The following is a 144,179-nucleotide window of genomic DNA, read 5'->3' on the forward strand; positions in this document are numbered from 1 at the left end:
TATAGGCTATGGATGTTCAGTGAATAATTATTCCCGTTCCATGGGCTCTTTCTGTATTTTGGTCACTCTTTCTTTTGAGGTGCAGAAACTTCTTAGTTTCATGTAACCCCATTTGTTTATATTTGTTTCCACTTGCTTGGTCAGTGTTATTTCATCCTTGAAGGTGCCTTTAACTTCAATATCATGGTGAGTTTTGCCCACATTTCTCTCCACGTACCTTATAGATTCAGGTCTGATATTTAGGTCTTTAATCCATTTGGATCTGACTTTTGTGCTGGGCGTTAGATGGAGGAGTGAGTTCACTTTTTGGCATGTAGCTGTCCAGTTTTCCCAGCTCCACTTGTTGAAGAGGCTTTCCTTGCTCCACGTCACATTTTTTGCTCCTTTATATAGAGTCTGTGTCAGAATATTCAACTATATTCCCTTGGTCTGCTGATCTGTCTTCATTACAATTGTGATGTTTTAATTACTATTGAATTGTAGTACATTTTGAAATTAGCGAAGGTGATGCCACCCATCTTTTGGTTAATCTATCGAGAGGCTATAAAGTGGTGTTGAATTCTCCAACTATTATTGTGTTGTTATCAATGTCTTTCTTCAACTCTATGAGCAGATCTTATAAGTACTTTGCTAGTCCCTCATTAGGTGATGATATTTTTAGGATTTTGAGTTCCTCCTGATGTACAGATTCCGTAATCATTAAGGAGTGATTTTCACTGTCTCTTGTGACCTTCTTCAGCCTGAAATCTATGTGGTTTGGTACTAGTAAAGACACCCCAGAATTTTTGAGGGAGTTGTTGGCTTGTAGAATTGTATTTGATCCCTTGACTTTGAGTCTGTGTTTGCTCTGACTGTTTCTTGTAAGAAGCAGAATGTTGGGTTCAATTTTCTGATCCATTCTGCCACTCTGTCACAATTTTATGATCTATTCTGCAGCACCTAGCACTGTCCCCAAAAGGGGTAGCGCCCGCTAGTGCACTCTGCGCTCCGCACCACCAGTGCACTCCTCACTTGGTGCCAGAAGCGAGAACACCTAGCAGCTGGCCTCCCTCCCCTACCTCATTGGGTCTGTGAAAAAACAATCAGCCTGGAACTCTGTGCCATGCTGTTTTCATTGGGGCGTTCCTGAGTGGGGCAGGTGAGAGGCCTCCCCGCCCCAAGGGACCCAGCCCCACCCACCGCCATACTCCAGGCTGCATTAGACATTTCCTGCCCACCTTCCATAATTACCACACCATAGTTTATAGGGTTCAGATAGTAGGCAAAAAATTCTATCTATCTATCTATCTATCTATCTATCTATCTACCTATCTATCTAATATATACTTGATATGCCAAAAGCAGTAACAATGATGGTCCTCATTCTCCTAACCCTGAAGAGGCCCCAAAATGTTAACGGGCTATGCCTGCATGTGACAGGGATGAATCGAGATATTAGTGATGCCTGCTCGAGTAAATCGATCAATAATGGGATGACAGTGATACAGTGATCTGTTTGTTTATTTCGAGGCTATTTTCCATTTTCTGCTGTTGTCAGGAGGTTCTCTCCACCTCATCTTGGAGCCACTGATACTGTCCTCGAACAGCTGTTACGTAGCTGCTGAGGCCTTCCACTGAGTTTTTCATTTCCCTTACCTAGTTTCTTAGGTCTGTCATTTCTGCTTGTAATTTCTTCTCCATTTTACTTATTTCTTCTCTCATATCCTCTTGTAATTTTTAAGTAGTGCGTTCCATTGCTTCTTTGAGCTCCTTATGCATCCTTAACAACTACATTCCTTATCGGAGAGACTATATTGTTCATTATCACTGTTTGATTCATCTGGGCTAGCGACTTCACTCACTAAGCCTGGTGAATACCTGCGTTGTTTTACCATTCTGACTTTTGGGTTTTGTTTTCTGTGTGTTGTTGTTAGGCCCCTGGAGTTGTGCTATATTTGTGTGTTACCGTGATTATGGAGAGGTGAAGTGGGAGGCCTGGGTTCACTGGTACCTCTAATCTAGGAAAAAGATGAAGTAACTTCTTCCTGAAAGGTACCAGTTTTGAGGTTAGAGATTTTAAAGGGATGTTATGAGGGGTGGTTCCAGGGTTGTGGGGGATTGGATTGCAGGTTAGGGTGTGGGAGGAAGCCCACCACCACCACCACCACAGTCTACACACCTGAGTTTGAGAAGTTAGATTGGCATGTTGGTGATGTCTGTCCGGAGAGTCAGTTCCATGACAAGAATCTCGGTCCAGGATTCTCTTTGTATAGGGGGCCAGATTTCAGGCTAGGTGATTAGGAGGCATCCCGCCACTGCCATTGCTTTATGACTATTTTATTTATTATTTTTTTCTTGCTTTTTGGGTCACACCTGGCAAAGCACAGGGCTTACTCCTGGCTCAGGCACTCAGGAACTACTCCTGATGGTGCTCAGGGGACCATTTGGGATGCTGGGAATTGAACATGGGTCGGCCACATGCAAGGCCAATGCCCTACCCACAGTGCTATACTCCAGCTCCTTCATGAATTTATAGCTGAAAAAACTGAGTCACCAGGCAGTGTAGATGACTGTATAAAACTTCAAAGATCGAACACATGGTGCATGTCCAATTCGAACCCTGGTAGTTTGGTTCTCAGAACTCAGAGCTTTCTGGTCTTAGAGGAAAAGGGAAAACTAGCTCATTACTCTGGTTCACTAGACCACAGGATATTTCAGAGAAATTGACCCTTTTTGTTTTGTTTTGTTTTGTTTGGGGGTCACACCTAGCACTAAATTTCAGATATTCTAAATTGACTTGAATTAAATGTTTATATAAATTACACAAGGAAGACTCTCTTTAAGTGTCAGGGGTAGTCTTTTATTTCAGCTTTCATAAGCACATTTATCTGTTAAGTAATCAAATAATGTTCACGTGTAAAGACATTCTCTTGAACTCAATACTCAAAATCAGAAGACTTTGGGCCTGAGCCATAGTGTAAGGGGTAGGGCATTTACTTTGCATGTGGCCCACCCTTATTCAATCCCCTTCATCCCATATACCCCATCCTTGCCTCGGCACCTTCAGGGCTAATTCCTGAATGCACAGCGTAAGTACAAAAACCGAAAACCCCCAACACCACCAACAAAAACCCACTTCTTACTTTCCCACTCTTTGTCAATAGAACATGTTCCATCAAGAATAGGAAGTTTGGGGTCAAAGCAATAGTAGAATGGGGAGGGTGTTTGTGCTTGTGCCCCCTAGTGAACTTTGCACTCCGCTCAACCAGTGCACTCTGCACTTGGTGCCAGAAGCTAGAGCCCCTCGCTGCTGGCCTCCCTCCCCCTCCTCATTGGGTCTGTGAAAAAACAATCATCCTGGGACTCTGCGCCAGGCTGTTTTCTTTGGGCTTTGGGCCTCATTTTCAGCAGAGAAGTCCTGGCCGAAAGGAATCCATCCCATCCCTTCTTCAGGGCTAGGAGAAATCCTGGTTTCCAGGGTTATTTCCTTGACATTGAGAGTAGGCCCTGGCTGAGTTAGTCATTGCAGAGTCCTAGATTCCTCATTCTCCGTAGCAGTGATGATTGCCAGTCTTTCCTTGAGCCAGCCTGCCTCTAGGGTCACCCTGAGGTTGGTATGGTACTTGAAACAGTACCTGTTAAATGCCTGCTCCTGTCATTTAGACAGATCCCCTGACTTGTTCCCTGGAAGAGGGCTTTTTCTCTGTCTGCATGAGGGGTAGACCCTATTACAGAGAGGAAAAACTCATCTGGATTTATGCGAACCAACATAGTGCCATGGAGCATTAAAAAAACATATACCCGTTTGCTGTGGGTCCAGTCAAAAGAAGCTAAAATCTGTAGAGGTAAAGCACACAGTATAATATTGTGTTTAATTCATTAAATCCCATGTTGAAAACCTTGACTTCCCGTCAATAAGAGCACTGTACCAGGAGTCGAATGCACAGTTTAAAATGTCTAATTCATTTAATGCCATGTCAAAAAACCCTTGATATCCGGCAACTTTTGGAAAAATTTAATTATCTAAGAGTACTGTAACAGGAATCCCAATAATCTGTCCAGAACCTTTTTCATAGGTCTTACCAAAAAAGGTACTAGAATAATTCTGCATGTTAGGGTGCGAATTGAAATCTCCCTTTGACGACAAAGAGATTCCAGAGACTGCAAATAGCAAGCAGGGTTTATTGTAAGCCTGGCTAGCCAGGGTCTCACTGCCTACACAGACACGCAGGTCTGGCAGGTTGGGTAGAAGACCCCGAACTTCTCCAAAGGAGATCTTATATAGGCCTCCACCGACCATTACAGCAGAGCCCACACATTTGATACCCAATAGATTTGTAATAACACATACTTTCCTAACCAATCCAATGAAGGGTACATCACTGCTTAGCCTATAGTTTAAATATCGGCATTTGCATCAATACGTAGGAAGTTCCTGGTTTTTAGGGCATTCTTCAGTCTTGCAACAGGGGTCTTGTGGGAGACATCCGGTTATCTGATCTGATTCCCCCCACCCCACCCTTCGAGTACCTGTATCTGAATTCTTTGCTCAGGGGCCAAAAAACCAGTTATTTTGCAGTGCGGGTTCCTGTAAAGTGGATCTGAAAAAGCTTATCTAGACCTGTTCCTCGAAAACCAGTTATTTTTTAATGCTATTAAGCTAAATTAATCCTGGTGGTGGTCACTTTTGGGCCTGTCCCTCACACAGTGCTTTTGTGATTCTTTTCACAAAAGATAGAAACAGAGTGCTAAGGAATAGGAGGTAGGAGACAGAGAAAAGAGGTCTGCATCCAGAAAATGAAATTAGAATGGTTTGGTAAATAGAGTGATAGTACTGGATACTAAAGAGGGGGAAGGAATTAAGCTATGAGATACGAAGAAACAAGTTCTAGACTTATGAATGGGTACATGGCTGTAAGAATTACAGAAACTGCACAGGGACGATTGAGTAAAGGGCCACATAGAATAGTAGTCATTTACTGGGAAAAAAAGAGAGGCAGCTGTCAAATTTTGAAAGGCTCTATAAACGAAGGTACGATTTCAAAAGTAATTGAATGCATTCCTGGTGTTTTTAAGTGACATGACCAGAGTTGCTGACGCACCTTGCAAAGTTGGTGGGGAATGAGTCTCAGGAATAAAATGATACCTCTGATGATACGTCATAGGATGACGTTCACATCATATGGTCGCTTGCAGAAAAAATGCTGTTACTAGCTGCAAAGCTCTTACCTGGCTCTAGAACCCAACAAAAACATTGTTGAGAAGCAAAGAGAAGATTGATGAAGTGGGGGGTTGGGAAGGGTTATGACTTTTGCATTGTTGTCATTGTTACTAGTCATGTGAAGAGAAGCAGATGGAGAATATCTAAAAGTGTTGCTTTTCTCATCATCATTGTTGTAATAAGGATGTTTAAAATTCTGGGTTCAATTCCTGGCACTTCAAATAGTGCTCAGAACACAAGGAGAGGTCCCTGAGCACAGGGGTAGGAATAAGCCCTGGACACTGCTGGGTGTGGCCACACATCTCCTCTTTACTTCCCAAGGAAAAAGAATGGTCTGGTTGCAAATGGAGAAATAAATGAAGTTAGAAAAGAGGACTGAAGGGGAAAAGGGTAGAAAATGTGAGAGACAGAGGGAGAGAGGAGAGAGGAAGAGAGAAGGGAGAGCATATAGAAGGATGGAAGGAATAAGTAAACGAGAAATCATCCTCCTTCCCTCTATCATGATGAGAAGGAGGAAGGAAAACTGCCCCTAACACAGAGAGGAAAATTCACGCAGAATGGAGATGCTTTTGAAGTCTTGGCATCTTCCTCCCTTCACTAAACTGTGTTGGAAAATACATATATTGTTTCTCTAAAATTGCTCCAGTGAAAATTAAATTGCAGGGTTTGTCTGGAAGTAGGAATAGATATATAAAAATGGAATGAACAGGGAGCACTTTCTTTACAATTGGGATGGTTCCCTGAGATGTTCTTTCTTTGTCACCAGAGTCTACGTAATCCCTCCAAATGTTGAGCTTTCTCAAGAGAGAGATTCTCTCTAGTGTCAGACTTCCCATGCCCTGATACCCATTGTTTCTGCAAGGTCAGTTTTTATTTTATTTATTTATTTTTTTATTATATTTATTTATTTTTTTAATAGTGAGGCTCCATGAGGTATAGTTGTAGACTCACACATTTTTGTGCTTGGGTTTCGATTATACAATGATCAAAAAGCCATCCCTCCACAAGAGTGCATTTCCCACCACCACGGATCCCAGCATCCCCTGCCCTCTCCAGCCCCCATCCCACCCTGCCACTGTGGCAGGGCATTTCCCTCTCTCTCCTTTTGAGTGCCATGGTCTGCAAAAGAGGCATGGAGTGGCAATCATGCTGGTTGACAGTCTACTCTCAGCATGCTCTCCCATAGTGGGCGGATCCTCCCAACACCCTTTATTTGGTGTTCCCTTCTCTTTCTGAGCTCCCCCTTCCCCTAACATGTGTGGTTGTCCTCCGGGTCATTGAGTAAAATTCCTGGTACTAATCTCTGCCATACTTGGGTGTTAGTTTCCTATTTGGTTACTTTATGTTCTCCAGATGAATGCAATCTTTCTATGTCTATCCCTTTCTTTCTGAGTCATTTCGCTTAACATGATACTTTCCATGTAGTATCACTTGTATGTAAACTTCATGACTTCGTCTTTTCTATCAGCTACATAGTACTCCATTGTGTAAATGTGCCAGAGTTTCTTCAACCAGTCATCTGTTCTCGGGCACTCTGGTTTTTTCCAGATTCTGGCTATTGTAAAGAGTGCTGCAATAAACAGACAATTGCAGATGTCACTTCGGCTATACTTTTTTACCTCTCTGGGATATATTCCCAGGAGTTGTATTGCTGGGTCAAATGGGAGCTCAATTTCTAGTTTTTTGAGAATCAGCCATACTGTTTTCCAGAAGGGCTGAACCAGTCGACATTCCCACCAACAGTGAAGGAGTGTCCCTTTCTTACCACATCCACTCCAGCACCGGTTGCTTTTGTTCTTGTGGATATGGGCCAGTCTCTGTGGTGTGAGGTGATACCTCATTGTGGTTTTGATCTGCATCTCCCTGATGATTACTGATGTGGAACATTTTCTCATGTGTCTTTTAGCCATTCGGATTTCTTCTTTGTCAAAGTTTCTATTCATTTCATCTCCCCATTTTTTGATGGGGTTGAATGTTTTCTTTTTGTGGAGTTGAACCAGTATTTTGTATATCCTTGAAATTAACCCCTTATCAGATGTGTAGTTGGCGAATATCCTTTCCCATTCAGTTGTCTGTCTTTGTATTTTGGTCACTGTTTCTTTTGTGGTGCAAAAGCTTCTTAGTTTAAGATAGTCCCAGTTATCTATCTCTGTTTTCACTTGCTTGGCCAGCGGTTTGACATCTTTGAAGACACTATTAGCTTCTATGTCATGAAGGGTTTTGCCAACATTTTCCTCAATATATCTTATAGATTCCAGTCTGATGTTGAGGTCTTTAATCCACTTAGATCTTTTGTACATGGAGTTAGGCATAGATCTGAGCCCATTTTTTTTTGCATATAGCCGTCCAGTTTTCCCAGCATAATTTGTTAAAGAGGGTTTCCCTGCTCCAGTTCACTTTTCTTGCCCCCTTATCAAAGATTAGATGCTCGTATACTTGGGGGGGGACGTCAGTATATTCAACCCTGTTCCATTGGTCTACAGCTCTGCCTTTGTTCCAGTACCATGCTGTTTTAATTATTACTGCCTTGTAGTAGAGTTTGAAGTTAGGGAGGTTGATTCCTCCCATTTTCTTTTTCCCAAGAATTGCTTTAGCTATTCGTGGGGTCTTATTTTTCCATATGAATTTCAGGAGTGTTTGCTCCAATTCTCTGAAGAATGTCATGGGTATCCTAATAGGGATTGCGTTGAATTTATACAGTGCTTTGGGAATTATTGCCATTTTGACAATGTTAATTATCCCGATCCATGAACAGGGGATATTTTTCCATTTCCTCGTATCCTCTTTTATTTCCTGAAGTAGAGTTTTGTAGTTTTCTTTGTACAGGTCCTTTACTTCCTTAGTTAAGGTGATTCCTAGGTACTTGATTTTCTGGGGCACAATAGTGAATGGGATTGTTTTCTTCATGTCTTTTTCTTCTCTTTCACTATTTGCATATAGGAAAGCCATGGACTTTTGGGCATTGATTTTATAACCTGCCACTTTACTATACAAGCCTCTTGTTTCTAGAAGTTTCTTGATCGAGGTTTTAGGGTTTTCTAAGTATAGTATCATATCATCTGCGAATAGTGAGAGCTTGATTTCTTCCTTTCCTACCTGGATGCCCCTAATATCCTTTTCTTGCCTAATTGCTATTGCAAGTACTTCCAATACTATATTGAACAGCAGTGGAGAGAGCGGGCATCCTTGTCTCGTCCCTGATCTTAGAGGGAAGGCTCTCACTTTTTCACCATTGAGGACGATGCTTGCTGTAGGCTTGTGGTAGATGGCTTTAACTATATTGAGAAAAGTCCCCTCTATCCCCATTTTGGCTAGGGTTTTCATCATAAATGGGTGCTGGATCTTGTCAAATGCTTTCTCTGCATCTGTTGATATGATCATATGATTTTTATCTTTTCTTTTGTTGATGTGGTGGATTATGTTGATTGATTTCCTAGTGTTAAACCAGCCTTGCATCCCTGGGATGAATCCTACTTGGTCATGGTGTATGATCTTTTTGATGTGTAGTTGAATTCTATTTTCTAGTATTTTGTTGAGAATCTTCACATCCGTGTTCATCAGGGATATCGGCCTGTAATTTTTTTTTCTCGTGGTATCTTTGTTTCCTTTTGGTATTAGAGAGATATGGGCTTCATAGAACCTGTTTGGGGGAGTTTCCGTTTTTTCAATTTCCTGAAAGAGCTTGAGAAGTACTGGCAGCAGGTCCTCTTTAAATGTTTGAAAAAATTCGCTAGTGAATCCATCTGGGCCCGGGGTTTTGTTTTTGGGAAGGCTTTTGATGGCAGTTTCTATTTCGTTGATGTTATTAGGTCTATTCAGATACTCCAGGTCTTCATGATTCAGCTTTGGGAGATTATAGGAGTCCAGGAATTTGTCCATTTCTTCTAGGTTCTCTTGTTTCGTGGCATACAGACTTTCAAAGTAGTCTCTGATGATCTTTTGGATTTCTTTGGTTTCTGTTGTGATATCCCCCTTCTCATTTCTGATTCGGTTTATTAGGGTTCTCTCTCTCTGTTTCTTTGTGAGTGTTGCGAGTGGTTTATCTATCTTGTTTATTCTCTCGAAGAACCAGCTCTTGGTTTCATTGATCTTTCGGATTGTTTCTTTGGTTTCCATGTCATTGATTTCTGCTCTAAGTTTTATGATATGAAAGGTCAGTTTTTAAAAAATTGAATTATTTGAAGCTAATTGATGATGTTCTGTAACAATACACCAAGCATACTGGCCTTACTTCACAATCTTCATAATCATTCAGGGGTGACAGACCCTCACTCTAACAGATGGGAGCCTGCAGTAACCAATGTTCATGCTGACTAATAATGCATATTTTGCATATCACCCTGCCTAGGCTGGACTCAGAGAGCCCTCCCCTGCACTCTGGAAGTTCAATACCAGAGGGGAAGAGGATAAATGGAGTTTTGAGAGAATGACTCATTTCTCCCAGAAGACAGCTAACACCCTCACGGATATCAGAGCCCTAAGCTCTGGGGACAGACTGATGCTAATGATTCCCCTGGCACCAGAAACCTACTGGATTGGACTTGCCTATATGCGGTTGGGTGAGGCTGGGGAGAAGGGCACCTGGGGTGGAGGCTCTTGCGGGTTTCTAGCCCCTCTTGCTCCCAGAATGCAAAAGAAATGTCCACCCGGTGCCTTCACTCGTCACAAAGGCTGTAAACAGGCCTTTGTTTAATACCCAGCTCCAACACTTACCATGGCAGAGAGGTAGGGCGTTTGCCTTGCGCTCAGCCAGTCCCGCTGAGCCGGATTCGATTCCTCTGCCCCTCTTGGAGAGCCCAGGAAGCTATCGAGAGAATCTCACCTGCATGGCAAAACCTGGCAAGCTACCAGTGACAGATACAATATGCCAAACACAGTAACAAGAAGTCTCAAAATGGAGACGTTTCTGGGCCCGCTTGAGCAAATCAATGAACAATGTGAGGACAGTGCTACAGTGTTACCACTTGACAAAGAGTTAAGACACCAAGTCAGAGACACAACTTTAAGAGTTTTATATTCATAGCAAGTGAGAGGAGCAGTCAAATCGCAGATTCGAATTCAATATCAAACTTGAATGTGTATTTCTAATAGTGTGTATTCCACGTCTTCACCTGGCGAGCCTTGAAAGAAAAAGACATTACTTTTAGAGTTAGACATTATGTTTAGTTAAGTGTGATCTTATGTATCCAATTTTACTGTATCTTCTATAATATATTTGGAGACACTGAAGTGCATTTTAGTGAGTGGCTTTGTATTTGGGGTGTGTATGTGTGGGAGGGAGCTTTGTATTTGTATGTCCATATACAATGGATTTAATTTTTGAGATCAAAACTTAGATATATTAACTGAAATGGTGTAAATTAACATTTATTAACAATCTGGTAAGATCTGAGTTTTAGTTAATCATGACATCTTTTGTTACAGGGTTAGCGATTCTTTGGGGATGATGGATTATCCCCTTTTTTTCGTTTGCTGTACTTCTATGAATGGAGCAATAGCACAGCAGATAGGGCATTTGCCTTGCACATGGCTGACACGGGTTCGATTCTTCCGTCCCTCTCAGAGACCCCAGCAAGCAGCCGAGAGTATCCTGCCGGCATGGCAGAGCCTGGCAAGCTCCTGTGGCATATTCAAAAAGCCAAAAAGAGTAACAACAAGTCTCACAATGGAGAAGTTACCTGTGCCTGCTCGAGCAAAATTGATGAACAATGGGAGGACAGTGCTACAGTGCTATTGACAGGAACATATGTTAATGACCTTATTAGAGAGATATTCTTTCAAACAAAAAATCTGGAGTGCCCCAGATATCTCGGTTATTCACATGTCCTTTCTCTATATAAATAAATAGGTTTTCACAAAATGATATCAGCTGAGACAGTGAGCAGAAAGGATGGGAAAGGTTCAGGTTATTCAGAGGCAATAAGCATGGATCGTGACTGAGGTGATAGGAGAGCTCAGAGGGATGCAAAATGGGAACAGCCTGATCAACTTTAAAGGGTCCACAGGTCTCTCACTAGAATATCAATTTGCTATAATCTCTCCAACTTTTAATTGTTGTGGGTGTCATAGTAGCACTATAAACTAAGATGTAAAGAGCTTCGGAAAAAAAATAAACTGATGTACGTGGTTGGAGTGATAGCACAGCTGGTAGGGTATTTTCCTTGCAAGCGGTCAATCCGGGCTGAATTCCCAGCATCTGATATGTTTCCCTGAGCTACACCAGGACTAATTCCTGAGTACATGAGCCAGGAGTAACCCCTGCCCATCGCTGGGTGTGACCCAAAAAGTGAAAAAAAAAATAGAAACAAACTAATGTAGTCAAACTTAATTATATTCACAAGTCAGATTCTATATACTACAGCAGAACAAATGTTTTTTTAATGGATTCTGTTTTTTTAAATCAAGGTTTTTACCATCATTTGAGAAAGTAGAAACTGCATTCTCTGAGACACTAGTGGATTCATTATCCTGAAGAGGTCTCTGGTTTATTTTTGATCCATCATTGACAAAGCACATGGCACGTGTTAAGTGTTGGCCCACATAGCCTGAACTGAACGGTCCTGTCCAAGGGGATGATGCTCATGAATCGGTGTCTTCATCCTGTATTACAGTTGAGGGTTAGGTGAATGTAAGAAATTAATGAAATTATATTAAAGGAAAATTAAATACATGAAGCAAGTATCAACAACTTAGACAATTACAGTGACCACCGGAACTTGCCTTAAGTTTGGTGCCAATGGAGAACACCAAAAACAGGCCTGCAATTCTGTCCTTCAACCAACAGTAGGATGGTTTTTGATAATTAAGAACTGGGAGAATGAGAGAGAATGAGTACCTTTCCCAAGCAAATATTCAGAGATACTCCTTGCTCAGGAGTCTACCTAGATGCCTCTCTCCATTGACAGAGGGTTCACATCTCATGGTTCTTGCCCTGACTATACAGAAAACTTTCTGGATATAAGGATTATCCATATCCATATCTATGGGAGATGTGTAGAATGCTTTATGACTGAAAAAAGTTTACTAAAGAAATCTATTGATAGTCCTTTTCATATCATTGAATCCATAGGTCTTTCTGAAAGGAATAGAGACCACAACATGCAGAGTGACCTTCTGGAAAGTGGGGTAGAAGTCTATATAATAGTATTAGCACATTTATTTGATTCAGGAATAAGATTCCTTGCTGTAGGATTCGATAATATAGCAGTATGATAGATGTGTAGGATACAAGTGTAACTGTTTACAGGAGTGCCACTGATGGGCTCTACTGATATTGGCACTATAGGAAATTAACAGTTTTTGCTCTTAACTCTTTCATCCCTCATGTAAAATATCAACACAAAATTTCTGTTACACGTCATATTTTACATATAATACCTAAGTTCCTCCAGTATAATGCAGTCAGCAATTTTACCAATAGAAATATTAGGTTATGACAAAATTTCCATATTTTTGAATATGCAAACTTTGTACACAGCACACACCTTAATGTGGAAATGTTGAATTTTTACCATGAATATTGTGAAATTTGTCATTCACGGTCTCTGTGGCTACTACTCTAATAGGAACACAGATGAAAGTAAAATTCATGCAATAACCCAATTCTATTTATGATCTGATTCTATTATGTCCAAGATCTGCAATTGCCTCAAGAGATAAGGCATTGTTTGAGGATACCATTGCCCTCTGCTACCCCACTCCGACCCATTAACACACACACACACACACACACACACACACACACACACACACACACATACACACCCTGTTTGTGAATGTAAGAAGCCGAAACTCATGCCCTGCTCCACACGAAGTACCTAGGGATTCTGCAATATCCAGTATCGATTGTATTTGAGAGCACTTGAGAAATTTAGCCCCATGGGAAAGTGGCAGAGGTAGGATATTCTTCTCAAAGAGAAACCAAAAGCAGTCAAAACTTGGTGATATATAAAAGAACTTGTTCAGTTAGAGAAAATCGTTCATTTCTCGTCTCACAAAAATAAGCATAACACTTACCTTATCCTCTTCATGTTCATTGTCCTTCGTCATAGAGGAGTTGATAGTGTCTTCAATGGGAACTGCAGGCTCTGGTGTAGATGAAAGGCAGGGACTAACAGGCATTACAATCGAGAAATCTGTGCAAAGGAAACAAAAACCATGTCTGCACTCAACATCTCATTCATTTTTTTCTCAGGTCCATGAAGCAGAAGGAGAGTTGTGCCACTTAGTTTCAGGTGAAGCCCAGTAGCCAGGAGGATGTACACTGCAAACCAGTTCCTGTCTACCCATGTCATGGTTAATCCAGATATCACTAAATCTTGAATGAACAAACTCCCTCCCCAAACAGAGAGGTGTTGCATGGAATCAGAATCCGGATCTTCACACTGATGATATATCAGGTGGGAGAAGACGAAAGCCCTCACTCATGATCTGAACACGTGCTAAGGAGTTAATAATCTCGCCCTGCCTAGTTGAAGCTGCAAACTTCTGATAAAGGCCTTGCAGTTTAGAGTAAAAGAAATAGCAATGTGTTGTGGCCGTTCCGAATTGCTTCTTTCCTACAAACTCCTCATTCTTTGTAGATTAATCTTTCTCTTACTTATCTTTTTAGTACGTTTTTTTGGGGGGGAACCATACCTTGCAGTGCTCAGGGCTTACTCCTGGCATTGTACTCAGAGATCACTTATGACATTTTCGGAGGACCAGGTGATGCTGGAAATCAAAACTGGGTTGAATAAATGCAAAGCAACTGTGCCGCTCACTGTATTCTCTTGCTGGTCTTCATTTTTTGCTTCGTGGGGGCTCCTTACCGGGCTTCTAATACCTTAAAACTTCCTAACATTTAAACTTGTCTCTATTACAAAGGACACCTATACGCCTTTGGACTTCTGTCCTCATAAGAACTGCAGGAAGGTCTGTGCATGTTCACCAAATTGCATTCCCTCCCATTTGCAAAATCACACCTTCACTCTCATTAGAATTTCGTTTAATTGAGGTTTTACCTCATTACCAATATAATTCCAAAGACAGATGAGATAACTTGTCGTCACTCTCAGCCCATTTCTGACCTTGTATGCTCCACAACTCTTTAGTTTTGTAATTGCTCGAGCGGGCCCAGTAATAAGCAGAGTAAAAGTATGAATGTGCCCTAGTAATCACTTCACACTGCTCATATAATCTTACCAGAAGACTGAAGTGGAGGAGTGAGTATTGGTCCCTGGAAATTGCCATGAGATGGTAGAGCCGATGTTGCAGTATCTACATTGATTGAGTTCCGGTGTTCCATGGAGTCTGGCCTGACCACAGGTTCATGCGGTGGTTGTGGTGCAGTAGAAATTCTCGTGTCCTGTTTTACAAATTGAAGATAAATGGATAGGTAAGGTAAATGCAGTGATGTCTAGAGAAGAAGAAACCCAATAAAGTAGTATGTCAAGCAACTTACACTGTATATGAAAAAAAGAGCCGGGATAATCCACACACGATATCAGAGAATGCGACCTTCTAACATCTCTGCCTGCACCTGAGTGTAAGTAGAGGTTACCTGAAAGAAAGTACAGGTGCTACCTGTCATGACTCTCTCCGTGGATATAGACTGAAGAGTCCTTCCCTATCGTGCCACCAGACATAATATTAACCAATCATATGACTTATGCCAAAAAATAATAATATTCGCTCCATATTGCCTGAAACCCTTTTTTGTCTACCTATCTCTCCACAGAAATACAGAATTTTTCCATTAAGTACTGAACGAATAGGAGAACAATTTTTTTCCTAATTAAGAATTCACGTTTCCAGGGTTGTAGTGAAAGCACAGAGGGTGCAGTGTTTGCACATGTCGAAATCTGGTTCAATTCCCAGCATCCCATAAGGTCCCCAAAGCGCTGCTAGGAGGAATTCCTGAGTGAGGAGCCAGGAGTAACCCCTGCATCCCAGGTGTGACCCAAAAATCAGAACTGAAAAGAATCCACATTTCCCAGAAGACGATTCTGAGCTAATCAAGACTTTGCCTGCACCAATGACATCTACCCGCCAGCCTCCCTCCCCTGACAGACAGACAGATCTTTATGTTGCTGCCTTGGAGCAGACACACACCTTCATTCTGCGCTGTACACAGCACACATCTTTTTAATAATCTGTCTGCACCAAACTCTTTTGTGTGCTCAGTTTTGCCACCTGGCATTGGGGCCTTCTCTTTTCTTTGAGTCCTACCCATACACACAACACTTTTGGGAATAGAGATTTGTCAGTTCCTACAGGGCTCAAGTTCTTCAAATGTGAGTTGCCCATTGGTGGAATATAAAGTATCAGACTAGAGACTAACACCCCAATATAGTAGACATAAGTACCAGGAGGATTACTCCACAGCTTAGATGCTGTCCTCAAAAGATGGGGGGGAAAGGCACCTCACATAGAGAAGGACCTCCAAGTAAAGGCCCTCCTAAGGGAACGCTCGAGGTGGGAGATGCAGGATGAAAGTAGACCATAGACCAAAAAAGATGGCCATTTAATACCTCTACTGAACTCTACAACATCCCCAAAGAGAGAGAGAGAGAGCAAAAGGGAATGCCTTGCCCCCGAGGCGGGGTGGGGTGAAGGGGACGCATTGGGAGTAGTGGGAGGGATGCTCGGACCATTGGTGGTGGGAAATGGGCACTAGTGCAAGGATGGGTACTCAATCATTGTATGACTGAAACGGAAGCAAAAAAATTTGTATGTCTGGAACTATATCTCATGGTGATTCACTAATAAAAAATAAAATAAAATGTGAGTTGCCACCTCAAAAGGTGTCTATATTTGAATGATTGTTGTGAAAATTTGGGCAATAGTAAAACATACTATAACCAAAAAATCCTGAATCACTGTATCACCGTTATCCCGTTGTTCATCGATTTGCTCACGTGCACGCCAGCAATGTCTCCATTCGTCCCAGCCCTGAGATTTTAGCAGCCTCTTCTTACTTTTCCTTCCCAATGGTGCCAAATTGAATGCTTTTTCAGGATCACGGGAATGAGACTCATTATTGTTACTGATTTTGGCATATAGAATACACCACAGGGAGCTTGCCAGGCTCTGCCAAGCAGTCAGGACACTCTCCCTTATTAGCAGGGCTCTCTGAGAGAAATGGAGGGATTGAACCCAGGTTGTCCACGTGCAAGGCAAATGCCCTACCCAGTCTGTTATGGGTCCAGCCACATAGTCAATAGACCTGTATGAAAATGCACATTATCCCTTATTAGAACAATAAAAGGGGCTGGAAAGATAGTTCAGTGGTTAAGGCAAATGCATTGCATGAAGCCAGCCTGACTCAGAACCTGGTTCGATACCTGGCCTGAGCATTGAACCAGCTGAGAGTCACTGGGAGTCGACCCCCTCACCTCCTTAGCGCTGTTTGTGAGTACCCTTACCCCAAAAAACAGAAAAATCAAAACCAACAATAAGAGGCAATGATAAATGACATAAAGAATGGAAATAGCAAGGCGGATTGCAGTCATGGAGTCATGGCTGGTGGGAGTGTCCACTCTCTGGAAACCTGTATGAAGACTTCTCCCCAAAATTAAAAATATCACTTCAGTGGACCCAGTGATTCCAATCACTGCTATCTACTCCAAGAACATAAAATCTTTGAATTCAAAAAGATGCATGCACAACAATGTTCACTTCAGCACTCTGAATAGTCAGAATGTGGAGGAAAAAGTTGTGACTCACATACACAATGGAATCCTAACCTGCAACAAGAAAAGGGGCAATCTCAAAAAAAAATTTTAATGGAATTTTAAAAGGGCCACGTGTTCAGATTGATATCTAAAGGGCAGTAAAATGAATTCAGGGAGAATCAGAGATGAAGGGAATAATTCTTATACCACTTTCACTGCTAGGATTGCTTGGTCATCAGCTAGGACAGAAAGAAAAATTCCGTTTTTAGTAATCAAGGTAGATATGTCAGAAAGTACTTGTGCTAAAAAATCTAAAAAAAAAATTTGGGAACAGGGTCTGAAGTGAGGGCACAGTGGGTAGGGTGTTTGCCTTGCATGCAGCTGACCCGGTTCAATCTCTGGCATCCCATATAGTCCTCCACCGCCCCCGCACCACCAGGTGTAATTCCTGAGTGCAGAGCCAGAAGTAACCCCTGAGCATTGCTGAGTGTGATTCAAAAAGTACACACACAAAATAAATGTGGGAACAGAAGCAAGAATAAATACAGTTTTGTCCTTGGGGATACATTTATTCAACAGATTACTAAGAATTCACATAAGAACATCATACGCATTGATCTTAAGGGTTTCCTCTTGATAATTAAAGGTGGACATCGTGTTCATATTGTTGCTTTCAATGAGTTGATTAAGTTCTTCTTTTTTAGACTTGTTGAGCAGTATCAGTCCATTACAACTATCTTCCAATGTCCTTATTTTTGCTGTAAAGGAAAAATTATTTTTGATGTCTCTGTTCATTGGTTTGGGTAGAAGAGAAGAGCAGAAACCTGAGAGCAGAAATAGACTTCCCCTTCCCAATTCTAAGTGATTTCCAATCTGAATATTTTATTTCCTCCGAACAATCAACCTACCTTTTATGTGATGTTTATGACCTCTAATTGTTATCAGTTCCGAATTATCTTTCTGTGAGATAAGATCAGCCTGTGAGATAAGAATGAGAAAAGTCACAGCATCCAACAAATATTTGCCACCAAATCTCCATGTTAAAGTTATTGTTCCAGGTATAGCTCAGAGAAACGTAACAAAACAAAAATAATTGTAGGAAAAAATACCGAGTTACAAATGTTATGTGGACCCACAGATTGATTCTTTACTGAATAATGGACCAGATGGCCAGATGTGAAGGCAAAAGCAAAGTGTTGGAAAATTGCTCAACTAGATACTCCTTCAATGACTTTTTATAATGGCTCTTATATTGATGCCTTCCCTTAATTCACACAGCAAATCCTCCTCTTTTCAGCATTGTGTAGGGCAGATACTCTTAAACTGGGTTTGATGCCTTTCTTTCTCATCTATTCACTGGTTTATCCTATTCATTTTGGAATACAAGATTGAAAGGTAAAAATAACACCCATTGCAAAAGGTAGATATGCTTTCTGTTTTTTATTTTAATTTTTTGATTGAGTCATTGTGAGGTAAGTTTTCTGCTCTTAAGTCGAAATTTATCATGTTATTTGGGCTGGAGCAATAGCACATCGGGTAGGGCGTTTGCCTTGCCTGCGGCCGAATCGGGTTCGATTCCCAGCATCCCATATGGTCCCCTGAGCATCGCCACCACCAACAAATTACCTCTACTGTTCTTAGGTGTTGATCTCATATCATATTCTTTTATATTCCACAAATGAGTGCAATCTGTCTGTCCCTCTCATTCTGACTAATTTTACCTAGCATAATACTCTTCATGTCCATCCACTTATATGCAAATTTCATTATTTCATCTTGTCTAACATCTGCCTAGTATTCCACTTTGTATATGTGCCAAAGTTTCTTTTACTAGTCATCAGTTCTCAGGCCCTCAGGATTTTTCAAGATTCTGGCTGTTGTGAACAGTGCTGCCTGCAGTAAACATACAAGTGCAGATGTCATTTCTACTTTGTTTTGTTTATTTTTTTTTTGCATCCCCAGGATATATTCCCAGAAGAGGTATTGCTGGTCATATGGGAACTCAATTTCTAGTTTTTGGAGGAATGTTCAGAATGTTTTCCAAAAAGTTCGGACCAATTGCCATTTCCGCCAACAAGGAATGAGTGTCTCTTTTTCCCCACATCTAGTTGTTCTAGTCCTTTTTGATGTGTGCCCGTTTCTATTGAGTAAGATGATTTATCACTGTTTTGATTTGCAACTCCCTGATGATTAGTGAAGTAGAGCAGTTTGTCAAGTGCCTTTTTGCCATTTGAGTTTGTTTTTTGAGGAAGTTTCTGTTTATTTATTTCCCCCATTTTTTTGACGGGGTTGGAGGCTTTTTCTTGTAATGTTCTACCACTGTCATGTAAATCCTGGATATAAGCGTCTACCTGATGGATATTGGGTAAATAATATTTCCCATTCCATGGGCACTTTCCGTATTTTGGTCATTGTGTCTTTTGAGGTGCAGAAACTTCTTAGTTTCATGTAACCCCCTTTGTTTATATTTGTTTCCACTTGCCTGGTCAGTGGTATTTCATCCTTGAAGGTGCTTTTAAATTCAATATCATGGAGAGCTTTGCCCACATTTCCCTCCACATACCTTATAAATTCTGGTCTGATATTTAGTTCTTTAATCCATTTGGATCTGACTTTTGTGCTGGGCCTTAGATGGAGGAGTGAGTTCATTTTTTGGCATGTACCTGTCCAGTTTTCCCAGCTCCACTTGTTGAAGAGGCTTTCCTTGCTCCACATCACATTTCTTGCTCCCTTATAGAGAGTCTGTGTCAGAATATTCAACTCTATTCCATTGGTCTGCAGATCTGTCTTCATTACAATACTGCTGTTTAAATTACAATTTCTTTGTAGTACAGTTTGATATTGGGGAAAGTGTTGCCACCCATCTTTTGGTTAATCTATCGAGAGGCGATAAAGTGGTGTTGAATTCTCCAACTATTATTGAGTTGTTATCAATGTCTTTCTTCAAGACTATGAGCAGTTATTTTAAGTACTTTGCTGGTCCCTCATTAGGTGATGATATATTTTGGATTTTGAGTTCCTCCTGATGTACAGATCCTGTAATCATTAAGAAATGACTTTCATTGTCTCTTGTGACCTTCTTCAGTCTTAAATCTATGTGGTCTGATACTAGTATGGACACCCCAAATTTTTTGAGGGAGTTGTTTGCTTGTAGAATTGTTTTCCACCCTTTAACTTCGAGTCTGTGTTTGCTCTGATTGTTTCTTGGAACAAGCATAATGTTGGGTTCAATTTTCTGATCCATTCTGCCACTCTGTCTTTTAATTTTTGTGTTTAGCCCAATGACATTGAAAGAGATTATTGTTATTGTATTTTGTCCCATGTTTCTGTAGTTTCGTTTGAAGTGTTGACTTGTCTTAAAGTCGCCTGTTTAGTTGTTCTTGTAACCATGGTTTTGAGTCTATGAAGTTCCTGAGATGTTTGTCTGTGACGCTATGTATTGTTGCTTCAAGTATGAATGAGAGCCTAGTTGGGTAAAGTATTCTTGGTGAGGCATTCATTTCATTGAGTTTTTTCACTATATCACTGCCCACCCACCCACTCTAGTCAGACCCAGAACGTTTCATCAAATAAATCGGCTGTGAATCTTAAGGATGCTCCTTTATAAATATCTCCTTCTTTGATATTGCTGTCTTTAGAATTCTATCTCGATCTATGGTTTTTGTCATTCTACTTAGGATGTGTCTTGGAGTATTTCTATCTGGATTTATTTTATCTGGTACATCTGGGGCCTCCCGAATCTGGGTGTATGTGTTCTTTGGCTCTGGGAATGTCTCAACAATGATGTCTTTGACAGTTGCTTCTTCAAGAGGGTATTCTTTTTGTCCCTCAGGGACTCCAATGATTATTATGTTATTCCTCTTGGCTTCATCCCAATTTTCTCTTGGTATCTGTTTTCTTGTACTGAAAATCAAGATCAAGAGAGCTTTTGCCCTTCTGTTCCAAGGGAGGTTTCCTTCCTCCATGAGCTTGCCTGAAATCCGACACTCCATTTCATTGGTAAAGAAACAAACAGCACCTGGCCCAGACAAGGTCAGACCTGAACACCTGAAGAACCTGCTGTCAGTACTCATCAATACACTGGCTCGGCTCTTCACTTGCTACCTGTCTGAATGCAAGGTTCCGTCCCAATGGAAAACCAGCAGGACCGTACTACTGTTCAAGAAGGGAGACATCCATGACATAGGCAACTACCGCCCGATCTGCCTATTTTCTGTCATCTACAAGTTGTTCACTCAAGTCATCCTAAATAGTATTGGCAGAACACTAGATGAAGGACAACCATGCGAGCAAGCCGGGTTCCGCAAAGGATTCAGCACCATCGACCATATCCACACGATAACCAAGCTCATTGAGGTTTCTGGGGAGTTCAAGATGCTGCTCTGATTAACGTTCATTGATTTAAAGTAGGCCTTTGATTCTGTTGAGACAGAAGCAATCATTGAAGCCCTAGCCAATCAGGTCATTCAAGCCCAATACATCAAGATCCTCTGTGAGTTGTATTGCGGATTCACTACCAGGATTTCACCATTCTACAAAGAAGTGATCGTTGATGTCAGGAGAGGGGTTCGGCAGGGTGATACCATTTCACTCAAACTCTTCAGTGCCACCCTCGAGAACATCATGCGATGACTGGAATGGGAAGGAATGGGAGTGAAGATAGATGGTTGGCAATTACACCACCTCTGCTTTGCTGATGACATTGTTTTAATAACACCACACATCAGCCAAGCGGCACAAATGCTAGCCGACTTTGACCGTGACTGTGGAAAGGTAGGACTACAGCTGAATCTTACGAAGACAATGTTTATGAGAAAACAGCCTCGTTCCTGATGCCTCATTCGCTCTCAACGGAATGACCATCTCCGAATGCAATAGCTATGTGTACCTAGGTCGAGAAGTCAACATGACAAATGACCTGGCACCCGAGCTGTTTAGGAGGAAGAGAGTGGCTTGGAACGCCTTTAAGAACGTCAAATAAATAGCTAAGAGGACGAAAAACCTCTGACTCCGGGCACATCTCTTTGATTCCACTGTTCTTCCTGCATTAACATATGCCTCAGAGACCTGGGCCCTACGCAAACAGGATGAGAATGCTATTCAGGTCTCCCAAAGAATAATAGAAAGAGCTATGCTTGGAATATCACGTTTCACTCAAATGAAAGAAAAAATCCGGAGTTCCAACATCCGTCGACGATCAAGAATCAGGGAAGCTGTCTCATTTGCCAAGGTGTCAAAAATCAGATGGGCTGGTCACGTAATGAGATTTAAAGACGACCGCTGGACTAGAGCTGTTACTGACTGGATTCCACCAGACGTCAAAAGATCACGTGGCCGCCCACCTACCAGATGGTCAGACTTCTTCGTGAAGATGATGAACGATCGGTTTGAGGCTCTTCATGATCCCAGAGCGAACAGATGCCACTGGGCTACACTAGCATATGACAGGGACAAATGGAGACGTTACTGGCGCCCGCTCGAGCAAATCTACGACTAACGGGAAGTTAAGTGATTAAGTGATAAGTGATGAGCTTGCCTTAGGACACCTGCATTACTATCTGGCAGGTATACCTTCCCAGTCAAACTCCTCACCTAGCACTGTCCCCAGAGGGAGTTGTGCCCACTAGTGCACTCCACACTCCGCACCACCAGTGCACTCCTTACTTGGTGCCAGAAGCGAGAGCCCCTCGCTGCTGGCCCCCCACCCCCACCTCATCAGGTCTGTGAAAAAACAATCAGCCTGGGACTCTGCGCCAGGCTGTTTTCATTGGGGCGCCCCAGAATGGGGTGGGTGAGAGCCCTCCCCACCCCAACAGACCCAGCCCCGCAGCCGACCTCCACTATCCAAACACTGCCATGCTCCACGAAACATTAGACACTTCCTACCCACCTTCCATAATTACCACACCATAGTTTATGGGGTTCAGACAGTAGGCAACAAATTATATCTATATATATATGATATATACTCAATATGCCAAAAACAGTAACAATGAAGGTCCTCATTCTCCTGATCCTGAAAGAGGCCCCAAAATGCTATCGGGCTATGCCTGCATTTGACAGGGATGAATGGAGATGTTACTGATGCCCGCTCAAGTGAATCGATGAACAATGGGATGACAGTGATACAGTGATCTGTTTGTTTATTTCAAGGCTATATTCCATTCTCTGCTGTTGTCAGGAGGTTCTCTCCATCTCCTCTTAGAGCCACTGATACTGTCCTCAAACAGCTGTTACGTGGCTGCTGAGGCCTTACACTGAGTTTTTCATTTCCCCTACCAAGTTTCTTAGGTCTGTCATTTCTGCTTGTAATTTCTTCTCCATTTTACTCATTTCTGCTCTCATATCCTCTTGTATTTTTTAAGCAGTGTGTTCTATTGCTTCTTTCAGCTCCTTATGCATCCTTAACAACTACATTCCTTATCGGAGAGACTATATTGTTCATTATCACTGTTTGATTCATCTGGGCTAGCTACTTCACTCACTAAGCCTGGTGAATACCTGCCTTGTTTGACCATTGTGACCTTTGGGTTTTGTTTCCTGTGTGTTGTTGTTAGGCCCCTGGAGTTGGGCTATCTTTGTGTGTTACTGTGATTATGGAGTGGTGAAGTGGGAGGCTTGGGTTCTCTGGTACCTCTAATCTAGGAAAAAGATGAAGTAACTTCTTGCTTACAGGTACCATTTTTGAGGTTAGAGATTTTAAAGGGAAGTCATGAGGGGTGCTTCCAGGGTTGTGGGGGATCAGATTGCAGGTTAGAGTGTGGGAGGAACCTCACCAACACCACCACCACAGTCTACACACCTGAGTTTGAGAAGTTAGATTGGCATGTTGGTGATGCCTGGCCAGAGAGTCAGATCTCTGACAAGAATCTCGGGTCCAGTATTCTCTTTGTGTAGGGGGACAGATTTAAGGCTAGGGGATTAAGAGGCATCCTGCCACTGCTATCGCTTTATGACTATTTTATTTATTATTTTTTCTTGCTTTTTGGGTCACACCTGGCAATACACAGGGCTTACTCCTGGCTTAGGCACTCAGGAATTACTCCTGGTGGTGTTCAGGGGACCATATGGGATGCTGGGAATTGAACATGGGTCGGCCACATGCAAGGCCAATGTCCTACCCACAGTGTTTTCCTCCAGCTCCTTTATGAATTTATAGTTGAAGAAACTGAGTCACCAGGCAGAGTAGATGACTGTATAAAACTTCAAAGATCGAACACATGGTGCATGCCCAATTCAAACCCTGGTAGTTTGGTTCTGAGTATTCAGAACTGTCTGGTCTTAGAGGAAAAGGGAAAACAAGCTCATTACTCTGGTTCACTAGACCACAGGATAGTTCAGAGAAATTGACGCTTTTTGTTTTGTTTTGTTTTGTTTTGTTTGGGTGTCACGCCTAGCACTGTATTTAGATATTCTAAATTGACTTGAATAAACTGTTTACATAAGTTACACAAGGAAGACTCTCTTTAAGTGTCAGGTGTAGTCTTTTATTTCACCTGTCATAAGCACATTTATCTGTTAAGTAATTAAATCATGTTCGCGTGTAAAGACATTCTCTTGAACTCAATACTCAAAATCAGAAGACTTTGGGCCTGAGCCATAGTGGAATGGGTAGGGCATTTACTTTGTACGTGGCCAACCCTTATTCAATCCCCTTCATCCCATATACCCCATACTTTCCTCAGCACCTTCAGGACTAATTCCTTAATGCACAGCCTAAGTGCAAAAACCCGAAAATCCCCACCACCACCAACAAAAACCCACTTCTTACTTTCCCACTCTTTGCCAATAGAACATGCACCATCAAGAATAGGAAGTTTGGGGTCAAAGCAATAGTAGAGTGCGGAGGGTGTTTGTGGTTGTGCCCACTAGTGCACTTTGCACTCCGCACAACCAGTGCACTCCTCACTTGGTGCCAGAAGCGAGAGTCCCTTGTGGATGGCCTCTCTCCCCCACCTCATTGGGTCTGTGAAAAAACTGTAAGCCTTGGTCTCTGTGCCAGGCTGTTTTCATTGGGCTTTGGGCCTCATTTCCGGCAGAGAAATCCTGGCCAAAAGGAATCCATCCATTCTTCAGTGCTGGGAGAAATCTTGGTTTCCTGGGTTTTTTTCTTGACGCTGAGAGTAGGCCCAGGCTGAGTTAGTCATTGCAGAGTCTAGATTCCTCATTCTCCATAGCGGTGATGATTTCCAGTCTTTCCTTGAGCCGGCCTGCCTCTAGGGTCACCCTGAGGTTTGTAGGGTACTTTAAACAGTACCTGATAAATACCTGCTCCTGTCATTTAAAAAGATCCCGTGACATTTCCCCCTTGAACAGGGCTTTTTTTTCTGTCTGCATGAGGGGCAGACCCTATTACAGAGAGGAAAAACTCATCCGGATTTATGCAAACCAACATAGTGCCATGGAGCATTCAAAAAACATATACCCATTTCCTTTGGGTCCTAGTCAAAAGAAGCTAAAATCTGAAGAGCTAAAGCACACAGTTTAACACTGTGTTTAATTCATTCAATCCCATGTTGAAAACCTTGACTTCCTGTCAATAAGAGCACTGTACCAGGATCCAGTGCACAGATTAATATGTCTAATTCATTTAATGCCATGAAGGAAAACCCTTGATTTCCGGGAACTTTTGGAAAAATTTAATTATCTAAGAACACTGTAACAGGAGTCCCAATAATCCGACCAGTATTTTTTTCATAGGTGTTACCAAAAAAGTTACTAGAACAATTCTGCATGTTAGGGCGTGAATTTAAATCTCCCTTTGATGACAAAGAGATTCCAGAGACTGCAAATAGCAAGCAGGGTTTATTGTAAGACTGGCTAGCCAGGGTCTCACCGCCTACACAGACATGCAGGTCTGGCAGGTTGGGTAGAAGACCCCGGACTTCTTCAAGGGAGATCTTCTATAGGCCTTCACCAATCGTTCCAGCAGAGCCCGCGCATTTCATAGCCAATATATTTGTAATAACAGATACTTTCCTAACCAATCCAATGAAGGGTACATTACTGCTTAACCTATAGTTTAAAGATTTGCGTCAGTGCTTAGGAACATCCTGGATTTTAGGACAGTCCTTGGTCTTGCAACATGGGCCTTGTGAGAGACATCTGGTTATCTGGTCTGAACCCCCATCGCCTTCGAGTAACTGTATGTGAATTCCTTGCTCAGGGGCAAAAAAAAAAAACCAGTTATTTTGCAATGCGGGTTCCTGTAAAGTGGATCTGAAAAAGCTTTTCTAGACCTGTTCCTCGAAAAAGCAGTTATTTTTCAATGCAGTTTCCTATTAAGCGAAGCTAAATTAATTCTGGTGGTGGTCCCTTTTGGGCCTGTCTCTCAAACAGTGCTTTTGTGCTTCTTTTCAGAAAAGATATTAACAGAGTGCTAAGGAGTGGGAGGTAGGAGACAGAGAAAAGAGATCTGCGTCCAGAAAATGAAATTAGAATGGTTTGGTATATAGAGTGATAGTGCTGGTTACTAAACAGTGGAAAGGATTTAAGCAATGAGATATGAAGAAACAAGGTCTAGACTTATGAATGGGAACACGACTTTAAGAAATTACAGAAACTACACAGGGACGATTATTAAAGGGCCACATAGAATAGTAGTCATTTACTGGGAAAAAAAGAGAGGCAGCTGTCAAATTTAGAAAGGCTCTATAAACGAATGTACGATTTCAAAATTAATTGAATGCATTCCTGGAGGTTTTTAAGTGACATGACCAGAGTTGCTGACACACCTTGCAAAGTTGGTGGGGAATGAGTCTCGGGAATAAAATGATACCTCTGATATACGTCATAGGATGACGTTCACATCATATGATCACTTGCAGAAAAAAAGTTGTTACCAGCTGCAAAGCTCTTACCTGGCTCTAGAACCCCCCCCCAAAAAAACATTGTTGAGAAGCAAAGAGAAGATTGATGAAGTGGGGGCTTGGGAAGGGTTATGACTTTTGCATTGTTGTCATTGTGACTAGTCATGTGAAGAGACGCAGATGGAGAATATCTAAAAGTGTTACTTTTCTCATCATCATTGTTGTAATAAGGATGTTTAAAATTCTGGGTTCAATTCCTGGCACTTCAAATAGTGCTCAGAACACAAGGTGTGTTCCCTGAGCACAGGGGTATGAATAAGCCCTGGACACAGCTGGGTGTGCCCACCCATCTCCTCTTTACTTCCCAAGGAAAAAGACTGGTCAGGTTGTAAAGGGAGAAATAAATGAAGTTAGAAAAGAGGACTGAAGGGGAAGAGGGTAGAAAAAGTGAGACAGAGGGAGAGAGGAGAGAGGAAGAGAGAAGGGAGAGCATACAGGAGGATGGAAGGAATAAGTAAAAGAGAGATTAATCCTCCTTCCCTCTATCATGAAGAGAAGGATGAAGGAAAACTGCCCCTTCACACAGAGAGGAAAATTCATGCAGAATGGAGATGTTTTCGAAGTCCTGGCATCTTCCTCCCTTCACTAAACTGTGTTGGAAAATACATATATTGTTTCTCTAAAATTGCTCCAGTGAAAATTAAATTGCAGGGTTTGTTTGAAGGAGGAATAGAAATAAAAAATGGCCTGAACGGGGAGCACTTTCTTTACAATTAGACTGGTACCCTGAGAAGTTCTTTCATTGTCATCAGAGTCTACATAATCCCTCCAAATGTTGAGCTTTCTCAAGAGAGAGATTCTCTCTAGTGTTAGACGTCACATGACCTAAAACCCGTTGTGACTGAAAGGCCAGTTTTATTTATTTATTTATTAATTTTTTAATAGTGAGAGACCATGAGGTACAGATGTAGACCTACACATTTTTGTGCTTGGGTTTCAGTTATACAATGATCAATCACCCATCCCTCCTCCAGTGCGCATTTCCCACCACCACGGATCCCAGCATCCCACCACTCCCCCAACCACATCCCACCCTGCCTCTGTGGCAGGGCATTTCCCTCTCTCTCCTTTTGAGTGCTGTGGTCTGCAAAAGAGGCATTGAGTGGCAATCATACTTGGTGGACAGTCTACCCTGGCATGCTCTCCCATCGTGGGCAGATCCTACCAACCCCCTTTGTTTGGTGTTCCCTTCTCTTTCTGAGCTCCCTTTTGCCCTAACATGTGTGGTTGTCCTCTGGGTCATTGAGTAAAATTCCTGGTACTAATCTCTGCCATAATTGGGTGTTAGTTTCCTATTTTGTTACTTTATGTTCTCCAGATGAATGCAATCTTTCTATGTCTATCCCTTTCTTTCTGAGTCATTTCGCTTAACATGATACTTTCCATTTAGTACCACTTGTATGTAAACTTCATGACTTCATCTTTTCTAACAGCTACATAGTACTCCATTGTGTAAATGTGCCAGAGTTTCTTCAACCAGTCATCTGTTCTCGGGCATTCAGGTTTTTTCCAGATTCTGGCTATTGTAAAGAGTGCTGTAATAAACAGACAATTGCAGATGTCACTTCGGCTATACTTTTTTGCCTCTTTGGGATATATTCCCAGGAGTGGTATTGCTGGGTCAAATGGGAGCTCAATTTCTAGTTTTTTGAGAATCATCCATACTGTTTTCTTTCTCAAGAGAGAGATTCTCTCTAGTGTCAGACTTCACATGACCTGAAACCCATTGTGACTGAAAGGCCAGTTTTTAAAACATTGAGTTATTTGCAGATAATTGAGGATGTTCTGTAACAATACCCGAAGAATACTGGTCTTTCTTCATAATCTTCATAATCATTTAAGGGTGACAGACTCTCACTCTAACAGATGAGAGCCTCCAGTAACCAATGTTCATGCTGATTAATAATGCATATTTTGCATATCACCCTCCCTAGGCTGGACTCAGAGAGCCTTCCCCTGCACTCTGTAAGTTCAATACCAGAGGAGAAGAGGATAAATGGAGTTTTGAGAGAATGACTCATTTCTCCCAGAAGACAGCTAGCATCCTCTCGGATATCTGTGCCCTCAGCTCTGGGGACAGACTGATGCTAATGCTTCCCCTGGCACCAGAAACCTACTGGATTGGACTCGCCTGTATGCGGTGGGGTGAGGCTGGGGAGAAGGGCACCTGGGGTGGAGGCTCCTGCGGGATTCCAGCCACACGTGCTCCCAGAATACAAAAGAAATATCCAACCGGTGCCTTCACTCATCACAACGGCTTTAAACAGGCCTTTGTTTAATTCCCAGCTCCAACACTTACCATGGCACAGCGGTAGGGTGTTTGCCTTTTGCTCAGCCAGTCCCGCTGAGCCGGATTCGATTCCTCTGCCCCTCTTGGAGAGCCCAGCAAGCTATCGAGAGTATATCACCTGCATGGCAAAGCCTGGCAAGCTACCCGTGATGGATTCAATATGCCAAACACAGTAACAAGACTCTCAAAATGGAGACGTTTCTGGGTCCGCTTGAACAAATCGATGAACAATGTGAAGATAGTACTACAGTGCTACCACTTGACAAAGAGTTAAGACACCAAGTCAGAGACAAAACTTGAAGAGTTTTATTATTCACAGCAAGTGAGAGGGGCAGTCAAATCGCAGATTCGTATGCAATATCAAACTTGAATGTGTATTTCTAATAGTGTGTATTCCACATCTTCACCTGGTGAGCCTTGAAAGAAAAAGACATTACTTTTAGAGCTAGACATTATGCTTAGTTCAGTGTGATCTTATGTATCCAATTTTACTGTATCTTCTATAATATATTGGGGGACTCTGAACTGCATTTTAATAAGTGACTTTCTATTTGGGGTGTGTGGGGGGGGAGCTTTGTATTTGTATGTCCATAAGCAATGGAAATAATTTTTAAGATCAAAACTTAGATTTATCAACTGAAATGGTGTAAATTTGGTAAGATCTGAATTTATGTTAATCATGACAACTTTTGTCACATGGATAGCAATTCTGTGGGCATGATGGATTATCCCTTTCTATTTATTTGCTGTAATTCCATGAATGGAGCAATAGCACAGCGGATAGGGCATTTGACTTGCACGTGGTTGACCTGGGTTCGATTTTTCCGTGCCTCTCAGAGACCCCAGCAAGCTGCCTAGAGTATCCTGCTGGCATGGCAGAGCCTGGCAAGCACCTGTGGCATATTCAAACAGCCAAAACCAGTAACAACAAGTCTCACAATGGAGAAGTTACTGGTGCCTGCTCGATTAAAATTGATGAACTATGGAAGGACACTGCTACAGTGCTACTGCCATGAACACATATTAATAACCTTTTTAGAGAGATTTTCTTTCAAACAAAAAATCTGGAGTGCCCCACATATCTCAGGTATTCACATGACCCTTCTCTATGTACCTAACCATGTATTCACAAAATGACATCAGCTGAGATAGTGAGTAAAAAAGAGGGGAAATGTTCAGGATATACAGAGGCAATAAGCATGGGTCGTGACTGAGGTGATAGGAGAGCTCAGAGGGATCCAAAAGGGGAATGACCTGATCAATTTTAAATAGTCCACAGGTCTCTCACTAGACGACCAATTTGCTATAATCTATCCAACTTTTAAATTGTGGTGGGTGTCATAGTAGCACTATGAGCTGAGATGCAAAGAGCTTCAGGATAAGAAATAAACTGATGTATGGGGTTGGAGTGATAGCACAGCTTGTAAGGCATTTGCCTTGCACACGGTCAATGCGGGCTCGATTCCCAGCATTCCATATCATTCCCTGAGCAACGCCAGGGCTAATTCCTGAGTACATTGTCCAGGTGTAACCCCTGTGCATCCCTGGGTGTGACCCAAAAAGCGAAAAAAATAAAAAAGAAACAAACTAATGTAGTCAAACTAAATTATATTCACAAGTCAGATTCTATATACTACAGCAGCACTAATGGTTATTTTTTTTAATGGATTCTATTTTTTTTAATCAAGGTTCATACCGTCATTTGAGCAAGTAGAAACTGCATCATCTAGGACACTAGTGGATTTATTATCCTGAAGAGGTCTCCGGTTCATTTTTGATCCATCATTGACAAAGCACATGGCACATGTAAAGTGTTGGCCCACATAGCCTGAACTGAACGGTCCTGTCCAAGGGGATGATGCTCTTGAATCCGTGTCTTCATCCTGTATTACAGACGAGGATTCGGTGAATGTAACAAATTAATGAAATTATATTAAAGGAAAATTAAATACATCAAGCAAGTATCAACAACTTACAAGATTAAAGTGTCAACTGGACCTTGCCTTAAGTTTGATGCTGATGGAGAACACCAAAAGCAGGCCTGTCATTCTGTTCCTTCAAGCACCAGTAGGATGGTTTTTGACAATTAAGAACTGGGAGAAAATGAGTACATTTCCCAAGCAAGGATTCAGAGATACTTCTTGCTCAGGAGTCTGCCTAGATGTCTCCCCTCATTGAGAGAGGGTTCACATCTCATAGTCCTTGCCATGAATATACACAGAACTTTCTGGATATGAAGATTACCCTTATCTTTGGGAGATGTGTAGAATGTTTTCTGACTGAAAAAAGAATACCAAAGCAATCTATTGATAGTCTTTTTAATATCCTTGAATCCTTAGGTATTTCTGGAAGGAATGTAGACCATGAGATTCAGAGTGACATTACGGAAAGTGAGGTGGGATTCTGTGTAATAATATAAACACCACTATTAGGCTCTGATTCCAGGAATAAGATTCCTTGCTGTAGGATCCGATGATATAGCTGTATGATAGTTGTGTAGGACACAAGTGTAACTGGACACAGGAATGGGATCTACTGATATTGGTACTATAGGTAATTAACAGTTTTTCTTCTGAACTCTTTCATCCCTCATGTAAAATATACACACAAAACTTCTGTTGCACGTCTTATTTTACATATAATACCTAAGTTCCTCCAGTATAATGCAGTCAGCAATTTTACCAGTAGAAATATGAGGTTATGATAAAATTTCATTATATTTGAATATGCAAACTTTGTACAGAGGACACACCTTAATGTGGAAATGTTGAATTTTTAACATGAATATCATGAAATTTTTCACTCACGGTCTCTGTTGCTACTACTCTAATAGGAACACAGATGAAAGTAAAATTCATGCAATAACCCAATTCTAATTATGATGCGATTCTACTATGTCCAATATCTTCGACTGCCAAGAGAGTTAGTGCATTGTTTGAGGATAACCCTGCCCCCTACCGCCTCCCTCCAACCCTTTAACACACACAAACACATACACACACATACACACACACAAGGGTGGTGTATCCAAGAAGCACAAACTCCTGTTCTTCTGCCCACAAAGTACCTAGGGAAGCTGCAATATCTAGTACTGATTGTATTTGAGAACACTTGAGACTTATAGCCCCATGGGGCTGTCTCAGAAAGTGGCGGAGGAAGGATATTCTTCTCAAATAGAAACCAAAAGCAATAATAAGTTAGTGATGTATAAAAGAACATGTTCAGTAAGAGCAAACCTTTCATTCCTCGTCTCACAACAATAAGCATAACACTTACCTTATCCTCTTCATGTTCATTGTCCTTTTTCATAGAGGAGTTGATAGTGTCTTCAATGGGAACTGCAGGGTCTGGTGCAGATGAACGGCAGGGAGTAACGGACTTTTCAATCGAGAGATCTGTGCAAAGGAGACAAAAACCATGACTCCACTCACCATCTCATTCTGTATCTCCCTCAGGTCCATGAAGCAGAAGGTTAGCTGTGCCCCTTAGTTTCAGGTGAATCCAAGTAGCCAGGAGGATGTACACTGCAAACCAGTTCCTGTCTACCCATGTCATGGTCAAGCCAGATATCACTAAATTCTGAATGAGCAAACTCCATCCCCAAACAGATAGGTGTTGCATGGAATCAGAATGCAATGGAAGGGAGAACTAGAGCGATAGCACAGTGGTAGGGCATTTGCTTTGCATGCAGCCAACAAGGCCGACCCGAGTTGGATTCATCCGCCCCTCTCGGAGAGCCCTGCAAGCTACTGACAGTACTGAGAGTACCTCGCCCGCACGGCAGCGCCTGGCAAGCTCCCCGTGACATATTCGATATGCCAAACACAGTAACAACAAAGTCTCCAATGGAGACGTTATTGGGCCCGCTCCAGCAAATCGATGAACAATGGGAGGGCCTTTACCTTTACCCTGAGCATGCAATGGAAACAGGTTTTGAGATCAAAACTTAGATTTATTAACCGAAATGGTGTAAATTAACATTTATTTACAATCTGGTAAGATATGAGTTTATGTTAATCATGACATCTTTTGTCACAGGGTTAGCGATTCTTTGGGCATGATGGATTATCCCCCCTTTTTCTTTTTGTTTGCTGTACTTCTATGAATGGAGCTATAGCACAGCAGATAGCACAATTGCCTTCAGCGTGGTTGACCCGGGTTCGATTCTTCCTTCCCTCTCAGAGACCCCAACAATCTGCAGAGAGTATCCTGCCGGCATGTCAGGGCCTAACAAGCTCCTGTGGCATATTCAAAAAGCCAAAAACAGTAAAAACAAGTCTCACAATGGAGAAGTTACTGGTGCCTGCTCGAGCAAAATTGATGAACAATGGGAGGACACTGCTACAGTGCTACTGCCATGAACACATTTTAATGAAATTTTTAGAGAGATTTTCATTCAAACAAAAATCTGGTGTGCCCCAGATGCCTAAGTTATTCACCTGACCTTTCTCTATGTAACTAAACATGTTTGCTCAAAAGGATATCAGCTGAGACAGTGAGTAGAAAGGATGGGAAAGGTTCAGGTTATTCAGGGGCAATAAGCATGGATCGTGACTGAGGTCATAGGAGAGCTCAGAGGGATGCAAAATGGCAACAGCCTGATCAACTTGAAAGGGTCCACAGGTCTCTCACTAGAATATCAATTTGCTATAGTCCAACTTTTAAATTGTGGTGGGTGTCATAGTTGCACTATGAACTAAGATGTAAAGAGCTTCGGAAAAGAAATAAAATGATGTAAGTGGTTGGAGTGATAGTACAGCTGTAAGGCATTTGCTTTGCACGTGTTCAACCCGGGCTCGATTCCCAGAATCCCATATGTTTCCGTGAGCATTGCCAGGACTAATTCCTGAGTACATGAGCCAGGAGTAAACCCTGCTCATCACTGGGTGTGACCCAAAAAGCTAAGAAAAAAATAAAAAAAGAAACAAACTAATGTAGTCAAACTAAATTATACTCACAAGTCAGATTCTATAACTACAGCAGTAAAAATGTTCTTTTTAATGGATTCTATTTTTTTTTACATTAAAGTTCATACCGTCATTTGAGAAAGTAGAAACTGCATCATCTGAGACACTAGTGGATTGATTATCCTGAAGAGTTCTCCGGTTTATTTTTGATCCATCATTGACAAAGCACATGGCACGTGTAAATTGTTGGCCCACATAGCCTGAACTGAACGGTCCTGTCCAAGGGGATGGTGCTCTTGAATCCGTGTCTTCATCCTGTATTACAGATGAGAATTCGGTGAATGTAACGAATTAATGAAATTATATTAAAGGAAAATTAAATACATCAAGCAAGTATCAACAACTTACACAATTACAGTGTCCACCGAACCTTGTCTTTAGATTGGCGGCAATGGAGAACGCCAAAAGCAGTCCTGTCCTTCAGTCCTTCAACCACCAGTAGGATGGTTTTTGATAATTAAGAACTGGGAGAATGGGAGAGAATGAGTACCTTTCCCAAGCAAATATTCAGAGATATTCCTTGCACAGGAGTCTACCTAGATGCCTCCCTCCATTGAGAGAGGGTTCACATCTCATGGTTCTTGCCGTGACTATATACAGAACTTTCTGGATATGAGGATTATCCAAAGCTATGGGAGATGTGTAGAATGTTTTCTAACCGAAAAAAAGATTACCAAAGCAATCTATTGATAGTCCTTTTCATATCCTTGAATCCATAGGACTCTCTGGAACGAACGGATACCAGGACATGCAGAGTGACCTTATGGAAAGTGAGGTAGAAATCTATATAATAGTATAAACACATTGATTTGATTTCAGGAATAAGATTCCTTGCTGTAGGATTCTATAATATAGCAGTATGATAGATGTGTAGGCACAAGTGTAACTGGTCACAGGAGTGCCACTGGTGGGCTCTACTGATATTGGCACTATAGGTAATTAACAATTTTTGCTCTGGACTCTTTCATCCCTCATGTAAAATATCCACACAAAACTTCTGTTGCACGTCTTATTTTACATATAATACCTAAGTTCCTCCAGTATAATGCAGTCAGCAATTTTACCAGTAGAAATATGAGGTTATGATAAAATTTCCATATATTTCAATACTCAAACTTTGTACACAGCACACACCTTAGTATGGAAATGTTAAATTTTACCATGAATATTGTGAAATTTGTCATTCACAGTCTCTGTGTCTACTACTCTAATAGGAACACAGATGAAAGTAAAATTCCTGCAATAACCCAATTCTATTTACGATCTGATTCTATTATGTTCAAGATCTGCAATTGCCTCAAGAGATAGGGCATTGTTTGAGGATAACACTACCCCCTGCTACCACCCTCCAACCCATTAACACACACCTACACACACACACACACACACACACACACACACCCTGTTAGTGTATGCAAGAAGCCAAAGCTCATGTCCTGCTCCACCCAAAGTGCCTACGGATTCTACAATATACGGTACCGATTTTATTTGAGAGCACTTGAGACATTTAGCCACATGGGAAAGTGGCAGAGGAAGGATATTCTTCTCAAAGAGAACCCAAAAGAAACCAAAATTTAGTGATATATAAAAGAACATGTTCAGTAAGAGCAAATCTTTCATTTCTCGTCTCACAACAATAAGCATAACACTTACCTTATCCTCTTTATGTTCACTGTCCGTCATAGAGGAGTTGATAGTGTCTGCAATGGGTACTGCAGGCTCTTGTGCAGATGAAAGGCAGGGAGTAACGGACTTTTCAATCGAGAAATCTGTGCAAAGGAGACAAAAACCATGTCTGCACTCAACATCTCATTCTTTTTCTTTCTCAGGTCCATGAAGCAGAAGGAGAGCTGTGCCCCTTAGTTTCAGGTGAACCCCAGTAACCAGGAGGATGTACACTGCAAACCGGTTCCTGTCTACCCATGTCATGGTCAAGCCAGATATCACTAAATCTTGAATGAGCAAACTCCATCCCCAAACAGATACGTGTTGCATGGAATCAGAATCCGGATCTTCACACTGATAATATATCAGGTGGGAGAAGACCAAATCCCTCACTCATGATCTGAACACGTGCTAAGGAGTTAATAAGCTCCGCCTGTCTAGTTTAAGCTTCAAACTTCTGACAAAGGCCTTGCAGCTCGGAGTAAAAGAAATAGCAATGTTTTTTGGCCATTCCGACTTGATTCCTTTCTACAAACTCCTCATTCCTTGTAGATTAATCTTTCTCTTACTGATTCTTTCAGTTTGTTTCTTTTGGGGTAAGCAAACCTTGCAGTGCTCAGGGCTTACTCTTGGCATTGTACTCAGAGATCACTTGTGGAATTTCTCGAGGGACCGAGTGATGCCCGATATCAAACCTGCGTTAACTGAATGCAAAGCGAGTGTACCAGACACTGTACTCTCTTGCTGGCCTTCATTTTTGGCTTCATGCGGGCTTCTGACCTGGGCTTCTATTCCATCAAAATTCCCAAACATTTAAGCTTGTTTCTATTACAAAGGACACCTAGAAAAAGGATGTTCCCACAAGTTCCAAGGATATTGAAAGCTCCTTGATTCAGAAAACCACAAATGTTAACCTTACTTCTCAACATATCCTTAATTTTGCCTGTTTGTAGACTGTGGGTGTGGGATCTCATGTGGGAACCCAGAGGTTGTCCGTTGGCCCCAAAGAGTTAAGACACCAAATCAAAGACACAACTTTATGAGTTTTCTTATTCATAGCAAGTAAGAGAAGCACTGGAATCGCAGATTCGGATGCAATAACAAACTTCAATGTCTATTTGTCATGTTGGTATGTTTTGCATGTTTTCACCTTCAGACTGTAGAGTTTTGAAAGAAAAAGACATTATGTTTAGAGCTAGAGATTATGTTTAGTTCAGTGTGATCTTATGTTTTCAATTTGCCTGTGTTTTCTATAATGTATTAGGAAACTCTGAAGTGCATTTTAATAAGTGGCTTTGTATTTGGGGTGTGTGTGTGTGTTTGTGTGTGGTGGGGGGGAGCTTTGTATTTATAAGTACATATGCAATGGAAATAATTTTTGAGATCAAAACTTAAATTTATTAACCTAAATGGTGTAAATTAACCTTTATTACAATCTGGTAAAATCTGAGTTTATGCTAATCATGACAACTTTTTTCACAGGGTTACTGATTCTTTGGGCATGATGGATTATCCCCTTTTTTTTTAATTTGCTGTACTTCCATGAATGGAGCAGTAGCATAGTGGATAGGGCCTTTGACTTGCTCGGGGTTGACCCGGGTTCGATTCTTCCGTCTTTTTCAGAGACCCCAGCAAGCTCCCGAGAGTATTCTTCTCACATGGCAGAGCCTGGCAAGCTCCCTGTGGCATATTCAGAAAGCCAAAAACAGTAACAACAAGTCTCACAATGGAGAAGTTACTGGAGCCCGCTCGAGCAAAATTGATGAACAATGGGAAGACACTGCTAGAGTGCTACCACCATAAACACATTTTAATGACCTTTTTAGAGAGATTTTCTTTCAAACAAAAAATCTGGAGTGCCCCAGATATCTCAGTTATTCTCCTGACCTTTCTCTATGTAACTAATCACGTTTTCACAAAATGATATCAGCTGACAGTGAGCAGAAAGGATGCGAAAGGTTCAGGATAATCAGAGGCAATAAGCATGGGTCGTGACTGAGGTGATAGGAGAGCGAGGAGGGATCCAAAAGGGGAACGGCCTGATCAACTTTAATGGGTCCACAGGTTTCTCCCTAGAATATCCATTTGCTATAGTCTCTCCCACTTTTAAATTGTGGTGGGTGTCATAGTAGCACTATGAAATGAGATATACAGAGCTTCTCAAAAAAAAATAAACTGATGTATATGATTGGAGTGATAGCACAGCTGGTACGGCTTTTCCGTGCACGCAGTCAACCCGGGTTCGATTCCCATCATCCCCTATGGTTCCCTGAGCACCGCCAGGGCTAATTCCTGAATAAATGGGCCAGGAGTAATCCCTGTGCATCGCTGGGTGTGACCCAAAAAGTGAAAAAATAAAAAAAGAAACAAACTAATATAGTCAACCTAAATTAGATTTACAAGTCAGATTCTATACACGACAGCGGTACTAATGTTTTTTTTTTTTTAATGGATTCTATTTTTTTTAAACCAAGGTTCCTACCGTCTTTTGAGAAAGTAGAAACTGCATTATCTGAGACACTAGTGGATTTATTATCCTGAAGAGGTCTCCGGTTTATTTTTGATCCATCATTGACAAAGCACATGGCACGTGTAAAGTGTTGGCCCACATAGCCTGAACTGAACGGTCCTGTCCAAGGGGATGATGCTCTTGAATCCGTGTCTTCATCCTGTATTACAGATGAGGATTCGGTGAATGTAACAAATTAATGAAATTATATTAAAGGAAAATTAAATACATCAAGCAAGTATCAACAACTTACAAGATTAAAGTGTCAACTGGACCTTGCCTTAAGTTTGGTGCCGATGGAGAACACCAAAAGCAGGCCTGTCATTCTGTTCCTTCAAGCACCAGTAGGATGGTTTTTGACAATTAAGAACTGGGAGAATGGGAGAAAATGAGTACTTTTCACAAGCAAGGATTCTGAGGTACTTCTTGCTCAGGAGTCTGCCTAGATGTCTCTCCCCTTTGACTGAGGGTTCAAATCTCTTAGTCCTTGCCGTGAATATACACAGAACTTTCTGGATATGAGGATTACCCTTATCTTTGGGAGATGTGTAGAATGTTTCTGACTGAAAAAAATATTACCAAAGCAATCGATTGATAGTCCTTTTAATATCCTTGAATCCTTAGGTCTTTCTGGAAGGAATGGAGACCATGAGATTCAGAGTGACATTATGGAAAGTGAGGTGGGATTCTATGTAATAGTATAAACACAATAATTAGGCTCTGATTCCAGGAATAAGATTCCTTGCTGTAGGATCCGGTGATATAGCAGTATGATAGATGTGTAGGACACAAGTGTAACTGGTCACAGGAGTGGGCTCTACTGATATTGGCACTATAGGTAAGTAACAGTTTTTGCTCTTAACTTTTTCATCCCTCATGTAAAATATCCACACAATACTTTAGTTGTACATCTTTTTTTTACATATAATACCTAAGTTCCTCCAGCATAATGCAGTCAGCAATTTTACCAGTAGAAATATGAGGTCATGACAAAATTTCCATATATTTGAATATGCAAACTTTGTACAGAGGACACACCTTAATGTGGAAATGTTGAATTTTTAACATGAATATTGTGAAATTTTTCATTCACGGTCTCTGTGGCTACTACTCTAATAGGAACACAGATGAAAGTAAAATTCATGCAATAACCCAATTCTATTTATGATGTGATTCTACTATGTCCAGTATCTGCTACTCCCAAGAGAGATAGTGCGTTGTTTGAGGATAACCCTGTCCCCTACCACCTCCATCCAACCCTTTAACACACACAATCACACACACACACACACACACATACACACGGGTGATGTATCCAAGAAACACAAACTCCTGTCCTTCTGCACACGAAGAACCTAGGGATTCTACAATATCTAGTACTGATTGTATATGAGAGCACATGAGACTTGTAGCCCCATGGGGCTGTCTCAGAAAGTGGCAGATGAAGGATATTCTTCTCAACGAGAAGCCAAAAACAACAAAAATTTAGTGATGTATAAAAGAACATGTTCAGTAAGAGCAAACGTTTCATTCCTCATCTCACAACAATAAGCATAACACTTACCTTATCCTCTTCATATTCGTTGTCCTTTGTCATAGAGGAGTGGATACTGTCTGCAATGGGAACTGCAGGGTCTGGTGCAGATGAACGGCAGGGAGTAACGGACTTTTCAATCGAGAGATCTGTGCACAGGAGACAAAAACCATGACTCCACTCACCATCTCATTCTGTTTCTCCCTCGGGTCCATGAAGCAGGAGGAGAGCTGTGTCCCTTAGTTTCAGGTGAAGCCCAGTAGCCAGGAGGATGTACACTGCAAACCAGTTCCTGTCTACCCATGTCATGGTCAAGCCAGATACACTAAATCCTGAATGAGCAAACTCCATCCCGAAACAGATAGGTGTTGCATGGAAAAAGAATCTGGATCTTCAAACCGATGGTATATCAGGTGGGAGAAGACCAAAGCCCTCACTCATGATCTGAACACGTGGTAAGGAGTTAATAAGCTTGCCCTGACTAGTTTAAGCTGCAAACTTCTAACAAAGGCCTTGCAGCTCGGACAAAAAAAATAGCAATGCGTTGTGGCCATTCCGACTTGCTTCTTTCCTACAAACTCCTCATTCCTTGTAGATTCATCTTTCTCTTACTGATCCTTTTATTTTGTTTCTTTTGGGAGAACCAGACCTTGCAGTGCTCGGGGCTTACTCCTGGCATTGTACTCAGAGATCACTTTTGGCATTTCTCAGGGGACCATATGATTGCAGAGATCAAACCTGGGTTGACTGAATGCAAAGCAACTGGGCCGCTCACTGTACTCTCTTGCTGGCCTTCATTTTTGGCTTCATGCGGGCTTCTGACCTGGGCTTCTATTCCATCAAATTTCCCTAACATTTGAGCTTGTCTCTGATGCACAGGACACCCAGAAGTAGGAATTGTCCACAAGTTCCAAGGATATTGAAAGCCGCTGGATTCAGAAAACCCCAAATGATAAACTTACTTCGCCCCCATATACTTAATTTTGCCTGTTTGTAGGCTGTGGGTATGGGATCTCACATGGGAACCCAGAGGTAGTCCGTTGGCCCCAAAGAGTGAAGACACCAAATCAGAAATACAACTTTAAGAGTTTTACTTATTCACAGCAAGTGAGAGAAGCAGTGGAATCGCAGATTTGAATGCAATAACAAACTTCAATGTGTATTTGTCGTGTTGGTATGTTTTGCATGTCTTCACCTTCAGACTGGAGAGTTTTGAAAGAAAAAGACATTATGTTTAGAGCTAGACATTATGTTTAGTTCAGTGTGATCTTATGTTTCCAATTTTACTGTGTCTTCTATAATGTATTGGGAGACTCTGAAATGCATTTTAGTAAGTGGCTTTGTATTTGGCGTGTGTGTGTGTGTTTGTGTGTGGGGGGCGCGGAGCTTTGTATTTGGATATCCTAATGCAATGGAAATAATTTTTGAGATCAAAACTTAGATTTATTAACTGAAATGGTGTTAATTAACATTTATTTACAATCTGGTAAGATCTGAGATTATGTTAATCATGAAATCTTTTGTCACAGTGTTAGCGATACTTTGGGCATGATGGATTATCCCCTTTTTTTTTGTTTGCTGTATTTCCATGAATGGAGCAATAGCACAGTGGATAGGGCATTGGCCTTGCACGTGGTTGACCTGGGTTCGATTCTTCCGTCCTTCTCAGAGATCCCAGCAAGCTGCCTAGAGTATCCCGCTGGCATGGCAGAGCCTGGCAAGCTCCTGCGGCATATTCAAAAAGCCAAAACCAGTAACAACAAGTCTCACAATGGAGAAGTTACTGGTGCCCGCTAGAGCAAAATTGATGAACAATGGGAGGACAGTGCTACAGTGCTACTGCCAAGAACACATTTTAATGATCTTTTTAGAGAGATTTTCTTTCAAACAAAAAATCCGGAGTGCCCCAGATGCCTAAGTTATTCACCTGACCTTTCTCTATGTAAGTAAACATGTTTTCACAAAATGATATCAGCTGAGACAGTGAGTAGAAAGGGTGGGAACGATTCAGTTATTCAGGGGCAATAAGCATGGGTCGTGACTGAGGTGATAGGAGAGCACAGAGAGATGCAAAATGGGAACAGCCTGATCAACTTTAACGGGTCCACAGGTCTCTCACTAGAATATCAATTTGCTATAGTCTCTCCAACTTTTAAATTCTGGTGGGTGTCATTGTAGCACTATTAACTCAGATGTAAAGGGTTTTGGAAAAAATAAACTGATGTACGTGGTTGGAGTGTTAGCACAGCTGGTAAGGCATTTGCCTTGCACGCGGTAAACCCGGGCTCGATTCCTAGCATCCCATATTTATCCTTGAGCACTGCCAGTACTAATTCCTGAGTACATGAGCCAGAAGTAACCCCATGCGCAACGCTGGGTGTGACCCATAAAGGGAAAAAATAAATAAAATAAAAAACAAACTAATGTAGTCAAACTAAATTATATTCACAAGTCAGATTCTATATACTACAGCAGTACTAATGGTTATTTTTTAATGGATTCTATTTTTTTTAATCAAGGTTCATACCGTCATTTGAGAAAGTAGAAACTGCATTATGTGAGACACTAGTGGATTGATTATCCTGAAGAGGTCCCCGGTTTATTTTTGATCCATCATTGACAAAGCACATGGCACGTGTAAAGTGTTGGCCCACATAGCCTGAACTAAACGGTCCTGTCCAAGGGGATGGTGCTCTTGAATCCGTGTCTTCATCCTGTGTTACAGATGAGGGTTAGGTGAATGTAACAAATTAATGAAATTTTATTAAAGGAAAATTAACTACATAAAGCAAGTATCAACAAGTTACACAATTACAGTGTCCACCGGACCTTGCCTTAAGTTTGGTGCTGATGGAGAACACCAAAAGCAGGCCTGTCATTCTGTCCTTCAATCACCAGTAGGATGGTTTTTGATAATTAAGAACTGGGAGAATGGCAAAAAATGAGTACCTTTCCCAAGCAAATATTCAGAGATATTCTTTGCTCACGAGTCTGCCTAGGTGCCTTCCCCCCTTTGACAGAGGGTTTACATCTCTTAGTTCTTGCCGTGAATATACACAGAACTTTCTGGATATGAGGCTATCCAGATCTTTGGGAGATTTGTAGAATGTTTTCTGACTGAAAAAACATTACCAAAGCAATCTATTGATAGTCCTTCTCATATCCTTGAATCCATAGATCTTTCTGGAAGGAATGGAGATCATGACATGCAGAGTGACCTTATGGAATGTGAGCTCGAATTCTATATAATAGTATAAACACCATTATTAGGCTCTGATTACAGGAATAAGATTCCTTACTGTAGGATCCGATGATATAGCAGTATGATAGATATGTAGGACACAAGTGTAACTGTTCACTGGAGTGCCACTGGTGGGCTCTACTGATATTGGCACTATAGGTAATTAACAGTTTTTGCTCTTAACTCTTTCATCCCTCATGTAAAATATCCACACAAAACTTCTGTTGCACGTCTTTTTTTACATATTATACCTAAGTTCCTCCAGTAGAATGCAGTCAGCATATTTATCAGTAGAAATATGAGGTTATGACAAAATTTCCAAATATTTGAATATGCAAACTTTGTACACAAAACACACCTTAATGTGGAAATGTTGAATTTTTACCATGAATATTGTGAAATTTGTCATTCATGGCCTCTGTGCTACTACTCTAATAGGCACACAGATGAAAGTAAAATTCATGCAATAACCCAATTCTATTTCTGATCTGCTTCTATTATGTCCAAGATCTAAAATTGCCTCGAGAGATAGGACATTGTTTGAGGATACTACTGCCCTCTGCTACCCCCCTCCAACCCATTAACACACACGCACACACGCACACACACAAACACACACACTGTTAATGTATGCAAGAAGCAAAAACTCATGTCCTGCTGCACACGAAGTACCTAGGGATTCTGCAATATCCGGTACCGATTGTATTTGAGAGCACATGAGACTTGTTGCCCCATGGGAAAGTGGCAGAGGAAGGATGTTCTTCTCAAAGAGAAACCAAAAGCAACCAAAACTTATTGATTTATAAAAGAACATGTTCAGTTAGAGCAAATCTTTCATTTCTCGTCTCACAACAATAAGCATAACACTTACCTTATCCTCTTCATGTTCATTGTCCTTCGTCATAGAGGAGTTGATAGTGTCTGCAATGGGAACTGCAGGGTCTGGTGCAGATGAAAGGCAGGGAGTAACGGACATGTCAATCGAGAAATCTGTGCAAAGGAGACCAAAACCATATCTGCACTCACCATCTTATTCTGTTTCTCCCTCAGATCCATGAACCAGAAAGAGAGCTGCTGCCCCTTAGTCTCAGGTGAAGCCCAGTAGCCAGGAGGATGTACACTGCAAACCAGTTCCTGTCTACCCATGTCATGCTTAATCCAGATATCACTAAATCTTGAATGAGCAAACTCCCTCCCCAAACAGATAGGTGTTGCATGGAATCAGAGTCCGGATCATCACACCAATGATATATCAGGTGGGAGAAGATCAAAGCCCTCACTCATGATCTGAAAACGTGCTAAGGGGCATGATAAGGTTGCCCTGCCTAGTTTAAGCTGCAAACATCTGACAAGGCCTTGCAATTCAGAGTAAAAGAAATAGCAATGCATTGTGGCTGTTCCGACTCGCTTCTTTCCTACAACCTCCTCATTCTTTGTAGATTAGTCTTTCTCTTACTGATCCTTTTAGTTTGTTTCTTTTGGGGGAAGCAAACCTTGCAGTGCTCAGGGCTTACTCCCTGTATTGTACACAGAGATCACTTCTGGCATTTCTCGAGGGACCATGTGATGCCTGAGATCAAACCTGTGTTGACTGAAAGCAAAGCAACTGTGCCGCTCACTGTATTCTCTAGCTGGCCTTCATTTTTGGCTTCGTGGGGACTTCTTACCTCGGCTTCTAATCCCTCAAAACTTCCTAACATTTAAACTTGTCTCTATTACAAAGGACACCTATATTCTTTTGGACTTCCGTCCTCTTAAGGGCTGCAGGAAGGTCTGTGCATGTTCACCAAATTGCATTCCCTCCCTTTTGCAAAATCACACCTTCACTCTCTTTAGAATTTCAGTTAATACAGGTGTTACCTCGTCACCAATATAATTCCAAAGACAGGTGAGACATCTTGTCATCACTCTCAGCCCATTCCTGGCCCTGCATGCTCCAAAACTCTTAGGTTTGTAATAAGCAGAGTAAAAGTATGAATGTGCTCTAGTAATCACTTCACACTGCTCATATAATCTTACCAGAAGACTGAGGTGGAGGAGTGCGTATTGGTCCCTGGAAATTGCCATGAGATGGTAGAGCCGATGTTGCAGCAACTACATTGATTGAGTTCCGGTTTTCCATGGAGTCTTGCCTGGCCACAGGTTCATGCTGAGTTTGTGGTGTAGTAGCAATACTAATGTCCTGTTTTACAAATTGAAGATAAATGGATAGGTCAGGTAAATGCAGTGACGTCTAGAGAAGAAGAAACCCAATAAAGTAGTATGTCAAGCACCTTACACTGTATATGAAAAATAGAGCGGCATAATCCACACACAATATCAGAGAATGCGACCTTCTAAGGTTTCTGCCTGCACCTGAGTGTAAGTAGAGGTTACCTGAAAGAAGGTACAGGTGGTACCTATCATGACTCTCTCCGTGGATATAGACTGAAGAGTCCTTCCCTAGCATGTCACCAGACATAATATTAACCAATCATATGACTTATGCCAAAAAATAGTAATATTCGCTCCATATTGCCTGAAACCCTTTCTCTGTCTACCTATCTCTCCACAGAAATACAGAATTTTTCCATTAAGAACTGAAAGAATAGGAGAACAATTTTTTTCCTAATTAAGAATTCATGTTTCCAGGGCTGTAGCGAAAGCAAGCGGGTGGGGTGTTTGCCTTGCACATGTTGAATTCGGGTTCTATTCCCAGCATCCCATACGGTCCCCTGAGCACCCCCAGGAGAAACTCCTGAATGCAGAGCCAGGGGTAAACCCTGTACATCGCCAGGTGTGACCCAAAAATTAGAAATAAAAAGAATCCACATTTCCCAGAAGACGATTCTGAGCTAATCCAGACTTTGCCTGCACCAATGACATCTACCCACCCGCCTCCCTCCCGTGACAGACAGACAGATCTTCACGTTGCTGCCTTGGAGCAGACACACACCTTCATTCTTCGCTGTACACAGCACACATCTGTTTAATAATCTGTCTGCACCAAACTCTTTTGTGTGCTCAGTTTTGCCGCCTAGCATTGGGGGCCTTCGCTTTTCTTTGAGTCCTACCCATACACACAACACTTTTCGGAACAGAGATTTGTCAGTGCTACAGAACTCAAGTTCTTCAAATGTGAGTCGCCCATAAGTGGAATATAAAGTATCAGAATGGAGACTAACACCACAGTATAGTAGAGATAAGTACCAGGAGGACTACTCCACAGCTTAGATGCTGGCCTCACATGCTGTGGTGGGAAGGCACCTCAGATAGAGAAGGACCACCAAGTAAAGGCCCTCCTAAGGGAACGCTCTTGGTGGGAGATGCGGGCTGAAAGTAGACCATAGACCAAACAAGATGGCCACTTAATACCTCTACTGAAGTCCACAACATCCCCAAAGAGAGAGAGAGAGAGAGAGAGAGAGAGAGAGAGAGAGAGAGAGAGAGAGAGAGAGACAGAGCAAAAGGGAATGTCCTGCCACCGAGGCGGGGTGGGGTGAAGGGTATTGGTTGGGGGTGGTGGGAGTGATGCTGGGACCATTGGTGGTGGGAAATGGGCACTAGTGCAGGTATGGGTACTCGATCATTGTATGACTGAAACAGAAGCACAAAACTTTGTAAGTCTGGAACTATATCTCACAGTGATTCACTAATAAAAAATAAAATAAAATGTGAGTTGCCACCTCAAATGGTGTCTAGAGTTGAATGATTGTTTTGAAATTTTGGGCAATAGTAAAATATGCTATAACCAAAAAATGTCTCCATTCGTCCCAGCCCTGAGATTTTAGCAGCCTCTCCTTACGTTTCCTTCCCAATGGTGCCAAATTGGATGCTCTTTCAAGGTCAGGGGAATGAGACTCATTATTGTTACTGATTTTGGCATATCGAATACACCACAGGGTGCTTGCCAGGCTCTGCCATGCAGGCGGGATACTCTCAGTAGCTTGTCGGGCTCTCCAAGGTGGAAGGAGAATGTATATAAGAGAATACAAGCAAGTATGTTAAAACCAAACACATGTGTGTTGCTTTAGGTACATCAGTGTGCTACACTATAAAAAGTCGTATGTGGCTTCATGCGAGCTACCAGGAGCATTTTTTATAGTCTCTGTATCTTGGCCATTGATGGGATTGCATGGAGCCATGGCAGTTTGTGGGTGTGGCTTCCAAGCTACTGGCAAATGAGGGATCTGGGTGGAGGAGGCCCAGTTCTGATCTGAGCAGGCTTGGAGATCTCAACCCCGGGTCCCGCATTCCTGGATTCCTCTGCCAGTTCCTTCATGCCCGAGGCTCGTCCGAGCATATGGAGAGTGGCCTTGAGTATGGCTGTGGCTGGGATTTGGACGTTTTTGGTTGATGGGGCTTGGCTTGGGGAGGGGAGGGAAACTTAATCTGCCCTCCTCCTACAGGCCCCGTTGAAGACAGCCTGGCGCAGCAGCAGGAGATTCTGCATCGACACAGAACCAAAAAATATATATGTAAAATAAACTGGGTAATGAATATGATGTAACTCTAGCAGCACTTTGTCATGTGTCTTTTCTTAAAATAGGTCACGAGAAGAAAAATTTAAGAAGGCATATTTAAGAGAGCAACTGTAAATCAGGATAATGTTTTAGGATGCTAATGAGATTCTATCCTTCTTAGTCCACTGGTAATTTTGATTATTATGGGAGACATGAGATCAAGAGTGAAAGAGAGGTAAAATAAATCTATTGTGTATAATGTTACTCCAAATAGAAGACTTTAACACAAATGTGTTTTCCAGTGTTCCCATAAAATATATGACACTGTTCCTTTATTTTCATTTCCCCTTCCTTCCTTCCTTCCTTCCTTCCTTCCTTCCTTCCTTCCTTCCTTCCTTCCTTCCTTCCTTCATTCCCCATACCCCAGTGATGCTCAGAGCTTCTCTCTGGCTCTATGCACAGGTATTACTACTTCACGCAGTACACTGCGGCCGATATGTGGAGTTGGGGTTCATACCATGTGAGACAAGTGTCTTCCCTCTATATCATCTCAGGCCTAACACAATTGAGATGCTCTGACATGTGCACAAAGAAGAACAGAACTTGTTCATGTGAATACAGAGGAAGATTGGATAATTCAAACCTGTAGTTAATCAATGATTTTCATTTCACTATGTCACATCCACTCTACCTTATCCCAAAATGACTTTTATGAAACAAATTTTAGGTCACTGCTACCTCTAGTCCACATAGAAAATTTTAGGTTTTTTTTTTTTTACAGTAGCCATCCCAGTCCTCTTTGGCAGTCCCGAGTTATGTCCAGATCTGCTTATGGTACCATGTAGTAATGAAGATAGACTCACAGCTTTTCACATGATATGCACGTGCCCTAACACTTGAAATATTGGCCTGATTTTTTTGTTGTGTTGTAAGAGTAATCACACCATGAAAATATTCACAGAACACATAAACCAGAAAGTAGAGATCAGGATTCACTGTGGTTTTGAAAACATCAAAATTTTCCAAGGAGTTAATAGTTATAGCTAATGGGAGTGAAAACATTGACAGCATTACCTTTTGCTTCTTGGTGTCCTTAGGCTGATTCGAAGCACCACTTCCCCCAGCTTCCAGAAAATGTACAGTCTCTGATAATGACAAGAGAGTGAGGAACTTTATCTAATTTGCATAATTAAGCAGAGAAAAAAAGAAATTTCTCCCTTCCCTTTCTCTCATGCACACTCACTTCCACTACTCAAAGGCATTGATGAACCACATGATTCAGATGAGCCTTCAGGACAAGAGGAAGTCCTGTTCTTGACTCTGAAATAATTCCATAGGGACCTGTGCTGGTATATTCAGAACTAAAATAGTACCTTTGGACCCTTCAAGACTCAAGTAGTTTGACACTGACACTAAAGAAAGGGTTCCAAATAAGTTATTAGGAAAACCACAATTTCATTTTGGTAAGATATTTTTATAAAAAGAATAGCCTGGAACAGGCCTTACTACCTTACCAACAACTGGCTCAGCATCAACAGAATGTGTTCCATTTCTAAGGTCATATATAAATATCTTTTTTCATCTTATTTCTTTATGTTAATTAACTTCGATAATAATTTAGGAATTTTACACAGGTGTGTAGTTTTCCTGATTACATAAATTTACATGGCAATGTGTATGAATTTCTATTGTCAGGCATAACATAGTAAAACAAAAAAAATCCCAGTAAATCATCTGACATTGTTTTAAAAAATACCTTTCTTTTCATATACAGAAGATACAAAAACTTCACAATTGACTCCCAGAGCAGAACTGTTCTAACCCACTTTTCTCTTGGGCAAGTGTCTTCATTTATAGAAACCCAACATCAGGAGAGAGCCTTGAGAGTCCACAGTGGAGGGGATGAGCCTACCCAATTTCAAGGAACAGGCCCAGAAAATAATTCTTTGGGGCACCAGTGATATTAGCACCTTTCGCTCCTAGAAACAGGCAGTTATTCGAAGTAGTGCTTGGGAACATTTCAGGGAACATGATAACTCCCCACGAGTAGGGTTAAGTGACTGTACTTCACAGAATTTCCCTATACCTACTTGTCTTTGGAGAAGTCTTCATTCTAGGTCTTTGTGCCATTTGCCTCCTGAATTCTTCACGCCGCCTCATTTCTTGTTCTAAATCCAGTCTTGAAGATGGGAAGAAGATTGGGCTTCAATTACAATGACATACTGTGTCCTTCACTGATATTGAACAGTTCAGCTGAAAAGCTTCAACTTTAACCCAAAGTGTAATTATCACTACTCAGTACCTCCGTTTCAAGTCATGAAGTTCCCTGATCTTCTGTTCCAAATGCCAGTTCATCTTAAAATCTTTTCTCTGTGGGATAATAACATACCCATATTCAGTCATGTCCAAGAATACACAAAGAAAAGAGGAGAAAACAAAAGTAAACATACCCTGTTAGCATCAGTAGCTGCCCTCAAAGTAGTTATCTGAAAAAAAAAATTCAACACATCAAAACCCCTGAGTTTTGTGCCCTGGGACCCTTACAAAGTCTGCAAAGGGGAATAAAGGCGTTCGTATCCAGGGCAGATGAGATTACCTGTTTTTGGAAGGAGCTCTCTATTTGTTTCAGTTTTTCTTTCATGTTTTCAGTTTTTTGCCTATGAGATAGATGGCTCTTGTCACATAAAGCACAATATGAGCTGGAACATAAATGATCTCCCTTGGGTTTTTAAGCTCACATCTCTCCCCTGATCGACTTTCTCCATTGTCATGCAACTTTTTCCTGATTATAAAAGTGCTCTAGGTGAAACATTATCATTTTGATTCCAAACCTATGTTTTTATGCCTTCAGTGTTCACAATTGATATAATTCCCTTACCCATTACACGAATTTCCCTGACTTACCAGGTGATAAGTATCTTCCATCAGAACACACTAGTCTCCTTTCATTTATATCTCTATCATATTCCAGGAGTTAAAAACCCAGGTCCCAGCTGTCACAAACGTATCTATACATGTAATTGATCTTACATAACATTGTTTCTTAACGACTAGGACATTATACCAGCCCCCAAAAACGTTTGCATAAACTAAGTTTCCACATATTGTAGACAGCATTGTGAACCAGAAGCCACCATAAGTAACAATTTTGGTTTTTTTTTTTATAAAACAATAATTCTTGTATCACTTCTCATTATGTATGTCTTTTGAACTTTTGAATACATAAACTTCTATTAGTATGTTACCTCAGGATAAATCTTGTGTACATATTAAAAACAAAGTGTCATTGGGGACTCCAAAGCCTTTTATGGTTGGGATTTGAACTCACTTAAAGACGTCCTGTTCATACGTAGCTAATTTTAACATTTCTTCTGCTTTATATAGCTCTTCCTCCAGTAAGCCACTTTCTTGTTGCGTTTCTTTAAGCTCCCTATCATGGAAAAGAGGCAGAGTTGTCCATCATGCCAACTGTATACTCATTTAAAGGGATCAGTCATGCTAGCACCTCTGATCATCTGCCAGAACTAAACTCCTGGCAATATAAATCAACAGTTTTCAAAATATTTTTTACCACACAATTCCTAGCACGAAAGTTTAGCACTGCACTGTAGCAGTCCTAAAGTCGTCCTGTAGTTCATTGATTTGATCGAGAGAGCACCAGTAGCATCTCCATTGTGAGACTTGTTGTTACTGTTTTTGGCATATCGAATTTGCCACAGGGAGCTTGCCAGGCTCTGCCATGTGGCCAGGACACTCTCTGTAGTTTGCAAGGTTCTCTGAGAGGGATGAAGGAATCAAACCCAGGTTGGCCATGTGCAAGGCAAATGCCCTACCCACTGTGTTATCAGTCCAGCCACATAGTCAATAGACCTGTATGAAAATGCACATTATCATTTATTACAACAATAAAAGGGGCTGGGAAGATATTTCAGTGGTTATGTCAAATGCTTTGCATGAAGCCAACCTGACTCAGACCCTGGTTTGATACCTGGCCTGAGCATTGAACCAGCAGAGAATCACTGGGAGCCCAACCCCCTCTCCTCCTTAGCGCTATTTGTGAGTACCTTGCCCCAAAGAACAGAAAAATCAAAACCAACAATAAGAGGCAATGATAAATGTCCTAAAGAATGGAAGTAGCAAGGTGGGATGCAGTCACGGAGTCATGGCTGGTGGGAGTGTCCACTCTCTGGAAAACAGTATGAAAGCTTCTCCCCAAAATTAAAAATATCACTTTCAGGGAACCCAGTGATTCCAATCACTGCTATCTACTCCAAGAACATAAAATCTTTGAATTCAAAAAGATGCATGTACAACAATGTTCACTTCAGCACTCTGAATAGTCAGGATGTGGAGGAAAAAGCTGTGATTCATATACACAATGGAATCCTAACATGCAACAAAGGGGCAATCTCGAAAAAAATTTTAATGCAATTTTAAAACGGCAATGTGTTCAGATTGATATCTAAAGGGCAGTAAAATGAATCCAGGGAGAATCAGAGATGAAGGGATTAATTCTTATACCACTTTCACTGCTAGGAATGCTTGGTCATCAGCTAGGACAGAAAGAAAAATTCTGTTTTTAGTAATCAAGGTAGATATGTCAGACACTATTGGTGCAGAAAAATCTAAAAAATATTTGGGAACAGGGTCTGAAGCAAGGGCACAGTGGGTAGGGTGTTTGTCTTGCATGCAGTTGACCCGGTTCAATCCCCAGCATCCCATATGATCCCCCACCACCCCTAGCACCACCAGGTGTAATTTCTGAGTGCAGAGCCAGAAGTAACCCCTGAGCATTGCTGAATGTGACCCAAAAGTACACCCACAACATAAATGTGGGAACATAAGCAAGGATAAATACATTTTTGTCATTGGGGATACATTCATTCAACAGATTAGTAAGAATTCACATAAGAACATCATACGCATTGATCTTAACGGTTTCCTCTTGATAATTAAAGGTGGACTTCGTGTTCTTATTGTTGTTTTCAATGAGTTGATTGAGTTCCTCTTTTTTAGACTTGTTGAGCAGTATCAGTCCATTACAACTATCTTCCAATGTCCTTATTTTTGCTGAAAAGAAAAAATTATTTTGGATGTCTCTGTTCATTGGTTTGGGTAGAAGAGAAGAGCAGAAACCCTGAGATAAGAAATACACTTCCCCTTCCCAATTCCAACTGATTTCCAATCTGAATATTTCATTACCTACCAACAATCAACCTACCTTTTATGCGATGTTTATGACCTCTAATGGTTATCAGTTCCGAATTATCTTTCTGTGAGATAAGATCAGCCTGTGAGATAAGAATGACAAAAGTCACAGCATCCAACAAATATTTGCTACCCAATCTCCATGTTAAATTTATTGTTCCAGGTATAGCTCAGAGAAACATAACAAAACAAAAATAATTGTAGGAAAAAATTCCGAGTTACAAATGTTATGTGGACCCACAGATTTATTGTTTACTGAATAATGGGCCAGATGGCCAGATGTGAAGGCAAAAGCAAAGTGTTGAAAAATTGCTCAACTAGATACTCCTTCAATGACTTTTTATAATGGCTCTTATATTGATGCCTTCCCTTAATTCACACAGCAAATCCTCCTCTTTTCAGCATTGTGTGGGGTAGGGACTCTTAAGCTAGGTTTGATGCCTTTCTTTCTCATCTATTCACTAGGTTATCCTATTTATTTTGGAATACAACCTTGAAGGGTCAAAAATAACACATATTGCAAAAGGTAGGTATACTTTCTGTTTTTTATTTTACTTTTTTGATTGAATCATTGTGAGATAAACTTTCTGCTCTTAAGTCAAAAGTTATTATGGGATTGGGGCTGGAGCAATAGTACAACAGGTAGGGTGTTTGCCTTGCTTGAGGCCGACCCAGGTTCGATTCCCAGCATCCCATATGGTTCCCCCAAAGCATTGCCAGGGGTAATTCCTGGGCGCAGAGCCAGGAGTAACCCCTGTGCATTGCCAGGTGTGACCCAAAAGGAAAAGAAAACTTATCACGGTATTGACTGCAGATATATCAGACCAGTATCAAAAGTTGGTGCAGATTTTATCTGACTGCACTTTATATATGGTGACTAGCATGAGGAAGTGGTAATGTCAAGTCACTAATATATCAAAAAACTCAAAGCCATATGATGGAATATCTTAGCAGTCCAACTCTTACTATGTTCTTATTTCTTTAACTTTATTTTTTGCTCCTCTTGAAACAGTATTTCAATGCCTTCAAAAGTTTCTTTAATATATTTTTGAGAAACATTAAGCTATACAAATATGTAAGAAATGAAAATGTTTTATATTTCACGGTATTCTATAATCCTTTCTTCAGTACAAATTACTAATAAGATAAAATTTTATTTATGAAACTCTCTTTGTGTTTTGGTGTCTATAAAGTTATGTAAGATCATAGTAGAATTATAATGGAAGAGTTATAAAAGTAACTGCACCACCATAAATGGAAGTCACTGAAGGAAATCATGAAAAAGAAATGAAAGGGTAATATTACCTGGTGCTCCCGAGTAGTTACATTTTCTGAATTGTCTGCTATTTCTTTCATGACACTATTGATCTTTTCAGATAATTCCTGTAAACGAACTGTAAGGAAATAAAGGTTCACCTGAGATTACTGGGAAAAGTCAACAAAAAGTAACAGTCCCAATGTATCAGACACACGGTTATATGGGTTATATGATCCAGCTTCTAAGTATAGAATTAACATTTGAGCTTTACTATGTTTTTATCTGCTGGCATTTTACATGGAAGATATCCTTTTGGAAGATCTCTCCAGTAGTGTTTAGGAGTCCTGGTGACCCAGCAATTCTTGGCCAAATTAGCCAATGGTTGAATCAACAGAAAAATGGATAAAATCCTTCTTGACCTGTGGTGCCTGGGATGCCAGGGTCACTCTGGTGATGCTAGAAACATTCAGAGCCACACCCAAGATTTCTCAGTATGGTGTACCTGGGAATGCTCAGGGAACTATGTGGTGTCAGGAATATATTCCTGGTCAGCTGCATCTTGGGCATATGCCCTAATCACTGTCTTATCTTCTGGTCCCAAGAACACAGTTCTAAGTGAGACTCTGATCGAATTTATTTTAAAGATAGGGAAATAAAATAATGACTCAGTTTAAATTTTCTCTCATTAGTAAGCACATTCTCAGAAAAGTTAATCCCTTTGAAGATGTGTGTCATCACTAGGGAAGGGAATGAAAATTCAGGGACTGGAGAGACATTACAGGGAAGGTGTTTGCCTCGCTGGGTCAACCAGGGTTCAATCAAGGCAGTCCATCTGGTCCCGAGCCCCACCAGAAGTGGCCTGAGTGCAGAGCCAGAAAAAATCTCTGAGCACCACTGGGTGTGGCCCAAAAAACAAATAGCATCAGCAACAAAAGCCCTGAAAATTCCTCCTCATTTACACTGATGTCCTCTACAGAATAAGGTACATTCTCCACAGGCATGGAAGGTTCCCTTGATTTCATTTTCAATCACAGTCCATGCTTTAATTAGCAGATACACTGCCTAACAATATCCAGGTTTTAAAGTTACTGAGGTTTTAACAATGCCCTTTAATACCCTCTAGGTTTTAAAGTTACTGAGCTTTTAACAATGACCTTATTTCTACCTTTCCATAAGAGTCAGTTGCGTCAATTTACTCACTTCAACCTCACACTCAAAGCTTCGTGCACTTCCTAAATATTTCTATGCAAAATTAAACTCACTCTCTTTCCCCTACTCTCCTCACCTATCTGTATCCCTCTTTCTTCAGCCCGACCTCTTAGCTAGAGGTAAGTCAACTTTACATTGGAGTCATTTAAGATGCAAGTCAAATGACAAGTACTTTCATGAGTTCAGAATCATAATATTTACTAAGTTGAATTGAAACCTACATCACAATAGGCAATGAAAAATATCTCAAGGATAATTTAATCTTACCTACCTTCATAATCTTGTAGATTTCCCTGGAATAGGAAGAAAAAAAATTAAATTGAAAGCCATTGTATATTACTGAAAACTATATTTCATGATAAAACAGTAAAAATAGCAATAAAGTGAAATGCAATTATAATATGGAAGAGTCCTACCAGACACTTGGGATTATCTTTCAGTCACCAATGAGGTTCTAAAATCATGAAGAGTACCAACATGTGTATATTTGTTTTCACACTGTATGTATGTATATATATATATATTATATATATATATATATATACATTACTGAAAGAATTTAAATGCCACTAAGCACCAAAATACCTTCAATTCTCTGATTAAAACTGTACTTACAAGGTTTATTAACATACTCACTGGTGGATTCATTCGCCAAATGTCAGCAATAAGTGCAAAAATTCCCAGAAGAAGTCCTCCAATTGCCAATTTCCGAATTGTGAAACATATAATCCCAAGGGGGAAGTTTTCATGCAGAATTTTGACAAACTAAAATAATTGAGATAAGGAAGAAACTAAGAAACTCAAACACTTTTACTTGGATTTTATTTTGATTGGGGCAGGGGTGTATTTAGTCTACACTGGGCAGTGCTTAGGGGCTATTTCTGACATCAGCTGCATACAGGACAAGCGTTTGACCTCCTGCACTGCCTCTACATCTCTCCCCAAACACAATTTGATTTTGCAAACAAACAAAGCAACAGAGTCATTTATTCATTGAAAGGTGTCATGAAGTCCATACAGAAATTTCTCAATGTATAAGGAAAAATCTGATGGATCACGGGCCATTGTCCACTGGGGAAGGCATTTGCCTTGCACTTGTCTGACCTGGTTAGGTCCCCCCATCTCCTATGGTTACCTAAATACCGCCGGAAGTCATTCTTGAGTGTAAAGCCAGTATTTACCCATGAGCATTGCCAGATGTGGCTCCAAAAACTTGATGCGTAAACTGGTAGAAATTTTATCTTATTTACATGAAAACACATCTCAAATATTTTAAAGTTAATAGAACTTATCAATTTACAGTCAACTGAAAATTGAGGAAGTAAATGTGAACTTACATTGAAAGAAAAGCTATTTTCTTTTGCAGATGGATGAAGGACACGGAGACCACCATTTGGAAGACCCTCATGTCCAAACTAGGAAAGAATGGAAAACATATCAAATATTAGGGACAACAGTGAGAAAAATAAAGATGTTTCTCTAAAAAGTAACAGGGAGATTAAACCGTGATAATGCTTCACTATTTTAACAAAAAGACAGGTTATTGTTCAGCACAAATTGCTAGGTGCATTCGAATTTTCACTTACGGTTTGCATAACTCAAAAATCAGACACATAATGTCACATTATAAGGTATATGTAAGGACTTTCATTACAGTATTATTGATGTTATAACACGATGAAGTTTGAAATTAGTTAAATGCACAATTCTAAACATCAAAAAAAGAAAAATTCATGTAGTATTTCAATGCATTACTTAAAACAATACCTAAAACAATCCGTAACCACCACTAAAGTTAATATATAAATCACTCAAAACAGGTTTATTTGGCTCATAGATGTATATGAACATTATGGGAAGATCAAGAGGTAAGGTTCTAGAGTACAGCTTACAGCTTCAGGCTCATCTGACAGGCCTGTAATCCTCAATATTGTGGTTCTGTCTAAATACAGATGATAAAAACTGCTTTTATAAATATCTTTAAAATATATCTATAAAAATATATTTATGCATGTATTTTAAGTAAAGATTTGAAAACTACTTCTATTGAGTTAACTTTATGTATTAAATTGCTCTTAGTCAAAAAGCCGAGAGCTGGAGCGATAGCACAACAGGTAGGGTGTTTGACTTGCACGTGGCCGACCCGGGTTCAATTCTCAGCATACCATATAGTCAATCACCAGAAGTAATTCCTGAGAGCAACACCAGAAGTAACCTCTGAGCATCACCGGTGTGACCCAAAAAGGAGAAATAAATAAATAAATAAATAAATAAATTTAATGGTGGGAGGGATGCTGGGACCATTGGTGGTAAAAAATGGGCACTGGTGGAGGGATCAGTACTCAATCATGTATGACTGAAACACAAGCATGAAAGTTTGTAAGTCTGTAACTGTACCTCAAGGTGATTCACTAATAAAAAATTAAAATAAAATTAACAAAAAAAAGAAAAGTATAAAGCTCTGGCCCTCAGGCTGTACTTACATCAAGGGGGGAGAACACAGGTACAAAGAGCAGGAAAAAACAGGAAAACACCTGTTTTGCCTTCATCTTCTGTTATCCAAGAACACAGTGATCATGACAATCACCAATAATCCAGGGAAAGGGGAATTGGATCCAGGAGGTCCTGGAGGATGTGTACTTCCTCCTAGTAACCTGCTGTTTGAAAGTTGCCTGGGAAATCTGGGCACTTTGTCATCCTCTTTCCACCAATCCCTGCCTTCGCCCTAGCTACATCACAATGGACATTCTCTGACATCACCTACACACAAGCCCCTCCCCTTTGGGGGGTCCCAGTGGCAGTTGCTCTCTGGAACTTTCACAGATGTTTGATTTCAGGTCCTTTCCCAATTAACTCTTGTGTGAGTCTCTTTCTCCCCACATCTGCTTGTTCTAGTTCTTTTTGATGTGTGACTGTTTCTATGGTGAAAGATGATTTATCACTGTTGTTTTGATTTGCAACTTCCTGATGATTAGTGACATAGAGCAGTTTTTCATGTGCCTTTTGGCCATTTGAGCTTGTTTTTTGAGGAAGTTTCTGTTCATTTCTTTTCCCCATTTTTTGACGGGGTTGGAGGCTTTTTCTTGTGAAGTTCTACCAGTGTCACGTAAATCCTGAATATAGGCTATGGATGGTCAGTGAATAATTTTTCCCGTTCCATGGGCTCTTTCTGTATTTTGGTCACTCTTTCTTTTGAGGTGCAGAAACTTCTTAGTTTCATGTAACCCCATTTGTTTATATTTGTTTCCACTTGCTTGGTCAGTGGTATTTCATCCTTGAAGGTGCTTTTAACTTCAATATCATGGTGAGTTTTGCCCACATTTCTCTCCACGTACCTTAAAGATTCAGGTCTGATATTTAGGTCTTTAATCCATTTGGATCTGACTTTTGTGCTGGGCGTTAGATGGAGGAGTGAGTTCACTTTTTGGCATGTAGCTGTCCAGTTTTCCCAGCTCCACTTGTTGAAGAGGCTTTCCTTGCTCCACGTCACATTTTTTGCTCCTTTATATAGAGTCTGTGTCAGAATATTCAACTATATTCCATTGGTCTGCTGATCTGTCTTCATTACAATTGTGATGTTTTAATAATTATTGAATTGTAGTACATTTTGAGATTAGGGAAGGTGATGCCACCCATCTTTTGGTTAATCTATCGAGAGGCTATAAAGTGGTGTTGAATTCTCCAACTATTATTGTGTTGTTATCAATGTCTTTCTTCAAGTCTATGAGCAGATCTTATAAGTACTTTGCTGGTCCCTCATTAGGTGATGATATATTTAGGATTTTGAGTTCCTCCTGATGCACAGATCCCGTAATCATTATGGAGTGATTTTCACTGTCTCTTGTGACCTTCTTCAGTCTGAAATCTATGTGGTCTGGTGCTAGTATGGACACCCCAGAATTTTTGACGGAGTTGTTGGCTTGTAGAATTGTATCTGATCCTTTGACTTTGAGTCTGTGTTTGCTCTGACTGTTTCTTGTAAGCAGCAGAATGTTGGGTTCAATTTTCTGATCCATTCTGCCACTCTGTCACAATTTTATGATCCATTCTGCAGCACCTAGCACTGTCCCCAGAGGGGGTTGCGCCCGCTAGTGCACTCTGCGCTCCGCACCACCAGTGCTCTCCTCACTTGGTGCCAGAAGCGAGAACCCCTAGCAGCTGGCCTCCCTCCCCTACCTCATTGGGTCTGTGAAAAAACAATCAGCCTGGGACACTGTGCCATGCTGTTTTCATTGGGGCGTCCCTGAGTGGGGCAGTTGAGAGCCCTCCCCACCTCAAGGGACCCAGCCCCACCCACTGCCATACTCCAGGCTGCATTAGACATTTCCTGCCCACCTTCCATAATTACCACACCATAGTTTATAGGGTTCAGATAGTAGGCAACAAATTCTATCTATCTATCTATCTATCTATCTATCTATCTATCTATCTATCTATCTAATATATACTCAATATGCCAAAAGCAGTAACAATGATGGTCCTCATTCTCCTAACCCTGAAAGAGACCCCAAAATGTTAACGGGCTATGCCTGCATGTGACAGGGATGAATCGAGATATTACTGATGCCTGCTCGAGTAAATCGATCAACAATGGGATGACAGTGATACAGTGATCTGTTTGTTTATTTCGAGGCTATTTTCCATTTTCTGCTGTTGTCAGGAGGTTCTCTCCACCTCATCTTGGAGCCACTGATACTGTCCTCAAACAGTTGTTACGTAGCTGCTGAGGCCTTCCACTGAGTTTTTCATTTCCCTTGCCTAGTTTCTTAGGTCTGTCATTTCTGCTTGTAATTTCTTCTCCATTTTACTTATTTCTGCTCTAATATCCTCTTGTAATTTTTAAGTAGTGCGTTCCATTGCTTCTTTGAGCTTCTTATGCATCCTTAACAACTACATTCCTTATCGAAGAGACTATATTGTTCATTATCACTGTTTGATTCATCTGGGCTAGCGACTTCACTCACTAAGCCTGGTGAATACCTGCGTTGTTTTACCATTCTGACCTTTGGGTTTTGTTTTCTATGTGTTGTTGTTAGGCCCCTGGAGTTGTGCTATATTTGTGTCTTTCCGTGATTATGGAGAGGTGAAGTGGGAGGCCTGGGTTCACTGGTACCTCTAATCTAGGAAAAAGATGAAGTAACTTCTTCCTTACAGGTACCAGTTTTGAGGTTAGAGATTTTAAAGGGATGTTATGAGGGGTGGTTCCAGGGTTCTGGGGGATTGGATTGCAGGTTAGGGTGTGGGAGGAAGCCCACCACCACCACCACCACAGTCTACACACCTGAGTTTGAGAAGTTAGATTCGCATATTGGTGATATCTGGCCTGAGATTCAGTTCCCTGACAAGAATCTCGGTCCAGGATTCTCTTTGTATAGGGGGCCAGATTTCAGGCTAGGGGATTAGGAGGCATCCCGCCACTGCCATTGCTTTATGACTATTTTAATATTTTTTTCTTGCTTTTTGGGTCACACCTGGCAAAGCACAGGGCTTACTCCTGGCTCAGGCACTCAGGAATTACTCCTGGTGGTGCTCAGTGGACCATATGTGATGCTGGGAATTGAACATGGGTCGGCCACATGTAAGGCAAATGCCCTACCCACAGTGCTTTACTCCAGCTCCTTCATGAATTTATAGCTGAAAAAACTGAGTCACCAGGCAGTGTAGATGACTGTATAAAACTTCAAAGATCGAACACATGGTGCATGTCCAATTCGAACCCTGGTAGTTTGGTTCTCAGGATTCAGAGCTTTCTGGTCTTAGAGGAAAAGGGAAAACTAGCTCATTACTCTGGTTCACTAGACCACAGGATATTTCAGAGAAATTGACCCTTTTTGTTTTGTTTTGTTTTGTTTGGGGGTCACACCTAGCACTAAATTTCAGATATTCTAAATTGACTTGAATTAAATGTTTATATAAATTACACAAGGAAGACTCTCTTTAAGTGTCAGGGGTAGTCTTTTATTTCAGCTTTCATAAGCACATTTATCTGTTAAGTAATCAAATAATGTTCACGTGTAAAGACATTCTCTTGAACTCAATACTCAAAATCAGAAGACTTTGGGCCTGAGCCATAGTGTAATGTGTAGGGCATTTACTTTGCATGTGGCCCACCCTTATTCAATCCCCTTCATCCCATATACCCCATCCTTGCCTTGGCACCTTCAGGACTAATTCCTGAATGCACAGCGTAAGTACAAAAACCAAAAACCCCCACCACCACCAACAAAAACCCACTTCTTAATTTCCCACTCTTTGTCAATAGAACATGTTCCATCAAGAATAGGAAGTTTGGGGTCGAAGCAATAGTAGAATGGGGAGGATGTTTGTGCTTGTGCCCACTAGTGCACTTTGCACTCCGCTTAACCAGTGCACTCTGCACTTGGTGCCAGAAGCTAGAGCCCCTCGCTGCTGGCCTCCCTCCCCCTCCTCATTGGGTCTGTGAAAAAATAATCATCCTGGGACTCTGCGCCAGGCTGTTTTCTTTGGGCTTTGGGCCTCATTTCCAGCAGAGAAGTCCTGGCAGAAAGGAATCCATCCCATCCCTTCTTCAGGGCTAGGAGAAATCCTGGTTTCCAGGGTTATTTCCTTGATGTTGAGAGTGGCCCTGGCTGAGTTAGTCATTGCAGAGTCCTAGATTCCTCATTCTCCGTAGCAGTGATGATTGCCAGTCTTTCCTTGAGCCAGCCTGCCTCTAGGGTCACCCTGAGGTTGGTAGGGTACTTGAAACAGTACCTGTTAAATCCCTGCTCCTGTCATTTTAGACAGATCCCCTGACTTGTTCCCTGGAAGAGGCCTTTTTCTCTGTCTGCATGAGGGGTAGACCTTATTACAGAGAGGAAAAACTCATCTGGATTTATGCGAACCAACATAGTGCCATGGAGCATTAAAAAAACATATATCCATTTGCTGTGGGTCCAATCAAAAGAAGCTAAAATCTGTAGAGGTAAAGCACACAGTATAATATTGTGTTTAATTCATTAAATCCCATGTTGAAAACCTTGACTTCCCGTCAATAAGAGCACTGTACCAGGAGTCGAATGCACAGTTTAAAATGTCTAATTCATTTAATGCCATGTCAAAAAACCCTTGATATCCGGCAACTTTTGGAAAAATTTAATTATCTAAGAGTACTGTAACAGGAGTCCCAATAATCTGTCCAGAACCTTTTTCATAGGTCTTACCAAAAAAGGTACTAGAATAATTCTGCATGTTAGGGCGCGAATTGGAATATCCCTTTGACGACAAAGAGATTCCAGAGACTGCAAATAGCAAGCAGGGTTTATTGTAAGCCTGGCAAGCCAGGGTCTCACTGCCTACACAGACACGCAGGTCTGGCAGGTTGGGTAGAAGACCCCGAACTTCTTCAAAGGAGATCTTATATAGGCCTCCACCGACCATTACAGCAGAGCCCACACATTTGATACCCAATAGATTTGTAATAACACATACTTTCCTAACCAATCCAATGAAGGGTACATCACTGCTTAGCCTATAGTTTAAATATCGGCATTTGCATCAATACTAAGGAATTTCCTGGTTTTTAGGGCATTCCTCATTCTTGCAACAGGGGTCTTGTGGGAGACATCCGGTTATCTGATCTGATTCCCCCCCCCCCCCTTCGAGTACCTGTATCTGAATTCTTTGCTCAGGGGCCAAAAAAACAGTTATTTTGCAGTGCGGGTTTCTGTAAAGTGGATCTGAAAAAGCTTATCTAGACCTGTTCCTCGAAAACCAGTTATTTTTTAATGCTATTAAGCTAAATTAATCCTGGTGGTGGTCCCTTTTGGGCCGGTCCCTCACACAGTGCTTTTGTGATTCTTTTCACAAAAGATAGAAACAGAGTGCTAAGGAATAGGAGGTAGGAGGCAGAGAAAAGAGGTCTGCATCCAGAAAATGAAATTAGAATGGTTTGGTAAATAGACTGATAGTACTGGATACTAAACAGGGGGAAGGAATTAAGCTATGAGATACAAAGAAACAAGTTCTAGACTTATGAATGGGTACATGGCTGTAAGAATTACAGAAACTGCACAGGGACGATTGAGTAAAGGGCCACATAGAATAGTAGTCATTTAGTGGGAAAAAAAGAGAGGCAACTGTCAAATTTTGAAAGACTCTACAAAGGAAGGTACGATTTCAAAAGTAATTGAATGCATTCCTGGAGTTTTTAAGTGACATGACCAGAGTTGCTGATGCACCTTGCAAAGTTGTTGGGGAATGAGTCTTAGGAATAAAATGATACCTCTGATGATACGTCATAGGAGGACGTTCACATCATATGGTCGCTTGCAGAAAAAATGCTGTTACTAGCTGCAAAGCTCTTACCTGGCTCTAGAACCCAACAAAAACATTGTTGAGAAGCAAAGAGAAGATTGATGAAGTGGGGGGTTGGGAAGGGTTATGACTTTTGCATTGTTGTCATTGTTACTAGTCATGTGAAGAGAAGCAGATGGAGAATATCTAAAAGTGTTGCTTTTCTCATCATCATTGTTGGAATAAGGATGTTTAAAATTCTGGGTTCAATTCCTGGCACTTCAAATAGTGCTCAGAACACAAGGAGAGTTCCCTGAGCACAGGGGTAGGAATAAGCCCTGGACACTGCTGGGTGTGGCCACCCATCTCCTCTTTACTTCCCAAGGAAAAAGAATGGTCAGGTTGTAAATGGAGAAAAAAATGAAGTTAAAAAAGAGGACTGAAAGGGAAGAGGGTAGAAAAAGTGAGAGACAGAGGGAGAGAGGAGAGAGGAAGAGAGAAGGGAGAGCATATAGAAGGATGGAAGGAATAAGTAAAAGAGAGATTATCCTCCTTCCCTCTATCATGAAGAGAAGGAGGAAGGAAAACTGCCCCTCACACAGAGAGGAAAATTCATGGAGAATGGAGATGCTTTTGAAGTCTTGGCATCTTCCTCCCTTCACTAAACTGTGTTGGAAAATACATATATTGTTTCTCTAAAATTGCTCCAGTGAAAATTAAATTGCAGGGTTTGTTTGGAAGTAGGAATAGAAATATAAACATGGAATGAATGGGGAGCACTTTTTTACAATTGGGATGGTTCCCTGAGATGTTCTTTCTTTGTCACCAGAGTCTACGTAATCCCTCCAAATGTTGAGCTTTCTCAAGAGAGATATTCTCTCTAGTGTCAGACTTCACATGCCCTGAAACCCATTGTTACTGCTAGGTCAGGTTTTATTTTATTTATTTATTTTTTATTATATTTATTTATTTTTTAATAGTGAGGCTCCATGACGTACAGTTGTAGACTTACACATTTTTGTGCTTGTGTTTCGATTATACAATGATCAAACACCCATCCCTCCACCAGTGCTCATTTCCCACCACCACGGATCCCAGCATGCCCTGCCCTCTCCAGCCCCCATCCCACCCTGCCACTGTGGCAGGGCATTTCCCTCTCTCTCCTTTTGAGTGCCATGGTCTGCAAAAGAGGCATGGAGTGGCAATCATGCTGGTTGACAGTCTACTCTCAGCATGCTCTCCCATAGTGGGCGGATCCTCCCAACACCCTTTATTTGGTGTTCCCTTCTCTTTCTGAGCTCCCCCTTCCCCTAACATGTGTGGTTGTCCTCCGGGTCATTGAGTAAAATTCCTGGTACTAATCTCTGCCATACTTGGGTGTTAGTTTCCTATTTGGTTACTTTATGTTCTCCAGATGAATGCAATCTTTCTATGTCTATCCCTTTCTTTCTGAGTCATTTCGCTTAACATGATACTTTCCATGTAGTATCACTTGTATGTAAACTTCATGACTTCGTCTTTTCTATCAGCTACATAGTACTCCATTGTGTAAATGTGCCAGAGTTTCTTCAACCAGTCATCTGTTCTCGGGCACTCTGGTTTTTTCCAGATTCTGGCTATTGTAAAGAGTGCTGCAATAAACAGACAATTGCAGATGTCACTTCGGCTATACTTTTTTACCTCTCTGGGATATATTCCCAGGAGTTGTATTGCTGGGTCAAATGGGAGCTCAATTTCTAGTTTTTTGAGAATCAGCCATACTGTTTTCCAGAAGGGCTGAACCAGTCGACATTCCCACCAACAGTGAAGGAGTGTCCCTTTCTTACCACATCCACTCCAGCACCGGTTGCTTTTGTTCTTGTGGATATGGGCCAGTCTCTGTGGTGTGAGGTGATACCTCATTGTGGTTTTGATCTGCATCTCCCTGATGATTAATGATGTGGAACATTTTCTCATGTGTCTTTTAGCCATTCGGATTTCTTCTTTGTCAAAGTTTCTATTCATTTCATCTCCCCATTTTTTGATGGGGTTGAATGTTTTCTTTTTGTGGAGTTGAACCAGTATTTTGTATATCCTTGAAATTAACCCCTTATCAGATGTGTAGTTGGCGAATATCCTTTCCCATTCAGTTGTCTGTCTTTGTATTTTGGTCACTGTTTCTTTTGAGGTGCAGAAGCTTCTTAGTTTAAGATAGTCACATTTATCTATCTCTGTTTTCACTTGCTTGGCCAGCGGTGTGACATCTTTGAAGACACTATTAGCTTCTATATCATGAAGGGTTTTGCCAACACTTTCCTCAATGTATCTTATAGATTCCGGTCTGATGTTGAGGTCTTTAATTCACTTAGATCTTACTTTTGTACATGGAGTTAGGCAGAGATCTGAGCCCATTTTTTTGCATATGGCGGTCCAGTTTTCCCAGCATAATTTGTTAAAGAGGCTTTCCCTGCTCCAGTTCACTTTTCTTGTCCCCTTATCGAAGATTAGATGCTCGTATGCTTGGGGGGGAACGTCAGTATATTCAACCCTGTTCCATTGGTCTACAGCTCTGCCTTTGTTCCAGTACCATGCTGTTTTAATTATTACTGCCTTGTAGTAGAGTTTGAAGTTAGGGAGGTTGATTCCTCCCATTTTCTTTTTCCCAAGAATTGCTTTAGCTATTCGTGGGGTCTTATTTTTCCATATGAATTTCAGGAGTGTTTGCTCCAATTCTTTGAAGAATGTCATGGGTATCCTAATAGGGATTGCGTTGAATTTATACAGTGCTTTGGGAAGTATTGCCATTTTGACAATGTTAATTCTCCCGATCCATGAACAGGGGATATTTTTCCATTTCCTCGTATCCTCTTTTATTTCCTGAAGTAGAGTTTTGTAGTTTTCTTTGTACAGGTCCTTTACTTCCTTAGTTAAGTTGATTCCTAGGCACTTGATTTTCTGGGGCACAATAGTGAATGGGATTGTTTTCTTCATGTCTTTTTCTTCTCTTTCACTATTTGCATATAGGAAAGCCATGGACTTTTGGGCATTGATTTTATAACCTGCCACTTTACTATGCAAGCCTATTGTTTCTAGAAGTTTCTTGATCGAGGTTTTAGGGTTTTCTAAGTATAGTATCATATCATCTGCGAATAGTGAGAGCTTGATTTCTTCCTTTCCTACCTGGATGCCCCTAATATCCTTTTCTTGCCTAATTGCTATTGCAAGTACTTCCAATACTATATTGAGCAGCAGTGGAGAGAGCAGGCATCATTGTCTCGTCCCTGATCTTAGAGGGAAGGCTCTCACTTTTTCACCATTGAGGACGATGCTTGCTGTAGGCTTGTGGTAGATGGCTTTAACTATATTGAGAAAAGTCCCCTCTATCCCCATTTTGGCTAGGGTTTTCATCATAAATGGGTGCTGGATCTTGTCAAATGCTTTCTCTGCATCTGTTGATATGATCATATGATTTTTATCTTTTCTTTTGTTGATGTGGTGGATTATGTTGATTGATTTCCTAGTGTTAATCTAGCCTTGCATCCCTGGGATGTATCCTACTTGGTCATGGTGTATGATCTTTTTGATGAGTAGTTGAATTCTATTTGCTAGTATTTTGTTGAGAATCTTCACATCCATGTTCATCAGGGATATCGGCCCGTAGTTTTCTTTTCTCGTGGTATCTTTGTTTCCTTTTGGTATTAGAGAGCTATGGGCTTCATAGAAGCTGTTTGGGAGAGTTTCCGTTTTTTCAATTTCCTGAAAGAGCTTGAGAAGGACTGGCAGCAGGTCCTCTTTAAATGTTTGAAAAAATTCGCTAGTGAATCCATCTGGGCCCGGGCTTTTGTTTTTGGGAAGGCTTTTGACGGCAGTTTCTATTTCGTTGATGTTAATAGGTCTATTCAGATACTCCAGGTCTTCTTGATTCAGCTTTGGGAGATTATAGGAGTCCAGGAATTTGTCCATTTCTTCTAGGTTTTCTTGTTTCGTGGCATACAGACTTTCAAAGTAGTCTCTGATGATCTTTTGGATTTCTTTGGTTTCTGTTGTGATATCTCCCTACTCATTTCTGATTCGGTTTATTAGGGTTCTCTCTCTCTGTTTCTTTGTGAGTGTTGCGAGTGGTTTATCTATCTTGTTTATTCTCTCGAAGAACCAGCTCTTGGTTTCATTGATCTTTCGGATTGTTTCTTTGGTTTCCATGTCATTGATTTCTGCTCTAAGTTTTATGATATGAAAGGTCAGTTTTTAAAAAATTGAATTATTTGAAGCTAATTGATGATGTTCTGTAACAATACACCAAGCATACTGGCCTTACTTCATAATCTTCATAATCATTCAGGGGTGACAGACCCTCACTCTAACAGATGGGAGCCTGCAGTAACCAATGTTCATGCTGACTAATAATGCATATTTTGCATATCACCCTGCCTAGGCTGGACTCAGAGAGCCCTCCCCTGCACTCTGGAAGTTCAATACCAGAGGAGAAGAGGATAAATGGAGTTTTGAGAGAATGACTCATTTCTCCCAGAAGAAAGCTAGCATCCTCACGGATATCAGAGCCCTAAGCTCTGGGGACAGACTGATGCTAATGATTCCCCTGGCACCAGAAACCTACTGGTTTGGACTTGCCTATATGTGGTTGGGTGAGGCTGGGGAGAAGGGGACCTGGGGTGGAGGCTCTTGCGGGTTTCTAGCCCCTGTTACTCCCAAAATGCAAAAGAAATGTCCACCCGGTGCCTTCACTCGTCACAAAGGCTGTAAACAGGACTTTGTTTAATTCCCAGCTCCAACACTTACCATGGCACAGAGGTAGGGCGTTTGCCTTGCACTCAGCCAGTCCCGCTGAGCCGGATTCGATTCCTCTGCCCCTCTTGGAGATCCCAGCAAGCTATCGAGAGAATCTCACCTGCATGGCAAAGCCTGGCAAACTACCAGTGACAGATACAATATGCCAAACACAGTAACAAGAAGTCTCAAAATGGAGACATTTCTGGGCCCGCTTGAGCAAATCAATGAACAATGGGAGGACAGTGCTACAGTGCTACCACTTGACAAAGAGTTAATACACCAAGTCAGAGACACAACTTTAAGAGTTTTATATTCATAGCAAGTGAGAGGAGCAGTCAAATCGCAGATTCGAATTCAATATCAAACTTGAATGTGTATTTCTAATAGTGTGTATTCCACGTCTTCACCTGGCGAGCCTTGAAGAAAAAGACATTACTTTTAGAGTTAGACATTATGTTTAGTTCAGTGTGATCTTATGTATCCAATTTTACTGTATCTTCTATAATGTATTTGGAGACACTGAAGTGCATTTTAGTGACTGGCTTTGTATTTGGGGTGTGTATGTGTGGGAGGGAGCTTTGTATTTGTATGTCCATATACAATGGAATTAATTTTTGAGATCAAAACTTAGATATATTAACTGAAATGGTGTAAATTAACATTTATTAACAATCTGGTAAGATCTGAGTTTTAGTTAATCATGACATCTTTTGTTAGAGGGATAGCGATTCTTTGGGGATGATGGATTATCCCCTTTTTTTCGTTTGCTGTACTTCTATGAATGGAGCAATAGCACAGCAGATAGGGCATTTGCCTTGCACTTGGCTGACACGGGTTCGATTCTTCCGTCCCTCTCAGAGACCCCAGCAAGCAGCCGAGAGTATCCTGCCAGCATGGCAGAGCCTGGCAAGCTCCTGTGGCATGTTCAAAAAGCCAAAAACAGTAACAAGTCTCACAATGGAGAAATTACCTGTGCCTGCTCGAGCAAAATTGATGAACAATGGGAGGACAGTGCTACAGTGCTATTGCCACGAACACATGTTAATGACCTTATTAGAGAGATATTCTTTCAAACAAAAAATCTGGAGTGCCCCAGATATCTCAGTTATTCACATGTCCTTTCTCTATATAAATAAATAGGTTTTCACAAAATGATATCAGCTGAGACAGTGAGCAGAAAGGATGGGAAAGATTCAGGTTATTCAGAGGCAATAAGCATGGGTCATGACTGAGGCGATAGGAGCGCTCAGAGGGATGCAACATGCGAACAGCCTGATCAACTTTAAAGGGTCCACAGGTCTCTCACTAGAATATCAATTTGCTATAATCTCTCCAACTTTTAATTGTTGTGGGTGTAATAGTAGCACTATAAACTAAGATGTAAAGAGCTTCGGAAAAAATATAAACTGATGTATGTGATTGGAGTGATAGCACAGCTGGTAGGGTATTTTTCTTGCAAGCGGTCAATCCGGGCTGGATTCCCAGCATCTGATATGTTTCCCTGAGCTACGCCAGGACTAATTCCTGAGTACATGAGCCAGGAGTAACCCCTGCCCATCGCTGGGTGTGACCCAAAAAGTGAAAAAAAAAATAGAAACAAACTAATGTAGTCAAACAAAATTATATTCACAAGTCAGATTCTATATACTACAGCAGAACAAATGTTTTTTTAATGGATTCTGTTTTTTTAAATCAAGGTTTTTACCATCATTTGAGAAAGTAGAAACTGCATTCTCTGAGACACTAGTGGATTCATTATCCTGAAGAGGTCTCTGGTTTATTTTTGATCCATCATTGACAAAGCACATGGCACGTGTTAAATGTTGGCCCACATAGCCTGAACTGAATGGTCCTGTCCAAGGGGATGATGCTCATGAATCCGTGTCTTCATCCTGTATTACAGTTGAGGGTTAGGTGAATGTAAGAAATTAATGAAATTATATTAAAGGAAAATTAAATACATGAAGCAAGTATCAACAACTTAGACAATTACAGTGACCACCGGAACTTGCCTTAAGTTTGGTGCCAATGGAGAACACCAAAAACAGGCCTGCAATTCTGTCCTTCAACCAACAGTAGGATGGTTTTTGATAATTAAGAACTGGGAGAATGAGAGAGAATGAGTACCTTTCCCAAGCAAATATTCAGAGATACTCCTTGCTCAGGAGTCTACCTAGATGCCTCTCTCCATTGACAGAGGGTTCACATCTCATGGTTCTTGCCCTGACTATACAGAGAACTTTCTGGATATAAGGATTATCCATATCTATGGGAGATGTGTAGAATGCTTTATGACTGAAAAAAGATTACTAAAGAAATCTATTGATAGTCCTTTTCATATCATTGAATCCATAGGTCTTTCTGAAAGGAATAGAGACCACAACATGCAGAGTGACCTTCTGGAAAGTGGGGTAGAATTCTATATATTAGTATAAGCATATTTATTTGATTCTGGAATAAGATTCCTTGCTGTAGGATTCGATAATATAGCAGTATGATAAATGTGTAGGATACAGGTGTAACTGTTTACAGGAGTGCCACTGATGGGCTCTACTGATATTGGCACTATAGGTAGTTAACAGTTTTAGCTCTTAAGTCTTTCATCCCTCATGTAAAATATCAACACAAAGCTTCTGTTACACGTCATATTTTACATATAATACCTAAGTTCCTCCAGTATAATGCAGTCAGCAATTTTACCAATAGAAATATTAGGTTATGACAAAATTTCCATATTTTTGAATATGCAAACTTTGTACACAGCACACACCTTAATGTGGAAATGTGGAATTTTTACCATGAATATTGTGAAATTTGTCATTCACGGTCTCTGTGGCTACTACTCTAATAGGAACACAGATGAAAGTAAAATTCATGCAATAACCCAACTCTATTCATGATCTGATTCTATTATGTCCAAGATCTAAAATTGCCTCAAGAGATAAGGCATTGTTTGAGGATACCACTGCCCTCTGCTACCCCACTCCAACCCATTAACACACACACACACACACACACACACACACACACACGCACACACCCTGTTTGTGAATGCAAGAAGCAGAAACTCATGCCCTGCTCAACACGAAGTACCTAGGGATTCTGCAATATCCAGTATCGATTGTATTTGAGAGCACTTGAGACATTTAGCCCCATGGGAAAGTGGCAGAGGTAGGATATTCTTCTCAAAGAGAAACCAAAAGCAGCCAAAACTTAGTGATATATAAAAGAACATATTCAGTTAGAGAAAATCGTTCATTTCTCATCTCACAAAAATAAGCATAACACTTAACTTATCCTCTTTATGTTCATTGTCCTTCGTCATAGAGGAGTTGATAGTGTCTGCAATGGGAACTGCAGGGTCTGGTGCAGATGAAAGGCAGGGAGTAACGGACATGTCAATCGAGAAATCTGTGCAAAGGAGACCAAAACCATATCTGCACTCACCATCTTATTCTGTTTCTCCCTCAGATTCATGAAGCAGAAGGAGAGCTGCTGCCCCTTAGTTTCAGGTGAAGCCCAGTAGCCAGGAGGATGTACACTGCAAACCAGTTCCTGTCTACCCATGTCATGGTCAAGCCAGATATCACTAAATCTTGAATGAGCAAACTCCATCCCCAAACAGATAGGTGTTGCATGGAATCAGAATCCGGATCTTCACAACGATGGTATATCAGTTGGGAGAAGACGAAAGCCCTCACTCATGATCTGAACACGTGCTAAGTAGTTAATAAGCTCGCCCTGCCTAGTTGAAGCTGCAAACTTCTGACAAAGGCCTTGCAGTTTAGAGTAAAAGAAATAGCAATGTTTTGTGGCCGTTCCGAATTGCTTCTTTCCTACAAACTCCTCATTCTTTGTAGATTAATCTTTCTCTTACTTATCCTTTTAGTACGTTTTTTTGGGGGGAACCATACCTTGCAGTGCTTAGGGCTTACTCCTGGCATTGTACTCAGAGATCACTTATGACATTTTCGGAGGACCAGGTGATGCTGGAAATCAAAACTGGGTTGAATAAATGCAAAGCAACTGTGCCGCTCACTGTATTCTCTAGCTGGTCTTCATTTTTTGCTTCGCGGGGTCTCCTCACCGGGCTTCTAATACCTTAAAACTTCCTAACATTTAAACTTGTCTGTATTACAAAGGACACCTATACGCCTTTGGACTTCTGTCCTCATAAGAACTGCAGGAAGGTCTGTTCATGTTCACCAAATTGCATTCCCTCCCTTTTGCAAAATCACACCTTCACTCTCATTAGAATTTCGTTTAATTGAGGTTTTACCTCATTACCAATATAATTCCAAAGACAGATGAGATAACTTGTCGTCACTCTCAGCCCATTTCTGACCTTGTATGCGCCACAAAACTTTAGTTTTGTAATTGCTCGAGCGGGCCCAGTAATAAGCAGAGTAAAAGTATGAATGTGCCCTAGTAATCACTTCACACTGCTCATATAATCTTACCAGAAGACTGAAGTGGAGGAGTGAGTATTGGTCCCTGGAAATTGCCATGAGATGGTAGAGCCGATGTTGCAGTATCTACATTGATTGAGTTCCGGTGTTCCATGGAGTCTGGCCTGGCCACAGGTTCATGCTGTGGTTGTGGTGCCGTAGGAATTCTCGTGTCCTGTTTTACAAATTGAAGATAAATGGATAGGTAAGGTAAATGCAGTGATGTCTAGAGAAGAAGAAACCCAATAAAGTAGTATGTCAAGCAACTTACACTGTATATGAAAAAAAGAGCCGGGATAATCCACACACGATATCAGAGAATGCGACCTTCTAAGGTCTCTGCCTGCATCTGAGTATAAGTAGAGGTTACCTGAAAGAAGGTACAGGTGCTACCTGTCATGACTCTCTCCGTGGATATAGACTGAAGAATCCTTCCGTAGCGTGCCACCAGACGTAATATTGACCAATCATATGACTTATGCCAAAAAATAATAATATTCGCCCCATATTGCCTGAAACCCTTTTTTGTCTACCTATCTCTCCACAGAAATACAGAATTTTTCCATTAAGTACTGAACGAATAGGAGAACAATTTTTTTCCTAATTAAGAATTCACGTTTCCAGGGTTGTAGTGAAAGCACAGAGGGTGGGGTGTTTGCACATGTCGAAATCTGGTTCAATTCCCAGCATCCCATAAGGTCCCCAAAGCGCTGCTAGGAGGAATTCCTGAGTGAGGAGCCAGGAGTAACCCCTGTACATCGCCAGGTGTGACCCAAAAATCAGAACTAAAAAGAATCCACATTTCCCAGAAGAGGATTCTGAGCTAATCAAGACTTTGCCTTCACCAATGACATCTACCCGCCAGCCTCCCTCCCCTGACAGACAGACAGATCTTTATGTTGCTGCCTTGGAGCAGACACACACCTTCATTCTTCGCTGTACACAGCACACATCTGTTTAATAATCTGTCTGCACCAAACTCTTTTGTGTGCTCAGTTTTGCCACCTGGCATTGGGGCCTTCCCTTTTCTTCGAGTCCTACCCATACACACAACACTTTTGGGAATAGAGATTTGTCAGTTCCTACAGAGCTCAAGTTCTTCAAATGTGAGTTGCCCATTGGTGGAATATAAAGTATCAGACTAGAGACTAACACCCCAATATAGTAGACATAAGTACCAGGAGGATTACTCCACAGCTTAGATGCTGTCCTCAAATGCTGGGGGGGAAAGGCACCTCACATAGAGAAGGACCTCCAAGTAAAGGCCCTCCTAAGGGAACGCTCAAGGTGGGAGATGCAGAATGAAAGTAGACCATAGACCAAAAAAGATGGCCACTTAATACCTCTACTGAACTGCACAACATCCCCAAAGAGAGAGAGAGAGTGAGCAAAAGGGAATGCCTTGCCACCGAGGCGGGGTGGGGTGAAAGGGACGCGTTGGGGGTACTGGGAGGGATGCTCGGACCATTGGTGGTGGGAAATGGGCACTAGTGCAAGGATGGGTACTCAATCTTTGTATGACTGAAACGGAAGCAAAAAAATTTGTATGTCTGGAACTATATCTCATGGTGATTCACTAATAAAAAATAAAATAAAATGTGAGTTGCCACCTCAAAAGGTGTCTATATTTGAATGATTGTTGTGAAAATTTGGGCAATAGTAAAACATACTATAACCAAAAAATCCTGCATCACTGTATCACCGTTATCCCGTTGTTCATCGATTTGCTCACGTGCATGCCAGCAATGTCTCCATTCGTCCCAGCCCTGAGATTTTAGCAGCCTCTTCTTACTTTTCCTTCCCAATGGTGCAAAATTGGATGCTCTTTCAGGGTCAGGGGAATGAGACTCATTATTGTTACTGATTTTGGCAAATAGAATACACCACAGGGAGCTTGCCAGGCTCTGCCAAGCAGTCAGGACACTCTCCCTTATTAGCAGGGCTCTCTGAGAGAAGTGGAGGGATTGAACCCAGGTTGTCCATGTGCAAGGCAAATGCCCTACCCACTCTGTTATGGGTCCAGCCACATAGTCAATAGACCTGTATGAAAATGCACATTATCCCTTATTAGAACAATAAAAGGGGCTGTAAAGATAGTTCAGTGGTTAAGGCAAATGCATTGCATGAAGCCAGCCTGACTCAGAACCTGGTTCGATACCTGGCCTGAGCATTGAACCAGCTGAGAATCACTGGGAGCCGACCCCCTCACCTCCTTAGCGCTGTTTGTGAGTACCCTTACCCCAAAAAACAGAAAAATCAAAACCAACAATAAGAGGCAATGATAAATGACATAAAGAATGGAAATAGCAAGGCGAATTGCAGTCATGGAGTCATGGCTGGTGGGAGTGTCCACTCTCTGGAAACCTGTATGAAGACTTCTCCCCAAAATTAAAAATATCACTTCAGTGGACCCAGTGATTCCAATCACTGCTATCTACTCCAAGAACATAAAATCTTTGAATTCAAAAAGATTCATCCACAACAATGTTCACTTCAGCACTCTGAATAGTCAGAATGTGGAGGAAAAAGTTGTGACTCACATACACAATGGAATCCTAACCTGCAACAAGAAAAGGGGCAATCTCAAAAAAAAATTTTAATGGAATTTTAAAAGGGCCACGTGTTCAGATTGATATCTAAAGGGCAGTAAAATGAATTCAGGGAGAATCAGAGATGAAGGGAATAATTCTTATACCACTTTCACTGCTAGGAATGCTTGGTCATCAGCTAGGACAGAAAGAAAAATTCCGTTTTTAGTAATCAAGGTAGATATGTCAGAAACTACTTGTGCTAAAAAATCTAAAAAAAAAATTTGGGAACAGGGTCTGAAGTGAGGGCACAGTGGGTAGGGTGTTTGCCTTGCATGCAGCTGACCCGGTTCAATCTCTGGCATCCCATATAGTCCTCCACCGCCCCCGCACCACCAGGTGTAATTCCTGAGCGCAGAGTCAGAAGTAACCCCTGAGCATTGCTGAGTGTGACTCAAAAAGTACACACACAAAATAAATGTAGGAACAGAAGCAAGAATAAATTCAGTTTTGTCCTTGGGGATACATTTATTCAACAGATTAGTAAGAATTCACATAAGAACATCATACACATTGATCTTAACGGTTTCCTCTTGATAATTAAAGGTGGACATCGTGTTCATATTGTTGCTTTCAATGAGTTGATTGAGTTCTTCTTTTTTAGACTTGTTGAGCAGTATCAGTCCATTACAACTATCTTCCAATGTCCTTATTTTTGCTGTAAAGGAAAAATTATTTTTGATGTCTCTGTTCATTGGTTTGGGTAGAAGAGAAGAGCAGAAACCTTGAGAGCAGAAATACACTTCCCCTTCCCAATTCTAACTGATTTCCAATCTGAATATTTTATTTCCGCTCAATAATCAACCTACCGTTTATGTGATATTTATGACCTCTAATTGTTATCAGTTCCGAATTATCTTTCTGTGAGTTAAGATCAGCCGTGAGATAAGAATGACAAAGTCGCAGCATCCAACAAATATTTACCCCCAATGCTCCATGTTAAAGTTATTGTTTCAGGTATAGCTCAGAGAAACGTAACAAAACAAAAATAATTGTAGGAAAAAATACTGAGTTACAAATGTTTTGTGAACACACAGATTTATTGTTTACTAAATAATGGGCCAGATGACCAGATGTGAAGGCAAAAGCAAATGTGTTGGAAAATTGCTCAACTAGATATTCCTTTAATGACATTTTATAATAGCTCCTATATTGAGGCATTCCCTTAATTCACACAGCAAATCCTCCTCTTTTCAGCATTGTGTAGGGCAGGTACTCTTAAACTGGGTTTGATGCCTTTCTTTCTCATCTATTCACTGGTTTATCCTATTCATTTTGGAATACAAGATTGAAAGGTAAAAATAACACCCATTGCAAAAGGTAGATATGCTTTCTGTTTTTTATTTTACTTTTTTGATTGAGTCATTGTGAGGTAAGCTTTCTGCTCTTAAGTCGAAAGTTATCATGTTATTGGGGCTGGAGAAATAGCACATCCGGTAGGGTGTTTGCCTTGCCTGCGGCCGAATCGGGTTCGATTCCCAGCATCCCATATGGTCCCCTGAGCATCGCCAGTGATAATTCCGGGGCGCAGAGCCAGGAGTTACCCCTGTGCATTGCCGGGTGTGACCCAAAAGGAAAAGAAAACTTATCACGGTATTGACTGCAGATATATCAGACTAGTATCAAAAGTTGGTGCAGATTTTATATGACCGCAATTTATTTATGGTGAATAGCATGAGGAAATGGTAATGTCAAGTCACTAATATATCAAAAAACTCAAAGCCATATGATGGAAAAGCTTAGCAGTCCAACTCTTACTATGCTCTTATTTCTTTAACTTTATTTTTTGATCCTCTTGAAAGAGTATTTCAATGCCTTCAAAAGTTTCTTTAATATTTTTTTTGAGAATCATTAAGCTATACAAACATGTAAGAAATGAAAGTGTTTTATATGTCACGGTATTCTATAATTCTTTCTTCAGTACATCTGTTTATACAAATTACTAATAAGATATAATTTTATTTATGAAACTCTCTTTGTGTTTTGGTGTCTATAGAGTTATGTAAGATCATAATAGAATTATAAAGGAAGAGTTATAAAAGTAACTGCACCACCATAAGTGGAAATCACTGAAGGAAATCATGAAAAAGAATTGAAAGGGGAATATTACCTGGTGCTCCCGAGTCGTTATTTTTTCTGAACTGTCTGATATTTGTTTCATGACACTATTGATCTTTTCAGATAATTCCTGTAATCGAACTGTAAGGAAATAAAAGTTCACCTGAGATTACTGTGAAAAGTCAACAAAAAGTAACAGTCCCAATGTATCAGACACACGGTTATATGATCCAGCTTCTACGAATAGAATTAACATTTGAGCTTTACTATTTTTTTTATCTGCTGGCATTTTATATCGAAGATATCCATTTTGCAGATCTCTCCAGTAGTGGTTAGGAGGCCTGGTGGCCCAGCAATTCTTAGACAAATTAGCCAATGTTTGAATCAACAGAAACATGGATAAAATCCTTCTTGACCTGTGGTGCCTGGGATGCCAGGGTCACTCTGGTGATGCTAGAAACATTCAGCACCACACCCAACATTTCTCAGTGTGGTGTACCTCCAAAGCTCAGGGAACCATGTGGTGTCAGGAATCTATTCCTGGTCAGCTGTATCTTGGGCATGTGCCCTAATCACTGTATTATCTTCTGGTCCCAAGAACACAGTTCTAAGTGAGACTCTGATCGAATTTATTTTAAAGATAGAGAAATAAAATAATGACTCAGTTTAAGTTTTCTCTCATTTGTAAGCACATTCTCAGAAAAGTTAATCGCTTTGAAGATATGAGTCATCACTAGGAAAGAGAATGAAAATTCAGGGACTGGAGAGATATTACAGGGAAGGTGTTTGCCTTGCTGGGCCAACCGGGGTTCAATCACAGGCACCCCATCTGGTTCCGAGCCCCACCAGAAGTGGCCTGAGTGCAGAGCCAGAAATAAACACTGAGCACCACTGGGTGTGGCCCAAAAAACAAATAGCATCATCAACAAAAGCCCTGAAAATTTCTCCTCATTTACACTGATGTCCTCTACAGAATAAGGTACATTCTCCACAGTCATGAAAGGTTCCCTAGATTTCATTTTCAAACACAGTCCATGGTTTAATTAGTAGATACACTGCCTAACAATATCCAGGTTATTCTCTAAGTTTTAAGGTTACTGAGATTTTAACAATGCCCTTATTTCTACCTTTCCATAAGGGTCAATTGTGTCAATTTATTCACTTCAACCTCACACTCAAAGCTTCGTGCACTTCCTAAATATTTCTATGCAAAATTAAACTCACTCTCTTTCCCCTACTCTCCTCACCTATCTGTATCCCTCTTTCTTCAGCCTGATCTCTTAGCTAGAGGTAAGTCAACTTTACTTTGGAGTCACTTAAGATGGAAGTCAAATGACAAGTACTTTCATGAGTTCAAAAGTCATAATATTTGGTAAATTGAATTGAAACCTACATCACAATAGGCAATGAAAAATAAGACAAGGATAACTTAATCTTACCTACCTTCACAATCTTGTAGATTTCCCTGGAAAAGGAAGAAATAAAATTAAATTGAAAGCCATTGCATATTACAGAAAACTGTATTTCATGATAAAACAGTAAAAATAGCAATACAATGAAATGCAATTATAATAAGGAAGAGTCCTACCAGACACTGGGGATTACCTTTCAGTCACCAATGAGGTTCTAAAATCATGAAGAGTACCAACATGTGTATATTTGTTTTCACAATCTATGTCTGTGTTCATATATATATATATATATATACGTATATATATATACATTGCTGCATAAAATGTAAATGCCATTAAGCACCAAAATACCTTCAAATGTCTGATTAAAACTATACTTACAAAGGTGATTAACATACTCACTGGTGGATTCATTCGCCAAATGTCAGCAATAAGTGCAAAAATTCCCAGAAGAAGTACTCTAATTGCCAATTTCCGAATTGTGAAACATATCATTCCAAGGTGAAAGTTTTCATGCAGAATTTTGACAAACTAAAATAATTGAGATAAGGAAGAAACTAAGAAACTCAAACACTTTTACTTGGTTTTTATTTTGATTGGGGCAGAGGTGGAGTTAGTCTACACTGGGCAGTGTTCAGGGACTATATCTGACATCAGCTGCATACAGGACAAGCGTTTGACCTCCTGCACTGCCTCTACATCTCTCCTCAAACACAATTTGATTGTGCAAACAAACAAAGCAACAGAGTCATTTATTCATTGAAAGGTGTCATGAAGTCCATACAGAAATGTCTCAATGTATAAGAAAAAATCTGATGAACCATGGGCCATTGTCCACTGGGGAAGGCATTTGCCTTGCACTTGTCTGACCTGGTTAGGTCCCCCCATCTCCTGCGGTTACCTAAATACCGCCGGAAGTCATTCCTGGGTGTAAAGCCAGTATTTACCCATGAGCATTGCCAGATGTGGCTCCAAAATCTTGATGAGTAAACTGGTAGAGATTTTATCTTGTTTTGCATGAAAACACATCTCAAATATTTTAAAGTTAATAGAACTTATCAATTTACAGTCAACTGAAAATTGAGGAAGTAAATGTGACCTTACATTGAAAGAAAAGCTATTGTCTTTTGCAGATGGATAAAGGACCTGGCGAAAAACATTTGGAAGACCCTCATGTCCAAACTAGGAAAGAATGGAAAACATATCAAATATTAGGGTCAACAGTGAGAAAAATAAAGATGTTTCTCTAAAAAGTAACAGGGAGATTAAACAGCAACCGTTATAATGCTTCACTGTTTTAACAAAAAGACAGGTTATTGTTCAGCACAAATTGCTAGGTGCATTCGAATTTTCACTTACGGTTTGCATAACTCAAAAATCAGACACATAATGTCACATTATAAGGTATATGTAAGGACTTGCATTACAGTATTATTGATGTTATAACACTATGGAGTTTGAAATTAGTTAAATGCACAATTCTAAACATCAAAAAAAGAAAAATTCATGTAGTATTTCGTTGCAATTCTTAAAAGAATACCTAAAACAATCAGTAACCACCACCAAAGTTAATATATAAACCACTAAATACAGGTTTATTTGGCTCATATATGTATATGAACATTATGGGAAGTTCAAGAGGTAAGGTTCTAGAGCAGAGCTCACAGTTTCAGGCTCATCTGACAGGCCTGTTATCCTCAATATTGTAGTTTTGTCTAAATACAGATTATAAAAACTGCTTTTGTCAATATCTTTAAAATATATCTATAAAAATACTTTTATGAATGTATTTTAAATAAAGATTTGAAAACTACTTTTATTAAGTTAACATTATATATTAAATTGCTCTTACTCAAAAAGCCGAGAGGTGGAACGATAGCACAACAGGTAGGGTGTTTGCCTTGCTCGTGGCCGACCCGGGTTCAATTTCAATTCCCAGCATCCCATATAGTCCATCACCAGATGTAATTCCTGAGAGCAACACCAGAAGTGACCTCTGAGCATCACCGGGTGTGAACCAAAAAGCAAAAATAAATAAATAAATAAATAAATAAATAAATAAATTTATTGGTGGGAGGGATGCTGGGACCATTGGTAGTAAAAAAATGGGCACTGGCGGAGGGATCAGTATTCAATCATGTACGTCTGAAACACAAGCATGAAAGTTTGTAAGTTTGTAACTGTACCTCACGGTGATTCACTAATAAAAAATTAAAATAAAATTAAAAAAAAAGAAAAGGATGAAGCCCTGTCCCTCGGGCTGTACTTAAATCAAGTGGGGAGAACAGAGGTACGAAGAGCAGGAAAAAAACATAAAAACACCTGTTTTGCCTTCATCTTCTGTTATCCAAGAACACAGTGATCAAGATAATCAATAATCCAGTGAAAGGGGAATAGGAACCAGCAGGTCCTGGAGGATGTTTCCTTCCTGCTAGTAACCTGCTGTTTGAAAGTTGCCTGGTAAATCTGGGCACTTTGTCCTCCTCTCTCCACCAATCCCTGCCTTTGCCCTAGCTACATCAAAATGGTCATTCTCTGACATCTCCTACACACAAGCCCCTCCCCTTTGGGGGGTCCCAGTGGCAGTTGCTCTCTGGAACTTTCACAGATGTTTGATTTCAGGTCCTTTACAAATGAACTCTTGTGTGTATCTCCTACTTCTAGGGACTCCTTCCTTCTTTTTGGGACTCCCAAGTTTTTCAGGGACCATAACTAAGAGTGTGTAAAGTTGGTGATGACAAAGAAGCCACAAAACACACACAAGTTGTAATCTTGGGCAGCAGGTACAGCCATGTCCCTAACATACAGCTCTTCCTACTCACCCATTTTATTTATTTATTTACTTTCATTGAATCACCGTGAGAGAGTTACAAACTTTCATGATTAAGTTTCATTCACACAATGATTCTTCCACCAGTGCACATTTTCCACCACCAATGTTCCCAGAATCCCACCTCATCCCACCCCGCCTGCCTCTGGGGTAGGTACATTCCTTCTTACTCTCTACTTTGGGGCATTATGGTTTGCAGTATAGATACTAAGAGACCATCATGTTTGGTGTTTAGTCTCCTTTCAAGACACAGCTCCCATCCCAAGCGATTTCTCCAACCATCATTTACTTAGTGGTCCCTTCTCCATCCCAACCGTCTTCTCCCCCAGCATGTGAGGCCAGTTTCCAAAATGTGCGGGGATCCTCCTGGCCCGTACCTCTACTGCTCTTAGGTGTTAATCTCATATTGTATTGTTTTATATTCCACAAATGAGTGCAATCTGTCAGTCCCTCTCATTCTGACTAATTTTGCCTAGCATAATACTCTTCATGTCCATCCACTTATATGCAAATTTCATTATTTCATCTTTTCTAACAGCTGCCTAGTATTCCACTGTGTATATGTGCCAAAGTTTCTTTTACTAGTCATCAGTTCTCAGGCCCTCAGGCTTTTTCTAGATTCTGGCTATTGTGAACAGTGCTGCCTGCAGTAAACATACAAGTGCAGATGTCATTTCTACTGTGTTTTGTTTAGTTTTTTTTTTTTTGCATCCCCAGGATATATTCCCAAAAGAGGTATTGCTGGTCATATGGGAACTCAATTTCTAGTTTTTGGAGGAATGTTCAGATTGTTTTCCAAAAAGTTCGGACCAATTGCCATTTCCGCCAACCAGGAATGAGAGTCTCTTTCTCCCCACATCTGGTTGTTCTAGTTCTTTTTGATGTGTGCCAGTTTCTATGGTTTAAGATGATTTATCACTGTTGTTTTGATTTGCAACTCCCTGATGATTAGTGACGTAGAGCAGTTTTTCATCTGCCTTTTGGCCGTTTGAGTTTGTTTTTTGAGGAAGTTTCTGTTCATTTCTTTTCCCCATTTTTTGACGGGGTTGGAGGCTTTTTCTTGTAATGTTCTACCAGTGTCACGTAAATAATGGATATAAGCCTCTACCTGAGGGATATTGGGTAAATAATTTTTCCCATTCCATGGGCTCTTTCCGTATTTTGGTCACTGTTACTTTTGAGGTGCAGAAACTTCTTAGTTTCATGTAACCCCCTTTGTTTATATTTGTTTCCACTTGCTTGGTCAGTGGTATTTCATCCTTGAAGGTGTCTTTAACTTCAATATCATGGAGAGTTTTGCCCACATTTCCCTCCACGTACCTTATAAATTCAGGTCTGATATTTAGGTCTTTAATCCATTTGGATCTGACTATTGTGCTGGGCATTAGATTGAGGTGTGAGTTCATTTTTTGGCATGTAGCTGTCCAGTTTTCCCAGCTCCACTTGTTGAAGAGGATTTCCTTGGTCCACGTCACATTTCTTGCTCCTTTATAGAGTGCCTGTGTCAGAATATTCAACTCTATTCCATTGGTCTGCAGATCTGTCTTCATTACAATACTGCTCTTTTAATTACTGTTGCTTTGTAGAACAGGTTGAGTCTGGGGAAGGTGATGCCACCCATCTTTTGGTTAATCTATCGAGAGGCTATAAAGTGGTGTTGAATTCTCCAACTATTATTGTGTTGTTATCAATCTTTTGTCAAGTCTATGAGCAGTTGTTTTAAGTACTTTGCTGGTCCCTCATTAGGTGATGATATATTTAGGATTTTGAGTTCCTCCTGATGTACAGATCCCGTAATCATTAAGAAATGACTTTCACTGTCTCTTGTGACCTTCTTCAGTCTGAAATCTCTGTGGCCTAATACTAGTATGGACACCCCAGATTTTTTGAGGGAGTTGTTTGCTTGTAGAATTGTTTTCCATCCTTTGACTTCGAGTCTGTGTTTGTTCTGACTGTTTCTCGTAAGCAGCAGAATGTTGGGTTCAATTTTCTGATCCATTCTGCAACTCTGTCTTTTAATTTTTGTGTTTAGCCCAATGACATTGAGAGAGATTATTGTTATGGCATTTTGTCCCATGTTTCTGTAGTTTGGTTTGAGGTATTGACTTGTCTTAAAGTCGCCTTTTTAGTTGTTCTTGTAACCATGGTTTTGAGTCTATGAAGTTCCTGAGATGTTTGTCTGTGACGCTACACATTGTTGCTTCAAGTATGGATGAGAGCCTAGCTGGGTATTCTTGGTGAGGCATTCATTTCATTGATTTTTTTCACTATATCTCCCCCCACCCACCCACTCTAGTCAGACCCAGAACGTTTCATCAAATAAATCAGCTGTAAATCTTAAGGATGCTCCTTTATAAATATCTCCTTCTTTGATATTGCTACCTTTAGAATTCTATCCCGATCTATGGTTTTTGTCATTCTACTTAGGATGTGTCTTGGAGTATTTCTATCTGGATATATTTTAGCTGGTACATCTGTGGCCTCCCGAATCTGGGTGCATGTGTTCTTTGGCTCTGGGAATGTCTCAACAATGATGTCTTTGACAGTTGCTTCTTCAACAGGGTTTTCTTTCTGTCCCTAGGGGACTCCAATGATTCTTATGCTATTCCTCTTGGCTTCATCCCGATTTTCTCTCGGTATCTGGTTTTTTTTTTTTGTACTGAAAATCAAGATCAAGAGCGCTTTTGCCCTTCTGTTCCAAGGGAGGTTTCCTTCCTCCATGTGCTTGCCTTAGGACACCTGCATTACCGTTTGGCAGGTGTACCTTCCCAGTCAAACTCCCCACCTAGTACTGTCCCCAGAGGGGGTTGCGCCCACTAGTGCACTCCAAATTCTGCACCACCAGTGCACTCCTCACTTGGTGCCAGAAGCGAGAGCCCCTTGCGGCTGGCCTCCCTCCCCCACCTCATCAGATCTGTGAAAAAACAATCAGCCTGGGGCTCTGCGCCAGGCTTTTACATTGTGGTGCCCCTTGTTTGTGTGGGTGAGAGCCCTCTCCACACCAAGGGAACCAGCCCCACAGCTGACCTTCACTACCCAACCACCGCCATGTTCCAGTCTGCATTAGACACTTCCTACCCACCTTCCATAAGTACCACACCATAGTTTATGGGGTTCAGACAGTAGGCAACAAATTATATCTATACATATATATGATATATACTCAATATGCCAAAAACAGTAACAATGAAGGTCCTTATTCTCCTGACCCTGAAAGAGTCCCCAAAATGCTGTCGGGCTATGCCTGCATGTGACAGGGATGAATGGAGATGTTACTGATGCCCGCTCAAGTGAATCGATGAACAATGGGATGACAGTGATACAGTGATCTGTTTGTTTATTTCGAGGCTATTTTCCATTTTCTGCTGTTGTCAGGAGGTTCTCTCCACCTCATCTTAGAGCCACTGATACTGTCCTCAAACAGCTGTTACGTAGCTGCTGAGGCCTTCCACTGAGTTTTTCATTTCCCCTACCTAGTTTCTTGCTCGAGCAGGCCCAGTAACGTCTCCATTGGAGACTTTGTTGTTACTGTGTTTGGCATATCGAATACTCTCCGTAGCTTGCCGGGCTCTCCAAGAGGGGCGGAGGAATCGAACTCGTGTCGGCCATGTTGGCTGCTTGTAAGGCGAATGCCCTACCCGCTGTGCTATAGAGGTCTGTCATTTCTGCTTGTAATTTCTTCTCCATTTTACTCATTTCTGCTCTCATATCCTCTTGTATTTTTTAAGCTGTGTGTTCCATTGGTTCTTTGAGCTTCTTATGCATCCTTAACAACTACATTCCTTATCGGAGAGACTATATTGTTCATTATCACTGTTTGATTCATCTGGGCTAGCTACTTCACTCACTAAGCCTGGTGAATACCTGCCTTGTTTGACCATTGTGACCTGTGGGTTTTGTTTCCTGTGTGTTGTTGTTAGGCCCCTGAAGTTGGGCTATCTTTGTGTGTTACTGTGATTATGGAGTGGTGAAGTGGGAGGCCTGGGTTCACTGGTACCTCTAATATAGGAAAAAGATGAAGTAACTTCGTGCTTGCAGGTACCATTTTTGAGGTTAGAGATTTTAAAGGGAGGTCATGAGGGGTGGTTCCAGGGTTTTGGGGGATCGGATTGCAGGTTAGGGTGTGGGAGGAAGCTCACCAACACCACCACCACAGTCTACACACCTGAGTTTGAGAAGTTAGATTGGCATGTTGGTGATGCCTGGCCAGAGAGTCAGTTCTCTGACAAGAATTTCGGGTCCAGGATTCTCTTTGTGTAGGGGGACAGATTTAGGGCAAGGGGATTAAGAGGTATCCTGCCACTGCTATCGCTTTATGACTATTTTATTTATTATTTTTTCTTGCTTTTTGGGTCACTCCTGGCAATACACAGGACTTACTCCTGGCTTAGGCACTCAGGAATTACTCCTGGTGGTGTTCAGGGGACCATATGGGATGCTGGGAATTGAACATGGGTCGGCCACATGCAAGGCCAATGTCCTACCCACAGTGTTTTCCTCCAGCTCCTTTATGAATTTATAGTTGAAGAAACTGAGTCACCAGGCAGAGTAGATGACTGTGTAAAACATCAAAGATCGAACACATGGTGCATGCCCAATTCGAACCCTGGTAGTTTGGTTCTGAGTATTCAGAGCTGTCTGGTCTTAGAGGAAAAGGGAAAACAAGCTCATTACTCTGGTTCACTAGACCACAGGATAGTTCAGAGAAATTGACGCTTTTTGTTTTGTTTTGTTTTGTTTGGGTGTCACGCCTAGCACTGAATTTAGATATTCTAAATTGACTTGAATAAACTGTTTACATAAGTTACACAATGAAGACTCTCTTTAAGTGTCAGGGGTAGTCTTTTATTTCACCTGTCATAAGCACATTTATCTGTTAAGTAATCAAATAATGTTTGCGTGTAAAGACATTCTCTTGAACTCAATACTCAAAATCAGAAGACTTTGGGCCTGAGCCATAGTGGAATGGGTAGGGCATTTACTTTGCACATGGCCACCCCTTATTCAATCCCCTTCATCCCATATACCCCATACTTTCCTCAGCACCTTCAGGACTAATTCCTTAATGCACAGCCTAAGTGCAAAAACCCGAAACCCACCCCACCACCACCAACAAAAACCCACTTCTTACTTTCCCAATCTTTGTCAATAGAACATGTACCATCAAGAATAGGAAGTTTGGGGTCGAAGCAATAGTAGAGTGCGGAGGGTGTTTGTGGTTGTGCCCACTAGTGCACTTCGCACTCCGCACAACCAGTGCACTCCTCACTTGGTGCCAGAAGCGAGAGTCCCTTGTGGATGGCCTCTCTCCCACACCTCATCGGGTCTGTGAAAAAACTATAAGCCTTGGTCTCTGTGCCAGGCTGTTTTCATTGGGCTTTGGGCCTCATTTCCGGCAGAGAAATCCTGGCCGAAAGGAATCCATCCATTCTTCAGTGCTGGGAGAAATCTTGGTTTCCAGGGTTTTTTTCTTGACGCTGAGAGTAGGCCCAGGCTGAGTTAGTCATTGCAGAGCCTAGATTCTTCATTCTCCATAGTGGTGATGATTTCCAGTCTTTCCTTGAGCCGACCTGCCTCTAGGTTCACCCTGAGGTTTGTAGGGTACTTTAAACAGTGCCTGATAAATACCTGCTCCTTTCATTTAGAAAGATCCCGTGACATTTTCCCTGGAACAGGGCTTTTTTTTCTGTCTGCATGAGGGGCAGACCCTATTACAGAGAGGAAAAACTCACCTGGATGTATGCAAACCAACATAGTGCCATGGAGCATTCAAAAAACATATACCCATTTCCTGTGGGTCCTAGTCAAAAGAAGCTAAAATCTGAAGAGCTAAAGCACACAGTTTAACACTGTGTTTAATTCATTCAATCCCATGTTGAAAACCTTGACTTCCTGTCAATAAGAGCACTGTACCAGGAGTCCAGTGCACAGATTAAAATGTCTAATTCATTTAATGCCATGAAGGAAAACCCTTGATTTCCGGGAACTTTTGGAAAAATTTAATTATCTAAGAGCACTGTAACAGGAGTCCCAATAATCCGACCAGTATTTTTTTCATAGGTGTTACCAAAAAAGTTACTAGAACAGTTCTGCATGTTAGGGCGTGAATTGAAATCTCCCTTTGATGACAAAGAGATTCCAGAGACTGCAAATAGCAAGCAGGGTTTATTGTAAGACTGGCTAGCCAGGGTCTCACCGCCTACACAGACATGCAGGTCTGGCAGGTTGGGTAGAAGACCCCGGACTTCTTCAAGGGAGATCTTCTATAGGCCTTCACCAACCGTTCCAGCAGAGCCCGCGCATTTCATAGCCAATATATTTGTAATAACAGATACTTTCTTAACCAATCCAATGAAGGGTACATCACTGCTTAGCCTATAGTTTAAAGATCAGCATTTGTGTCAGTGCTTAGGAACGTCCTGGATTTTAGGGCAGTCCTTGGTCTTACAACATGGGCCTTGTGAGAGACATCTGGTTATCTGGTCTGAACCCCCATCGCCTTCGAGTAACTGTATGTGAATTCCTTGCTCAGGGCAAAAAAAAAAAGAACAGTTATTTTGCAATGCGGGTTCCTGTAAAGTGGATCTGAAAAAGCTTTTCTAGACCTGTTCCTTGAAAAACCAGTTATTTTCCAATGCAGTTTCCTATTAAGCGAAGCTAAATTAATTCTGATGTGTTCCCTTTTGGGCCTGTCTCTCACACAGTGCTTTTGTGCTTCTTTTCACAAAAGATATTAACAGCGTGCTAAGGAGTGGGAGGTAGGAGACAGAGAAAAGAGATCTGCGTCCAGAAAATGAAATTAGAATGGTTTGGTCAATAGAGTGACAGTGCTGGTTACTAAACAGTGGAAAGGATTTAAGCAATGAGATAGGAAGAAACAAGGTCTAGACTTATGAATGGGAACACGGCTTTAAGAAATTACAGAAACTACACAGGGATGATTATTAAAGGGCCACATAGAATAGTAGTCATTTACCGGGAAAAAAAGAGAGGCAGCTGTCAAATTTAGAAAGGCTCTAGAAACGAAGGTATGATTTCAAAAGTAATTGAATGCATTCCTGGAGGTTTTTAAGTGACATGACCAGAGTTGCTGACGCACCTCGCAAAGTTGGTGGGGAATGAGTCTCGCGAATAAAATGATACCTCTGATGATACCTCGTAGGATGACGTTCACATCATATGATCACTTGCAGAAAAAAAGTTGTTACCAGCTGCAAAGCTCTTACCTGGCTCTAGAACCCCAAAAAAACATTGTTGAGAAGCAAAGAGAAGATTGATGAAGTGGGGGGTTGGGAAGGGTTATGACTTTTGCATTGTTGTCATTGTTACTAGTCATGTGAAGAGAAGCAGATGGAGAATATCTAAAAGTGTTGCTTTTCTCATCATCATTGTTGTAATAAGGATGTTTAAAATTCTGGGTTCAATTCCTGGCACTTCAAATAGTGCTCAGAACACAAGGTGTGGTCCCGGAGCACAGGGGTAGGAATAAGCCCTGGACACAGCTGGGTGTGCCCACCCATCTCCTCTTTACTTCCCAAGGAAAAAGATTGGTCAGGTTCTAAAGGGAGAAATAAATGAAGTTAGAAAAGAGGACTGAAGGGGAAGAGGGTAGAAAAAGTGAGAGACAGAGGGAGAGAGGAGAGAGGAAGAGAGAAGGGAGAACATACAGGAGGATGGAAGGAATAAGTAAAAGAGAGATTAATCCTCCTTCCCTCTATCATGAAGAGAAGGAGGAAGGAAAACTGCCCCTCACACAGAGAGGAAAATTCATGCAGAATGGAGATGTTTTCGAAGTCTTGGCATCTTCCTCCCTTCACTAAACTGTGTTGGAAAATACATATATTGTTTCTCTAAAATTGCTCCAGTGAAAATTAAATTGCAGGGTTTGTTTGGAAGTAGGAATAGAAATATAAAAATGGCATGAACGGGGAGCACTTTCTTTACAATTGGGATGGTTCCCTGAGATGTTCTTTCTTTGTCACCAGAGTCTACGTAATCCCTCCAAATGTTGAGCTTTCTCAAGAGAGAGATTCTCTCTAGTGTCAGACTTCACATGCCCTGAAACCCATTGTTACTGCAAGGTCAGTTTTTATTTTATTTATTTATTTATTTATTATATTTATTTATTTTTTAATAGTGAGGCACCATGATGTACAGTTGTAGACTCACACATTTTTGTGCTTGGGTTTCGATTATACAATGATCAAACACCCATCCCTCCACCAGAGAGCATTTCCCACCACCACGGATCCCAGCATCCCCTGCCCTCTCCAGCCCCCATCCCACCCTGCCTCTGTGGCAGGGCATTTCCCTCTCTCTCCTTTTGAGTGCCATGTTCTGCAAAAGAGGCATGGAGTGGCAATCATGCTGGTTGACAGTCTACTCTCAGCATGCTCTCCCATAGTGGGCGGATCCTCCCAACACCCTTTATTTGGTGTTCCCTTCTCTTTCTGAGCTCCCCCTTCCCCTAACATGTGTGGTTGTCTTCCGGGTCATTGAGTAAAATTCCTGGTACTAATCTCTGCCATAATTGGGTGTTAGTTTCCTATTTTGTTACTTTATGTTCTCCAGATGAATGCAATCTTTCTATGTCTATCCCTTTCTTTCTGAGTCATTTCGCTTAACATGATACTTTCCATGTAGTATCACTTGTATGTAACCTTCATGACTTCGTCTTTTCTAACAGCTACATAGTACTCCATTGTGTAAATGTGCCAGAGTTTCTTCAACCAGTCATCTGTTCTCGGGCACTCTGGTTTTTTCCAGATTCTGGCTATTGTAAAGAGTGCTGCAATAAACAGACAATTGCAGATGTCACTTCGGCTATTATTTTTTACCTCTCTGGGATATATTCCCAGGAGTGGTATTGCTGGGTCAAATGGGAGCTCAATTTCTAGTTTTTTGAGAATCATCCATACTGTTTTCTTTCTCAAGAGAGAGATTCTCTCTAGTGTCAGACTTCACATGACCTGAAACCCATTGTGACTGAAAGGCCAGTTTTTAAAACATTGAGTTATTTGCAGCTAATTGAGGATGTTCTGTAACAATACCCCAAGAATACTGGTCTTTCTTCATAATCTTCATAATCTTTTAAGGGTGACAGACTCTCACTCTAACAGATGAGAGCCTCCAGTAACCAATGTTCATGCTGATTAATAATGCATATTTTGCATATCACCCTCCCTAGGCTGGACTCAGAGAGCCTTCCCCTGCACTCTGTAAGTTCAATACCAGAGGAGAAGAGGATAAATGGAGTTTTGAGAGAATGACTCATTTCTCCCAGAAGACAACTAGCATCCTCTCAGATATCTGTGCCCTCAGCTCTGGGGACAGACTGATGCTAATGCTTCCCCTGGCACCAAAAACCTGCTGGATTGGACTCACCTGTATGCGGTGGGGTGAGGCTGGGGAGAAGGGCACCTGGGGTGGAGGCTCCTGCGGGATTCCAGCCACACGTGCTCCCAGAATACAATAGAAATGTCCAACCGGTGCCTTCACTCATCACAACGGCTTTAAACAGGCCTTTGTTTAATTCCCAGCTCCAACACTTACCATGGCACAGCGGCAGGGTGTTTGCCTTTTGCTCAGCCAGTCCCGCTGAGCCGGATTCGATTCGTCTGCCCCTCTTGGAGAGCCCAGCAAGCTATCGAGAGTATATCACCTGCATGGCAAAGCCTGGCAAGCTACCCGTGACGGATTCAATATGCCAAACACAGTAACAAGACTCTCAAAATGGAGACGTTTCTGGGTCCGCTTGAGCAAATCGATGAACAATGCGAGGACAGTACTACAGTGCTACCACTTGACAAAGAGTTAAGACACCAAGTCAGAGACAAAACTTTAAGAGTTTTATTATTGACAGCAAGTGAGAGGAGCAGTCAAATCGCAGATTCGAATGCAATATCAAACTTGAATGTGTATTTCTAATAGTGTGTATTCCACATCTTCACCTGGCGAGCCTTGAAAAAAAAGACATTACTTTTAGAGCTAGACATTATGTTTAGTTCAGTGTGATCTTATGTATCCAATTTTACTGTATCTTCTATAATGTATTGGGGGACTCTGAACTGCATTTTAATAAGTGGCTTTGTATTTGGTGTATGTGTGTGGTGCGGGGAGCTTTGTATTTGTATGTCCATAAGCAATGGAAATAATTTTTAAGATCAAAACTTAGATTTATCAACTGAAATGGTGTAAATTAACCTTTCTTTGCAATCTGGTAAGATCTGAGTTTATGTTAATCATGACAACTTTTGTCACATGGATAGCAATTCTGTGGGCATGATGGATTATCCCTTTCTATTTATTTGCTGTACTTCCATGAATGGAGCAATAGCACAGCGGATAGGGCATTTGACTTGCACGTGGTTGACCTGGGTTCGATTTTTCCGTCCCTCTCAGAGACCCCAGCAAGCTGCCTAGAGTATCCCGCTGGCATGGCAGAGCCTGGCAAGCTCCTGTGGCATATTCAAACAGCCAAAACCAGTAACAACAAGTCTCACAATGGAGAAGTTACTGGTGCCTGCTCGAGCAAAATTGATGAACAATGGGAGGACACTGCTACGGTGCTACTGCCATGAACACATTTTAATGATCTTTTTAGAGAGATTTTCTTTCAAACAAAAAATCTGGAGTGCCCCACATATCTCAGGTATTCACATGACCCTTCTCTATGTACCTAACCACGTATTCGCAAAATGACATCAGCTGAGAGAGTGAGTAAAAAAGAGGGGAAATGTTCAGGATATTCAGAGGCAATAAGCATGGGTCGTGACTGAGGTGATAGGAGAGCTCAGTGGGATCCAAAAGGGGAATGGCCTGATCAATTTTAAGTAGTCCACAGGTCTCTCACTAGACGACCAAGTTGCTATAATCTCTCCAACTTTTAAATTGTGGTGGGTGTTATAGTAGCACTATGAGCTGAGATGTAAAGAGCTTCAGGATAAGAAATAAACTGATGTATGGGGTTGGAGTGATAGCACAGCTGGTAAGGCATTTGCCTTGCACGCGGTCAATGTGGGCTCGATTCCCAGCATTCCATATTGTTCCCTGAGCAATGCCAGGGCTAATTCCTGAGTACATGGTCCAGGTGTAACCCCTGTGCATCGCTGGGTGTGACCCAAAAAGCGAAATAAAATAAAAAAGAAACAAACTAATGTAGTGAAACTAAATTATATTCACAAGTCAGTTTCCATATACTACAGCAGTACTAATGGTTATTTTATTAATGGATTCTATTTTTTTTAATCAAGGTTCATACCATCATTTGAGCACGTAGAAACTGCATCATCTAAGTCACTAGTGGATTTATTATCCTGAAGAGGTCTCCGGTTTATTTTTGATCCGTCATTGACAAAGCACATGGCACGTGTAAAGTGTTGGCCCACATAGCCTGAACTGAATGGTCCTGTCCAAGGGGATGATGCTCTTGAATCCGTGTCTTCATCCTTTATTACGGTTGAGGATTAGGTGAATGTCAAATTAATGAAATTATATTAAAGGAAAATTAAATACATCAAGCAAGTGTCAACAAATTCACAATTATAGTGTCAACTGGACCTTGCCTTAAGTTTGGTGCCGATGGAGAACACCAAAAGCAGGCCTGTCATTCTGTTCCTTCAAGCACCAGTAGGATGGTTTTTGACAATTAAGAACTGGGAGAAAATGAGTACATTTCCCAAGCAAGTATTCAGAGATACTTCTTGCTCAGGAGTCTGCCTAGATGTCTCCCCCCATTGAGAGAGGGTTCACATCTCATAGTCCTTGCCATGAATATACACAGAACTTTCTGGATATGAGGATTACCCTTATCTATGGGAGATGTGTAGAATGTTTTCTGACTGAAAAAAGAATACCAAAGTAATCTATTGATAGTCCTTTTAATATCCTTGAATCCTTAGGTATTTCTGGAAGGAATGTAGACCACGAGATTCAGAGTGACATTATGGAAAGTGAGGTGGGATTCTGTGTAATAATATAAACACCACTATTAGGCTCTGATTCCAGGAATAAGATTCCTTGCTGTAGGATCCGATGATATAGCTGTAGGATAGTTGTGTAGGACACAAGTGTAACTGGACACAGGAATGGGATCTATTGATATTGGTACTATAGGTAATTAACAGTTTTTCTTCTGAACTCTTTCATCCCTCATGTAAAATATACACACAAAACTTCTGTTGCACTTCTTATTTTACATATAATACCTAAGTTCCTCCAGTATAATGCAGTCAGCAATTTTACCAGTAGAAATATGAGGTTATGATAAAATTTCATTATATTTGAATATGCAAACTTTGTACAGAGGACACACCTTAATGTGGAAATGTTGAATTTTTAACATGAATATCATGAAATTTTTCACTCACGGTCTCTGTTGCTACTACTCTAATAGGAACACAGATGAAAGTAAAATTCATGCAATAACCCAATTCTATTTATGATGCGATTCTACTATGTCCAATATCTTCGACTGCCAAGAGAGTTAGTGCATTGTTTGAGGATAACCCTGCCCCCTACCGCCTCCCTCCAACCCTTTAACACACACAAACACATACACACACATACACACACACAAGGGTGGTGTATCCAAGAAGCACAAACTCCTGTTCTTCTGCCCACAAAGTACCTAGGGAAGCTGCAATATCTAGTACTGATTGTATTTGAGAACACTTGAGACTTATAGCCCCATGGGGCTGTCTCAGAAAGTGGCGGAGGAAGGATATTCTTCTCAAATAGAAACCAAAAGCAATAATAAGTTAGTGATGTATAAAAGAACATGTTCAGTAAGAGCAAACCTTTCATTCCTCGTCTCACAACAATAAGCATAACACTTACCTTATCCTCTTCATGTTCATTGTCCTTTTTCATAGAGGAGTTGATAGTGTCTTCAATGGGAACTGCAGGGTCTGGTGCAGATGAACGGCAGGGAGTAACGGACTTTTCAATCGAGAGATCTGTGCAAAGGAGACAAAAACCATGACTCCACTCACCATCTCATTCTGTATCTCCCTCAGGTCCATGAAGCAGAAGGTTAGCTGTGCCCCTTAGTTTCAGGTGAATCCAAGTAACCAGGAGGATGTACACTGCAAACCAGTTCCTGTCTACCCATGTCATGGTCAAGCCAGATATCACTAAATCCTGAATGAGCAAACTCCATCCCCAAACAGATAGGTGTTGCATGGAATCAGAATGCAATGGAAGGGAGAACTAGAGCGATAGCACAGTGGTAGGGCGTTTGCTTTGCATGCAGCCAACAAGGCCGACCCGAGTTGGATTCATCCGCCCCTCTCGGAGAGCCCTGCAAGCTACTGACAGTACTGAGAGTACCTCGCCCGCACGGCAGCGCCTGGCAAGCTCCCCGTGACATATTCGATATGCCAAACACAGTAACAACAAAGTCTCCAATGGAGACGTTATTGGGCCCGCTCCAGCAAATCGATGAACAATGGGAGGGCCTTTACCTTTACCCTGAGCATGCAATGGAAACAGGTTTTGAGATCAAAACTTAGATTTATTAACCGAAATGGTGTAAATTAACATTTATTTACAATCTGGTAAGATATGAGTTTATGTTAATCATGACAACTTTTGTCACAGGGTTAGCGATTCTTTGGGCATGATGGATTATCCCCCCCCTTTTTTTTTGTTTGCTGTACTTCTATGAATGGAGCTATAGCACAGCAGATAGCGCAATTGCCTTCAGCGTGGTTGACCCGGGTTCGATTCTTCCTTCCCTCTCAGAGACCCCAACAATCTGCAGAGAGTATCCTGCCGGCATGTCAGGGCCTGACAAGCTCCTGTGGCATATTCAAAAAGCCAAAAACAGTAAAAACAAGTCTCACAATGTAGAAGTTACTGGTGCCTGCTCGAGAAAAATTGATGAACAATGGGAGGACACTGCTACAGTGCTACTGCCATGAACACATTTTAATGAAATTTTTAGAGAGATTTTCATTCAAACAAAAATCTGGTGTGCCCCAGATGCCTAAGTTATTCACCTGACCTTTCTCTATGTAACTAAACATGTTTCCTCAAAAGGATATCAGCTGAGACAGTGAGTAGAAAGGATGGGAAAGGTTCAGGTTATTCAGGGGCAATAAGCATGGATCGTGACTGAGGTGATAGGAGAGCTCAGAGGGATGCAAAATGGCAACAGCCTGATCAACTTGAAAGGGTCCACAGGTCTCTCACTAGAATATCAATTTGCTATAGTCCAACTTTTAAATTGTGGTGGGTGTCATAGTTGCACTATGAACTAAGATGTAAAGAGCTTCGGAAAAAAAATAAAATGATGTAAGTGGTTGGAGTGATAGTACAGCTGTAAGGCATTTGCTTTGCACGTGTTCAACCCGGGCTCGATTCCCAGCATCCCATATGTTTCCGTGAGCATTGCCAGGACTAATTCCTGAGTACATGAGCCAGGAGTAAACCCTGCTCATCACTGGGTGTGACCCAAAAAGCTAAGAAAAAAATAAAAAAAGAAACAAACTAATGTAGTCAAACTAAATTATACTCACAAGTCAGATTCTATAACTACAGCAGTAAAAATGTTCTTTTTAATGGATTCTATTTTTTTTTTACATTAAAGTTCATACCGTCATTTGAGAAAGTTGAAACTGCATCATCTGAGACACTAGTGGATTGATTATCCTGAAGAGTTCTCCGGTTTATTTTTGATCCATCATTGACAAAGCACATGGCACGTGTAAATTGTTGGCCCACATAGCCTGAACTGAACGGTCCTGTCCAAGGGGATGGTGCTCTTGAATCCGTGTCTTCATCCTGTATTACAGATGAGAATTCGGTGAATGTAACGAATTAATGAAATTATATTAAAGGAAAATTAAATACATCAAGCAAGTATCAACAACTTACACAATTACAGTGTCCACCGAACCTTGTCTTAAGTTTGGCGCCAATGGAGAACGCCAAAAGCAGTCCTGTCCTTCTGTCCTTCAACCACCAGTAGGATGGTTTTTGATAATTAAGAACTGGGAGAATGGGAGAGAATGAGTACCTTTCCCAAGCAAATATTCAGAGATATTCCTTGCACAGGAGTCTACCTAGATGCCTCCCTCCATTGAGAGAGGGTTCACATCTCATGGTTCTTGCCGTGACTATATACAGACCTTTCTGGATATGAGGATTATTCAAAGCTATGGGAGATGTGTAGAATGTTTTCTAACCGAAAATAGATTACCAAAGCAATCTATTGATAGTCCTTTTCATATCCTTGAATCCATAGGACTCTCTGGAACGAACGGATACCAGGACATGCAGAGTGCCCTTATGGAAAGTGAGGTAGAAATCTATATAATAGTATAAACACATTTATTTGATTTCAGGAATAAGATTCCTTGCTGTAGGATTCTATAATATAGCAGTATGATAGATGTGTAGGACACAAGTGTAACTGGTCACAGGAGTGCCACTGGTGGGCTCCACTGATATTGACACTATAGGTAATTAACAGTTTTTGCTCTGGACTCTTTCATCCCTCATGTAAAATATCCACACAAAACTTCTGTTGCACATCTTATTTTACATATAATACCTAAGTTCCTCCAGTATAATGCAGTCAGCAATTTTACCAGTAGAAATATGAGGTTATGATAAAATTTCCATATATTTCAATACTCAAACTTTGTACACAGCACACACCTTAGTATGGAAATGTTAATTTTTACCATGAATATTGTGAAATTTGTCATTCACAATCTCTGTGTCTACTACTCTAATAGGAACACAGATGAAAGTAAAATTCCTGCAATAACCCAATTCTATTTATGATCTTATTCTATTATGTTCAAGATCTGCAATTGCCTCAAGAGATAGGGCATTGTTTGAGGATAACACTACCCCCTGCTACCACCCCCCAACCCATTAACACACACCTACACACACACACACACACACACACACAGACACACCCTGTTAGTGTATGCAAGAAGCCAAAGCTCATGTCCTGCTCCACCCAAAGTGCCTACGGATTCTACAATATACGGTACCGATTTTATTTGAGAGCACTTGAGACATTTAGCCCCATGGGAAAGTGGCAGAGGAAGGATATTCTTCTCAAAGAGAACCCAAAAGAAACCAAAATTTAGTGATATATAAAAGAACATGTTCAGTAAGAGCAAATCTTTCATTTCTCCTCTCACAACAATAAGCATAACACTTACCTTATCCTCTTTATGTTCACTGTCCTTCGTCATGGAGGAGTTGATAGTGTCTGCAATATGTACTGCAGGCTCTAATGCAGATGAAAGGCAGGGAGTAACGGACTTTTCAATCGAGAAATCTGTGCAAAGGAGACAAAAACCATGTCTTCACTCAACATCTCATTCTTTTTATTTCTCAGGTCCATGAAGCAGAAGGAGAGCTGTGCCCCTTAGTTTCAGGTGAACCCCAGTAACTAGGAGGATGTACACTGCAAACCAGTTCCTGTCTACCCACATCATGGTCAAGCCAGATATCACTAAATCTTGAAGGAGCAAACTCCATCCCCAAACAGATACGTGTTGCATGGAATCAGAATCCGGATCTTCACACTGATAATATATCAGGTGGGAGAAGACCAAAGCCCTCACTCATGATCTGAACACGTGCTAAGGAGTTAATAAGCTCCGCCTGTCTAGTTTAAGGTTCAAACTTCTGACAAAGGCCTTGCAGCTCGGAGTAAAAGAAATAGCAATGTTTTGTGGCCATTCCGACTTGATTCCTTTCTACAAACTCCTCATTCCTTGTAGATTAATCTTTCTCTTACTGATTCTTTCAGTTTGTTTCTTTTGGGGTAAGCAAACCTTGCAGTGCTCAGGGCTTACTCTTGGCATTGTACTCAGAGATCACTTGTGGAATTTCTTGAGGGACCATGTGATGCCCGATATCAAACCTGCGTTGACTGAATGCAAAGCGACTGTACCAGACACTGTACTCTCTTGCTGGCCTTCATTTTTGGCACCATGGCGGCTTCTGACCTGGGCTTCTATTCCATCAAAATTCCCAAACATTTAAGCTTGTTTCTATTACAAAGGACACCTAGAAAAAGGATGTTCCCACAAGTTCCAAGGATATTGAAAGCTCCTGGATTCAGAAAACCACAAATGTTAACCTTACTTCTCCCCCATATCCTTAATTTTGCCTGTTTGTAGACTGTGGGTGTGGGATCTCATGTGGGAACCCAGAGGTTGTCCGTTGGCCCCAAAGAGTTAAGACACCAAATCAAAGACGCAACTTTATGAGTTTTCTTATTCATAGCAAGTAAGAGAAGCACTGGAATCGCAGATTCGGATGCAATAACAAACTTCAATGTCTATTTGTCATGTTGGTATGTTTTGCATGTTTTCACCTTCAGACTGTAGAGTTTTGAAAGAAAAAGACATTATGTTTAGAGCTAGAGATTATGTTTAGTTCAGTGTGATCTTATGTTTTCAATTTGCCTGTGTTTTCTATAATGTATTAGGAGACTCTGAAGTGCATTTTAATAAGTGGCTTTGTATTTGGGGTGTGTGTGTGTTTGTGTGTGGTGGGGGGGAGCTTTGTATTTATAAGTACATATGCAATGGAAATAATTTTTGAGATTAAAATTTAAATTTATTAACCTAAATGGTGTAAATTAACCTTTATTACAATCTGGTAAAATCTGAGTTTATGCTAATCATGACAACTTTTTTCACAGGGTTACTGATTCTTTGGGCATGATGGATTATCCCCTTTTTTTAATTTGCTGTACTTCCATGAATGGAGCAGTAGCATAGTGGATAGGGCCATTGACTTGCTCGGGGTTGACCCGGGTTCGATTCTTCCGTCTTTTTCAGAGACCCCAGCAAGCTCCCGAGAGTATTCTTCTCACATGGCAGAGCCTGGCAAGCTCCCTGTGGCATATTCAGAAAGCCAAAAACAGTAACAACAAGTCTCACAATGGAGAAGTTACTGGAGCCCGCTCGAGCAAAATTGATGAACAATGGGAAGACACTGCTAGAGTGCTACCGCCATAAACACATTTTAATGACCTTTTTAGAGAGATTTTCTTTCAAACAAAAAATCTGGAGTGCCCCAGATATCTCAGTTATTCTCATGACCTTTCTCTATGTAACTAATCACGTTTTCACAAAATGATATCAGCTGACAGTGAGCAGAAAGGATGCGAAAGGTTCAGGATAATCAGAGGCAATAAGCATGGGTCGTGACTGAGGTGATAGGAGAGCGAGGAGGGATCCAAAAGGGGAACGGCCTGATCAACTTTAAAGGGTCCACAGTTTTCTCCCTAGAATATCCATTTGCTATAGTCTCTCCCACTTTTAAATTGTGGTGGGTGTCATAGTAGCACTATGAAATGAGATATACAGAGCTTCTCAAAAAAAAATAAATAAACTGATGTATGGGATTGGAGTGATAGCACAGCTGGTAGGGCTTTTCCTTGCACACGGTCAACCCGGGTTCGATTCCCATCATCCCCTATGGTTCCCTGAGCACCGCCAGGGCTAAATCCTGAATAAATGGGCCAGGAGTAATCCCTGTGCATCGCTGGGTGTGACCCAAAAAGTGAAAAAATAAAAAAAGAAACAAACTAATATAGTCAACCTAAATTAGATTTACAAGTCAGATTCTATACATGACATTGGTACTAATGGTTTTTTTTTTTTAATGGATTCTATTTTTTTTAAACCAAGGTTCCTACCGTCTTTTGAGAAAGTAGAAACTGCATTATCTGAGACACTAGTGGATTTATTATCCTGAAGAGGTCTCCGGTTTATTTTTGATCCATCATGGACAAAGCACATGGCACGTGTAAAGTGTTGGCCCACATAGCCTGAACTGAACGGTCCTGTCCAAGGGGATGATGCTCTTGAATCCGTGTCTTCATCCTGTATTACAGATGAGGTTTCGGTGAATGTAACAAATTAATGAAATTATATTAAAGGAAAATTAAATACATCAAGCAAGTATCAACAACTTACAAGATTAAAGTGTCAACTGGACCTTGCCTTAAGTTTGGTGCCGATGGAGAACACCAAAAGCAGGCCTGTCATTCTGTTCCTTCAAGCACCAGTAGGATGGTTTTTGACAATTAAGAACTGGGAGAATGGGAGAAAATGAGTACTTTTCACAAGCAAGGATTCTGAGGTACTTCTTGCTCAGGAGTCTGCCTAGATTTCTCCCCCTTTGACTGAGGGTTCAAATCTCTTAGTCCTTGCCGTGAATATACACAGAACTTTCTGGATATGATGATTACCCTTATCTTTGGGAGATGTGTAGAATGTTTCTGACTGAAAAAAGATTACCAAAGCAATCGATTGATAGTCCTTTTAATATCCTTGAATCCTTAGGTCTTTCTGGAAGGAATGGAGGCCATGAGATTCAGAGTGACATTATGGAAAGTGAGGTGGGATTCTATGTAATAGTATAAACACAATAATTAGGCTCTGATTCCAGGAGTAAGATTCCTTGCTGTAGGATCCGGTGATATAGCAGTATGATAGATGTGTAGGACACAAGTGTAACTGGTCACAGGAGTGGGCTCTACTGATATTGGCACTATAGGTAAGTAACAGTTTTTGCTCTTAACTTTTTCATCCCTCATGTAAAATATCCACACAAAACTTTAGTTGTACATCTTTTTTTTACATATAATACCTAAGTTCCTCCAGCATAATGCAGTCAGCAATTTTACCAGTAGAAATATGAGGTCATGACAAAATTTCCATATATTTGAATATGCAAACTTTGTACAGAGGACACACCTTAATGTGGAAATGTTGAATTTTTAACATGAATATTGTGAAATTTTTCATTCACGGTCTCTGTGGCTACTACTCTAATAGGAACACAGATGAAAGTAAAATTCATGCAATAACCCAATTCTATTTATGATGTGATTCTACCATGTCCAGTATCTGCTACGGCCAAGAGAGATAGTGCGTTGTTTGAGGATAACCCTGCCCCCTACCACCTCCCTCCAACCCTTTAACACACACAATCACACACACACACACACACATACACATGGGTGATGTATCCAAGAAACACAAACTCCTGTCCTTCTGCACACGAAGAACCTAGGGATTCTACAATATCTAGTACTGATTGTATTTGAGACCACATGAGACTTGTAGCCCCATGGGGCTGTCTCAGAAAGTGGCAGATGAAGGATATTCTTCTCAACGAGAAGCCAAAAACAACAAAAATTTAGTGATGTATAAAAGAACATGTTCAGTAAGAGCAAACCTTTCATTCCTCATCTCACAACAATAAGCATAACACTTACCTGATCCTCTTCATATTCATTGTCCTTTGTCATAGAGGAGTGGATACTGTCTGCAATGGGAACTGCAGGGTCTGGTGCAGATGAACGGCAGGGAGTAACGGACTTTTCAATCGAGAGATCTGTGCACAGGAGACAAAAACCATGACTCCACTCACCATCTCATTCTGTTTCTCCCTCGGGTCCATGAAGCAGGAGGAGAGCTGTGCCCCTTAGTTTCAGGTGAAGCCCAGTAGCCAGGAGGATGTACACTGCAAACCAGTTCCTGTCTACCTATGTCATGGTCAAGCCAGATACACTAAATCCTGAATGAGCAAACTCCATCCCGAAACAGATAGGTGTTGCATGGAAAAAGAATCTGGATCTTCACACCGATGGTATATCAGGTGGGAGAAGACCAAAGCCCTCACTCATGATCTGAACACGTGGTAAGGAGTTAATAAGCTTGCCCTGACTAGTTTAAGCTGCAAACTTCTAACAAAGGCCTTGCAGCTCGGACAAAAAAAAAAATAGCAATGCGTTGTGGCCATTCCGACTTGCTTCTTTCCTACAAACTCCTCATTCCTTGTAGATTCATCTTTCTCTTACTGATCCTTTTATTTTGTTTCTTTTGGGAGAACCAGACCTTGCAGTGCTCGGGGCTTACTCCTGGCATTGTACTCAGAGATCACTTTTGGCATTTCTCAGGGGACCATATGATTGCAGAGATCAAACCTGGGTTGACTGAATGCAAAGCAACTGGGCCGCTCACTGTACTCTCTTTCTGGCCTTCATTTTTGGCTTCATGCGGGCTTCTGACCTGGGCTTCTATTCCATCAAATTTCCCTAACATTTGAGCTTGTCTTAATGCACAGGACACCCAGAAGTAGGAATTGTCCACAAGTTCCAAGGATATTGAAAGCCGCTGGATTCAGAAAACCCCAAATGATAACCTTACTTCTCCCCCATATACTTAATTTTGCCTGTTTGTAGGCTGTGGGTATGGGATCTCACATGGGAACCCAGAGGTAGTCCGTTGGCCCCAAAGAGTGAAGACACCAAATCAGAAATACAACTTTAAGAGTTTTCTTATTCACAGCAAGTGAGAGAAGCAGTGGAATCGCAGATTTGAATGCAATAACAAACTTCACTGTGTATTTGTCGTGTTGGTATGTTTTGCATGTCTTCACCTTCAGACTGGAGAGTTTTGAAAGAAAAAGACATTATGTTTAGAGCTAGACATTATGTTTAGTTCAGAGTGATCTTATGTTTCCAATTTTACTGTGTCTTCTATAATGTATTGGGAGACTCTGAAATGCATTTTAGTAAGTGGCTTTGTATTTGGCGTTTGTGTGTGTGTTTGTGTGTGGGGGGGGCGGAGCTTTGTATTTGGATGTCCTAATGCAATGGAAATAATTTTTGAGATCAAAACTTAGATTTATTAACTGAAATGGTGTTAATTAACATTTATTTACAATCTGGTAAGATCTGAGATTATGTTAATCATGAAATCTTTTGTCACAGTGTTAGCGATACTTTGGGCATGATGGATTATCCCCTTTTTTTTGTTTGCTGTACTTCCATGAATGGAGCAATAGCACAGTGGATAGGGCATTGGCCTTGCACGTGGTTGACCTGGGTTTGATTCTTCCGTCCTTCTCAGAGATCCCAGCAAGCTGCCTAGAGTATCCCGCTGGCATGGCAGAGCCTGGCAAGCTCCTGCGGCATATTCAAAAAGCCAAAACCAGTAACAACAAGTCTCACAATGGAGAAGTTACTGGTGCCCGCTAGAGCAAAATTGATGAACAAAGGGAGGACAGTGCTACAGTGCTACTGCCATGAACACATTTTAATGATCTTTTTAGAGAGATTTTCTTTCAAACAAAAAATCCGGAGTGCCCCAGATGCCTAAGTTATTCACCTGACCTTTCTCTATGTAAGTAAACATGTTTTCACAAAATGATATCAGCTGAGACAGTCCACAGTTAACGGGTCCACAGGTCTCTCACTAGAATATCAATTTGCTATAGTCTCTCCAACTTTTAAATTCTGGTGGGTGTCATTGTAGCACTATTAACTCAGATGTAAAGAGTTTTGGAAAAAATAAACTGATGTACGTTGTTGGAGTGTTAGCACAGCTGGTAAGGCATTTGCCTTGCACGCGGTAAACCCGGGCTCGATTCCTAGCATCCCATATTTATCCTTGAGCACTGCCAGGACTAATTCCTGAGTACATGAGTCAGAAGTAACCCCTGCGCAACGCTGGGTGTGACCCATAAAGGGAAAAAATAAATAAAATAAAAAACAAACTAATGTAGTCAAACTAAATTATATTCACAAGTCAGATTCTATATACTACAGCAGTACTAATGGTTATTTTTTAATGGATTCTATTTTTTTTAATCAAGGTTCATACCGTCATTTGAGAAAGTAGAAACTGCATTATGTGAGACACTAGTGGATTGATTATCCTGAAGAGGTCCCCGGTTTATTTTTGATCCATCATTGACAAAGCACATGGCACGTGTAAAGTGTTGGCCCACGTAGCCTGAACTAAATGGTCCTGTCCAAGGGGATGGTGCTCTTGAATCCGTGTCTTCATCCTGTGTTACAGATGAGGGTTAGGTGAATGTAACAAATTAATGAAATTTTATTAAAGGAAAATTAACTACATAAAGCAAGTATCAACAAGTTACACAATTACAGTGTCCACCGGACCTTGCCTTAAGTTGGTGCTGATGGAGAACACCAAAATCAGGCCTGTCATTCTGTCCTTCAATCACCAGTAGGATGGTTTTTGATAATTAAGAACTGGGAGAATGGCAAAAAATGAGTACCTTTCCCAAGCAAATATTCAGAGATATTCTTTGCTCACGAGTCTGCCTAGGTGCCTCCCCCCTTTGACAGAGGGTTCACATCTCTTAGTTCTTGCCATGAATATACACAGAACTTTCTGGATATGAGGCTATCCAGATCTTTGGGAGATGTGTAGAATGTTTTCTGACTGAAAAAACATTACCAAAGCAATCTATTGATAGTCCTTCTCATATCCTTGAATCCATAGATCTTTCTGGAAGGAATGGAGATCATGACATGCAGAGTGACCTTATGGAATGTGAGCTCGAATTCTATATAATAGTATAAACTCCATTATTAGGCTCTGATTACAGGAATAAGATTCCTTACTGTAGGATCCGATGATATAGCAGTATGATAGATATGTAGGACACAAGTGTAACTGTTCACTGGAGTGCCACTGGTGGGCTCTACTGATATTGGCACTATAGGTAATTAACAGTTTTTGCTCTTAACTCTTTCAACCTCATGTAAAATATCCACACAAAACTTCTGTTGTACGTCTTTTTTTACATATTATACCTAAGTTCCTCCAGTATAATTCAGTCAGCATATTTATCAGTAGAAATATGAGGTTATGACAAAATTTCCAAATATTTGAATATGCAAACTTTGTACACAAAACACACCTTAATGTGGAAATGTTGAATTTTTACCATGAATATTGTGAAATTTGTCATTCATGGCCTCTGTGCTACTACTCTAATAGGCACACAGATGAAAGTAAAATTCATGCAATAACCCAATTCTATTTCTGATCTGCTTCTATTATGTCCAAGATCTAAAACTGCCTCGAGAGATAGGACATTGTTTGAGGATACTACTGTCCTCTGCTACCCCCCTCCAACCCATTAACACACACGCACACACACACACAAACACACACACTGTTAATGTATGCAAGAAGCAAAAACTCATGTCCTGCTGCACACGAAGTTCCTAGGGATTCTGCAATATCCGGTACCGATTGTATTTCAGAGCACATGAGACTTGTTGCCCCATGGGAAAGTGGCAGAGGAAGGATGTTCTTCTCAAAGAGAAACCAAAAGCAACCAAAACTTATTGATTTATAAAAGAACATGTTCAGTTAGAGCAAATCTTTCATTTCTTGTCTCACAACAATAAGCATAACACTTACCTTATCCTCTTCATGTTCATTGTCCTTCGTCATAGAGGAATTGATAGTGTCTGCAATGGGAACTGCAGGGTCTGGTACAGATGAAAGGCAGGGAGTAACGGACATGTCAATCGAGAAATCTGTGCAAAGGAGACCAAAACCATATCTGCACTCACCATCTTATTCTGTTTCTCCCTCAGATCCATGAACCAGAAGGAGAGCTGCTGCCCCTTAGTCTCAGGTGAAGCCCAGTAGCCAGGAGGATGTACACTGCAAACCAGTTCCTGTCTACCCATGTCATGCTTAATCCAGATATCACTAAATCTTGAATGAGCAAACTCCCTCCCCAAACAGATAGGTGTTGCATGGAATCAGAGTCCGGATCATCACACCAATGATATATCAGGTGGGAGAAGATCAAAGCCCTCACTCATGATCTGAAAACGTGCTAAGGGGCATGATAAGGTTGCCCTGCCTAGTTTAAGCTGCAAACATCTGACAAGGCCTTGCAATTCAGAGTAAAAGAAATAGCAATGCATTGTGGCTGTTCCGACTCGCTTCTTTCCTACAACCTCCTCATTCTTTGTAGATTAGTCTTTCTCTTACTGATCCTTTTAGTTTGTTTCTTTTGGGGGAAGCAAACCTTGCAGTGCTCAGGGCTTACTCCCTGTATTGTACACAGAGATCACTTCTGGCATTTCTCGAGGGACCATGTGATGCCTGAGATCAAACCTGTGTTGACTGAAAGCAAAGCAACTGTGCCGCTCACTGTATTCTCTAGCTGGCCTTCATTTTTGGCTTCGTGGGGGCTTCTTACCTCGGCTTGTAATCCCTCAAAACTTCCTAACATTTAAACTTGTCTCTATTACAAAGGACACCTATATTCTTTTGGACTTCCGTCCTCTTAAGGGCTGCAGGAAGGTCTGTGCATGTTCACCAAATTGCATTCCCTCCCTTTTGCAAAATCACACCTTCACTCTCTTTAGAATTTCAGTTAATACAGGTGTTACCTCGTCACCAATATAATTCCAAAGACAGGTGAGACATCTTTTCATCACTCTCAGCCCATTCCTGGCCCTGCATGCTCCACAACTCTTAGGTTTGTAATAAGCAGAGTAAAAGTATGAATGTGCTCTAGTAATCACTTCACACTGCTCATATAATCTTACCAGAAGACTGAGGTGGAGGAGTGCGTATTGGTCCCTGGAAATTGCCATGAGATGGTAGAGCCGATGTTGCAGCAACTACATTGATTGAGTTCCGGTTTTCCATGGAGTCTTGCCTGGCCACAGGTTCATGCTGAGTTTGTGGTGTAGTAGCAATACTAATGTCCTGTTTTACAAATTGAAGATAAATGGATAGGTCAGGTAAATGCAGTGACGTCTAGAGAAGAAGAAACCCAATAAAGTAGTATGTCAAGCGCCTTACACTGTATATGAAAAATAGAGCGGAATAATCCACACACAATATCAGAGAATGCGACCTTCTAAGGTTTCTGCCTGCACCTGAGTATAAGTAGAGGTTACCTGAAAGAAGGTACAGGTGGTACCTATCATGACTCTCTCCGTGGATATAGACTGAAGAGTCCTTCCCTAGCATGCCACCAGACATAATATTAACCAATCATATGACTTATGCCAAAAAATAATAATATTCGCTCCATATTGCCTGAAACCCTTTCTCTGTCTACCTATCTCTCCACAGAAATACAGAATTTTTCCATTAAGAACTGAAAGAATAGGAGAACAATTTTTGTCCTAATTAAGAATTCATGTTTCCAGGGCTGTAGCGAAAGCAAGCGGGTGGGGTGTTTCCTTGCACATGTGGAATTCCGGTTCTATTCACAGCATCACATACGGTCCCCTGAGCACCCCCAGGAGAAACTCCTGAATGCAGAGCCAGGGGTAAACCGGGTACATCACCAGGTGTGACCCAAAAATTAGAAATAAAAAGAATCCACATTTCCCAGAAGAGGATTCTGAGCTAATCCAGACTTTGCCTGCACCAATGACATCTACCCACCCGCCTCCCTCCCGTGACAGACAGACAGATCTTCATGTTGCTGCCTTGGAGCAGACACACACCTTCATTCTTCGCTGTACACAGCACACATCTGTTTAATAATCTGTCTGCACCAACCTCTTTTGTGTGCTCAGTTTTGCCGCCTGGCATTGGGGGCCTTCACTTTTCTTTGAGTCCTACCCATACACACAACACTTTTGGGAACAGAGATTTGTCAGTGCTACAGAACTCAAGTTCTTCAAATGTGAGTCGCCCATAAGTGGAATATAAAGTATCAGAATGGAGACTAACACCACAGTATAGTAGAGATAAGTACCAGGAGGACTACTCCACAGCTTAGATGCTGGCCTCACATGCTGTGGGGGGAAGGCACCTCAGATAGAGAAGGACCACCAAGTAAAGGCCCTCCTAAGGGAACGCTCTTGGTGGGAGATGCGGGCTGAAAGTAGATCATAGACCAAACAAGATGGCCACTTAATACCTCTACTGAAGTCCACAACATCCCCAAAGAGAGAGAGAGAGAGAGAGAGAGAGAGAGAGAGAGAGAGAGAGAGAGAGAGAGCAAAAGGGAATGTCCTGCCACCGAGGCGGGGTGGGGTGAAGAGGACTTGTTGGGGGTGGTGGGAGTGATGCTGGGACCATTGGTGGTGGGAAATGGGCACTAGTGCAGGGATGGGTACTCGATCATTGTATGACTGAAACAGAAGCACAAAACTTTGTAAGTCTGGAACTATATCTCACAGTGATTCACTAATAAAAAATAAAATAAAATGTGAGTTGCCACCTCAAATGGTGTCTAGAGTTGAATGATTGTTGTGAAATTTTGGGCAATAGTAAAATATGCTATAAACAAAATATGTCTCCATTCGTCCCAGCCCTGAGATTTTAGCAGCCTCTCCTTTACGTTTCCTTCCCAATGGTGCCAAATTGGATGCTCTTTCAAGGTCAGGGGAATGAGACTCATTATTGTTACTGATTTTGGCATATCGAATACACCACAGGGTGCTTGCCAGGCTCTGCCATGCGGGCGGGATACTCTCAGTAGCTTGTCGGGCTCTCCAAGGTGGAAGGAGAATGTATATAAGAGAATACAAGCAAGTATGTTAAAACCAAACACATGTGTGTTGCTTTAGGTACATCAGTGGGCTAGACTATAAAAGGTCGAATGTGGCTGCATGCGTGCGACCAGGAGCTTTGTTTTATAGTCTCTGTATCTTGGCCATTGATGGGATCCCATGGAGCCAGGGCAGTTAATGGGTGTGGCTTCTGAGCTACTGGCAAACGAGGGATCTGGGTGGAGGAGGCCCAGTCCTGATCTGAGCAGGCATGGAGATCTCAACCCCGGGTCCCGCATACCTGGGTTCCACTGCTGGTTCCTTCTTGCCCGAGGCTCGTCCAAGCATGTGGAGAGTGGCCTTAAGTATGGCTGTGGCTGGGATCTGGAGGTTTTTGGTTTCTGGGGCTTGGCTTGGGGAGGGAAGGGAAACTTAATCTGCCCCCCTCCTACAGGCCCCGTCAAAGACAGCCTGGCACGGCAGCAGGAGATTCTGCATCGCCACACAACCAAAAAATATATATGTAAAATAAACAGGGTAATGAATATGATGTAACTCTAGCAGCACTTTGTCATGTGTCTTTTCTTAAAATAGGTCACGAGAAGAAAAATTTAAGAAGGCATATTTAAGAGAGCAACTGTAAATCAGGATTATGTTTTAGGATGCTAATGAGATTCTATCCTTCTTAGTCCACTGGTAATTTTGATTATTATGGAAGACATGAGATCAAGAGTGAAAGAGACGTAAAATAAATCTATTGTGTATAATGTTCCTCCAAATAGCAGATTTTCACACAAATGTGTTTTCCAATGTTCCCATAAAATATATGATACTGTTCCCTTTTTTCCTTTCCTTTTCCTTCCTTCCTTCCTTCCTTCCTTCCTTCCTTCCTTCCTTCCTTCCTTCCTTCCTTCCTTCCTTCCCCATACCCCAGTGATGCTCAGAGCTTCTCTCTGGCTCTATACACAGTTATTACTACTTCACGCAGTACAATGCGGCCGATATGTGGAGTTGGGGTTCATACCATGTGAGACAAGTGTCTTCCCTCTATATCATCTCAGGCCTAACACAATTGAGATGCTCTGACATGTGCACAAAGAAGAACAGAACTTGTTCATGTGAATACAGAGGAAGATTGGATAATTCAAACCTGTAGTTAATCAATGATTTTCATTTCACTATGTCACATCCACTCTACCTTATCCCAAAATGACTTTTATGAAACAAATTTTAGGTCACTGCTACCTGTAATCCACATAGAAAATTTTAGGGTTTTTTTTTTTTTTACAGTAGCCATCCCAGTCCTCTTGGGCAGTCCCGAGTTACTTCCAGATCTGCTTATGGTACCATGTAGTAATGAAGATAGACTCACAGCTTTTCACATGATATGCACGTGCCCTAACACTTGAAATATTGGCCTGACTGTTTTGTTGTGTTGTAAGAGTAATCACACCATGAAAATATTCACAGAACACATAAACCAGAAAGTAGAGATCAGGATTCACTGTGGTTTTGAAACCATCAAAATTTTCCAAAGAGTTAATAGTTATAGCTAAAGGAAGTGAAAACATTGACAGCATTACCTTTTGCTTCTTGGTGTCCTTAGGCTGATTCGAAGTGCCACTTCCCCCAGCTTCCAGAAAACGTACAGTCTCTGATAATGACAAGAGAGTGAGGAACTTTACCTATTTTGCATAATTAAGCAGGGAAAAAAAGAAATCCCTCCCTTCCCTTTCTCTCATGCACAAACTCAGTTCCACTACTCAAAGGCATTGAAGAACCACATGATTCAGATGAGCCTTCAGGACAAGAGGAAGTCCTGTTCTTGACTCCAAAATAATTCCATAGGGAACTGTTCAGGTATTTTCAGAACTAAAATAGTACCTTTGGACCCTTCAAGACTCAAGTAGTGTGACACTGACACTAAAGACAGGGTTCCAAATAAGTTATTAGGAAAACCACAATTTCATTTTGGTAAGATATTTTTGGAAAAAAGAATAGCCTGGAACAGGCCTTACTATCTTACCAACAACTGGCTCACCATCAACAGAATGTGTCCCATTTCTAAGGTCATATATAAATATCTTCTTTCATCTCATTTCTTTATGTTAATTAACTTCTATAATAATTTAGGAATTTTACACAGGTGTGTAGTTTCCTTATTAAATAAATTTACATGGCAATGTTTATGAATTTCTATTGTCAGGCATAACATAGCAAAACAAAAAAAAGGTAAAGGTAAAGGTAAAGGCCCTCCAGTTGATCGTCGATTTGCTCGAGCGGGCCCAGTAACGTCTCCATTGGAGACTTTGTTGTTACTGTGTTTGGCATATCAAATACTCTCGGTAGCTTGCCGGGCTCTCCGAGAGGGGTGGAGGAATCGAACTTGGGTCGGCCATGTTGGCCACTTGTAAGGCGAAAGCCCTACCGCTGTGCTATCGCTCCAATCCCAGGAAATCATCTGACATTGTTTTAAAAAAATACCTTTCTTTTCATATACAGAAGATACAAAAACTTCACAATTGACTCCCAGAGCAGAACTGTTCTAACCCACTTTTCTCTTGGGAAAGTGTCTTCATTTATAGAAACCCAATATCAGGAGAGAGCTTTGAGAGTCCACAGTGGAGGGGAAGAGCCTCCCCAATTTCAAGGAACAGGCCCAGAAAATAATTCTTTAGAGCACCAATGATATTAGCACCTGTCACTCCTAGAAACAGGCAGCTATTCCAAGTAGTGCTTGGGAACATTTCAGGGAACATGATAACTCCCCACAAGTAGGGTTAAGTGACTGTACTTCACAGAATTTCCCTATACCTACTTGTCTTTGGAGAAGTCTTCATCCTAGGTCTTTGTGCCATTTGCCTCCTGAATTCTTCACGCCGCCTCATTTCTTGTTCTAAATCCAGTCTTGAAGATGGGAAGAAGATTGGGCTTCAATTACAATGACATACTCTGTCCTTCACTGATATTGAACAGCTCACCTGAAAAGCTTCAACTTTAACCCAAAGTGTAATTATCACTATTCAGTACCTCCGTTTCAAGTCATGAAGTTCCCTGATCTTCTGTTCCAAATGCCAGTTCATCTTAAAATCTTTTCTCTGTGGGATAATAACACACCCATATTCAGTCATGGCCAAGAATACACACAAAAAAGAGGAGAAAACAAAAGAAAACATACCCTGTTAGCATCAGTAGCAGCCCTCAAAGTAGTTATCTGAAAAAAAAAAATTCAACACATCAAAACCCCTGAGTTTTGTGCCCTGGGATCATTACAAAGTCTGCAAAGGGGAATAAAGGCATTCGTATCCAGGGCAGATGCGATTACCTGTTTTTGGAAGGAGCTCTCTATTTGTTTCAGTTTTTCTTTCATGTTTTCAGTCTTTTGCCTATGAGATAGATGGCTCTTGTCACATAAAGCACAATATGAGCTTGAACATAAATGATCTCCCTTGGGTTTTTAAGCTCACATCTCTCCCCTGATCTACTTTCTCCATTGTCATGCAACTTTTTCCTGATTATAAAAGTGCTCTAGGTGAAACATTATCATTTTGATTCCAAACCTATGTTTTTATGCCTTCAGTGTTCACAACTGATATAATTCCCTTACCCATTACACGAATTTCCCTGACTTACCAGGTGATAAGTATCTTCCATCAGAACACACTAGTCTCCTTTCATTTATATGTCTATCATATTCCAGGAGTTAAAAACCCAGGTCCCAGATGTCACAAACGTATCTAAACATGTAATTGATCTTACATAACATGTTTCTTAACGACTAGGACATTATACCAGCTCCCAAAAACGTTTGCATAAACTAAGTTTCCACATATTGTAGACAGCATTGTGAACCAGAAGCCACCATAAGTAACAATTTTGGGGTTAATTTTTTTATAAAACAATAATTCTTGTATCACTTCTCATTATGTATGTCTTTTGAACTTTTGAATACATAAACTTCTATTAGTATGTTACCGCAGGATAAATCTTGTGTACATATTAAAAACAAAGTGTCAAAGGGGACTCCAAAGCCTTTTATGGTTGGGATTTGAACTCACTTAAAGACGTCCTGTTCATATGTAGCTAATTTTAACATTTCTTCTTCTTTATATAGCTCTTCCTCCAGTAAGCCACGTTCTTGTTGCGTTTCTTTAAGCTTCCTATCAAGGAAAAGAGGCACAGTTGTCCATCATGCCAACTGTATACTCATTTAAAGGGATCAGTCATGCTAGCACCTCTGATCATCTGCCAGAACTAAACTCCTGGCAATATAAATCAACAGTTTTCAAAATATTTTTTACCACGCAATTCCTAGCACGAAAGTTTAGCACTGCACTGTAGCAGTCCTAAAGTCGTCCTGTTGTTCATTGATTTGATCGAGCGAGCACCAGTAGCGTCTCCATTGTGAGACTTGTTGTTACTGTTTTTGGCATATCGAATTTGCCACAGGGAGCTTGCCAGGCTCTGCCACGTGGTCAGGACACTCTGTAGTTTGCCGGGCTCTCTGAGAGGGATGAAGGGATCAAACCCAGGTTGGCCACGTGCAAGGCAAATGCCCTACCCACTGTGTTATCGGTCCAGCCACATAGTCAATAGACCTGTATGAAAATGCACATTGTCATTTATTACAACAATAAAAGGGGCTGGTAAGATATTTCAGTGGTTATGTCAAATGCTTTGCATGAAGCCAACCTGACTCAGACCCTGGTTCGATACCTGGCCTGAGCATTGAACCAGCAGAGAATCACTGGGAGCCCAACCCCCTCTCCTCCTTAGCGCTATTTGTGAGTACCCTTGCCCCAAAAAACAGAAAAATCAAAACCAACAATAAGAGGCAATGATAAATGTCCTAAAGTATGGAAGTAGCAAGGTGGGATGCAGTCACGGAGTCATGGCTGGTGGGAGTGTCCACTCTCTGGAAAACAGTATGAAAGGTTCTCCCCAAAATTAAAAATATCACTTTCAGGGAACCCAGTGATTCCAATCACTGCTATCTACTCCAAGAACATAAAATCTTTGAATTCAAAAAGATGCATGTACAACAATGTTCACTTCAGCACTCTGAATAGTCAGGATGTGGAGGAAAAAGCTGTGATTCATATACACAATGGAATCCTAACATGCAACAAAGGGGCAATCTCAAAAAAAATTTTAATGCAATTTTAAAAGGGCACCGTGTTCAGATTGATATCTAAAGGGCAGTAAAATGAATCCAGGGAGAATCAGAGATGAAGGGATTAATTCTTCTACCACTTTCACTGCTAGGAATGCTTGGTCATCAGCTAGGACAGAAAGGAAAATTCCGTTTTTAGTAATCAAGGTAGATATGTCAGACACTATTGGTGCAGAAAAATCTAAAAAAAAAATTGGGAACAGGGTCTGAAGCGAGGGCACAGTGGGTAGGGTGTTTGTCTTGCATGCAGTTGACCCGGTTCAATCCCCAGCATCCCATATGATCCCCCACCACCCCTAGCACCCCCAGGTGTAATTTCTGAGTGCAGAGCCAGAAGTAACCCCTGAGCATTGCTGAGTGTGACCCAAAAGTACACCCACAAAATAAATGTGGGAACATAAGCAAGGATAAATACAGTTTTGTCATTGGGGATACATTCATTCAACAGATTAGTAAGAATTCACATAAGAACATCATACGCATTGATCTTAACGGTTTCCTCTTGATAATTAAAGGTGGACTTCGTGTTCTTATTGTTGTTTTCAATGAGTTGATTGAGTTCCTCTTTTTTAGACTTGTTGAGCAGTATCAGTCCATTACAACTATCTTCCAATGTCCTTATTTTTGCTGAAAAGAAAAAATTATTTTGGATGTCTCTGTTCATTGGTTTGGGTAGAAGAGAAGAGCAGAAACCCTGAGATAAGAAATACACTTCCCCTTCCCAATTCCAACTGATTTCCAATCTGAATATTTCATTACCTACCAACAATCAACCTACCTTTTATGCGATGTTTATGACCTCTAATGGTTATCAGTTCCGAATTATCTTTCTGTGAGATAAGATCAGCCTGTGAGATAAGAATGAGAAAAGTCACAGCATCCAACAAATATTTGCCACCCAATCTCCATGTTAAAGTTATTGTTCCAGGTATAGCTCAGAGAAACGTAACAAAACAAAAATAATTGTAGGAAAAAATTCCGAGTTACAAATGTTATGTGGACCCACAGATTTATTGTTTACTGAATAATGGACCAGATGGCCAGATGTGAAGGCAAAAGCAAAGTGTTGGAAAATTGCTCAACTAGATACTCCTTCAATGACTTTTTATAATGGCTCTTATATTGATGCCTTCCCTTAATTCACACAGCAAATCCTCCTCTTTTCAGCATTGTGTGGGGTAGGGACTCTTAAGGTAGGTTTGATGCCTTTCTTTCTCATCTATTCACTGGGTTATCCTATTTATTTTGGAATACAACCTTGAAGGGTCAAAAATAACACACATTGCAAAAGATAGGTATACTTTCTGTTTTTTATTTTACTTTTTTGATTTAGTCATTGTGAGATAAACTTTCTGCTCTTAAGTCAAAAGTTATTATGGGATTGGGGCTGGAGCAATAGTACAACAGGTAGGGTGTTTGCCTTGCTTGAGGCCGACCCAGGTTCGATTCCCAGCATCCCATATGGTTCCCCCAAAGCATTGCCGGGGTAATTCCTGGGCACAGAGACAGGAGTAACCCCTGTGCATTGCCAGGTGTGACCCAAAAGGAAAAGAAAACTTATCACGGTATTGACTGCAGATATATCAGACCAGTATCAAAAGTTGGTGCAGATTTTATCTGACTGCACTTTATTTATGGTGACTAGCATGAGGAAGTGGTAATGTCAAATCACTAATATATCAAAAAACTCAAAGCCATATGATGGAATATCTTAGCAGTCCAACTCTTACTATGTTCTTATTTCTTTAAATTTATTTTTTGCTCCTCTTGAAACAGTATTTCAATGCCTTCAAAAGTTTCTTTAATATATTTTTGAGAAATATTAAGCTATACAAATATGTAAGAAATGAAAACGTTTTATATTTCACGGTATTCTATAATCCTTACTTCAGTACAAATTACTAATAAGATAAAATTTTATTTATGAAACTCTCGTTGTGTTTTGGTGTCTATAAAGTTATGTAAGATCATAGTAGAATTATAATGGAAGAGTTATAAAAGTAACTGCACCACCATAAATGGAAGTCACTGAAGGAAATCATGAAAAAGAATTGAAAGGGTCATATTACCTGGTGCTCCCGAGTAGTTATATTTTCTGAATTGTCTGCTATTTCTTTCATGACACTATTGATCTTTTCAGATAATTCCTGTAAACGAACTGTAAGGAAATAAAGGTTCACCTGAGATTACTGGGAAAAGTCAACAAAAAGTAACAGTCCCAATGTATCAGACACACGGTTATATGGGTTATATGATCCAGCTTCTAAGTATAGAATTAACATTTGAGCTTTACTATGTTTTTATCTGCTGACATTTTACATGGAAGATATCCTTTTGGAAGATCTCTCCAGTAGTGTTTAGGAGGCCTGGTGACCCAGCAATTCTTGGCCAAATTAGCCAATGGTTGAATCAACAGAAAAATGGATAAAATCCTTCTTGACCTGTGGTGCCTGGGATGCCAGGGTCACTCTGGTGATGCTAGAAACATTCAGAGCCACACCCAAGATTTCTCAGTATGGTGTACCTGGAAATGCTCAGGGAACTATGTGGTGTCAGGAATATATTCCTGGTCAGCTGCATCTTGGGCATATGCCCTAATCACTGTCTTATCTTCTGGTCCCAAGAACACAGTTCTAAGTGAGACTCTGATCGAATTTATTTTAAAGATAGGGAAATGAATTAATGACTCAGTTTAAGTTTTCTCTCATTAGTAAGCACATTCTCAGAAAAGTTAATCCCTTTGAAGATGTGTGTCATCACTAGGGAAGAGAATGAAAATTCAGGGACTGGAGAGATATTACAGGGAAGGTGTTTGCCTCTCTGGGCCAACCGGGGTTCAATCAAGGCAGCCCATCTGGTCCCGAGCCCCACCAGAAGTGGCCTGAGTGCAGAGTCAGAAAAAATCTCTGAGCACCACTGGGTGTGGCCCAGAAAACAAATAGCATCAACAACAAAAGCCCTGAATATTCCTCCTCATTTACACTGATGTCCTCTACAGAATAAGGTACATTCTCCACAGGCATGGAAGATTCCCTTGATTTCATTTTCAATCACAGTCCATGCTTTAATTGGCAGATAGACTGCCTAACAATATCCAGGTGTTAAAGTTACTGAGGTTTTAACAATGCCCTTTAAAACCCCCTAGGTTTTAAAGTTACTGAGCTTTTAACAATGACCTTATTTCTACCTTTCCATAAGAGTCAGTTGCGTCAATTTACTCACTTCAACCTCACACTCCAAGCTTCGTGCACTTCCTAAATATTTCTATGCAAATTTAAACTCACTCTCTTTCCCCTACTCTACTCACCTATCTGTATCCCTCTTTCTTCAGCCTGATTTCTTAGCTAGAGGTAAGTCAACTTTACATTGGAGTCATTTAAGATGCAAGTGAAATGACAAGTACTTTCATGAGTTCAGAAGTCATAATACTTACTAAGTTGAATTGAAACCTACATCACAATAGGCAATGAAAAACATCTCAAGGATAATTTAATCTTACCTACCTTCATAATCTTGTAGATTTCCCTGGGATAGGAAGAAAAAAAATTAAATTGAAAGCCATTGTATATTACAGAAAACTATATTTCATGATAAAACAGTAAAAATAACAATACAATTAAATGCAATTATAATATGGAAGAGTCCTACCAGACACTTGGGATTATCTTACAGTCACCAATGAGGTTCTAAAATCATGAAGAGTACCAACATGTGTATATTTGATTTCACACTGTATGTATTTATATATATACACATATATTTATATACATTACTGAATAAAATGAAAATGCCATTAAGCACCAAAATACCTTAGTCTCTGATTAAAACTGTACTTACAAGGTTTATTAACATACTCACTGGTGGATTCATTCGCCAAATGTCAGCAATAAGTGCAAAAATTCCCAGAAGAAGTCCTCCAATTGTCAATTTCCGAATTGTGAAACATATAATCCCAAGGGGGAAGTTTTCATGCAGAATTTTGACAAACTAAAATAATTGAGATAAGGAAGAAACTAAGAAACTCAAACACTTTTACTTGGATTTTATTTTGATTGGGGCAGGGGTGTATTTAGTCTACACTGGGCAGTGCTTAGGGGCTATTTCTGACATCAGCTGCATACAGGGCAAGCATTTGACCTCCTGCACTGCCTCTACATCTCTCCCCAAACACAATTTGATTTTGCAAACAAACAAAGCAACAGAGTCATTTATTCATTGAAAGGTGTCATGAAGTCCATACAGAAATTTCTCAATGTATAAGGAAAAATCTGATGGATCACGGGCCATTGTCCACTGGGGAAGGCATTTGCCTTGCACTTGTCTGACCTGGTTAGGTCCCCCCATCTCCTATGGTTACCTAAATACCGCCGGAAGTCATTCTTGAGTGTAAAGCCAGTATTTACCCATGAGCATTGCCAGATGTGGCTCCAAAAACTTGATGCGTAAACTGGTAGAAATTTTATCTTATTTACATGAAAACACATCTCAAATATTTTAAAGTTAATAGAACTTATCAATTTACAGTCAACTGAAAATTGAGGAAGTAAATGTGAACTTACATTGAAAGAAAAGCTATTTTCTTTTGCAGATGGATGAAGGACACGGAGACCACCATTTGGAAGACCCTCATGTCCAAACTAGGAAAGAATGGGAAACATTTCAAATATAAGGGACACCGGTGAGAAAAATAAAGATGTTACTATAAAAAGTAACAGGGAGATTAAACAGCGACCGTGATAATGCTTCACTATTTTAACAAAAAGACAGGTTATTGTTCAGCACAAATTGCTAGGTGCATTCGAATTTTCACTTATGGTTTGCATAACTCAAAAATCAGACACATAATGTCACATTATAAGGTATATGTAAGGACTTGCATTACAGTATTATTGATGTTATAACACTATGAAGTTTGAAATTAGTTAAATGCACAATTCTAAACATCAAAAAAAGAAAAATTCATGTAGTATTTCATTGCAATACTTAAAACAATACCTAAAACAATCAGTAACCACCACTAAAGTTAATATATAAAACACTCAAAACAGGTTTATTTGGCTCATAGATGTATATGAACATTATGGGAAGATCAAGAGGTAAGGTTCTAGAGCACAGCTAACAGCTTCAGGCTCATCTGACAGTCCTGTAATCCTCAATATTGTGGTTCTGTCTAAAAACAGATTATAAAAACTGCTTTTATAAATATCTTTAAAATATATCTATAAAAATACATTTATGCATGTATTTTAAGTAAAGATTTGAGAACTACTTCTATTGAGTTAACTTTATTTATTAAATTGCTCTTAGTTAAAAAGCCGAGAGCTGGAGCGATAGCACAACAGGTAGGGTGTTTGACTTGCACGTGGCTGACCCGGGTTCAATTCTCAGCATACCATATAGTCAATCACCAGAAGTAATTCCTGCGAGCAACACCAGAAGTAACCTCTGAGCATCACCGGGTGTGACCCAAAAAGCAAAAATAAATAAATAAATAAATTAATTAATTAATTTATTGGTGGGAGGGATGCTGGGACCATTGGTGGTAAAAAATGGGCACTGGTGGAGGGATCAGTACTCAATAATGTATGACTGAAACACAAGCATGAAAGTTTGTAAGTCTGTAACTGTACCTCAAGGTGATTCACTAATAAAAAATTAAAATAAAATGAACAAAAAAAGAAAAGTATAAAGCTCTGGCCCTCAGGCTGTACTTACATCAAGGGGGGAGAACACAGGTACAAAGAGCAGGAAAAAACAGGAAAACACCTGTTTTGCCTTCATCTTCTGTTATCCAAGAACACAGTGATCATGACAATCACCAATAATCCAGGGAAAGGGGAATTGGATCCAGGAGGTCCTGGAGGATGTGTACTTCCTCCTAGTAACCTGCTGTTTGAAAGTTGCCTGGGAAATCTGGGCACTTTGTCATCCTCTTTCCACCAATCCCTGCCTTCGCCCTAGCTACATCACAATGGACATTCTCTGACATCACCTACACACAAGCCCCTCCCCTTTGGGGGGTCCCAGTGGCAGTTGCTCTCTGGAACTTTCACAGATGTTTGATTTCAGGTCCTTTCCAAATTAACCCTTGTGTGAGTCTCTTTCTCCCCACATCTGCTTGTTCTAGTTCTTTTTGATGTGTGACTGTTTCTATGGTGAAAGATGATTTATCACTGTTGTTTTGATTTGCAACTCCCTGATGATTAGTGACATAGAGCAGTTTTTCATGTGCCTTTTGGCCATTTGAGCTTGTTTTTTGAGGAAGTTTCTGTTCATTTCTTTTCCCCATTTTTTGACGGGGTTGGAGGCTTTTTCTTGTAAAGTTCTACCAGTGTCACGTAAATCCTGAATATAGGCTATGGATGTTCAGTGAATAATTTTTCCCGTTCCATGGGCTCTTTCTGTATTTTGGTCACTCTTTCTTTTGAGGTGCAGAAACTTCTTAGTTTCATGTAACCCCATTTGTTTATATTTGTTTCCACTTGCTTGGTCAGTGGTATTTCATCCTTGAAGGTGCCTTTAACTTCAATATCATGGTGAGTTTTGCCCACATTTCTCTCCACGTACCTTAAAGATTCAGGTCTGATATTTAGGTCCTTAATCCATTTGGATCTGACTTTTGTGCTGGACGTTAGATGGAGGAGTGAGTTCACTTTTTGGCATGTAGCTGTCCAGTTTTCCCAGCTCCACTTGTTGAAGAGGCTTTCCTTGCTCCACGTCACATTTTTTGTTCCTTTATATAGAGTCTGTGTCAGTATATTCAACTATATTCCATTGGTCTGCTGATCTGTCTTCATTACAATTGTGATGTTTTAATTACTATTGAATTGTAGTACATTTTGAGATTAGGGAAGGTGATGCCACCCATCTTTTGGTTAATCTATCTAGAGGCTATAAAGTGGTGTTGAATTCTCCAACTATTATTGTGTTGTTATCAATGTCTTTCTTCAACTCTATGAGCAGATCTTATAAGTACTTTGCTGGTCCCTCATTAGGTGATGATATATTTAGGATTTTGAGTTCCTCCTGATGTACAGATTCCGTAATCATTAAGGAGTGATTTTCACTGTCTCTTGTGACCTTCTTCAGTCTGAAATCTATGTGGTCTGGTACTAGTAAGGACACCCCAGAATTTTTGAGGGAGTTGTTGGCTTGTAGAATTGTATTTGATCCTTTGACTTTGAGTCTGTGTTTGCTCTGACTGTTTCTTGTAAGCAGCAGAATGTTGGGTTCAATTTTCTGATCCATTCTGCAACTCTGTCTTATAATTTTTGTGTTTGAGAGAGATTATTTTTATGGCATTTTGTCCCATGTTTCTGTAGTTTGGTTTGAGGTATTGACTTGTCTTAAAGTCGCCTTTTTAGTTGTTCTTGTAACCATGGTTTTGAGTCTATGATGTTCCTGAGATATTTGTCTGTGACGCTACACATTGTTGCTTCAAGTATGAATGAGAGCCTAGCTGGGTAAAGTATTCTTGGTGAGGCATTCATTTCATTGAGTTTTTTCACTATATCTCCCCCCCACCCACCCACTCTAGTCAGACCCAGAATGTTTCATCAAATAAATCAGCTGTGAATCTTAAGGAATCTCCTTTATAAATATCTCCTTCTTTGATATTGCTGCCTTTAGAATTCTATCTCGATCTATGGTTTTTGTCATTCTACTTAGGATGTGTCTTGGAGTATTTCTATCTGGATATGTTTTAGCTGGTATATCTGTGGCCTCCCGAATCTGGGTGCATGTGTTCTTTGGCTCTGGGAATGTCTCAACAATGATGTCTTTGACAGTTGCTTCTTCAACAGGGTTTTCTTTCTGTCCCTAGGGGACTCCAATGATTCTTATGTTATTCCTCTTGGCTTCATCCCGATTTTCTCTCGGTATCTGTTTTTTTTTTTTTTTGTACTGAAAATCAAGATCAAGAGCGCTTTTGCCCTTCTGTTCCAAGGGAGGTTTCCTTCCTCCATGTGCTTGCCTTAGGACACCTGCATTACCGTTTGGCAGGTGTACCTTCCCAGTCAAACTCCCCACCTAGCACTGTCCCCAGAGGGGGTTGCGCCCACTAGTGCACTCCAAATTCCGCACCACCAGTGCACTCCTCACTTGGTGTCAGAAGCGAGAGCCCCTTGCGTCTGGCCTCCCTCCTCCACCTCATCAGATCTGTGAAAAAACAATCAGCCTGGGGCTCTGCGCCAGGCTTTTTACATTGTGGTGCCCCTGGTTTGTGTGGGTGAGAGCCCTCTCCACCCCAAGGGAACCAGCCCCACAGCCGACCTTCACTACCCAACCACCGCCATGCTCCAGGCTGCATTAGACACTTCCTACCCACCTTCCATAAGTACCACACCATAGTTTATGGGGTTCAGACAGTAGGCAACAAATTATATCTATACATATATATGATATATACTCAATATGCCAAAAACAGTAACAATGATGGTACTCATTCTCCTGACCCTGAAAGAGGCCCCAAAATGCTGTCGGGCTATGCCTGCATGTGATAGGGACGAATGAAGATGTTACTGATGCCCGCTCAATTAAATCGATGAACAATGGGATGACAGTAATACAGTGATCTGTTTGTTTATTTCAAGGCTATTTTCCATTCTCTGCTGTTGTCAGGAGATTCTCTCCACCTCATCTTGGAGCCACTGATACTGTCCTGAAACAGCTGTTACGTAGCTGCTGAGGCCTTCCACTGAGTTTTTCATTTCCGCTACCTAGTTTCTTGCTCGAGCGGGCCCAGTAACGTCTCCATTGGAGACTTTGTTGTTACTGTGTCTGGCATATCGAATACTCTCGGTAGCTTGCCGGGCTCTCCAAGAGGGGCGGAGGAATCGAACTCGGGTCGGCCATGTTGGCCGCTTGTAAGGCGAACGCCCTACCCGCTGTGCTATCGAGGTCTGTCATTTCTGCTTGTAATTTCTTCTCCATTTTACTCATTTCTGCTCTCATATACTCTTGTATTTTTTAAGCAGTGTGTTCCATTGGTTCTTTGAGCTCCTTATGCATCCTTAACAACTAAATTCCTTATCGGAGAGACTATATTGTTCATTATAACTGTTTGATTCATCTGGGCTAGCGACTTCACTCACTAAGCCTGGTGAATACCTGCGTTGTTTTACCATTGTGACCTTTGGGTTTTGCTTCCTGTGTATTGTTGTTAGGCCCCTGGAGTTGGGCTATATTTGTGTGTTACCACAGCGGGTAGGGCGTTCGCCTTACAAGCGGCCAACATGGCCGACCCGAGTTCGATTCCTCCGCCCCTCTCGGAGGGCCCGGCAAGCTACCGAGAGTTTTGGATATGCCAGACACAGTAACAACAAAGTCTCCAATGGAGACATTACTGGGCCCGCTCGAGCAAATCGACGATCAACGGGAGGGCCTTTACCTTTACTTACTTTACCGTGATTATGGAGAGGTGAAGTGGGAGGCCTGGGTTCACTGGTACCTCTAGGTAAGGTAAAGGCCCTCCCGTTGATCGTCAATTTGCTCGAGCGGGCCCAGTAACGTCTCCATTGGAGACTTTGTTGTTACTGTGTCTGGCATATCCAATACTCTCGGTAGCTTGCCGGGCTCTCCGAGAGGGGCGGAGGAATCGAACTCGGGTCGGCCATGTTGGCCGCTTGTAAGGCGAACGCCCACTGGTACCTCTAATCTAGGAAAAAGATGAAGTAACTTCTTCCTTAAAGGTACCAGTTTTGAGGTTAGAGATTTTAAAGGGAAGTCATGAGGGGTTGTTCCAGGGTTGTGGCGGATCGGATTGCAGGTTAGGGTGTGGGAGGAAGCCCACCATCACCACCACATTCTACACACCTGAGTTTGAGAAGTCAGATTGGCATGTTGGTGATGCCTGGCTGGAGATTCAGTTCCCTGACAAGAATCTCGGGTCCAGGATTCTCTTTGTGTAGGGGGTCAGATTTCAGGCTAGGAGATTAGGAGGCATCCAACCACTGCTAACGCTTTATGACTATTTTATTTAATATTTTTCTTGCTTTTTGGGTCACACCTGGCAATGCACAGGGGTTACTCCTGGCTCAGGCACTCAGGAATTACTCCTGGTGTTGCTCAGGGGACCATATGGGATGCTGGGAATTGAACATGGGTCGGCCACATGCAAGGCAAATGCCCTACCCACAGTGCTTTACTCCAGCTCCTTTATGAATTTATAGCTGAAGAAACTGAGTCACCAGGCAGTGTAGATGACTGTATAGGACTTCAAAGATCGAACACATGGTGCATGCCCAATTCGAACCCTGGTAGTTTGGTTCTGAGTACTCAGAGCTGTCTGGTCTTAGAGGAAAAGGGAAAACTAGCTCATTACTCTGGTTCACTAGACCACAGGATATTTCAGAGAAATTGACCCTTTTTGTTTTGTTTTGTTTTGTTTTGTTTTGTTTTGTTTGGGGGTCATGCCTAGCACTGAATTTCAGATATTCTAAATTGACGTGAATTAACTGTTTACATAAGTTACACAAGGAAGACTCTCTTTAAGTGTCAGGGGTAGTCTTTTATTTCAGCTTTCATAAGCACATTTATATGTTAAGTAATCAAATAATGTTCACGTGTAAAGACATTCTCTTTAACTCAATACTCAAAATCAGAAGACCTTGGGCCTGAGCCATAGTGTAATGGGTAGGGCATTTACTTTGCATGTGGCCCACCCTTATTCAATCCCCTTCATCCCATATACCCCATACTTTCCTCAGCACCTTCAGGACTAATTCCTTAATGCACAGCCTAAGTGCAAAATCCGAAAACCCCCACCACCACCAACAAAAACCCACTTCTTACTTTCCTACTCTTTGTCAATAGAACATGTTCCATCAGGAATAGGAAGCTTGGGGCTGGAGCAATAGTAGAGTGGGGGATGGTGTTTTTCTTGCATGTGGATACTTGGGTTCGATCCTCGGCATCCCATGTGGTACCCAGACCACTGCCAGGAGTGATTCCTGAGTGTAGAGCCAAGAGCAACCCCTGAGCATCGCCAGATGTGCCCCTGCAAAAAAAAAAATAATAAAATAAAGAAAGTACCATTTTTGGCTGGAGAACAGCAACCAAGGAGGTTTTGAGAAATTCCTTCCTGGTTCCAGGAATCGCTAAGAGGTGAGTCAACCTTTTCTTTCCATAAGGCAATAGCCAGCAAAAGGTGCACGCACTGCCTTTCTCCTCAAGGGCCTAGGGGGCAGGAGCAGGTGATGCTTTATAAACCAGTGGGAGTCAGAAGCTGCGCTATTCTAACAGACTCAGTCCAGTACCTAGGAGGGGTCCTGAATGGCATCTTGCACTTTGGGGATGTGCCTGCTTTTCCTTTTCTTTTTTTAAAATTTTTTAAAATTTTTTTATTTTTATTAGTGAAACACCATGAGATACAGTTGTAGATTTACAAATTTTTGTGCTTGGGTTTCGATTATACAATGATCAAGTACCCATCCCTCCACCAGTGCCCATTTTCCACCACCATGGATCCCAGCATCCCTCCCACACCCATCCCCCCCCCCCCATCCCACCCTGCTTCTGTGGCAGGGCATTCCCTTTTGTTCTCTCTTTCCTTTTGGGTGTTGTGGTCTGCAACAGAGGCATTGAGAGACTTGACTTTCTCTGACAGTATTTCAATGCGATGTTGATTTAATCTTTCCTGGCATAAATGACGTTTAAAGATTCTTGTGCTATTTGAGTAGGGAAGACTGTGAGGGTGGGGGGTGGGGTGGGAGGAACATGGATTCAAACCCTAAGGAATTGGGCCATAGAAACAATAAGCACTGAAGACAAAGACCTTTAAGAAAAGAGTCACCGCCAGCTCATACCTGGCTTTCCAATAAGCTCTGAGGCGGCAGCCACCTTGTATGCGATCCAGATGCATTTCTGTCAAAAGCCGCTGGGTCTCTAGATTTGTTTCTGGGTCTCTGGAATCATGGCCGTTAATTAGCCTGATCAGGAGCCAGAGAGGCCGTTTGTAGGTGGCGACTTGGAGTCTCGCTGGGATGGGGAGGAAAGGGCTTGTTCCATTCCTATCTGGTGAGGCCCTGCGTGTCTCATCACTGTAGGCCCAAACCTGACTGTCCAGTAGCCTCTGGAGGATGGTGGTCACTGGGCTGCCAAGGGGAACAGGCCAAGGCACGAAACCTATTCCCACCTGGAGTGGCCCAGAGCCAGTAACCTACTGCAGGAACAGGACGCATTTCTGCCAAAAGCCTTTGGGTTCTGAGATTCATTTCTGAGTCTCTGGGATCATGGCCGTTAAGATGTTCGATTAGGAGCCAGAGAGGCCTTGCCTCCAATTATATAGCTGAGCCAGAGGTGGTTTGTGGGTGTGTCTCCCACATACGTAATTTTTGGTCGTTTACTTTCTTGGTAAACTTTGCTCCAAGTTTTTGGGGTCTGGTCAAAGGCACAGCAGCAATTTTGGGGTATCTGAAAGTCTGACGGTGCCATCAGGCTGCTGAAGCACTCGCCTCACAGGTACAAATTGGGCTGCTGGTGGCACCATACCCCCTGAGTTGGAGTAATTTTTTAAACAAAGTATAAACATTAACACTATTGCAATTGTGTTACCAAAATAACAAAATATAAACAATCAACCAAATAAAGCATGTAGTTATGAAGCTATTTAGATCAGGAATAAATATGTAAATCTATGAATTCCATCCACTTTTAATATTAATTGGGGGTTACATTGCTTTCTGGGTGCCCATCCGGAGGTTAGATTCTGTACATGTGCTTCAGGATCTGAATGGTGATCGTTTAAAGTTTCCTTAACTGATTTTGCTGACTAATTAGATTTGAATCATGCATATTATGCCCAAATCCTTGTATTGTAAACATACCATTCCTAGTAATAAGGTCAAATAGTTGAAATAAAGTACTAAATATGTATTCTCGGCAGAAGTTCTAAAAAATGCAAAGAAAGAAAAATTAAACTGTTAATCATAAAATCAACAATTAGAGAAAACTAATATCTGTCCCTCCTGTTTTTAAAGTAACAATCTGTAGTATCTAGAATAACTGGAAGAGGGAGTGCAATGTAGGAATGGGGGAATGCCTAGATAATCCTTGACCCCAGAGTGTAGAAGGACAGAGAGGGAAATAAATTGAGGGAGGAAGTAAGAAGACCTAGAAAGAAAGTAATGGGGAAAGGTTAAGAGCCTCCTGTACATTGGGCGTATAGAGGAGTGATATAACCATATACTCAAAGTGCAGAGTCAACAATGAAAGCAGGAGATCCAAATCATAGCAACCAAAATGTGCACATCAAAGAGGTGGGCCCTGGGCTGGAAATAGGTGGAAGGGAACCTGGGGTCACTGGTGGTGGGAAGTTGAGACTGGTTGCAGGATTGGTGATAGAAGATTAGTTGTTAAAAAGCACAGCTAGGAATAATTTTGTAACTCATGGTGCTTTGATACAATAAAATTTGAAAAGAAAAAAAAGGAAAGTGTATCATCAAAATCAAACAAACGTATAAAGACTTTGATATTCAACATACCATTATAGTAAGGCTTCTAACCAGGTTTGTTTTACTATTATTACACATTTGGGTATGTGCAAATGAAAAACCCAATGAATAGCATACATTTTTCACAAAATATGAAACTGCATTTATTACAGATGACAATCAGATTTTTGTCACTTCAATGTATTTTTCTTTAAAAGTTAAAATTTCAGCAGATCCATCCATTTGTCTTTCATTCATTTCACTCTTCTTTTTCTCTATACCATTTATTTCTTCAATTTAATTCAGTACCTATATACTCACTGATTTTGCCTCTAGCTCTTTTGAGTCTTTATCCTTCCATACACAGGTGATTGTGAGACATTGCCACATAGATTCCTCTGTTAGGAAAGTCAACCTGAGTTCTGTGCAGAATTTAACTAGTAGCATTGTTACCAAAGGAAACTAATTTTATCAAAAAATGGGAGGCAACTTTCATGCAGAATATCAAATGTCTTTATTCTTTGGGGATGCTGGAATGGGATGTTGAGAGGTGGTACCATGGGGCCACTCCTTTTGATACTTGGCCCAGTGATTCATACCTAAAACTTTCACAGTGCTAAGCAGTCATGCTATGCTGATCAGGCTTTAAGTACTCATTGCCCACTAAGGCTAAAATTGGCACTGCTAGCACGACAGTATGCTTTGGGGATCATATTTAAGGTTTTCTCATGTGCTCCACCCCTCTGGGCTTTCCTCCCAACCCTCTAATGCCTTAGTTTTTACAAAGAATAAGTTTAATTGATTCAACTTTCTGACTATTGCTAAAATTCACCAGGTCTCTTCTCCACTGTCATCTCTAAACAAAGCTACATAATTTATTACCTAGATAATTAAAGTAAATTACTACCTGAAACACTCTTATCTTTTTCTTTTCATTTTATCTATTATTTTGACATATCAGGTAATGTTCTAGATTTACTCTTGGCTCTGTGTTCAGGAATCACTACTGGAAGGGCTTAAGGGATTGTTGTGGTACTAGGGATCAAACCAGGGTTATCCACCTTGGCTCTGGTAATGAATCTAAAGCCCCCATTCTATATTTATTCCCACTTAAGTAAGAATGAATTTCTAGCTGTATAATGCTTTGGAAAATCATGACTATGTTTTGCTCTCAAGGATTCACTATGGCTTTTTTATACATAGGTTAGAAATACTATATGAAGGCCAAGTCTTGCTGTGTCTATCAAGTACCAAACTCTGAAAGTAAAAACACTGTTTTGATTTTAAAATTGACTCATAAAGTTACAAAATTAGGTAATAATTTTAAGATTTAGTTTCAAATTAGTGCTTTCCTTCATTTCTTTATTCTTCCTTCCCTTCCTTCCTTCCTTCCTTCCTTCCTTCCTTCCTTCCTTCCTTCCTTCCTTCTTTCCTTTCTTTCTTTCTTTCTTTCTTTCTTTCTTTCTTTCTTTCTTTCTTTCTTTCTTTCTTTCTTTCTTCTTTTCCCCCTAAGATAACAATTTTGTATCTTCAAAGTGTAATTGCCTGAAGAATTGACTACAAAATAGCTCCACCCCCACAGGCTTTACTCTTCCATCTGTTGACCATCCAATAGGCACAACCAAAGAATGAGAGAGAACTTATAACAGCCTGAGTGAAGCATAATTGATAGAACATATAGACCCCATGTCAGGCTGTCTTCAGGGCAATTCGGGGAAGGGGGTGGGGGTGAGTTTCCCTCACCACCCCATCAGAGGACCCTGCAGCCAAAAACCTCCAGAACATAATCACTGCCATGTTCACAGCCACTCTCCTTAGGTTCAGAGGAACCTCACCCATGAGTGAATTGGCAGAAAAACCCAGGTATGTGGGACCCATGACTGAAATCTACAAGTTTGCTTGGAGCAGGAATGGAACTCCTGACCCCATGTCCCAAGTTTACCAGTAGCTTGGTAGTCACACCTACAAACTGTCCCTGGGACTGTATAATCTCATCAACAGCCTCACCAATGGGTGAATCTGCTGTATAATCATTTTCTAAATTTTAGCGTTCTTGGAGCTTTCTGCCGCGCTCTCATATTCGACACCACTGTTTTACCAAGAGTTGCACACAACATTTAATTGGCTTTAACAAACATGCTAGTAATCTCTTATGCAAGGGCTTAATGATTCCAGGATGAAATACAACAATCTCCACATACTTTTATTTAAGGAAACTTTATTTGACCATTTTTAGTGGATTATTAATAACAAGTAATACAAAATTAATTATTTCAGTTCTGCTTTGGATGGCACAGTTTGGGATTTGGTGTGTAAGCATTCAAAATATGGTGGTGGGAAGGTGAATTAGTGGTGGGATTGGTATTCGAATCTTAAGTGTAATACATTATTTTGAACAATTTTATAAAAATAAAATAAAATTTAAAGAAAATAAAGGAAAAATCTCAAATACAAGACACAACATAAAAATCACATCAGATTTCCCAACTGAAGCTCTTCCAGCTAAAATATAATGGGATTATTTGTTCACAGTACTGAATGTAAAGAACTTGCAACCAAGAATATACTACCCTGAATATCTGAGGGAGTGATAAAAACCTTGTCAGATAAATAAAGTCAGTACATTTGTTGTATTTTATCCCTTGCTCTACTAGGAATGGTGAATAGCCTCCTATAATAAAAATGAAAGTATTGGATGGCAAAAAATGGCCCAAAATATGTCAAAAATTCATCTTATGCAAGGGTTAATGATTCCACATGAACAACAGAGTAGCTTGATAAATCAAGATAAAGAATCATCCTTTCTGATACTTTGAAAAGATGCACATGAGCTCATGATAAAGACCAGTTCAGATGAAAAATTGAAAAACAGTCATGCAAGCTAAATATAGACTAAAAAATAAGGATAACTATTTTTATCAGACCAAATATAATTTGAGTTAAAGAAAATTTTAAGAGATACGAATGAACATTACATATGTTATATGGTTAAAAAATCAGTAGATAAGTAGGTCTTAACTCTTATGAATGTTTATGCACAAAAATATGGCCAAAAAGATTATAAAACAACTGCTAGTAGATTCAAGGAAATACATCAATGGCAAAACAATAGCACTGTACCACTGTCCTCCAGTTGTTCATCGATTTGCTAGAGCGGGCCCAATAACGTCTCCATTGTGAGACTTGTTACTGTGTTTGACAGATCGAATATGTCACGGATAGCTTGCCAGGCTTTGTCGTGCGGGCTAGATACTCTTGATAACTTGCTGGGCTCTCCAAAATGGGCAGAGGAATCGAACCCGGTTTGGCTGGGCTGGCTGTGCGCAAGACAAACGCCCTCAACACCCCATTTTCATCATTGAAAAGATCAGCCAGACAGACTACGAATAAAAAAAAAATCACTAAATGTGGGACTGAACACTATAATTCACTGACATGTGTACAACTCTCCACCCCCAATAAGTGAATATGTACTTCTTCAGTGCATATGGAACATTTTCCAGGATATTCACTTAAGAGATATGTTCACTTAAGCCATGCTGAGACCACTCTCCACACACATGAATTAACTGGCAGAGGAATACAGGCATGTGAGTCCCAGGGCTGAGATCTCCAAGCCTGCTCGGATCAGGATCTGGGCCTCCTCCACCCAGCTCCCCCATCTTCCAGGAGGTAGGGTTCATACCCACCAATTGCCCCTGACGCCAGGTAATCCCACCAACTGCCAAGACCTAGAGACTATAAAACCCAGCTCCAATATTATATTATATTATATTATATTATATTATATTATATTATAATCTAGTTCTTACTCTGGAGAACCTGGCAGGCTACCAAGAACATCCTGCCCACATGGCAGAGTCTGGCAAACTCCCTGTGGCGTACTCAATATGCCAAAAACCAGTAACAATGATGGGTCTCATTCCCCTGAACCTGAAAGAGGCTTGAATATGGCACTTTCTAAAACCTCAAGGGCTAGGACGAAAGAAACATTACTGGTGCCTGCTTGAGGAAATCGATGATCAACAGGATAATCGTGATCGTGATCACTTAAAAAATAAAAACAGATTTTATTTAAATTTATTACTGAGAAAGGAAAGGGAGAAAGAGTAACACGCTCAAGAGAGTGAGCTTCTCTAGAGTGAAGAGACAGAGCAAGTACCAGTACATATCCAGTATTAAAAAGTAAAATTGTATATCTCAAGAGGAGAGATCTGGGTGACATGTGCTTAGGTATCATGTTACTCATGCAACATAATCGCCAGCCATTTCTTTATTGCTTTTATAATATAGTGTTAGACGTGTTTATCACAAAAATCGACAAGAAAATAGCATCAAAGACATTCAAATTGGGAAATAAGACATTAAACTCTCACTATTTTCAGATGACACAATAATGTACTTAGAAAACCTGAAGACTTCACTTAAAAAGTCTTGGAAGCTATAAATCAATGTAGTAATATAGTAGACTATAAACATTAAAATAGATTTCATTTCTATATGTGTATTATAAACTAGATGTGGAATAAATAAAAGCAAGCAAATGGGATTACATTAAATTAAAAACAAATTATGGCAGAGGAAATTCAGACTGATAAAAAGACAGCTTACTGAACAGGAGAGAACATTTGAATATACATTAGGAAAAGATTAATATTAAGAAATAATTTTTATTTATTTATTTTTGTGGTGGGGTGTTGGGGGCACAATCAGAGATGCTCAGGGGTTAACTCCTGGTTCTGCACACATGAATCACTTTTGCAGTGCTCAAGGGAACATATGGATGCTGGGGGTCCAACACTGGTTGGCCACGTCAAAGTTAAGCACACTATCAGATGTATTACCAATAGATCTTGCCCCTCAATTCAGTTTATTTATTTATTTATTTATTTATTTATTTATTTTTTCAATGGGAGGGCCTTTACCTTTACCTTATTTATTTATTTTTATTAGTGAAACACCATGGGCTGGAGCGATAGCACAGTGGGTAGGGCGTTTGCCTTACACGCAGCCAACATGACCTACCCAAGTTCGATTCTTTCACCCCTCTGGGAGAGCCCGGCTAGCTGCTGAGAGTATCTCCCCCGCACGACAAAGCCTGGCAAGCTACCCATGATGTATTCAATATGCAAAACACAGTAACAAGTCTCAAAATATTACTGGGCCCGCTCGAGCAAATTGATGATCAAAGAGAGGACAGTGATAGTGACAGTTAAACACCAGGATGTACAGTTGTAGACTTACAGACTTTCGTGCTTGGGTTTCAGTTATACAATGATCGAATAGATATCCCTTCACCAGTGCCCATTCTCCACCACTAATGAATCCAGTAGCCCCCCCCCCATCCCATCCCCTCGCACCCTGCCCATCCTCTATGGCAGGGAATTCCCTTTTGCTCTCTCTTTCCTTTAGGGTGTTTTGGTTTGCAATGGAGGTATTGATTGGCCATCTTCTTCTGTCTATAGTCTACTTTCAGCACACATCATGCATCCCGAGGGAATTCACCAAACACCCTTTACTTGATGTTCCCTTCTCTATCTAAGCTGCCTTTTCCCCCAGCATGTGCTGCCAGATTCCAAGTCATGGAGCAGGCTTCCTGGTACTTATCTCAACTATTCTGGGGTGTTCGTCTCCCATTTCGTTACTTTATATTCCCCTGATGAATTCAGTCTTTCTTTGTCTGCCCCTCTCTTTCTGACTCATTTCACTTAGCGTGATATTTTCCATGTAGAACCACTTGTATGCAAATTTCATGACTTCATCTTTTCTGACAGCTGCATAGTATTCCATTGTGTAGATTTATCAAAGTTTCTTTAACCAGTCATCTGTTCTTGAGTATTTGGGTTTTTTCCAGATTTGGGTTATCATGAACAGTGCAGCAATGAACACATAAGTGCAGATGTTATTTCGACTATACGTTTTTGCCCTTCTGGGATATATTCCCAGGGGTGGTATTGCTGGGTCAAATAGGAGCTCAATTTCTAATTTTTTGAGAATCCTTCATACTGTTGTCCAAAAGACCTGAACCAGTTGACCTTCCCACCAGCAGTGAAGGAAGGTTCCTTTCTCGATACATTCATGCCAACACCGGTTGTTGTTTTATTTTTCTTTTTTGGATATGGGCCAGTCTCTGTGGTGTGAGATGATATCTCATTGTTGTTTTGACCTGTATCTCCTTGATGATTAGTGATGTAGAGCATTTTATCATGTGTCTTTTAGCCATTCAGATTTCTTCCTTGACAAATTTTCTGTTCATTTCATCACCCCATTTTTTGATGGGGTTAGATGTTTTCTTCTTGTGGAGTTCAACCAGTGCTTTGTATACCCTTTATATCAACCCCTTATTAGGTGGGTATTGGATGAATATACTTTTCCATTCTGTAGATTGTCTGTGAATTTTGGTCACTGTATCTTTTGCGGTGCAGAAGCTTCTTGTTTTAAGATAGTCCAATTTGTTTATCTGTTTCCACTTGGTTGGTCAGAGGCATGTCCTCTTTAAAGATACTGTTAGCTTCAATATTGTGGAGGTTTTTGCCAACCTTTTCATCAAAGTACCTTATGGATTCTAGTCTGATGTTGAGGTCTTTAATCCATTTTGATCTGACTTTTGTGCATTGTGTTAAGTAGAGGTTTAAGCCCATATTTTTTGCATGTCGTTGTCCAGTTATGCCAGCACCATTTGTTAACGAGGCTTTCCTTGCTCCACTTCACATTCCTTGCTCCCTTATCAAAGATTAGATGTTCATGCATTTGGGGGTATATGTAGGGATATTCCACCATGTTCCATTGGTCTGTGGCTCTGCCTTTGTTCCAGTACCATGTTGTTTTAATTGTTTCTGCTCTGTAGTAGAGTTTGAGGTTGGAGTGGGTGATACCTCCCGTCTTCTTTTTCCCAAGAATTGCCTTAGCTATTCGTGAACGTTTGTTGTTCCAAATGAATTTTAGGAGTACTTGAATCTGTATGTCTGCATTCTTTAACTCTTGGAACTTTCCAGCAAATATTTCTTTCACTGTGGCTTTTTCATTGGGGATACCTTGCTGTCCTTCTGGTACTCCTATGATTCTAATGTTGTTCCTCTTGGAGTCATCCCCTACCTCTCTGATTTGCCTTAGAGTTATTTTGAGGTCTATTCCCATTGTTTGTTGTTGCCTGTAAGATTTCTGCTGCTCTTAACCACAACACCCAAAAGGAGAGAGAGAACAGAGGGGAATGCCCTGCCACAGAGACAGGGTGGGATGGGAAGTATGGGGGGTGGGAGGGATACTGGGATCCATGGTGGTGGGAAGTGGGAACTGATGGAGGGATGGTATTTGATCATAGTATAATTGAAACCCAAGCACAAAAATGTGTAAGTCTGCAACTGTACCTCATGATGTCTCACTATTAAAAATTTTTTTAATAAAAAAAATAGATTTCTGCTGCTCTTCTTCAAGCTCACTAATTCTGTCTTTAGTTGTAGTCATTCTACTGCTGAGGGCACCCACTGAATTTTTAATTTTATCTACCGAATCCCTTATTTGAGACACTTCTTTTTATAGCTTTCTTATTTCTGCACTCATTTCTTCCTGTATTTTCTTGACTATCTGTTCCATTGTTTCTTTCATTTTTTCCTTTATTTTTCTGGATGTCTACTTCATTGATTCTTTGAGCTCCTTGAACATCCTCACATTTCATCTCAGAATTCTTTATCAGAGAGATCATATTTGTGGGTAGCCCCGATTGAGGATTTGGGACTCTTTTCTTTGTCTTTTCCTCATAGTGGAGATTTGCGCTGTTTCCTCATACTGTTGTGGTTGTATAAAGGTAAAACCTTCAAATTCACTAGCACTGTTCCCTCTTATTGCAGGAAAAAATCCTGCAACCTTATTCGGTTGGCCGACGGTGGTCATCCTTCTCCCCTTCTAGAATATGTCCTTCATCTCAGACATTATTCTGTGGCTTGTGATAGGCATCTAGTGAAGCATTAGAGGAGGTGCTCTTTTATAATGGGCTTGTACAGCTTCTTGCATACCTGGTCTTTTGTTGGAATTGGAGTAGGCCAGTGGAATATTGTCCTATTGTATTTGAGGCAGCCAGGACGTTTTCCACAGAATTAAGTGATGAAGATTGGGATGTGAGTTGAGAGTCCTAGAAGTTGGAAAATTAACTCACAGAAGGCCACACTCACTTTTGAAGATGCCACGCCCCCTACAGTGGAGGCTAAACCTCCAGCCAGGTAGGATGCTAGTCCACAGACTTGTTGGGAGGGGCAGCGGCCAGTTGGACAGGCGCTGGCTGTGAAAGTGAAGGCAGGTGCCACCATGCCGGGGTCCCATGGGCTGATTTTAGGGGGTGCAGGTCTGGGTGGTGAGGGGGCATGTGGAAGCAGGCATAGACCTGTTGGGAGGGGTGGCGGCTAGTCAATATTAAATAATTTTAAGGCATTCACAAAACTCAACAACATCAAAACAATAATTTAATTTTCAAAAGGGGTAGGGAGTTCAAAGATGTAACACAACAGGTAATGCACATGCTTTCAGATTCCCAGCACCACATGTGGTCCCTCAGCCTTACTTGGAGTGATCCCTAAATTCATAGCAAGAAATAAACACTGAACACAGTCAGGTGGAGAACTTTGCCAAAGTAGATATATGAAAAAGTGTGTATTGTCACTTATCACCAAAGAAATGAAAATATGTAGGCAACAAATAATGAGTTACCATTTAAACCAATGAAAAGGGCATATGTTAAGAAGACTGGAAATAGCCAATGTTGGCAGACCGTGGTTAAAACGAATCCTCGTTCACTATCGGTGGGAATTTCCTATGGGTTCAGCCTTTATGAGAAATTCTTGTGAGTTAATTTGAACTCACAAAATTAAAACATATTGATTTTAATTAGAGATCCTTTATGACTTAGCAGTTTCTCTTATTTGCATCTATTCCTAAATCACAAAATCATTAACTCAAAATACATAGACACACCTATATTCAATACAATTCTTGGTACAAAAATCAAGGTATAATTCTTATTTGACCCAATCCCCACAGAGTTTATCAATTTTGTACTAAGCTTTCCACGCTCAAATTGCTATATGATTTAATTCTACCATTTGATTACTGTTTATGCAAACTTTATCAATCCAGCTGCCTTTGCAGGCAACTAGAGTTTAATTCCACTGAGAAATTCTGAGAAAAAAAGGGGTAAATTTCTCCTTAAAGGTCAAGGAGTTTGTCATATTTTCCACCTACCATTGATGTGAAGAGCCTTCTGGAGAGTGAAAATGTCCTACTTGTCACACACACAGTAACACGACTTGCTTCAGTTCCACAGAAGATCCCAGACAGTGTCACAGATTCTGGTGATAGTCATGTAAAGTACATTAAAGCAATGGGACCATTTATAGAGTCTCTTATAATTCAACCACTGCTGTGCTCAGACTTATTCATATCTCATGTTAAATGCAATATATTCTGTCACTATTTTTTTTTAATTTTTATTAGTGAGACACCATAAGGTACAGTTGAAGACTTACAAATTTTGTGCTTGGGCTTCAATTATACACTGATCCCATCAGTGACCCACAATAAGACAATAATCCACGGGCCTACTCCAGTGACCCATCCCTCCACCAGTGCCCAATTCCCAACACCCAACACTATGGAGCCTAGGATCCCTCCAACCCCCATCCCCCAAATCCCATCTGTTTCTGTGGTAGGGCATTCCCTTTTGTTCTCTATCTCATTTTGGGTGTTGTGGTTTGCAAAAGAGGCATTGAGTGGCAATCATGTTTGGTCTATAGTCTACTTTCAGCATGCTTCTCCCATTCATGGAGCATCCTCCCAAAACCCTTTATTTGGCACTCCCTTTTCTATCTGAGCTGCCTTTAGCCCTAGCATGTGTGGCTGGCCTCCAAGTCATGGAGCAAAATTCCTGGTATAATCTCGGCCATTCTTGGGTGTTAGTCTCCTATTTTGTTACTTTATGTTCCCTAGATGAATGCAATCTTTCTATGTCTATCCCTCTCTTTCTGACTCATTTCACTTAACATGATACTTTTCATGTAGTACCGCTTGTATGCAAATTTCATGACTTAATCTTTTCTAACAGTTACATAGTACTCCATTGTGAATATGTACCAAAGTTTCTTTAACCAGTCATCTGTTCACGGGCACTCAGGTTTTTTCCAGATTCTGGCTATCATAAAGAGTGCTGCAATGAACAAGCAAGTGCAGATGTCACTTTGACTATACTTTTTTGCGTCTTGGGATATATTCCCAGGAGTGGTATTGCTGGGTCAAATGGGAGCTCAATTTCTTTTTTTTTAATTTTTATTAGCGAAACACCATGAGGTACAGTTGTAGATTTACAATTTTTTGTGCTTGGGTCTCGATTATACAATGATCAAATACCCATCCCTCCACCAGTGCCCATTTTCCACCACCATGGATTCCCAGTATCCCTCCCAGACTCATCCCCCCATCCCACCATGCCTCTGTGGCAGGGCATTCCCTTTTGTTCTCTCTCTCCTTTTGGGTGTTGTGGTCAGCAAAAGAGGCATTGAGTGGCAAACATTTTCAGTCCATAGTCTACTTTCACCATGCATCTCCCCTCCTGGGAGGATCCTCCAAACACCCTTTATTTGGTGCTCCCTTCTCTATCTGAGCTGCCCTTTCCCCTAGAATGCCTGGCTGGCCTCTAAGCTAAGGAGTAATCCTCCTGGTGCTGAACTCAGCTATTCTTGGGTAATAATCTCATATTTTGTTACTTTATATCCCCCAGATGAATGCAATCTTTCTATGTCTATCCCTCTCTTTCTGACTCACTTTGCTTAGCATGATACTTTCCATGTTGTACCACTTGTATGTAAATTTCATGACTTCATCTTTTCTAACAGCTACATAGTACTCCATTGTGTAGATGTACCAAAGTTTCTTTAACCAGTCATCTGTTCTTGGGCACTCAGGTTTCTTCCAGTTTCTGGCTATTGTAAAGAGTGCTGCAATGAACAAACAAGTGCAGATGTCACTTCAACTATACATTTTTGCCTCTCTGGGATATATTTCCAGGAGTGGTATTGCTGGGTCAAATGGGGGGAACTCAATTTCTAATTTATTGAGAATTGTCCATACTGTTTTCCAAAAGGGATGAACCAGTCGGCATTCCCACCAGCAGTGAAGGAGCGTCCCTTTCTTGCCACATCCAAGCCAGCACCGGTTGCTTTTGTTCTTTTGGATGTGGGCCAGTCTCTGTGGTGTGAAATGATATCTCATTGTGGTTTTGATCTGCATGTCCCTGATGACTAATGATGTGGAGCATTTTCTCATGTGCGTTTTAGCCATTTGTATTTCTTCTTTGAGAGAGTTTCTGTTCATTTCATCACCCCATTTTTTGATGGGGTTGGATGTTTTCTGCTTGTGGAGTACAACCAGTACTTTGTATATTCTTGATATCAACCTCTTTTTGGATGTGTATTAGGCGAATATACTTTCCCATTCTGTAGCCTGTCTTTGTATTTTGGTCACTGTTTCTTTGGAGGTGCAGAAGCTTCTTAGTTTAGTATAGTCCCATTTATCTATTTCTGTTTTCAATTGCTTGGCCAGTGGCGTGACATTTTTGAAGATACCATTAGCTTGATTGTCATGGAGGGTTTTGCCAACTTTGTCTTCAATGTACCTTATGGATTCCAGTCTGGGTGATGTTGAGTTCTTTAATTCACTTTGATCTTACTTTTGTACATGGTGTTAGGCAGAGATCTGAGCCCACTTTTTTTGCATGTAGCCTTCCAGTTTTCCCAGCACAATTTGTTAAAGAGGCTTTCCTCACTCCACTTCACTTTTCATGCTCCCTTATCGAAGATTAGATAATCATATGCTTGGGGGGGAGATGTTAGTATATTCAACCCTGTTCCATTGGTCTATAGATTTGCCTTTGTTCCAGTACCATGCTGCTTTAATTAGTACTGCTTTGCAGTGCAGTTTAAAGTTAGGGAGGTTGGTTCCTCCCATTTTCTTTTTCCCAAGAATTACTTTAGCTATTCATAGGGCTTATTTTTCCATATAAATTTCAGGAGTGTTTGCTCCATTTCTTTGAAGAATGTCATGGGTATCCTAATAGGGATTGTGTTGACTTTGTACACTGCTTTGGGAAGTATTGCCATTTTGACAATGTTAATTCTCCCCATCCATGAACAGGGGATATATTTCCATTTACTCGTGTGCTCTTTTATTTCCTGAAGCAGTGTTTTGAAGTTTTCTTTGTACAGGTCCTTAACTTCCTTATTGAAGCTGATTCCTAGGTACTTGATTTTCTGGGGCACAATTGTGAACAGAATTGTTTTCTTCATGTCACTTTCTTCTCTTTCACTATTTGCGTATAGGAAAGCCATGGACGTTTGGGTATTTGTTTTATACCCTGCAACTTTACTATTTACTATTGTTTCTAGGAGTTTCTTGGTAGAGGTTTTAGGGTTCTCTAAGTATAGTATCATATCATCTGCGCATAGTGAGAGCTTGATTTCTTCCTTTCCTTCTTCGATGCCCTTAATATCTTTTTGTTGCCTAATCGCTATTGCGAATACTTCCAGTACTATATTGAACAGCAGTGGAGAGAGTGTACATCCTTGTCTTGTCCCTGATCTTAGGGGGAAGGCTTTCAGTTTTTCTCCATTGAGGATAATGGTTGCTGTAGGCTTGTGGTAGATGGCTTTGACTATATTGAGGAGAGTCCCCTCTATCACCATTTTGGCGAGGGTTTTCATCATAAATGGGTGCTGGATATTCTCGAATGCTTTCTCTTCATCTATTGATATAATCATATGATTTTCTTTTGTTGATGTGATGGATTATGTTGATTGATTTCCGAATGTTGAACTATCCTTGCATCCCCGGAATGAATCCCACTTGGTTATGATGTATGATCTTTTTGATGAGTTGTTGAATTCTATTTGCTATTATTTTGTTGAGAATCTTTGCATCCGTGTTCATCGGGGATGTTGGCCTGTAGTTTTCTTTTCTTGTTGTGTCTTTGTTTCCTTTTGGTATTAGAGAGATATGGGATTCATAGAAACTGTTTGGGAGAGTTTCTATTTTTTTCAATTTCCTGGAAAAGCTTGAGAAGAAGTGGCAATAGGTCGTAATTAAATGTTTGGAAACATTTGCTTGTGAATCCATCTGGACCTGGGCTTTTGTTTTTGGGAAGACTTTTGATTACAGTTTCAATTTCCTTGATGTTAATAGGTCTATTCGGTCTATTCAGGTACTCTAAATCTTCTTGATTCAGCTTTGGTAGATTATAGGAATCCAGGAATTTATCCATTTCTTGTTTCGTAGCATACAGACTTTCAAAGCAGCCTCTGATGATCTTTTGAATTTCTTTGGTTTCTGTTGTGATATCCCCCTTCTCATTTCTGATTCAGTTATTAGGGTTCTCTCTCTCTGTTTCTTTGTGAGTGTTGCTAGTGGTTTATCTTGTTTATTTTTTCAAAGAACCAGCTTTTGGTTATTTTTATCTTTCGGATTGTTTCTTTGGTTTCAATGTCATTGATTTCTGATGTAAGTTTAATAATCTTTTTTCCTTCTGCCTGATTTGGGCTCTTTCTGTTGATCCTTTTCTAAGGTCTTGAGCTGTGAATTCAAGTTGTTTATGTGCTTCCTCTCTTCTGTCCTGAGAAATGTTTGCAGAGATATAAATTTTCCCCTTAAAACGGCTTTTGCTGCATCCCATAAGTTCTGGTAGCTCATGTCTTCATTCTCATTTGTTTTCAGGTATCTTTTGGTTTCGTCCTTGACTTCCTTCTTGATCCATTCGTTGTTCAGCATTGAGTTGTTTAATTTCCAGCTGTTTGATTTGGTTCTCCATGTCTGTGTGTTATTTACTTCTATTTTCAGTGCATTGTGGTCTGAAAAGATGGTTGTTAATCTTCCTGATTCTGTTGAGGTATGTTTTGTGGCCTAGCACATGGTCTATTTTGGAAAATATTCCGTGTTCACTGGAGTAGAATGTGTATTCTTTCTTTTGGGGGTGTAAAGCCCTGTATAGGTCTATAAGCCCTTTCTCTTCTATTTCTTCTTTCAAAGCCAATGATTCTTTGCAGAGTTTTGTTCTTGTTGATCTATCCATAGGTGATAAGGTGATATTGAAGTCTCCAACTACTATTGTGTTGCTAGCAATGTCCTCCTTTTGTCACTATTTTTTGAGAATTTTCACAGCTCCTAATTTGTTGTTTTTTGTACCACACCTAGTACTGCTTGGTGGCTTCTCTTGGCATGCTTGAGGCCTACTCCTAGAGGTATTATGAGAACTAGGTGGTCAGTTCTAGTCATAGAACTTCTATATGTAAAGCATATATTCCAGGTCTTTGAGGTGTCTCCACAGCAACTGGTCCTGATTTCTCTAAAATAATAAACTAGCAAAGAAGAAAGCAAATGAGAAAGAGTATATACACTGATAATTCATTTACTTCCACTTCCATTATTTCTAGATTCTTCTTCCTCTCAATCATTGACCCTGGTTTAGAAAGTTTAACTCGTGGAAATCCTCATTTCTACAATCTTCATTTCTTTTTGAACCCTCTCCCAAACATATACTACTCATGTCATACAATGTTCGTCCTAATTTCCTATTGTTTCAGACATTAGCTTTCCTGTCTTCTTTATATTACATAAATTGAATTTTATTAAAATAGCTGATGCCAATAGTTATTTCTTCTTTTACTATTGATCTACTGATATAAAAGCCCAAGATTACCACATGGTAAACATAGCCATAAACTTAATTAAATGCATCCATATAATCCTAGTAGTGTGATCTATTCCTTGGTAACCTGAACCTCTAATCCAACATAATCCTGAACAAATGACAAAAAGCATTGTTCTGAAAGAGGAATGGTAAAAAGAAGCATTCTACCCCCACCACTTGGTTTCTACTTTCTATGCTTTATCTATTGTGGATTTGGCAAAATATCAAAATATAGGGAAGTTCTTCTGATAATTATATATATATATATATATATATATATGAACCAAAATAGATAACTGTAGGATAACATTGGTTTGTAGGTTTATTGGGTTACTCCCATCATAGTGCTTCCATTCCTCTGTGTTTATCTGTAAACTCTTTCTTTGTGCTCTGTTTCCCCAACTAGTCAATTACCTTTATCTCCTAATCAGACTCTGTTAACTTGTAAATATTGCTTTTCTCTTCTCTTTAGGTCCTTTGCATAGTTAATTCAGAGCAATGTCTTTTATTGTATATACAAAGGAAGACAGTTTGTGCTATGCCTTTGTAACTTGGGAAGTTATTTGACTCACAATAATATTCACTCCTGGGCATCTGCTTTCTCGAATTAAGCCTCAGTTGCTCTTACTTCCTAGCACCTCCAAATCAGGGTCCTGATGAGGGCTGGATGGCCCCAGGGCAAGCTGTGAGCTACAATGGCATAGAAATGGGCCAGGCCAAAGTGCCACAATACTTAACTATAAGTTAAGCAAATGATCATGAACAAATTCTGTCATGATACAAAAGGTAGCAACTGGATTAGGACCATGCTAGGGTTAGGAAAGATTAGTCTGGCCTGAGCACTGTAGTCTGAGATATATAGAGAGATGTCCCCAGGAGAGCCACCCTACAAGCTTAATGTATCTAGTACTGTGTCCATACAAAATAACTAATATTAAGAAATAGAACTTAGAAGCTGGCCTCACATGCTGGGGTGGGAGGGCTGGGGGCTGTAGGTGGTGGGAGGGATCCTGGGAGCATTGGTGGTAAAGAATGGTCACTAGTTGATGGATGGGTACTTGATCATTGTATGACTGAAACATAAGCACAAATGTTTGTAAATCTGTAACTGTACCTCATGGTGATAAATTTTAAAAAAATTTAAAAAGGTGTTAATTAAGTGATTGTTGACTAAGGAAAGGAGTAAAGCACCCTAATTGGTATCTAATATTTCACCCTTGAGTGGAGGACTTTCATATGTCGATTGTGTTACCAGACCAGGGTGTGGTTGCTACCGCCAATACTGGGAGTTGTAGAGAGACTAGGGAGTGACGAAGGCTGTGGAGTAGAGTGATGAGCGGGAGAGACAGGAGGAGATGGGAATGAGGGATTGGGATGAGACTAGAATGGGGAGCTTAGTGAGACTGGAACAGGCATGTGGGGAGAATGGAATAAACAGCAACTGATCACCAACCAGCCTGGACATTGCTTCCTCCTTCGTCTGCCCATGGCATCGGCTGTCCCGGGTGGGGGAGCGGCGCAAGACCACAGAACGCAGAGGGATTTCCAGTCACTTGTTGATTACACAGATAACATATTCAAACAGATCTTAAGGCTCCACTTTAGATATCCTGATTAAAAAGATAAAAGTTTGCAGTAGGACTTAAGATTTTGCTTTTCTAGTAAGTTTATGGACATTGTTGGTTCTACAGGTGCAGGGGCCACAGTCGGAGGGTATCTGGAGTATATTTTTCATCTTTTAGGACAGGCCTTCTCCTGCTGCATCCCATCCATTGACTAGTGATCCTACTGTGCCTTTAATCTCATTCTCCTTTTGATGTAAAGAGAATACCTTAGCATAGAGAGTTTTAGACAGTACTCAGAAAAATAAATCAGATAGTCCAAGTGAAACAGAGATCTTTAGAGGTCCGCAGAGAAAGACTTTGACACCAAAGTGCAGATAGGGTAGAGCTGGAGATATTCTGAAAACAGATACAGCTCTAACAGTCTTCTGTTACCCCAATAATCATTTCAGTTCCTTAATGGAAATTATATAATATGAAAATATAAGTATATGTGTATATAAAACTATAAGTCATAGTTTTTATTTTTTCAATGTTATATATTTAAAAAATTATACATTTTTGAATGTTACTTCTCTGATCAAAATCCTCCAGTAGT

Source organism: Sorex fumeus, unplaced genomic scaffold, assembly GCF_029834395.1.
Source record: "Sorex fumeus unplaced genomic scaffold, SorFum_2.1 ptg000036l, whole genome shotgun sequence".
NCBI classification, from domain to species: Eukaryota; Metazoa; Chordata; class Mammalia; order Eulipotyphla; family Soricidae; genus Sorex; species Sorex fumeus.